Source organism: Arvicola amphibius, chromosome 8, assembly GCF_903992535.2.
Source record: "Arvicola amphibius chromosome 8, mArvAmp1.2, whole genome shotgun sequence".
Lineage (NCBI taxonomy): Eukaryota > Metazoa > Chordata > Mammalia > Rodentia > Cricetidae > Arvicola > Arvicola amphibius.
The window spans coordinates 96438307-96582485 of NC_052054.1; the positions used below are offsets into that span (position 1 = coordinate 96438307).

At 36.2% G+C, this 144179-nt stretch overlaps 1 protein-coding gene across 1 annotated transcript; it reads left to right on the top strand.

The window, feature by feature from the left end:
• Positions 1-13144: 13144 nt before the first annotated feature.
• Positions 13145-102412, top strand: St8sia4 (ST8 alpha-N-acetyl-neuraminide alpha-2,8-sialyltransferase 4). Its single transcript, XM_038339316.1, has 5 exons — positions 13145-13558; positions 19421-19552; positions 28938-29195; positions 57282-57575; positions 99824-102412. The coding sequence occupies exons 1-5, from the start codon at positions 13161-13163 to the stop codon at positions 100104-100106; spliced, it is 1365 nt and encodes a 454-aa protein (XP_038195244.1). The 5' UTR covers positions 13145-13160; the 3' UTR covers positions 100107-102412.
• The last annotated feature ends 41767 nt before the right edge of the window (positions 102413-144179 follow it).

The following is a 144179-nucleotide window of genomic DNA, read 5'->3' on the forward strand; positions in this document are numbered from 1 at the left end:
TCAGCAGACATAATTTCACCAATATCAGTCATGTATTCATAATTGTCTTAGAACATGCACCTATTTTAAGTATCTAAGTCTATTGTGTTATTCTAACAAAAGGGGCATGGAATAAATAACAAATATTTATTTCTGACAGTTCTGGTACTCAGAGATTTCAGATCAAGACACTGGAAAAGTCATGTCGAGTGAGGGCACACTGACTACTTCATTTAAGTCAGTCCTTTTCCTATGTCCTCATAAGGCATTGACAGTAGGAGATGATAGTTAGATCCGTGGGGCAGCTCTCCTTAGGACACAGATACTCTTTTGCTTGCAGAGGCTGCAATCGCTAACATTATCATAATCTTGAATTAAACTTGTCCTCTATGAGGCTCAGGGTACTTCTGAAGAGGTGCATGCATATTCAAACCATAGAAAGATTCGAAATAAAGTACTGCCAATCCAGAGTTGATCATGGCTTGTCATTGGTATGGGATGAAGTAGTCTGTTCTGGTGTTTGTGACTTCTGTGATGGGCTTAATCAGTACCATCTGAAGAAGTACCAAACTCTCTGTTCCAAATTCATAATGGCAAAATTTACCAAAACGTATCGAACAACTATATGCAGGAATTAAAATAGCAGGTAACAGTGACTCAAATAATGCACATTAATTCAAACAAATCTCATCAGAACAACTTTGCTGGAATTACATTTTTCCAAATCTTCCATCTTTCTTTTTTTTCTCTTACTGAAATCTCTTATCTCCCACGTCTTGCTTCTCTTTATTTCTTACTTTGTCTTAAAAAATTTTCTCCAATATACATTTTTAAGATCTAATCTTTCTTTTTTAGCTACCTCTTAGAAAATGTGGACTAATTTAAGTGGTACTTAAGGTTTGTCTAAGTTAAAAGATAACAAGATCAATATTTGGAACTAATATCTAACTAGAAAATAGGCAGAGGATGTGCACGAACAAAGGGTAGGACTTACAGCCACGGTAAGGCCTAACTCCTAAATATTACCCAAGAGCAAAGAATACTTTTAAAATAATAATTATAATGATATGCTTGAATAAAGTTACCAGGGACAGGGTATCTGTCAGTTATGTGACAGATTTGGACATCTTTTTATTCATACATTTTAATCTAATTATAAACAGACACATGCATCTACTTATGTTCAGAAAAGTATGACAACTAAGGCATCATAATCCATAAACAAAGGTTTGAGTACAATGCAAGGTATGCTACTAAGGTCAATAAATATGATAATATGCACAATAAAAAAGAGAAACGATAACTGTAAAATATGACCTCATGGTAATAAAGAAGTGACAGAATATTTTTTTCAACCAACTAGTTACTTTATAAGTTTCACCCAAACATCAAGGATGAGAAGAATATTAAAAGAGCTGCTTCTTTGAAAATATAACAAACTACATCTTTGAAGAAGGCACAAATATTCAGGACCTGATACATTCCACTCAGATGTCTACTGCAGAAAGTATTCATGATAGGAAGGCAAGGTTATTCTCTGAGTCCATTGTTCCATTTGCGCCGTACTTCGTGGGGAATGTTATCACCTATTACTGGTCATGGCTTGAATACTTATCCTATCTGCTGGGAAACTTCATTTAAAAATTTTCTGTGTGCGTGACTTAAACACACATTTATATTATACCCAAGGTTGAGATTACAATTCCTATAATAGCCTTCCTTGATCATCACAGCAGTAAGTCTTGGGTATCAGATTGTTCGACCACTTCTACTGGCTGCATACTATTGTTCCTCGCTGTCATTTCTCCAATACCTTTTCTATATCTAATCCTCTCTTGGTGCCTTATTCTCAAAGGATATAAACAATGTATGATTTGTAAGAAAATTCTTAAAGTAAGCTTTTCTAAATGGTATGATCAAAAAAGAAAAAATATATTTTGACAAATAATGACACAATAATATATTGTCAAAATATTGTCCCTTAAATATGAAAGCACAATAAGTTTAAAGGAAAAGAAGAAAAAATTTGAAACCTCAGAATTGTAAACCTCTATCATAGATCAAATATCACAGAAGGGGATGTTGTTGGGCTGTAACGTTAACTCAGTAGTTAAGACCACTTGCTATTCTTGCAGACCACAAGGGCTCAAGGATTAGCACCTACATGATGGATCAAAAGAAATCTGTAGCTTCAGTTCCAAATCCATACACTCTCTTGTCCTCTGAACACATATACCTGATAGAAAAACTCTCATATATATAAAAGAAAAAGAATAACCATTAAAGGAATGGGTATTATCAGAGTTAAAGAAAAGTCTTTAATAAGATATCTAATAAGAACACAGAAATAAACTATATTCTCATGTCTTATAAAGTAGACTTTAAAATATGTTTAGGAAAAAATGCATAGAAGAGTAAAGCAACAGGTACCAAATTGCCAGTAATAATTGTCTTTCTTAGCTTTAGCCTATTTCGTTGATTGCTTGGTTGGTTTATGGATGGATTGATTTGGAAAAGGTCTATTTATCTCAGACAGTATTCAAATTATAATCCCCTAGCTTCAGTTAGAAAGTGCTGACTTTATAGATGTCTAGACCAATTCCAGATCCATGTCAGATGATATAGAACAAAACAAACAGAAGAAGAGCAGATCAATGCAAACTATCTATGTAACCTACATGGCACAGGAAATATATTGTCATGCCCAAATCCATGGGGTCCCCACAAAAGCCAACAGAGGAGACCAAGTCCTATATGTAAAAACAAAGAGCCTTTATTTTAATCAACTTTGCATACTCGGTCTCTCCGCATGTCCAACATATTGGAATATCTGGAGAGCCCTGAGCTCAATTAGAATAGGGTTTTTATAGTGAAAGACCCCCAGTGTGGGGAGACTCTCACATAGTCTCAGGATAACACGACTCCCCCAGTAACTCACGAGAGACCATCCTTGCTGCAATCACAGGAGCTTTTAATGATGAGATGAGATGGGAACCAGTGCACTGGGGCAGAGACTCATAACCCACGCAGGGGAAGAATTCTACCCTGAGTGGCCGGGAGAAGTAGTTTTTAATTGATGAAACCACAACCCAGTGATCCAAAAGGGGCAGGGAGGGTGTAGAAAATTCTGAAAATACCAGTGATGATCACAAGGGGGCAACTCCCTGCCTCTCAAGATTATTCTCCGGGTCATAATCAGCTAGTTCCTGAAACACAGTATTCCAAAATGCTAATGATAATCACAAGGGGGAAACTCCCTGTTTCTCAAGATTATTCTCAAGATTACAATCTAACTTTATCTTTAGCTAGTTCCTGAAACACAGTCACTGAACCGGCTAATCCTAGATTTCTGATCCTTCTCTTCCTGCTTAGATTTTTGGCTTTTTTCTTCCTGCTGGGGGTGGGGGGAGGGGAAACCTGGATTTATCCAGGTCTTTTAATAGTAGTGGTGGCGGGGGGTGAGGGGTCTTTGAGGTTTAGGGGCCCCTGATTGGCTGACATCTGTCCAGGGTGTCCTGTTGAGGTGCGCTGGCAGGTGTCTCTATCTACAGCTCTTGGGATGCCAGGCATTTTCTTTGAATGGTCTCCTCTTGGGTGGGGTTCAGGCCATCTCAGTCTGTGGTTTCTCTTGCAGGCAGGCATTGTCTCAGGGTAAACTATTGAGACTCCAGACTCCATTTAAGTTTATCGATTTCCAGAATCCCAGGTGATAATGGTTGGAAGTAAAGAGCTTCCTTTGGGTAACTTGCCCAGACTTAGCTTATCATGGCTGGCCCCCACAATATCACCATTTCAAATGACATTTCAAATTCATTAGTGTACAATTTTCTCACGTAGATGATTAAAGTCTAATCATGACACTCTACACATTGCACATTGACATTATTGTTGTGTTTCTTTAAAAAATTGCTACGGAGTCCCAGGTGGCAGCTGTAGGCAAGCAGCAAATGCTATGAAGTCCCAAATGGTGGTAGCAGGCCATGTGGTGGCAGACAGTGGGCCCTGCGAGCAGCCAGTCCCAGGCAGAGATGGCTGCCGGTCCCCAGCAGTGGCTGGTCCCAGGCAGGGAGACACATGGCAGGCGGGCAGAAGACAGAGACATGGTGAGGTTGAATATTTATTCAAGGGGGTTATGAAGGGGGAAGGGAGAGGGGGAGGGAGAGAGAGAGAGAGAGAGACAGAGACAGAGACAGAGACAGAGAGAGAAGGGGAAGCAGAGAAGTGGGGAGAGAGGGAGAAGTGAAGCTGCCTCTCTGAGAGGAAGATGGAAAAGAGAGTGAGCTCAGGCCGGAAGCTGAAGATCAGCCTGTCTCAGCGGATGGGGAGGGAATGGGCGTGGCTTGTCTCTTAAAGGGACAGGGACCAAAACCATAACAATTATTTAAGTCTCTCTCTCTCTCTCTCTTTCTCTCTCTCTCTCTCTCTCTATATATATATATATATGTATGTATTTATATATATATACACACACACATACATAAGTATTAATTGTAAGCAAAAGTGTATGTCTATGATTGAATTACTAGCAAAATTAGAATCAAAACAAAATATCAGCTAGATACTGTGATAGATATTTAGAATCAAACATCTATACAGCCAGTTTGGGTTCCATAGCAAGATCCTATCTTAAAAGAAAAAGTCAAGCAAAACAAAGGAAAAAAAATACACATAAAAACATATCACATGTACAATGAAATACATATACATAAAAAGAATTTTAGAATGCCTATGTTCTTCAATTATCCAATAAATTAAATAAGATGCCAAAAATAAGGTTTGTAGGTAGTAAAGAACATAAAGAACATAATAAATACAATTCTGTAACAATGTGACTCTGTATATGAATTAATAGATTTTTTTGCAAAATAAAATGGTTGCAAAAAAATCAGCAAACATTAGCTGCAATTCCATACTATGATTAGTTGTTCTATAAAATGATTAATTTGAAACATTTCTACCAGCAAACTGCTGAATTATATTCAATCTATACAAAAATAATACTTTTGTTAAAATTTGTCCTTAAAATCAGAGAGGTATCTTGAAATGTATTTTATAATTTTACTTAAGTCCAATAATAAAACTTTACAAATGTTTCAGAAAAGACAAAAATTAAAAAATGTTCTTTAGAGCTGAGCGGTGGCTCAGTGTGTTAAGCGTGGCGCTTGCGAATCCCGACGTCCCGAGTTCGAATCCCGAGTCCGATCACAGAGCGGCGTGGGCCATCTGTGTCCGGAGTGTGCCTGCCCTTCCACGCCCTCTCATGGCGTGGGAAAAAATGTTCTTTAAAAATCATACAGGTAAACTAAAAGCCAACAATGTCTAACCAAATGAACAGTTTCACAAGCTCTTGAGATTTGTACATGTAGTTGTTAGTTTCTGTTGTAGCGTCAACAACACTGTCCTCCCAGTCACAGGAGCTCGGTTGCTCTGTGTTGTTCTCTGCCTGTACCAGGCATTTGAATAATTCACACACTCATACCTTGTTGCTACTTTCGGTTGCCGTGGTAAAACACCATGACCATGGCACCTCAAGGAAGAAAGTGTTATATCTGACTTATGGTTACAGAGTTCATGATGGCTGAGCCAAGAAACAATTGAGAACTCACCTCTTGATCCGCAGTCACAAGATAGAAAGAGAATACTAGGAAAGTGTGCATCTCTTGCAAATGCCCACAACCTGCCCAGAGTGATACACCTCTTCCCGTAAGGCCACACCTCCTAAACCTTTGCAAATCTGTATTACTATTACCTACGTTATCTAAGTCGCCAAACATACTTAAAGACTAATGTATTGCAAATATCCACTAAATGTGAATTATGTAATGAAAGTAAAAATTACTAGTTACTTTTCTGAGAAGACAATGAAATGAAGTTAATTCTTCTGCTTTTTGAACATCCGAGGGGCCACAGCTAATTTTTCTCTGTTCAAGTTTGTCTACTTGATCTGTGAAATATTTGGGGTCCTTGATTCGATGTTCAAAATTTCTGAGGAATATTTCCTAAAGTATTGTTAATTTAATGAAAATATGTGACCAAATCAAATGATTCCAGGACAGCCTCTGTGCTCTTTGTTCTCTGGAAGTCCTAGGGAGGAAATAGTTCTAGTTTAGAAAGCAGTGCCAAAAATGGTTGTTTCCACAAATAAATACCAAGATATATGAGAAAGTCAAGATAGCTGTGTATAAACTCTACACATAGATTATTCTAAGGAATAAATGTGAGCTGAGTGGTGGTGGCACATGCACTTAATCTGAGCACTCGGGAGGCAGACACGAGCGGATCTCTGTGTGTTCGAGGTCAGCCTGGTCTACAAAGTGAGTTCCAGGACAGGTTCCAAACCTACAGAGAAACCCTGTTTCAAAATAACTAACTAAATAACTAACTAAATACGCTAATGAGAAAGGATTAAAATTAAAACAGAAACTCTGAAACATCAATTCTCAGTCTGTGGGTTGTGACTCTTTTTTGAGGTCACATAACAGATATGCTGCATATCACATATTTACATTATGATTCATGACAGTAGTAAAATTACAGTTATGAAGTCACAAAGAAAATATCTATGGTTTCCGGTGGGGGAGGGGGTGACTACCACATGGGGAACTGTGTTAAAGTGTTGCAAACCAGTGCTTTAAAGCAAAGAAACAATAATTTTGTTTGTTCCCCATTGGGCTCTCTTTGTGAAAGGGAAGCTTAGACCACAGCCCTAAAGCAGATGATATGACTTGCATATGTACCCCCACGCAATCATATGTACCCCCCACGCAGAGTTGAACAAGAAAGGCTGCTCCCTGTATGTGCTAAGTAAAGCAAGCTTCTCCTTGGGTATGTAGAACGCTTGGAAATGATGATAGAATGGTATCGTCAAGTCCATGGTGAGACACTAGATTATGAAAATTTGCCCCTGGTTTTTATCTCTGGTTTTCTGCACAGAGGAGGTTAGAAATATGAAACAGCTGATTTTCCTTCCAACAGTGATATTTCCACTTTGTCTGCTTTTTTTATATTTCCTAAAGAACTTACAAATTAGTTTTGCCTTCTTAAATTCCTCATCTCTGTGGGTGTGATAGACTTGACCTGCAGCTTGACCCTTCTCTCGCAGCTATCACTAACCATATTTTCATTACACTGTGGCTTTTATTTTTGAATATATATTTCTATCTAATGTGGTGAAGTTATTGTGATATGCTTTTTCAGGCTTAAATCTCGGCCTTCTTCTTCTTCTTCTTCTTTCTTCTTCTTCTTCTTCTTCTTCTTCTTCTTCTTCTTCTTCTTCTTCTTCTTCTTCTTCTTCTCTGTCCTCTTTTCTCTCTTTTCTAGACTCATTTATGGATATGTAGAAAACCAAGAAACTCGTGAAGGAGCTACCCTTTAACTATCTTCCTGACGTCGAGCTTGACCGTATGTCAAACTTTGATAAGCCTACGCAGGGAACATAACACTCAGATATGTCTGAGGAGAAAACAAACTGAGGGCTGCATTAGGAGTTTCTGCTATGACGTTTGCTGTTATTTCAGAGAGAGTGCTCCTCCTGACTGGACTCGGGAATTAGAAGACAAGCAATACAGAGCTGTAGAAAATAGCTGGCGATAGGTCATGAAGAAGAAATGAGGAGATGTTGCTACCTCCATCACTGGTGGACTTGCCTGTTAGCTCAAAACTAGCTAATGAAGCTCATATGCTAGCTTAGAAAATAATTACAATAAAGTATCTTAACACCAAGTACAAATTGCAGGTTTTCATTAATCTTGAATTGATATTTTGGGTGACACCTTTGCTATATAAAAAGATTATATGAATAAATAAACTAATTTGAAGTTCACAGTTATACGAGTTAAGGAAGCCATACTCTACAGTCCATGGTTACTAATGACACACGAGGAGGACGCAATAATCTGCAATCCATGGTTGCTAAATAAGTATCCTTGCCCCTTCGTTGTGATATTGAAGATCAATCAACTGGTTTGTCGTCATCCATTTGAAGAATTCTTTCCTTCTCCAGCAGCTCCCAATTCTGAGGGTTTTTTTGGGGGACCCATTAGGTAGGCTATGGCCAGGCATAGAGAAAGCATCCTTTTGATTTTCCATGGCAGTGCCCCACTGGTGTTCCCCTCCACCTCCTCGGCAGCCGTCACCTACGTACACACTTACTCTTAGTAACCAACTGTCCTTTACACTGTCCGTACTTTCTCCTGCCCTCATTTCTGGTGACCCAAAATGTCCCTGAGCTGCTTTACTTTCTCACCTGTAGCAAATTTGGTTTTACTTCAATTTACCTCCCCATTTGATTTTGAACCTCAGAAATTCAAGTTGCTTTTGTCCTCTTAATTTCTCTAGTTTCCCACGAAAACTGAGACTTCACTGAATTTTTTTTATGTTATTTTATGAATGAAGTTCTCTGTTTTCTGTTTCTCTACCTTAAACTTTGTAGTGTTTCTTTTATTATTAAGAGTTTTATTGCCCTGTTAGGGAACATATCCGCTCTCGTTTCAAAATTAACTGGCAGTGTCAGCCCTGCTTGATCACAAGGATGGATGTTTCCTCTGACTGGATCCTGGTAACAAACAATGAATGCTATGTTCCCAAACCCATAGGCGAAGTTCTCCTTAAAACCAATGTTAGGCTCCAAGGACACAAGCAACACTACATGTCTTATTAAGTTTTCTTTTCTCAGGTTTCACAAAAATATCTCAGAAATTTGTTTCTTATCCATCCCCCTTTTATACAGAATGCTGGTTCTTTTAGCTTACAATACTAATACTGTCTAGGGAGCAGTCTGCTGATACTTCTGACATTGGTCTCCTCTTTCAAGCGACTTCGGCATGTATTAAATAAGAACCTGCATTTGCAAAACACCCTGGTGCAAACATGTAGGTTCCATGCCACTGATCATATACACTCTGACATCTGTGTCAGTTCTGGGGCAATTTTAATAATACTTTACAGATAATGTTACAATAAGCATTCATTTCTAAAACTTCACTGTAGATGTAATCTCTTGTCATGAAGACTAAAAGTGAATCAATCCACCATAGTTACATCATCTTCTAAAGCATGTTTTGGAGAAATAAATAGGTCATACATGAAAAGTCATGATATTCTTATATTTCTTGTATAGTGACTCAATTTTTATAATGCTTGTTTAATAGTAGGATTGTTATTGCAGCTAATATAAATCATCATAATCGCATAAATGATGGATGTGAAAATGACGTGCCTAACCACAATACATATGATATCTATAGCTATTGACAGATTTTCAAGTGGGATATAGGTAGGGAATTATGATTGTGGTAATAGAGAGGAAAGATCAATTATTTACTTTATGTGGGGGAGTTATAGGTCAGATGTGAAATGGACTCATTATTTTTCTCTTATTCTCAAAGGCTCTCTCCGATGGGTGTCTATTGATCCATCATCACCAGCAGTATTCCCTTACTGACAGATCAGGCATTTCTATGCTTGAAATTCAAACTTTTTTTATCAGAAAGATTGTTTTCATTTGTCCAATTAACTTTTCAAAAATTGAGATTTTCATAATCTTAGTACAATAGCAGGCCAAGCCTAAACTCTGTAACCTCCTTTAATAAAATCGGTTACTTTGTATATTTCAATGTGAACCAATCCAACCTCAGTAGTTAAAAGTGGTAAATAAAAATTCTGGAATAAACAAAAGATATAAAAAAAGAGACAAGACAGTTGCTAATCAACTCCACAACATTGTCACTCTAAGAATAGTAGAGTCTGTGTTTTTTCTTAATTGTAATATTTATTTTGTTTTGTGTTTGTGTATATGTTTGTGTGTGTGTGTGTACATGCAATTGTGGAGGGCAGAGGACCACTAGCACAAGTTCACTCTCTGCATCTTTTGTGTAGATACTCATGATCCAACTCCTTTGTTGAAACTGGGTGAGCATGTTTACCAGTTGGGCCTTCTTACTGGTCCGAGTCTGGCTAAAATTTTTGGCTTATTTTTGGGGAAAAAAAAGTACTACAGGGAATGCAATGCATGTGTGCTTGTGTGTGTATGTATATGTGTGTGTGTGTTGTGTGTACATACAGGTAAATGCATATATTTAATTTCAACACACTTTTCAGGAGAGCAAGTCTTTTGTATACTATACTCACCAATATCATGCCAGTTAATAATAACAATTATATTATTTTTATTAGGGTATACAAAACATATTGTAAAATCAATTAAGATGTCCTTTTCTTTACAAAATTTATTTTATAAAAAACACTGAATATAATTTTACATTGTATAAACCATCACACAATTTTTTCCAAAGCTATTCATTGTGAATTGTTAAAAGAAGTCATAATATATATGAATATATATTCAGATTTCAAAAGAAACAGATAGTTCTTTTGGCCTTGAAATTTTGTGTTATATTATTTTTATTTTAATATGATGTATTGAGAATCATGAAGAAAGGAAATACATTAGAAAAGAAATTAATTCTGTCTCTCAGTTGGGAAATGTGAGGGAAAAAGTTCATAACAGAAGAAATGAAAAGTAGATTAGCCCAGGAGCAAGAAAGAAGATTGAAAAGCCACACTTAAAAAATTATAACCATTAATAATATTTTTAGATGTAGTGACTCAAACAATCACCCAGTGAACGTCTATTCCCAAAGAAAGCTGGACTGAAGAACATCCGTCTGACACTCTCTTCCTATCAGGCAGGACCAGTTATCATGTTCGATCAGAGAATCAAAGCAAAAAGACAACATTTTTTTTTTTAAAAAAAAAAAAAAAAAAAGCTAGGTAATAGAGTAGGATATACCAAAATGCGGATGTGGTAGTGCTTCTGTGCATTTTTAACAGCTCAAAGGGCTGTGTAATAAGAAGTAGTAAGAGCAAGCACCACAGAACTCCTAGGCTGAAACAAGGGTCCATAGATAATTTAAAAGTCTACCTTAAGCAATTAAAATGGTTCTTAAAATGGAGGTGTTTCTGAGCAGCACACGCTAAAAGATGCCTCTCATGGGATATTCAAATTAGCTATTACGAATTGAAGATTAATTGATAGTACTTGTTGTCCATTGCAAAAAGACATTCATGCTTGGCTACAAACCATGGCGACGTATGCAAAAGAATATGAATGTATATTATGCCAGCCAAACAATGATGAGGAATTGAAAACAATGATAGAGTTTTTGCTGATTTGTAAACTAAATTTATGATTGTGCATTCTAGCCAAAGTCAAGGTCTTTCTTGATTGGACATATTATATTTGGTTCTTATGTATGGAAATAACAAAAAGGCAACATATAAAAAACAAAAAAATAAAAGATTTAAATTGGTTTTTATGGGAAAAATGAATTAATATAGAAAAAGTTTAATCACACATTCTCCATGTAAAAATAATTTGCCTTGCAATAATCAGAAGATTTTATTTTATAGTTATTGTATTTCTTTTTATTGCTACATAGACACACCCCCACAATACCTCTTCCCTTTAACTCAAATAAGAAACTGTCTTATGCTTCTCCCTGCTGCTAGTTGAGAAGTCTGAGTAACAAAAATGCATTAAGGCAAGCAGGATTTGCCTAGACATCAATAAACTGGGAAGGCTCCCGGCAGGCCACTTGCAGTGTCAATAAAGGCTCATAATGACTTGCTCCTTGGGGCTTTTTAGAGTCAGCCCTTTGCTTGGCTGTGTTGCCAAGATTATGCTCTCAAAACCTGAGAGATTTTTAGCGTAGTAAACCCCAAATAGGGACCGACATGCATCAGCCAGGAACCCAAGTCTTACAGTAAGCTTTCTTATGTTATTTTTATAAACTTCGGCAGCTGGGCAAACTCTATCCCTGAACTTCTGGAACCCCAGGTTTTAAGAAAGAGAGTGATGTGTTTTCATTCCTTGCTGTCCCTGGAGTTACTCAGAATTCCTCCTCCAGTCCAAGGATGGCCAAGTCCTGGTGGTGGGCCGCATCGTTTCCTGATGAGGAACGTGAAAACTTAAATGGCTTGCGTGGTGGACTACCAGAGGCAAAGCTCAGTCTTAAGGGGCCGGAATTCAGACGTCAGAGCCTCAGGCATCTAGGGGCTAAGGCACTCAGATAGGAAGGAGTCTGGCTTCCAGGCTCTGTCTCCTGCTGGGGAAGAGTGCAGATGGTAGGTGTGATAAGCCCCTGCAGTCAGCTCCCTTGGATGTGCCGGAAACTAGCTAGGAGAGGTGCTCACACACTCGAAACTCAGAAAGCGCGCCAGCTGCACAATACAATAGGGATAAGGAAAATGGGAGGAGGGGTGAAAATCAGAGGCCAAAACGCTTGAGGTAGATTTTCAAGACGTGTCTGTCGGTCCTGCTTTTCAACCCCTCCGTTCTTCTTCTCTTGGACTGCGAATGTGTTTGTGGGTGTGCCTGAGTCCAGTCCAGAGGTCGCTGCTTTTTCTCCGAATCCTGGTTCTCTGCAGTTAAGTTTAAATGGCAGTGGACTTCCCTACGCTTCTTCGTGAGTAGTTTCTAAATGACAGCGAGAGGGTCACACAAATACCCGTAACGTTCATAAGGCCACCTCTGACTTCACTGGCTTACCGCAAACCTCGAGCTGGGATCCTCATTACACACCCATTCTGGCCGAGACCAGCTCATTGACTCCCGTGTATATTTGTATTTTCCAGACAGAGTTGTGCACTAAATAATGAACGTCCTCCTTCTACTTCCCTGCTGGATGTCACGCTACATAGGACAGGTTTATTCGCTAGTGCGATCATGTATGTTTAGCAAACACGCTTTCCGTAACAGGCTCCTTTCTCATCCCACCCCTAGTCCTATCCATGGCATTCCTCTGGTGGGATGAGTCTCTCTTCTTTCTAAGATCCGACACACTCTTTGCATTATGTTGTCAGATAGTCCGGACACTCGTGGATCCGTGGCGTTGTCGTTTAGGCGTCCTAGGAAACGGTAGGAGTGTGTCTCTGTGTGTGTCAGGGTTTTTGAGTATGTGCGCGAGAACGCGCGCGCGTGTGACAGTGTGCTTCCTCCCCCGGCATAGTGCAAACCGAGCCCACGACGTTACTCTCCTAGCAGCCGCCAGCAACGCAAGGCAACAGCAGCCTCCGCCCCCTCAGCCCGGTGATTGGCTGGCCTTGCTTATCAGTTCCCTGTTACGGCGAGGAAAGGGCCAGTGACGCCCCCAGCCCAGCTGCAGAAGCGACCGCCACCTCCTATGCACAAGGTGTCACATTTGAAAAGAAACCTGAGCCCCGGGGAGACGGCGCCTAGCGACCCTGGCCTGGCTAGTGCAAACTGCGCGGCAGAGCGCTGGGCAGCGCTGGGGATCCCAGAGAGCTCCACCGCAGAACATCCTAGCGACCTGATTCTGGGATCTCGGCTCCTCGCTCCCTTCTCAATTTTCAGATTTCTCCCCCTCGCTTATTTCCCCAAAACGGAGCCTTTATACCAGGAGAAGGTGCCAGAGCTGGGGCAACCAGGACTTTCCCGGGCACCCAAGATGCGCTCCATTAGAAAACGGTGGACCATCTGCACTATAAGTCTACTTCTGATCTTTTATAAGACAAAAGAAATAGCAAGAACTGAGGAGCACCAGGAGACGCAACTCATCGGGTAAATGCGTGTTCAGGATATGACACAGTCAAGCCATAGTGAAATGGGCATAGAGTGACGTTTGGATGGCTGTGTGTGTTGGTTTGAGCTTCTGTATGGCTAGTGCCATGAATTAAATAACAATGGCTCTTTGGAGGTGTGTGTGTGGGGATGGGGGGTTCCATGCTGTTTCCTGTATGAGTTTAACTTGTCCTGTCCTGTGCGGTGGTGGTGGTGGTGGTGGTGGTGGTGGTGGTGGTGGTGGTGGTGACAGATATATTGGCACAGGGTGCCGCTTACCAAAGAAGTCACTGCAGAAGTGTCAACAAAGAACGTGTGCCCTTGTCAGTTTAATGCTTGAGCAGAACTCAGGAGATGTCTTTCCACATCGAGTCCTTGTCTTTCCTCCCTTCTGGGTCCTGCCAGTCTAGGAAAATACTATAAAAAGCGGCTTTCTCGAAAGGCAGAAGTTTAAGTTCACAGAAGAGGAAATGGCTCTTCTTTACTCTTCCTTGTTTGTTTGTTTTTGATTTTCGTGGTGGTGGGAGGCGCCTGTGAGATCTGTCTTCTTTCTTTTTTAATTTTCAATTACATTGCCAATAAGGATGATACCTTACTTGCTCCTCCACTGGTAAAACTCCTGGGTTTCGTGGTTTCTGTTTTAGAAGGGCACTATGCCTTCACAGTCTGTTTTCTTCTCTTTCTTGAGTTTGTCAAGATGTGTTCAAAATCTCCGCCCCAGCCCCATTAAGTTCTGTAAATATCACACTTCCTTCCTCTCTCCCCTGGCCTCTCAGCCTTTGAAGTCTCTGGAGAGCAGACCTCCTTGTAACTTCGTGTCTCTGATTGACTTGGAAGCTTTTTTTCTGAGGATATGATCCTCCTTGTCAACTCTGTTAAAAGTCCTGTTTCGGAAATCCTTCCAAGCCCGGAGGTTTCCGCAGTCGGAAAGAAACTGCCCTGGCTGAGATTTCCTTCTGTTTTTAAATTGTCTCTGACATTTTTAAAACGAAGAAAGATGCTTGCCATTTTTGTTTGCGCGGGGGCACGGGGCTGGTAACACACACACTGTGAAACTTTACGCAGCTCTTTTCTTAATATCCCTGCTCCTCTATGAGTAATCAGTCGTATTTAAGTGAGCAAGACGCAGGTGTATCCTCGCGGAAGGACTTGCCAGTCTGTACAAAGCTAGCCTAACAGTACCACATTCAAAGGGGACTGTAGGAGAAAGGAAAGCTAATAAGGAGTAGACTGAATGGTCCTTATGCTTCAGCGAACCTATTGAAGGTCTGTATCAGAGAAAAGAAAATAAATAAATAAAAGACCCATGTGAGGTCGTTTACACAGAAGTGGGTGGTTTGAAAATCCAAGTCAATGGTGGGAAAGAAAAAAATGGGAGGGGTGTGGGCATCCCAAGCAGACCTGTTTTTGCCAGGCAGACAAAGGGGTCTTGAAGGTGGTGAACTCGCGCGTGGGAATTCCTGGAAGAGGCGGAGGCTGGGGCTTGTGAGTAGAGGCTCTTTGTTCCCTTCTGAACTGATGGGTTCGGAAGATGAGCCCCAGCCTAGACAAAGCAGCCAAGCCTCCCCAGGACTCCAATGGTTTGAGACCCTGGTGAGCAGCAGTGGGCGTGGCGACGAGCAGGGTCTCCAAATACTGGAAAGGAATCATTTCCTAGCTTGGGTAAACTGTCTCCAGGGAGGAGGCATGCACCCCAGTGCCCTGGGGGGAAATAACAGATCCAGGACGTTCCGCGTTTCTCAGCGACACGTGTTCTGTGGCCTTTTTTCTGGAAACCTTTAGAGAGTGGGCGCAGCTCTGGGAGGCACTAAACAGAGGTGGGGAACCTCAAGCAGCCGCACGGTGGCTGGGTAGCTCTACTAAGCCGTGGCCTGCACCCTTTGCCCGCTGAGCTGCAGTTTCTTTGGTCCCAGATCATTTGAAAAGGATTGAGGCAGTCACTTGAGTTAACAAAACAGGAAGAGAGGTGTGCCTCGTGTCTAGCTTTTCCTCTCAGAGAACTAGCAGCCAGAGCAGGATAAAAGGAAACGGATTGGAGGGTTCATCCTTTCTGAAAGGAGAGAACCTTTTGTGACAGTCAAACAAAAAAATTCACGCTCAAAGCTCCTCCTCTTTAAATAAAGCCGGCAACTGTGGTCCTTTCAGAACAAAACAGGGATCTGGTTGTGGAAATACAACCCTCCCCCCCCCACCCCCCACCCCACGTGCTGGAGGAATTCTGACTCCCAGGAGTTCCAGACTCAGTAGCACAAGGTGGAGCCAGTGTTGCCAGGAGCAGTGCGGGGAAGCTGTTGTCTCTAAACATTCATTCCCTTTCCTCCAGAATGAAACATTACGGGGGAGAAAAGCACATGCTTTTCTTTCAACTCCCCAGCCGTGCCTCTGGTGGAGCAGCTGACTCTCAGCTAACTCATCTCTCTTCTCCCTGCGAGCTTATGAGGAGAGACCACTTTTGAGGTGACTTAAAGAGCCAATGGACTCTGGAACCCAGACCAAAGCTTCATTTAGAAGTGAAGTTAACAGAGGCAGTGTACAGCCTTTGGGGGGCACTGCATGCCTTGCAGGTGGGCCATAGTGTCAACCCAGTCCTTTAATCTTACGTTCCTCTAGGTTCATATTCAATGTCCCCGTTCCCATAAGAATCTCCTAGCAGGCAGTGTCTGTATTCAGCCCTTCCTCCTTTAGCAGACCCCAAGCACTCAGTGCAACATCACTCTTTGTCCCACTTTCCCACTTTTTCTGTTTGTCAGAATATATTGGAAATGGCTTTGGAGATTCCCACATGCGATACATGCACAGGGACATCTAATGAGGAAGGAATTCGCAAGTGTGACAAAGTTAAATGGTGCAGAGGTGTCTGTTTGGATCAGATTCCCCAGAACTTGCTTGGCCGACTAAAATAAGACTTAAGCATACTTGTCCATTGCACATCTTCCCCCCTCCCCTTGAGTCTGCTTACATTAGATTACTAAATTATCAACAGTTAGGACTTCTGGCGTTCATAAAGCTGAGAGTAAAGTTAAACACTGGTGCTTAGATTATGCATAGGACAAGTGAGTTTCAATTTGTTTAAAGGTAGAAGGTGGTTTTGGAAATCAACATCCCATGGTTTTCCACTTTACATCATAGATTATCTTTATAATTATACTACACTATATCTTACCTTTATTTGTTTGACACTCTAGTAATAAAATGTGGAAATACCCCCTGCTTGGATTCAAGCTTAGTTTGATATTACTTTTAGAAGTTTAAAATAATGAGGAAGCTTAATCTAGTCACATTGATTCCAAAGCTAAGTAGCCATTAGGAGCTTCAGTAGGATGATACTTGGCTGTAGAGGCCTAATATCTGAAAGCATATTTAACCACCTTTGTCGTGTATATCAGAACTGAAGAAATAAAGATTTGCAAAGTCTGGAAACTCATATCAAGGAGAAAACACCAACAAAAGATTTGTAGATATTCAGTGACAGAAGTAAGAGTATTCCTTAGCCGTGGAAGTTCTATATTATCATCTTTGTTGACTTTTTTGCAGCACGGTAAGCAGGAAAACTAGAAAATTACAACCTCTAGGACTGAGTGTTTTCTTTGACATCTTTAGACTCTTCCCTTTTAAAATGGCACGTTGGATGTTTGGGAGATATCTCTGTGCAAACACAGAGATATCCACTCTGTGGATGTTTCCAGTGCAGAAGACATGTCCAGGTAGAAAGAGAAGCAAGCAGTGGGTGGAAATAGCCATCATCATGCCTTGAGTTCATGGGAAGGTAGTAGTCTGTGTTAAGACAGAGTGAAGCTAATATCGTGTGCAAAAACATCTCTTGGGACCTGCCTAGCTTTGCAGAAAAAATAAAAGTATGCTCTCTAGGCTCAGATGACTGTTCTGAGAATAAAAGAGAAGTTTGAGGACTTGTACCCGCCCACTTCCCTTCAAGGTTCTTTCCAATGACGAAAGCGTGATGTGTGGCCAATCACAAAGTTAACAGAAGCAGTTCAAGCAGTGAAGTGCTGTGGTGGCATAGTGTCCACAGAAAGTGTACTTTTACGTTTTAAAAATTGCTGTTTGAATTTTGATTTTAGAAGGTCTGATCAGGCTCCATAGAACCAAGTCTATCATTATGAAAACCACTGAACAGGTAGAAATACACCCGTGATTAAGTGCCATACTAATATATAAATTCTAAAAATTCAATCTCGTGTGCAGTTTTACTTCTATAAAAACATATTGGTTGGAAAGATTATTACCCTAACCTTTGCAATCTGTAGTAGAAAAGAGAGATTGACCGGTATGAATGGAGTGAAGATCCTTGTCTCTTCCCACGAAAATAATGATAATTTATGCCTGCTTAAAGGTGTATGCCAAAGTACTAAGGTTAACTTTTGTGAACATCCATATTTTCACTCACATGTAATTATTATCATTAATAGTATAATATGAAAATTAATGACTGGATCACTCCATCGTAAAATTTACTCTGTTTCCTAACATCCTAAGTGACCTCTGCAAAATGATTATCATTACCCTTGCACAGACATGCCAATGTGTCGTTTTCATCAGTAGAACTGTGTAAAATATTAATTTTTATGGAGTTCCAAATTTCAGAGGGAGTGGCTTTCATATGATTTCAAAATCAGCACAGTGAGTTGCTTTAAATTAAAATTAGCAAAATAATGCAAAGCAAGAAACAAACAGCAAGCCTGCAGTTTGAGAATCCTTTAACAGCTGTGAAAGGCTGTGTTTCTATTGGTAGAGAAAATTCTCTAGGCAATATACACACATTCTGACTTTGTGATTTTAACAATCATGTTGCTTTTTAGCAATGCTACTGAGAGGCAAAAAAAAAATTGCTCCGTAGTTACAGTAAGTAACCAGTACAAATATTGAAAGAGCTAAGCTTTTTCTTCCTCTGCGATAGTGAATGTCCTTCTAATTTTCTGAATCCTTTACCAGAATCAGAAAGATAAATGTCTGTTCAATGGTGAACTGCTTAGTTCTACAGGTCCTCATGGCTGAAACAAAACAAAACAAAACAAAAAACTGTCTATCACCATTGTAACACCACCAAAACCATAAAATCACCAGTTCACATGATATACTATTTACTAGAGAATATTAATTAAAAGAGGTGGTTGCTTTTAAAACAATACAAAAGCACTAGGTGTACGAACAGAATGAGTTTTCTTCTCTGTCTCCTGGGAATCTCATCCTTATGATGTTAGAAAATAATTCTTTTTAAATTGGCATTTCAACAATGTTTGAAAAGTTACTTTGTTAGAGAGAAAACGTACAATCTCCGCAGTCATCGCTTATTAAGTAATGCTATTGCTGTTTGTCATAAGGCTAAGGTAAGACACAGTGATCTAGTGTAGTAGCGCCCAAGAATACAGAGCAAACACTGCATGACATCAAAAACATGGACAGATCTGCTATGCACAAGATTTTCTCTGTAGTCCTCAGTAAAAAGTATTTTCAGTACTTTTAAATGAAACTTTACTTTTGCTTTCTCTGAGGCAAAATTAATCTTGGTGGCCAAAGTCCTAGGCTTCCAGAGTCATTGACCAAATATCACACTACTTAGTGTGTAGGCAATGGGGGTGGGGCTAGACGACATTGGAGCTTTGATGAGGGTTGTTTTTCTTCAAATGTCCTGAGGTCTGTCTTATAGGAAAGACAGATTCTGTTCTAAAAAATTATGCAGAAGTTTGTTGGGATAACATCCGTCACTTAATTCCTAGAATATCCCCCTTCATGCTTCTCCTCTCTGCTAACTTGTGAAAATAATATATAACTTTTAATCACTAATGTGAATATAATTGTAGTGCTTCTGATTCTCACACAACTTGCCTCTTTGTTTTGTTTCAGAGATGGTGAATTGTGTTTGAGCAGGTCGCTTGTCAACAGCTCTGATAAAATCATTCGGAAGGCTGGCTCAACCATCTTCCAACATTCTGTACAAGGCTGGAAAATCAATTCTTCCTTAGTCCTGGAGATAAGGTGAGTTTCTTTAAAAAGTCCCCCAAATTTTACATCGTGATCTTAAATATGTTGGGTTTGGCAAACTTATATTGGACACTTGATTTATGGCTTAAGTGTGAATCCTTAATGAAAAAGTGAATCAGTTATATTTAATGTTCCTCATGGAAGAATGTGGAACCAAGAAATAAAATCATTGCATAGTCAAATTTTCAAGGATGATGGACTTTTGAATATACTATCTTATTATCAGTGGAGTAAAATATTGAGCTAAGTACTAACCTTTAGCATGTTTTTACTCAATTGATCAGGACAGACATTCATTTTAGGAATCATTTTCTTAACTTTTCTTTATTGAGACTTCATTCTGATTTGACATTTAACTGCATAGAACAGAGGTTCTTTGATTCCTATTGTTTTAAGTGTTCATGCCTGTATAATTTCATGTGAAAAAGGGCATAAAAATCAGCAAATAAACATTCTAAAGTTCTGACTTATTCTTTTTTTTTTTTTTTTTTGCTTTTTCGAGACAGGGTTTCTCTGCAGCTTTAGAGCCTGTCCTGGAGCTAGCTCTTGTAGACCAGGCTGGTCTCGAACTCACAGAGATCCGCTTGCCTCTACCTCCTGAGTGCTGGGATTAAAGGCGTGCGCCACCACCACCCGGCTTTTTTTTTTTTTTTTTTTCTGACTTATTCTTTACCAGACTGACATTTTAAGCCAGGATGAATTATTGAAGCAAACTCCGGTGACTCCTTATAGCCATTACAACACTCTCTTTTATTTCAACCCAAAGTTAATGAGAGAATTGGATTAGACATTCCTAAGCATAGAGGAACTAAGAATCTCATTTTCCCTTATACTTTCATTGCACCATTGCTGTGGTTGGTATGCCTAAACTAGAACATTTTGGTAATTAGGAACTCAAGAAGTTTGAGAGAATATATCCCTCCCTTATATACATAAAATTTCAGTGTTTTTTGCAAAATGCGAATTATTCATTGATGAAAGACTAACATCAGAATTTTGTAATAGTAACTGACTGATTAAAATGTGAGGGTCTCATCTTTTCACCAGCTTGACATTTGTGTCATCTTGTAATACCCACAGAGTATCCCTTCTGGTGTCTCCCATAGGTAGCTCTGCACTGGAATCTAATATGAGTTAGCCATGAGCTAATTATTAGGAATGAGGTGATAGAGGAGCATGACATTAAGTCTCAGAAGTTGATTGTAAGAGAAAAGAGAAAAAAATGATTGAAAAGAAAAGCTATTGAAAGTCATGACTTCAAAGAAAAATTATCTGGCAAGAAAGGTGACCTTTAGGTAATGCTACATAGATGATGTCCAAGAAAGCCATAAAACGTTATACAAAACAAAATTGCAATAGTTTAACCAACATACATAGCCATGCTTAAAATGTGTCATGTCCATGAAAATCTAAAAAGTGTATTAAATGAATACTACGCCTCCATAATTAATACTTCAGTACACACATTCCTGACATTTTTAAATAAATATTATATATATGGGACTTTAAATTTACATTTTACTTCTTACTAAGGTAGCCAATTTTAAGGTGTTAAATATAAACTGACTGTTGTGAGTCCTCTGTTAAAACTTTATAAATGAATGAAGGCTGCAATTGCAGTTCTGAAGGTGCGCTGTTTCAGTTAATAGCTGATAATGTGAATGAAATGTTAGTACTAGCTATGCTCATAGTTTTTCTCTTAACAGTCAAAGAGGTAAACAATGCAACAGTGAACAAATATTGAATAATACATAGAAATTTGCATGGAAGTAATAATTTGTAAGTTCATTATTGCAGAGTATGCAAACAGTTCGTAAAAATCACAGTTGCTTCTAGCAGCAATAACTACTGTGTATTAATCAGTTTGGCACCTGTAATAAAAGATTTAGTATATGAAAACATCTTGTTGTTTGACTTAGATTTTACAAGTCTGTTGCTAGTAATCACATCTGTGACAGGGTAGTTGGATACTGTCAAAGTTTCAAGTTTTACAAATATTCCACTTTGAATGCTTTGATTGGTCCATTACCTATAATAAATTTTGTTATTATAGGTAATTTTGTTATTATATAACAAATAGTTGAATTGTGTTTTAAGGTTTTTTTTTAGTTTTCTTCAATATTATGATTTTATTTATAATGATCTAATGACATTTCTAATAGATTGTTAATTTACATTAAAGTGCTCAATAGTTGTATGGGAGCCTTCCCTTTTGTTTTTGGGTGTGAATTGTTTCTAGTGTTCAGTCCTTCATCCCGTTTGGTCTGCAGCTTTCATTAGTACATCAGGTATTGACCTACCAGGCAATTGTATGGTAGAAAATGGTCGAAGGAGATTTGAGTTTCTTGTGCTCTGAAGACTCACGGTTTAAGGAGTTCATGCACTTTACAAGCAAACTTACAATCAAAGTGACTACCACATTCTAAGGCTTTGCTGTATCGACAATAGTTTGTTTATATCGTTGTCTTCAGAAGTGACACATTTCAGCTTCCTTATTTGTGAATAAGGCTGTTAATGTCAGCTTCTTCTCAGCGTCTTCTCCTGACCTATTTTTTATATATTTTGCTTCTTTTTTTCTTTTCTCAGTCTCCATATATTAAATAAACAAAACACTAAGAGGTGCAAATGCCACATAAAGGTGTAGAAATGAGTGAACTCAGCTACTCTCCCAAAAAAGCCTAACCAATAATTAGTGAGCTATTTCAATTTGTCATAGTCCTTAATCATATAAGACAGCTCAACTCAGCAGAAGTGCACATTTGTGTGTTTAGTTCCGTAAAATCACTTGCTGTTACATTTATAGATTTCTTTTCTAAAAAAGCACCACATACAACAGTCGCATATGAACTGTGATCAAGCAGTGATGAGAATGTTAATTGTGGCCTAAGAAGCTCATTTAGCCAGAGTTGGCCTTTCAATTCAGAGCTTTGGCTGAGCCAGTCTTTTATTGGAAAAATTGCAGAAAATACTATTTAAGTACTAAATGTAGAGTATTCCTTTATGGAGTACACGATATTTATTTGATGTAAATTAACAGAAATTATAAGTTGCATCATCCAGTTTTACGAAATTTATAGCCAAGTGTGAAGTGCTAAAGTGTATAACCAGTGTCTTCAATATATTGAAGTGATTTTTGTTTTCATTTTGTGTGATTGCTTCGGATATTCTTTTTGGTACTAAAACACCTCCCCCCCCCCCGCCCCCATAACATGTTCCTAAGTTCTGAATTGCTAAGTAAAAAAGGGACTTTGTTCTTTTAGACCTTTGAGGCAAAATGCTTCAGAAGATAGCTTTTAGACAAATTAGTCTTGTAGGGATTTTCTTTCCTTTTATAGGCAAAACCATGCACTCACCAATTTCTAAGCTCTTTCTCACACTGATTCTCCTCTCTCTTTTTAATATGCACTGTAACAAATGGATATCAATTTCATTATGATGTGTGTGTTTATACACAGAAGCTAATTTGATTTTCCACTTTTAATGTCTCCCTGCTGTAAGGAGTGTCACTCAGTGCTTTCTGGTGGCACAAATGTAGCTCCAGTGGAATTTCAGTTGCTACAACGCGTATTGTTGACAAAATGTACAGAGAAGAGAGAATGGCATGTGACGGCGGGTTAGCTATATTTAACACTTCACAGATGAAAACAGTATGTAGTAAATTAGTCCCCTGGGCCTCTGCAGCTGCTCTGACAACTGAGATGGGTGGTGTGGAAAGGGAAGTTCTGGTTGAAACTTCAGTTGAGAAGCTTCTGTGTAGACTCTTTCCTGTCAGTTTAACAGTCCACCAACCTTTTGGTTTGAGCCAGCTTTGTCTGGGAAAAAAAAAATGGTTTTTTGTGACTAAGATTTTCAGTTTCAATGAAAATGAAACACGTTTTCAATTTTTTTCCAATTTCCATTAGAACAGCCACTGTGAGTAGGTGTTGGCTTAACTAAAGACGTTTGAAGGTCTGAATTAGAATGACCAAATGACAGTTGGAGATCTGAGTAATCTCCTGCCTTTGTTCTTTTAAGTCAGACACAATCCCTGTCTTTAAATAACTGTAGTGGCTTGAACGCATAGCAAGAAAGTTTGCAAACTTTTGGTTCATGTACAATATAAGTTTTTGCTGACTTGTGAGTCTGTAACTTTAGAGTTTAAGCTGGGTTTCCATTTTTTTCTGAAGCAATTTTGCTTACTCTGCTGTTGAGCAAAATTAAATTCATATTATGTTCTAAAGTAAACCATTTATGTCTTTCTGATGAAACCTGAAAGTTTTTCAATTTATTCTAAGAAGTACATTTCCTGTTTTTAGGGACATTCAACTAATTATATTTTTCTCCCTTTATATATACAGTCTGTGACAACTACATATAGGAAATCCATGGGAATTCTTATGTCTCATTGCATTTATAATCAGATAAAGATGGTTTTAGCCTTCTAAAAGTGAGAAGAAACTAACCATTTCCCACTGGTTACAAAGGAGCTTTGTGCTTCTAGGCCACAATATTGTTCATCCATAATAATTATTGTCAGCATATTGTGAACTTCTACCAACCATTTTATCTCCAATAACTTCCTATGCATAATTTCAGCCCTAAAGTAAGAATTAAATGTATAAAAAGCAAAACATACAAAAAAAATCATTTAATGTCATTAAAAATCTTTTCCTTTTAGTTTTCCATTTTAAATAGCACATTCTACATTCAGAATGTTTTGAATCTTATCTAAAAGCTTTTTCTATTTTTAATTTTAATTAGTCTATATGATTTGGAATTTTTATGGCTTTTAAAGGTACTTTGCTTTTTTTAACTACTGCTTTGTAAAAACAAATGATTGGTAAACATATAACCCATCATTAGAAGAATACCCAGCTTTAACGTGTACTGTCCTTAGGATCTGATTATGTCACTGACTGCTATTGTCTCCCCAAAGTTACCCAGTTTATGCATCAGCAAATTTTGTTCAAACCTTTAAAACACCTTTTAAATATTTTCCCTAAGAGTAGCTAAAGTCCATGTGTACTGCTTACTTGGGCATCTGATGACACATTTTGAAACGAATCTGCTTCTAATTTTCTATTAGCCAGAAAAGAAATCAATTTTGGAAAGTCCCTCTTAATCTGTTCACATGCGTGTAAGTGTAACATTTTGATGCTGTGAAAGGGAGTTTCCTTTTTGCATTTCAAAGCTACACAAACGTCTTGTGTACCTGCGACTCTGATCATCTGATCTGAAGCTGCCAAACATGCTATTGTGGATCACAATCTTTTAATGCATCTACAGCCACCCATTTTGGGTCTCTTCAAAGGGAAATGGCAGCGTCACCCACTTCGATGATTAAACCACATCCGTGCAGTCTTTATTTCCAAGACAACCTTGCCATCTTCACAGCTAATGAAACGATGTGTTAAAGTATAGACAACAAGCTCTTCCTATGTCCTCTCAGGCAATCCAGTGGTGGTTAATAAATGTGTATAGATGGGTTTTTTTTTTTTTTTTGTGGTGCCACTTTTGATAGTAGGGGCTACATTTGTGGAGAATAACTAGATTCTTATAATGTTTGGTTCTTAATAATGAAACTTACCCAGTATCATAGAGCATAGACAATATTAGTACAAAAGAAAAATATGTCTCTATCATATATATTTCTACAAGGCACTGACTTTTATCCCTGTGGAATTGAAAGCTTGCATTAAGAGCATATTGGTAAATAAAATCTACTTTGCACACTTTATTATTGTTTTTCTCTGATTGTCTTTTGGTTGCTGTTCATTTATATAATCTTGGACTTTTGTATGTTATGTTCCTAAGCTTTTGTCTAAATAATTTCTTCAAAAGCTAGTAGGTCTTGGTCTATTTCCTTGACGTGAGTTACAAAAATGAATGAATTCTTCTGAAGATCCCTTTTTATGCTTGAAAAATTATTCTAATCTACTTTTTTTTCTGCTGTGCAGTACTCCATTTTGTAAATGTACCACATTTTCCTTGTCCATTCTTCAGTCAAAGGGCATTTAGGTTGTTTCCAGGTTCTGGTTATGACAAACAATGCTGCTATGAACAAAATTGAGCACATGTCCTTGTGTCACAGTTGAGCATCCTTTGGATATATACCGTACAAAAGTGGTATTCCTGGGTCTTGAGGAAGGTTGTTTCCTAATTTTCTGAGAAATTGCCACACTGACATCCAAAGGGGCTGTACCAGCTTGCATTCCCACCAGCAATGGAGGAGTGTTCCCTTTACCCCACAACCTCTCCAGCATAAGTTGTCATCAGTGTTTTTGATCTTGGTCATTATTACAGGTGTAAGATGGAATCTCAGAGTTGTTTTGATTTGCATTTCTCTGATGGCTAAAGATGTTGAACATTTCCTCATGTGTTTTTTCAGTCATTTTAGATTTCTTTGTGGAGAGTTCTCTGTTTAGGACTGTACTCCATTTTTTATTGGATTATTTGTTCTTTTGATGATCAATTCTTTGAGTTCTTTGTATATTTTGGAGATCAGACCTCTGTCTGATGTGGGGTTAGTGAAGATCTTTTCTTATTCTGTAGGCTGTCATTTTGTCTTGTTGACCATGTCCTTTGCTTTACAGAAGCGTTTCAGTTTCAGGAGGTCCCATTTCTTAATTGTTTCTCTAGTGTCTGTGCTACTGGGGTTATATTTAGAAAATGGTCTCCTGTGCCAATGCATTCAAGTATACTTCCCACTTTCTCTTCTGTGAGATTCAGTTTGGCTGGCTTCATTTTGAGGTCTTTGATTCATTTGGACTAGAGTATTGTTCATGGTGATAGATATAGGTCTATTTTCTTTCTTCTGCATGTTGATATTCAGTTATGCCAGCATCATTTGTTAAATATGCTTTCTTTTTTTCATTTGATATTTGTTGCTTCTTTGTCAAAGATCAGGTGTTCAAAGGTGTGTAGATTAATATCCAGGTCTTCGATTCAGTTCCATTGGTCCTCCTGTCTGTTCTTATGCCAATGCAAGACTATTTTCAGTACTGTAGCTCTGTAGTAAAGATTGAAGTCAGAAATTGTGATGCCTTTAGAAGTTCTTTTACTGTACAGGATTGTTTTGGCTATCCTGGTTTGTTTGCTTTTCCATATGAAATTGAGTACCATTCTTTCAAAGTCTGTGAAGAATTTTGCTGAGATTTTGTTGGGCATTGTATTGAATCTGTAGATTGCTTTTGGTAAGACTGCCATATTTACTATGTTAATTCTACCTAGCCAAGAGCATGGGAGATCTTTCCACTATCTGGTGTCTTCTATTTCTTTCTTCGAAGATTTAAAGTTCTTGTCATACAAGTCTTCCACTTGTTTGGTTATAGTTACTCCAAGATATTTTATGCTATTTGTGGCATCTTGAATTTCGCAGGCAAATGGATAGACATAGAAAACATCATTTTGAGTGAGATAACCCAGACCCAGAAAGACAATTATCACATGTACTCACTCATAAGTGGTTTTTAAGCATACAGTACAGAAAACCAGCCCACAAATCCCAATCCCAGAGAATCTAGAGAACAATGAGGACCTTAAGAGAGACATTAACATTTAGAGATCACTTAAATAACAAGATTCTGCATTGTAAAAGACCTGTCCGATTTTGAAACAATAAAGATTTGAAAGTAGAAAAAAAAAGAGAAAATACAAAAAAGAGAGAGAGAGATACATAGATCTAATCTATACAGGTAGTAGAAAAAGATGAGATCTCTTGAGTAAAATGGGAGCATGGGGACCATGGAAGAGGGTGGACGGGGAGGAGGGACACAAAGAGGGAGCAGAGAAAAATGTAGAGCTCAATAAAAAAAATCAATAAAAAAGAAGAGGAAAACATATTCTAATATAGTCCTGCAATCCGTGATTTGAAAACCCATACCTGTTTGCATCATTCAAATCTATAGATTTACATAGAAAGATAATTTTATCACTCTTGTGTGGACAGCTATGATGTATGCTCTCATTCCTTACCAGTCACGGTGCAGTAAAACATGGGAACTATAAACAGCAGAGTTTCATCTTTTGGATTGCAGGCCCTTCCAATAGGTAGATTCCTTTGCCTCGCTGCTTGCCACCTGGCTATTTTATGTATGATTCTCCTATTTTTCACCTTAATTAACAAAATTAAATACTTTTAAGACAGTTTTCCATGAGCAATCAATTTATTGTGTACAACCCTCAACTTCCAAAATTTAAAAGACCAACCACTTTACCAGGTACATTTTTATCTTATGCTCATGTCTCCTGCCCTCCCGTCATTTCTGTCTATTTTTGCATTTTCTGTTACTGACTTAGAATATGCCCATAATTATATATTTGCACAGCATCTTATATCTTATCATTAGCTTGTAGAATAGCTAAGAGATGGGATACAATGTAAAAAATGAAAATATGGGCTTTAAAATGCAGTGATGAGCTGAGTTACAGTTGTTTCTCTTATACTTTCCTACGTTAGATACATTCATATCCAATGTGAAAGATCAACTCAACAGCCCAAACAACTAGATGTACATTTAAAAACTTAGAAAGGTTCTTACTGATTATCCAGGGTGTGTGTTGTGCGTGTGCGCACACGCGCGCGCACACACACGCGCACACACACACACACACACACACACACACACACACACACACAGTTCCCACATCAAATTAATGCTCAGTCTGTTCAGGACTTTCTGTACTGAAACCATCTTACTTCTTGGACTTTTAAGCATAAATAAAAACTTACAGCCGGGTGGTGGTGGCGCACGCCTTTAATCCGAGCACTTGGGAGGCAGAGGCAGGTGGATCTCTGCGAGTTCGAGGGCCAGTCTGGTCTACAAGAGCTAGTTCCAGGACAGGCTCTAAAACTACAGTGAAACCCTGTCTCGAAAAAACAAACAAACAAACAAAAAAACCCAAAAAACTTACAGATAGATTTCATGTACCATTTTGGTAAAAGTATTTTGGGGAGATTCTCAATGATTTAGTATGTCTGTCTATAATCTAATTAAGAATTACTTCATGTATTGTTATTCAACTCACAGGACAATATTAAATAAGAACAATGACTCTTGATAATTGAAAACACTAACCAAGTATCTACTGGTTCAAAGCCCAACTGTACCAACTGTATTTATTTAATGAATTATATTTAAGTGTATTTTTAATGAATGGAATGATTTCTTCACTTTAGATGATATATTAGTATATACTATATCTACTTATAGAATTTTTCCAAACTCCCTACATGGTGTTTTAAAAAATGCATTTCTGATAATATCTACTTGATTTAAATACCACCTGAAGATTTAATAATAGTAGCTACCAGCTTATATTGTGCATGCTTTGTCTAAGTAGCCCCATCAGGTAGATATGCAATTTTTAATATAAAACTTTGCTTGCATTCCAAATATAGGAAGAACATTCTCCGTTTCTTAGATGCGGAACGTGATGTCTCTGTGGTCAAGAGCAGTTTTAAGCCTGGTGATGTCATACACTATGTGCTGGACAGACGCCGGACCCTAAATATTTCACATGATCTGCACAGCCTCCTGCCTGAAGTTTCACCAATGAAAAACCGCAGGTTTAAGACCTGTGCCGTTGTTGGAAATTCTGGCATCCTGCTAGACAGTGAATGTGGCAAGGAGATTGACAGTCACAATTTTGTAATAAGGTGAGCATCCTTCTGTTTTTTGAGACTGTAAGTATGGCAGCAACATTTTACTTAGAATCCTGTAGGAACTGTTTGAAATTCATATTAACATTAGGAATTATTGATAACTCTACCATTTATGTTCATGTCCTTTGCAGTGCTGTCCACAAACACCCCTTTATTTTGGTTTAGAAATTTCATTACTGTATCATTGCAAAAAGAGCTGAGTACCTTGGAGTGGCATGTCACCACAGATTTTAAAGACAGCGGCAATGATTAGGTTAATTATGTGATTACATACAGAGACAAACATTAGTTCCTTATGCCTCTTCTTTTAGCCATCATTTTCATATAACTTAATTTGTGGAATGAAGATTATTATGTAGTGTTGTCAAAGACATAAATTAATTTTGCTATTTTTATTAATAATTACTTAGCAGTTGTAACAAAAAGCTAAGCTAGTGAGCTTCTATCGACTATCCTGGGTCAAATTGTCTTTATTGTTCTTTATTTGTGCTATTGGAATGATATATTTTTGAGTTTAGCTTTCTCACATAATTGAACACACTCATTTGTTGTTCATTAGTGATCCACATGTCTGAATAATCATGTCTTTGGTTAACTTTTTATTAACTTAAAGAAGTAAACAACTGATCATATCTGAAAATGTTAAGCATTTTTTTTTCAGTTCTAGCATCTGCACAGTTTTTTCATGTCTTATATACTTAGGTGAATGAATAAAACAGTTGCGCTATTGTGTGAAAATATGTATGTGTGTGTGTGTACACACACACACACACACACACACATAATGCGAAGGTAAAGAGTGTCCACGGTAGTTTTAAACACTGGTGTCTAGATGACGTGTACCTGTGAAGAACACGTAAGGATTCTAAACACTCTCACACCCATACATTGACAGGGCAGGTAAGATAAGGCAGTGCAAGTACCAGCGTGTGTTAGAAAGTATTGCAACATGCAGAAGTAGATTTCAACATGTGACGAATCCTGAAGGTAGTTGCACCAAACAGGACTCACTTCTTGTTCCTCCTCCTTGGAACATAAACGTTACCGGCTGACTAAGCTGATAGATTCGGTCCTGTTTTGGATGCTGATAAGAATACAGTTTTCCATGTGACAGGGGCTGTAATCAGTATTGATGGCCTTCATATCAGTTCATTGGTGACACTTCCTTTCTTGGCTTTGTTACCCACTTACATTGGCTGTAAGTTTTAAATTATTATTATTAATCTAATTAAAAATACTGGTATCTTATATTGTAATATTTCTTCAAGAAGCAGATCCCTACCTTCTTTGATCACTTGGTGACTCTTGTTACTACAAACCACAGCCTTTCATTTTCTTTTTTTTTTTTTTTTTTTTTTGCATTTCTTTCCTAGAAATTGTCCATCTTTGTTCTGGTCTCATTCTCTTGCAACAGCTTGTACGGTTGCAGAGCCCTAGGATCTGATCAGCTAATGATTACAATTTTCAGTCTAAGAATCTTGACGTCTGTGTTTTGTAGAGACAAAATTCTCTTTCTTAGTCTAGGGCAGCAATAGGCAACATCAATCCCCACACTGTTCTACTATGGACAAGTAGAACTTAGATCACAGTGCTACTCTGCCTAACCTCCAGCTAAATGTTGAGAAGCAGGGGTCTGGCTAATGTTGTCTCTTTTCTGCCTTTAATGACTTGGGCACTTAACTTGAATCTAACTTTTAGACTTGCAATTCATATATTCTGTTTCAAATTGATAACCATCAAATACATTTTGGTCATTCACATTTTGATCATTTCTAAGGAAAGCAAACTCTGGTAATATCCAGTATGATATTTTCATATTAGAACCCTACAGTCTGTACCTTCATTATCATTGGTCTGCTTTAGTAATGATTGGCAGGTGTATGTGGGGACTTATTTTATTGTCTGAAACAGAGTTGTCTCTCACCTGAAAAATAAACAATAAAAGAAATGTGTTTATACATCCTCCATGAGAACCCATTTGAATCCCGTTATATTTGACCTTCCAATGTTGTATGTATAGCAGATGAGTGTTTTGTCTACTTATGAATTCACAAGTATTCTGCTTTCACCTACAATGATTAAAAGGCAACATTCATTGCTTCAGTAGGACATAATCCTGGAAATTATGTATTATAATTGTAGGAAACTACTTTAAAAACTTTGACAATGAGATTGAAATAATTCACTGACTAATGGCTTCACTTCCTGGAGGTTTCCAGTTGCTTTCTCTCTCAGAGAAAGGACCTAGGTGGACTAAATTATAAATTATTACATGTAGATATATGCCACAGAATATTATTACAGCATCAATTATATATTACATGCACACATACTAATGTATCATAATTTAAGCTTCAAATTCCTTTTTGTGGCAAATGTACATGGAGAAAATTATACTTATCATAAAGTATCCTTGTTCCTTCACCACCCTTAGCACTGCACCGTCAACATCTCAGCAATTTTCATAGACAATATTTTCAAATGGAAAGATATGGCATTGTCACCCTGCTACCATCCTTTTTTGTTTAGTAATTAGTCCTTAAATGATTTCCTTAGCTTCGTGCTTTCTCCTTTATTCTGAAGCTAGACTCCACCTTAACTGCAGCATCGGAAACACTATTGCTATTCTAGTCGTCTCTGCTTCTTTGCCTTTGATGCTTAAATTTAAATATATAAGTTATATATATATATATATATATATATATATATCTGCCTTTTTGTTTTGATTAAATTTACACTATTTACTTATCTATTTTTTTTAAAGTTTTAATTTTTGTTGTTTTGTCTTTTGTTTGCTTGCTTGTCTTCTTGTTTCCAAGACAGGATTTCTCTGTGTAGCCCTAGCTGTCGTGGAACTCATTCTCTAAGTCCTGCTAGCTTCAAATTCAGAGATCTGCCTGGCTTTGCCTCCCAAGTGCTGGGATTAATGGCATGTACTGCTGTGCTCAACTTTATAATTTTCTAATTAAGATATAATGACATCACTTTCACCTTCCATGTTCTCCTTTTAAGCTCTGTGATGTCTCCTCCCTCCACCTCTTTCCATGCTTTCCCACCCCTCTGAAACTGATGGCCTCTTGTTATTATTTTTGCAAATATATATATACATACATATATACTGAAATATATATATATACTCTATACTATGTGAACCTATGTTTATTTAGTGTTTAATAAAAATTTCATAATGATAAGCTATGAATGCTTTTATCTGTGTTATATAGGAAACAAGGCATGTTTAGAAAGGAAGTATATGTATATATGTATATATATATATTATATATATATATATATAATATATATATATACCACCCGTCAAGTTAATTTTTATTGCTGTGTGCTTATGTTTCCAGGGCTCGCCACTTTGTTTTGGATAACCAGTTGGGGGTTTATACCTAGGAGAGGCTAATTCTCTCTTTCAGTAGTCATTAAGTTGCCTGAAGCCTTTTTCTGGGGGTGGACCCAGTGAGATTTCCTCTTCTCATGTTAGCATGTTTACTAATATTGTAAATGTTCAGGATTATGTCGTTGGCCACATTGGAGGTGTCAGAGGTGTAGCATTCCTGTCATTGCTAGTAGACAAAATAACAACAGCCCTTCTCCCTCTGCCTCTTACAGTCTTTCTGTTCCCATGTTGTAGACATATCCAATGGAACTGGGCTCCCACAACCCATTTATCTCTGTAATATCAGAGTTCTGTATCAGTGATATTAAAAAAAAAATCAGTTGTGGTTTTCTGTAATGCTCTTTTTTTTGATGAGGGAGGAGAGCTTCAATTTCATATGGGTATATAGATAGATTTCAGTGTAGTGTGAAGCGGCGGGGCTGTGTTCCCGCCGCCCAGTTCCCAGCAACCAGCTAATCCGCCGCCGGCTAGCTTTACCCAAAATAATTACACGGAAACTTTATTCTTTTAAATACTGCCTGGCCCATTATCTGTAGCCTCTTATTAGTTAATTCTCACATCTTCCTTTAACCCATATTTAGTAATTTGGGTAGCACCACGAGTTGTGGCTTACCAGGAGAGATCTTAACCTGCGTCCATCTCGGAGAGGAGCAGCATGGAGACTCACCACGCGACTGCCTGAAGCGTCTCTCCCTAACTCTACTTCCTTGTTCCCACAATTCTGTTCTGTCTACTCCACCTACCTAATTTTCTGTTCTTAAAGGGCCAAGGCAGTTTTCTTTATTAATTAACCAATGAAAGAAACATAGACAGATAACTCTCCTCCATCATTTCCCCTTTTTCTGTTTAAACAAAAAAGAAAGGCTTCAACTTTAACATAGCAAAATTACATATAACAAAACAGTTATCAAGCAAGTATTACAGTTACAATATTTAAATCTATTTTATCTTTTATCATAACTAAGGAAATCTATAACTATCTATTTATTCTTCAACTCCATCAAAGACTCCAGAAGGATATAATATTACGTAAGCCCCGCCGCTTCACACTACATTTCAGAGTGCAGTAAGAAATTCCACTAGTCTAACAAGGCAGTACTATAGGTTCTCTTTGGAGATCCATGACTTCACTAGACTAGCGAGTTGGCTAAGTTTCTGTTTTCCGGCGTGATTTTCAAACTGTTGATGTGCCATGAGTCCAGTTAGACACCCGTTGGTTACCACCAACATTTGAATATCACTACTACAACATTTAGGATATCTTGCTGTGATAATAATTATTTTGATTCATATGGATAGGGCTATCTTGCTTGTCTTTCTTGGCAGCTTGCATAGTACTTTCTGGTACCAAAAAAGCTAGACTGCAGAAAAAAGATTTTCAGGTTAGATCCAGCCAAATCTTCCAAGTCTCATGCCCTATGACTGAGTGTGAACATCAATAGAGTCCTTCAACTGCTAAGAGATGATCCAAAAACAAGAAAAAACACAAACATACATTTATGTGTATGTACACACACACATATATGTGAATATAAACTTAAATGAAGTTATATCACTTGGGCTGACTATATGCCCCTATAAGGTCCATAAACTATCAAGAAAACCCACTATCAATTTTCTGCTTTATTGATAGTCTTCATATCCACATGCAAGAGAGAATCTCTGTCTATGTAAGTTGTGTCTTTCAAGGGTAAATGATCATGGAGCTTGTATCTCTTATCAGAATTTTAACATGCTTATTACAAAGAAGTGCATGAAAATCTCTGCTGACTGACTCTTCCTTCCCATGAAAACATTTTCGAACTTATAGTAAAATTATTTTTCATTAAATATTTATAAAGTGTGAGTTACAAAACATTTTTTATGAAGTTGAAATAGCATAAATTAAGTGTTCTCCAGCCTATAGCTACTCTAGAGGAAAGAGGCTAATGTGTATGTGAATATTTGAAGTCTTTTCATAACTAATTTATTATCCTAAGTTGCTCTCATATCTGTTATATTATTCCCTTAATGTCACAAATTTTTTTAACATAATAATAAAACTGGCCCAAATCTTTTGGGATGTACAAGTCAAGCATATAATATTAAGTTAACACTGAACAAAGGTTTTAAACAGGCTGTCAACAAGAAATAATTGACTGCTCTTTGGGTATTTGAAGCTGATCAATACCCTTAGCTCTAGAACTTTAGAAACCTCTCTATACTATGTGAACCTATGTTTATTTAGTGTTTAATAAAAATTTCATAATGATAAGCTATACATGCTTTTATCTGTGTTATATAGGAAACAAGGCATGTTTAGAAAGGAAGTAAAAGAAACATCTTTTTGTCAGTTGTTTTCTTTAATGTAAATATTTTTTATTAATTTTTATTGAGCTCTATACTTTTCTCAGCTAAGAAACATCTTAATGATCGCTTTTCATCTTTTTGAATATTTTCTTTACTTTAAAGAATAGAAATTGGTTTTTCCAAATAAAAGCATAGAATAAAATATTATTTCAGCTATATATCTCAGAAGCTTATTCTTGAAAGATTCAAGGAGATTTTGTTCAGTTCAGATGTCCTTTATTTAAGCTGCACTAAGTTATTATTTTTTTATATCAGATTCTACATGTTGTTGTAGGCACAGACTGTGATCTATACAAAAGAATTCAGCTCTATGTATGATTTCATATCTAATATTTTTTTCTCTTGAGGAAAACCACTTCTATCGTTCAAGAAACATTTGTGTCTCTGATATTGTTAAGTATAGCAAGGTTTAATCTGAGGCCTTTCAGCTTTTTTTTTATTAACTAATAAAGGAAACAACACAAACATTGACTTTTCTGAGTCTACCTATACTCTTAGCATCAATAACGGCACTGTGTGCAAACATAAAAAAGAAATATGTCATATTAAAATTGTAAAACCTCAAATATTTCTGTCTCTTAATATTCAAAGTATTATTATGTTTAGCGTGGTTAGAAGTAACATGTTTATTGTTGTTTTTTATTTTGTTTGTTTTTCTGAGACAGGGTTTCTCTGTGCAAATTCCTAGCATTGTAGATTAGGCTGGCCTTGAACTCACAGAGATGGCCCTGCCTTTGCCTTTCAAAGGTGTGTGCTACTCTACTTGGTGCCTAGAAATAATTTTATAAAATTTACATTAAGCCATTCTTCACATTGCATAAAATTGTTAATTAGAACAGTTCAATTTTATAATACTCTTGCACCTATTCAAAGTAATCTATTATACAGGAAAACACTAGTTTATTTTAGAAAAACACTAATAAATCATGAGAGTACTTAGTCTCAAGAAATATTTGATATGTGATACCATGGTCCAGTCAAAAGCAGATCTCATTACAGAATCCTTTTTACGGGAGACTGAGGCTGCAAAGGTCAGAAAGAGTCACTGAGGCAAAATCTCTGAAGATACCTGGTGAATGAGAAGTAGTTTTCCATGTCAGTTATAGCCAAGAATGGAGAAAGACTTATACAACGTTCTAGAGAAATAAATGGTAGCTCTATTATTGAATATAGTTATTCAGCCTTAGAATTTAACATAGTTTATTAGATACTACAAGGTAAGCTTAAAGGCTAGATAGATGAGAAACCTTTAGATATCTTAATCACGTGGTTTTGGTAGTCACTGATAATTGATGTTCCTAGAGTTCCATGAACTAGGTCAAACCAACCAGAATACAGCAAACATGCATGCAGCTACAGAATTAGTCACACTATTAGGAGACAGTCACCTTTGCAAAGTGTTATGCACTATTTAGCTGAGCCCAAACAGCATGGTTTAGGCTATGTGCAAAGTATAACAATGGAACACACTTTTAACCTCTCTATATAAATATTGATGAAGTTTTCAGTGTTTCAGAGCCAAATCTAATTCAATTGTATGTAATTTTGGCACGACACAAATAACTACAAATAGCTGAAATCTTCATTAAGTTAAAACCTAAAGTTATTTTAGTATTTGTGCTATCTAATTTTTAAGATATTGTAAGTAGATATAATGACTTTTTGAGTATAATTAATTTTATTTTCAGTGATACTGAATAAAGTGTCTAGTCTTACATTTCTAGTTTTTGTCTTCATGAGACAAGAGCTAGACTGGCCTCAGACATATTCTGCCTCTGAGGAAATCCTTGATCTTCTGATCCCACTTCCTCTAGGACCTAAGTGTTGGGACTAAAGATGCTTATACAACACTCATACCACTTTTCAGCCTTCATGGACCTGTTTCCTACTTCAGAACCTGAGATGCTTTCTCAATGGAGAATGTGCAACTTGGCTAGCTATACCATCAGAGAATCACAATCTCTCCCTCCCAAACCCTGACAGAAGTGCTGTCGAAGACACTCTGAATACTTATGTATGTCAATAAATTCCGTGCAATTTTTTTTCAATTTAGTTTATAGCAGAAAATTCTACTTACATTTCACTCTATGTAAAGCAGGGTTAGAAACCAACTTTTGCCGTTTATTTATAGTACCATTTCAATTCCATTTCCCCCCACTTTGTAGCCATGTACTTAATATGTCCAAGCAGATGCAGTGGTTAAAGTTATTTGGGGGCTTTCATAAAAAAAAAAAAAAAAAAAAAAAAAAAACTCATCAAAATCGTTAAAGTGATTTGAATTGTCCTGAAGTCCAATACAACTTCTTCTGTAGGGTACTTTCCCATCTTTTATGTCTGCCAAAAGTGCATTGCAAAATAAAAATGCTGCAACTGCTGTATCCCTGATGTGAGTACATAAGAAATTGTTACCTTCGTGCTGAAACCCTCTTACTATGGATTCTGAGTAACTGTTTCTGCTTAATTTTGCCATTTTATTCCTCATTAGTCTTGCTTTTATCCATTCTAACCTTTCTTCTTATCTTTAGCCTAAATCACTTTCTCTTAACGTACTCTTTTTTTTTTCCTTTAGTCGCCTCTACCCTCATCGTAGGCTTTGAAGTGCATTGCTAAGGAATAGATTACTAAGAAACAAGGGAGGTTCAGAGATACAAGATACTTGATCTTACATTGTAGGTCGGGATTCCAGCACCAACCAGATGCTCCTTACAAAACTGAAATCTCAAACTTGAGTCAGGCCTACTGAGTCAGAATGTGTATTATTATGTGTTCCGGTGGTTCTTAACTTACAGTGTGTCGTAGGGAAGCTGGAGCTGAACATCATATTTCTTTTCTCTAGCTTGTGCATTTATGGTCTAGTAACCAGACTGGTGCACTGAATTTTACATTGTTGAAATGACTAAAAGACCAATAAGGAAAAAGTGTAAATTTGATCAAATTTTGCTTTTTTTGTTGGTGTGATCTTTATTATTATTATTTTTTTTAAATTTATTTTACATACCAACCCTAATTCCCATACCTCCCCTCCTCCTGCTCCCTGTCACATCTCCCATTCACTCCTTAGAAAAGGTAAGGACTGGCGTTGGAGAGATGGCTCAGTGGGTAAGAGCACTGCCTGCTCTTCCAAAGGTCCTGAGTTCAATTCCCGGCAACCACATGGTGGCTTACAACCATCTGTAATGAGGTCTGGTGCCCTCTTCTGGCCTGCAGACATACACACAGACAGAATATTGCATACATAATAAATAAATAAATATTTTTAAAAAAAGAAAAGGTAAGGCCTCCCAAGGGGCGTTAACAAAGCCTGGTATGTCAAGTTGAGATAGGAGATAGGACCAAGCCCCTCCCTGAGGCATTAAGGCTTACCAAGATATCCCACCATAGAAAATCAGCTCCAAAAAGTCAGTTCATGCAGCAGGGATAAATCCTGGTCTCACTGCCAGGAGCCCCCAAGTACAGACGAAGCCATGCAACTGTCACCCACATTCAGAGGGCCTAGTTTGGCCCCATGCAGACTTCCCAACGGTCACTCCGAGTTCATAGCTCCCACTATCTCAGGTCAGCTGTCTCTGTGGTTTTTCCCCATCATAATCTGGACCCCACACACCTTGCTCATATAATCCCTCCTCCCTCTCTTCAACTGGACTCCAGGAGCTGGGCCCAGTAGTTGGCTGTGGAGCTCTGCATCTCCAATTGAGTTTTTCTTAAAATATGTGTATATACAAGTTTTGCAATTTTGAGTTTCAAAATTAGTAATAAGGCCTTTCTTCTATATTATCATCTATATTCAGTAAAATAATCATGAGGTCTAAAGTAAAAATAACGAACAGGGAAGTAATATATATGTATGTATATAAGTAATATATGTATATGTATGTATATATGTATACACATATTATACTTATACTTATACATATAAAATGTATATAAAAATGTTATTATTTTTATGTCTCTGTGTGTTCTGCCTGCATATATATATATATGTATATATATATATGTGTATATATATACATATATATATCTGTACACTGTTTGTACTCGGTACAACTGAAGAATAGAACAGGGCTTCAGAAACCTTAGAACTGGGTTATAGTTTTCTGTGAGCTTCTATAGGAGTGCTGAGAATCAAATGTTGTTTCCCTGGAAGAACAGCTAGTAATGCTCTAATCCACTGAGCTGTCCCACTAGCCTGATTATTTTACATATGCATACATATTCACACACACACATATTTGTATAAAACGAATATGCAAATATCTTGCAGAGCACGGAAACTCAATGACTAGATTTGAAAACTCTTATTGTCCAATATAAATCACACATTCTTTCCCTAAATTTATGAAATACATACAAAGTTGACCCTGGGTAAGAGAATCTGGGTGAGAGGGGGTAAGCTAGGAAAGAATCTCATCTGAAAGGGCAAAGGAACACTGCTTCAGTAGACCGGAGTATCTACAGAATACAAATAGCTAAAAACAGATTTAAATGTCATGAAGGGATAGATGTCCTGGGGAATCTGAAGTAATATGGTAAAGGTGGCCTATCTGTCTAAGAAGAGGGATGTTTCACCCAAGAAAGAGATGAAATATGGAAGAATCCGATTCCCTCGAGAATAAAACATTTTGACTTCCCACCGGTGTGTAGTTTATGACAAACACTTAAATCACGCAACTGACCTTTACTGCATGCTATCATTTATAAAAATAAAACTTAAATAAAAGACTATTTGCTAGAAGAAACTAAGTTTCCTTGTTATGACAAAGGATATCTTTATTTCTTTCACACGTGCACACACATTTCTTTCTTTTCTTTTCTTTTCTTTTTTTTTTGTTTTTTTTTTTCAAGACAGGGTTTCTCTGTAGCTTTGGAGCCTGTCCTGGAACTAGCTCTGTAGACCAGGCTGGCCTCGAACTCAGAGATCCGCCTGCCTCTGCCTCCCGAGTGCTGGGATTAAAGGCGTGCGCCACCACCGCCCGGTTACACACACATATTTCTTAATGGCACTTAAAAACCCACAAAATGTGTGACAGAGAGGAAGTGCAGAAAATGAAGAGAATGTTTAGCATTTGTATGAATTCAAATAACAATTTGTGTTTCAGAGACAGATCCATGTCTTAAATAGATTTGGCCATTCTATTTTACATTATTTTTTTGCTTAACATATTTTTCATAATTTAATCCTAATAGAATTTTACAGCTTTAAAATAATTACCTTTGTATGTTTTAGCTACATAAAATTATATTTAACTAATTACATTTAATTATAGTTAATTAATTATATTTATCTTAACATACATAGAATTATGTTTAATTATAAAATCCATGTCCTGTGTACAACTCAGAATTCAATTTTATTATGATCAACCATTTTAAATTTTAACAATGCTAAATAGGAAGTCTATTGTGGATTGCTGCGTGATATGAATAGGTTCGTTTTTGTAATTATGTTAGTTCTAAGACAAAGGGATACTTCAAATAAAAAATAATAATGAAAATGAAAAATAATAAATCTATTTAAAACATGTTTACTAATTTGTAAATATATATATACGTTACAAATTAGTACATAGTGAAAAGCTTCACTGATATTTTTATTTCAGTGAACAACATCCAGAAATGTAAATAGATAGAACTTGATCAAAAATCAAATTGATGATGCCTTAACCCTAATATATTTATGTTCGTTTACATGTCCTTTCCTGTTGTAGAAATCCTGCCAAGTGAAAACAATTGCCTAACCACAAAAGCATTGTTACTTTGCACAAAAACAATCAAGAAATCACTGGACACATATAATTAATCATTCTCTAGGTGGAGAAGAGAATATGAGGTAGAAGATCCAATAATAACAAAATACAAGTGTTTTCCAGGGTCATAGGATAACATAAGAGTTTTGGTTGCTTTCTGTTTGGGTTTATAATGAAATTACATGCAAAAGGAAATGTCAAGATTGGACATATATATTGAAGAATAATCATGTGGTATTAATTATTTCCATGACATTTTCAAATATCTCAAGAAATACCCATTGGAGTCTTGGTTTGTTTAAACAAAAAAATAGATTTAAAATTCTAGAAGTAAGTATCTATAAATGGAGTGAAAACACTATAAAAAGTGGTTATGAAAAAATTCTCAACAAGGTTTTCTAGAGGAAGCAAACTTGAATTTTAGGTCAGAGTACAGAAGAAGAGAGAATATTGTACTGGGCAGCATGACTCATCATGGCAGAGAGGTTCTTATATTTGTTTTGTTTTGTTTTGCTTTTTCTTACATAAAGTGCCACCAAATGGCCAGTTCATTATTCTTTCCATCGATTTAAAAATATGGTGTCAAGCCGGGCGGTGGTGGCGCACGCCTTTAATCCCAGCACTCGGGAGGCAGAGGCAGGCGGATCTCTGTGAGTTCGAGGCCAGCCTGGTCTACAAGAGCTAGCTCCAGGACAGGCTCTAAAGCTGCAGAGAAACTCTGTCTCGAAAAACCAAAAAAAAAAAAAAAAAAATATGGTGTCAATTTTTATGTAAAGTTAAACAGTCACATGTTAAGTTTCTAGTACCTGAATGCTATATTTAAAGTTTTTGTTTCAAAGTCAAACACAAAATTTTGAGTACATAATTACTTTGAAATTTTTTTGTAATACCTTTCTGTCAGTCACCTGAGTTATCCTGAAGTAGTTCAGAGAAGAAATCTCTTCTGTTGAACTTACCAGAGTATAGGGAAGGACTGTAGCTCTTGAAGCAACTGTGTGCAAGAAGATGTGTAAGAGAGTTCTCACAGTACACAACAGTGATGGGAAAAGTAGAGGTACCACTGTCCTGTTGAGAAAGGTGTGTTGAAGTTGGGTGTGTCTCAGTCGAATTGTAAAGAGGCAAATACATAAGGGGAACAAGCAAAATTATGTGATCTTCTTAAACATCCGTGGACATGGTGAATAGTCTTGGTGTGTGTCAATGCAAGAGTGCATTGGGTAATGAGAGTTAATAAGACTGAAAAGGGAAGTGGGAAAAAGTTATACAGAGTGAAAGGACCCAAGAAGCTTGAGATTAATTTTGCACAAGTTCTGGGAAGACATTCAACCAAAGAATTGTAGAAGTAAATGTGAGGCTCACTAAGATGTTTAAGACAATAGATTAATGGAAAGGAAATAAAATTGATTCAGGTTGAGTATGAATTATCATACAATAATGATTAATATTGAGTCTGCAATTACATTCAATGTTTCTCAAATTTAAGGGTATTTGCACATATGCAGTATTTTCATGGCTGGATCCTTGTCTAATCATAGACACTATGTCTCACATACTCCTTTTCGACATTGCCTGAAGGTATTTTTGGTGAAGTGGTAGAGCATAGTCAGAAAACTTCCAGATACGAGCACGTAGGCTTTGGATGTTCACATGAGGGATGCTCAAACTGTAATGCTGAAAACAGTCTGAAAGCTTCCAAGAGGAGGGAGAAACTAAGAGAAAGATGTGGGGATGAGAAACTGAGGACAAGCAAAAAACAAATAATGTAGCAATACTGTGAATTTGCATAATGAGAAAAACACAAATGGCAAGGTGAGCATGCAACTCTAAGAAAAGGCTCGATGTCTTGATATATTAAACCCAATCATGGAGAATGTGAATTCCTTGTAGCTGAAATGAATTCTTACTATGTATGAATGCTTCATACATAGGTTAATCTTCCACATTTCTTCACAGAACAAGATGTTTAGGGCTTTCTTCTTAGTGTTCAGCGAATGGACAGAAGAACGACACATACTTCTTTCCAATTCAAATTCCAACAATATTCCCAACACAGAATGAAAATACGTAGAACTTTCACTGGTAAAGATAAATCAGGGTTGCTCCAGATTGAAAAGCATTAACCGAATGCTTACTATGAAACTAAGGACATCTCTAAGTTATATTCTAACTTTCAGGGACACCATGAAGGGCAAAAGGGAGAATCCCATTTTAATATCTGATATCTTTCAAAGGCACCAAGAATTCTCAAGTGTACATTAAGACTGTATTTTTTTTAAATCAAGGAAATCCAAAGTAAAAACCACACAGCTGAAATGTATATGGTTGAATTGTTTTTTTTCTTTATGTTCTATGGTCTATAATATGAGAACTTCTCTCAATTAAGTTCTTACTATGAACAAAATATATGTTTGAGTATCTTTAAGACAAGTTACCAGGAACCTCATGAGCTACTACGTAAGTGCCTTTTCATATTAATCAAAATGATACAAAATTTTAAATCAAGTATTCAGGCACGACCTCTTTAATTTAACCTTCATTCAAACCAAATCACAGATATTTTCAAGTACATTGAAGAAATAATTTGTGTCTAATAATTCTGTCTGTATTTAGAAGAAAAATAAAGGTTTCTAGTACAAATGTAGTACAATGTGGTTAATAAGAACAGTTATTCAATAAATACATAATACCCTTCTGATACTCAGGAGTAATATGTAGTTCGGTTGTGTTATAACCAGCCCAACTATGGCTATGCACACAGAAAATGCTAGCATTTACAGTTAACTGTCCCTTTGCGCTATGTGGGAAGCCCACTCCTGGGAAATAACAGTTGAAAGGGCAGTCATTTGACAAAGATGAACTCAGGATTCTACTGTGGGCATAGCACTTAATGCTACTTAACTTTGAGCAAATGATACAATACACCTTGGGATTCATTTTCTCCAGCTGATTTGCCTAAAGAGGAAACTGAGCTCAATGGTCTTTTGTACCCCTCTCTGGCTCTTAAACCCTGTGACTGTATTTCCTATGATTTAGTAGACATCTTTGGAACAAGGCCAGTGCACTTACATTGTTGGGAATTTTTACCGTCTAGTTGTCATAGTTTATAAGCCAAATTCTTTTCATCAATGAAGTTGTGAAACTAACACTCATTGCTGTGTGCTCTCTGATCTGGTTTTTGGTTCAGAAATTGTTGATTTCCTTCTGATGAATGCCAGTCAGCTGGCTAAGATGTAAAATCAAGAGATGAGCACATCTGTTTAGCTGAAGAAAAACAAGCCTAACATTTAATGATTCATAGAGAGGACTGTTAGTGTGATGAGATCAGGTTCTAGGGAATGCATAGATTATAGGAAGTGTGCAAAGAAGAACCAAGTAACTGTTAGGATTATTGAGAGAAATAGTAGTAGCTCTACATCATCATTACTCAGGATGGCCCTAGGGAAAAGACCCTAACACTTTTCTTGGGGGGTATAACCTAGTTCCTGTATCTGCCACTTTACTGGCAACCATCAAAATTCCTGGAATGACAAAATACTGTACTGAAATGCCAATCGACTCATCTGTTACTAGAAACATAAAATATGAATTAATAGCCATCATGATGCCAAATGTTAACAGTAATTATTTTTAACAGAATTTACAAGAAGTTTATGTTTGAAAACATAACTTCCTTCTTTTGGGTAGAATGATTTCAAAGTTTTCATGGCTTCGTGTGTGTGTGTGTGTGTGTGTGTTTGTGTGTGTGTGCAAGCATACAAAATGAATACATGGACCTCCATTCAGTGAATACGGATCCAGTTTTTAAAAATGTAACAATACTAATTTTAATAGAAAAGTTCAATTAAAAATATGAACAGTGTACTTACAGAGAAAGACTGTTCTCTGTTTTTATTGCTAAAAATTATGTTCTATTTAAATATATGTTTATGGGAGAGTGAGGGGTAGGTACATACGTGTGTGTGTGTGTGTGTGTTTGTGTAGGGGGGTGGCAGAAGAGGTCAGAAAGCATTGGGTCCTCCAGGGATTAGAGTTACAGGTGTTTGTGAGCCCCTAGCTTTGGTGCTGGAAACTAACCTTGCTCTTGTTGAAAATGGCAAGTTTCTTAATTGCTGAGCCGTTTACCCAGTCCAAAGAGCATCTTTGTAATTAAATATTGAACTTTTAAGATTTCATGAACTACCCTTTTTGTATTAATCTTTGGGTTATAGCACTGCTATGGACACTGTTCTAATTATTTTTATTTGTTTTTGTGAGGTAAATATATTATTAAATTACTGACAACCATTGAAAATTGTAATATTGGGAGATAAGTTTTAGATTCAGTGCTTTTGATTCAGAACATAGACTAAATGCAGTTTCTAAGATGTGAATATCAATGGTACAACTTTTCTCCTTATTAAAACATGACTACTAATTCGTCATCATATTTGTGATTTTTAAGATCTAGATAGTTCACACATTTACAATCTGGTATGAGGTAATAATCGATACCCCTCTATGTTCAGTGACTTACCTATGCATTCAAACTAAACCATGAAGTCATGAGTCAAAAACATAGATATCTGAAAAATGAAAGGAGTTAAATTTTGTCCAATGATTCAGTAAAAATTTGAAATTTGAATTTTATAATTATCTTTAAGTATTGCTATCATATTAAAATACTTGAGTTTAAAATATAGGCAATTATTTCATTAATTTGTCACATTGATTCAGTGATGTTTTATTTGTTAATTATACAAATAAGAGTTCCATATTTGAAGGTGATTCTGATAGAAAAAAGAAAATATAACATTTAAACAAATTACTTATATTTCGTGATCTACTTGCTTTCATTTTTAAGTTAACAATATTGATTTTACAAGCTCTCAGTTTCTCTTGGTTGCTGGGCTTAATACATGCTATGTTAATGAGGTATTGTCAAATACATACACTTTTTAATGCTTTTGGTTTTGATGATTAAAATCATTAACATTAGAAAAGTACTGTGGTTTTAACTTTACAAATACATGCTTTGGTTTCTTTCTATTTTCTTAGACTCTTCAGATGCAATACTTTATATGCAACTTAGGAAAATTACATCTGTTTGGAATGCTTAATTTGATCCCCTTTATATTGAAACTGTTTCTCATCCCTTTACTTGTATGCCAAGAAGATTTCCATGTCTTGGGCAATTTCTTATATAATAGACATTTACCATATTTCAAGATTACATCCAGTCTTTGGCACAGCACAGGCCTTATAGAGTAAGTGAGGATTTGCATTTTCACCTTAAAAAGAATAAATTTTACCTGTTGCAATTTAATTAAAGCAGAATCCTGAAAATCCGACTTACTTTAAACACTACAGTTTATTTTCTACCTGTCGTCAAACCTTGACTTTGTTTGGCAATACTTGAGGCCAACACTCATTAAGAATGAATTTTGGTTTAGAGTTTTTATTTTGTTTTATTTTGTGGGAAAGCTTTGATTAATCCTCAGCATCTGCCCAGTTTCCCCGACTTACCTTGAACAATCCTGCACATACCTATAGAAACAACTTGTCACTTCAAATAGGCACATTGGTCTGCCACACCATATTTCTTGTTTTAAGTTAAACAATTGCAGCTGCAAGGCTGTTTTAGAAGAATGTTGGACTATTTTAACACGACTTCTGAGCTCCTCTTTGTGCTTACCTCGGCTCTGGCTGCATAGCACAGATATACACAGTGGAAACAAAAGGAAGCCTGAATCTCAGGCTACAGAGGTGGTGCAATGGTTAACAGCGCTTGCTTCTCTTCTGGGGAATCTGAGTTCAGGATACAGTACCCACGTCAGCCTCTCACTGTTCTCTGTAGCTGCAGTTCCAGGAGCTCTGAGAACCCTGACCTCCATGGACCCTGCATGCATCTGCCTATACCCACATGCAAACATATACAACTTCGTGTCATTAAAAGTAATAAAAGTAATCTTAAAAAATGTGATGCGATTGTGCTAACAATGAGAAGAGTTGCTACAGGGTTTATAAAATGAAATTCTAGGAATTCTAATAAGGTGGTAACATGGTTTTCTTTGTCCTTCTCAGCACAATGCCAAAGATACATGTTTTTCTTAAACAATGAGTCTTGGAAAACTATCTATTGTATAAGAGGTATGCCAGCATATGATTAAAACTTTTCAAGTTTTCAGGATACGGCTTGGAACATAGATAGTACCTCTGAAATTTCAAGATGAGTATTTGTGGATTGTTCAATGAACACATCCACATACAAAGTACATTAGATAATGGTCATCATTTTCTTTTGTTTCCCTAATTCATTGAACATATTTCTTCTACATAATTTACTATATTTATCATTATAAATAAATACTTCAGAGTAGGCCAATAAATTAATGCTATCGATTTTGTCTAAAACGCTGTAAATGGGTATTAACCCTTTAAAAAAAACACAGGACATTTTCAAGTTAATGATTCATGCACACATTGACATTCATAGAGTGGTAGAAACTGTATGGTCCGTGTGTCAGGTAATGCCACTAGAGTATAAGGTATAGAAAGTACATATACAGAAATCTCTGGGAATTAGGAGGTCTGAAATGAAAGCCACTATTAGAATCTTGGATGCAGCCATTTCAATTTTGAGTTGCGAGAACAGCATGATAAAATATGCATTTTACCACAGAATGCCCCTGCTAAAGCCGAATACATAAGGCAGAAAGTCCTTGAGAGCAACGACTTTGAATAACTTTTTAAAATGGTGAATAATAAATAATGCATTTTACATCATTATCTACTCTTGCTGTCACTCCTACCACTGCAATTGCTGTATTTGGACACATGAGCAGTAATTAAAATGATTACACAAAATTTCCATAAAGTATGTGATGGGAATACTCTTATTTTTATCCTAATCTACCGTATTCCCCAGTTTTTCAAACTTGCTCATTCATGCCCCCAAATTAATTCATGACTCACAAATGAATCTAGTTTATTTAACGAAATTAATTAGAAACTAATTGCAATAATAGTTCAAAGAAATGTGATGGTACTTCACCCAAGAAAATATCAATAGGGCTAGAGAAAACAGAATGTATTCAGGGAACTTCTTTTGCAAGGAATTTTGAGAAGTTTGTAAAAAATGAGATAGGAAGAGCAAGAACAATATCGGGAGGGATAGAGGTCTTTCAGTCATGTTAACGTGTGACTGTTGACAATACTTACACCATATGCTATTGGAATAAGAATGATGTGATGGATGTGAAGTTGTTTCCTTCTTCTGGCAAAAGATACGGAAATGTCCATGCTTACAGACTGATAACCTGGTAGTGTTCTAGAGGCTTAGATAGTAAGAGACTGTCTGAATCTTCTGAGAATGATATTGATATTCCAGGACCCAGTGTTAAATAAATCATATTAGCAAAGACATCTAAGTGTGTGTGTGTGTGTGTGTGTGTGTGTGTGTGTGTGGTAGGGGGAGTTAGGTGACCTTTAATGTTTAGCTTATATATCTGTAGGATCTCCAGAGTTTGAGAATCAGGCAAAAGTCCAGGTGCAGTGTTTGATTTAAAATAATCATGAATAAATTTTTAAGGCAAAGACAGTGAACTACTAGAATTTTCTCTTTAATTCCTTTATAAAATCTAAGATGATCATTTTATTTAAAATGAGTTCAGCAGATACACTTTGTCTTAAGACTACATATATCATCAGGGAATATGATCTTTATAATGATTTAAGTTAAAGCTGGCCTTGGGAGTGTGTGTGTGTGTTCACATTTATGAAAAGACGAAAAGTCATATGATAGTGTTTAGAGATTTATGAAAAAGTTGGAATAAAAAGGTCATATTCATTATCATAATGGTAGATTTCTTCACTGATAACAAGGAGTATAAAATTGAACATATATTTTTATACTATGTATTTAATTAATTATTTGCTTCAAATCTTAAACATATTTTAGCATAGATTAAGGACTTTGACAGCTCTGCTGCTCTGGCTCTGAGACAAATGACCAGGGGCTACTCAGAACCCCTGTGTGACCCAGGTTGCTCCTCAGGGAAATGGACTTATGATCATGTTACTTTTGTATTTTGTTGTGTTTATGAGAAATTCAATGTTTATAGTTCTGTGTATGAGTATGTTTGCGTTTATATTTGAGTGTTTGCAATGAATTTTAGAATCCATGGATACCAAATATTTTCATATACTTAGTCAAATATGTTATATGAGTATATGTACATATGTGCACATTTTTTTGTGTTTGTTTGTGTGCAATTGTGTTCAAGTGTGCATGAAAATCAGAGCTCAAACTTAAATGGCATCCTCAAAAATACCACCCATTTCCTTTAGACAGGGCTTCTCATTGGACTGAGGCACACTGAATTGACTAGACTGGTTGACTTGTAAGCCCCAGAGATCCTATGTTTTTGCCTCCACATCACATAGTCATATATGTGTACTATTGCACTTGGTATTTTCATGTGGGTTTGCGAATGAAACTCAGAATCTCATACACTCAAGGCAAGTTATTTAACTACCTGTCTTCTTTTTAGCAAATTATTTTCTTTACTACTAGTAAGAATGAATGACACAAAGAAAAAAATTAGATACAATCTGAGGAGTATATTGTCTAATGCTAAAACTGACATAGCAAACAGTGTGATAATGAGAGAGAGAGAGAGAGAGAGAGAGAGAGAGAGAGAGAGAGAGAGAGAGAGAGAGAGAGAGAGGGAGGGAGGGAGGGAGAAGGACAGGGAGAGGGAGAGGGAGAGGGAAAGAGGGAGAGAAAGAGAGAGGGAGGGAGGGAGGAAAGGAGGGAGGGAGAGGGAGAGGGAAAGAGGGCGAGAAAAACTGTTACCATTGTCTTCAATGAAAGCAAGACAGCTGCTCCGGTCCAAGTGTGATATTTGCTTACCCTATGATTTGAGACTTACTTCTGAAGGTCCACTCCTGCCAATGAATGCTTAGTCTTAACTAATCAATTTGTCATTTATAAAAAAAAAAAATCTGAGATAAATTCTGGGACATAAGTATTAAAATCTCACATTATTTGAATCCTTGCGAATGAGAATGATCACAAATAGTAAATGTTAACAAAAGATGAGAGGAAGATGAAATTAGAAATTACAAACTCACTGAAGTTATAGGAAAAATCCAGGCAAGATGTAGGCAAGGTGGAAGAGTGTTGAGTAAAAAGGAGGGGTTGGAAGAATGGGAGGGAACACGCCATCAGAGGCAAAGAGAGTAGAAAGAGGCAAAAGTATGAGAAATCTCCAAGATGTTGCTCTTGTCGGGGCAGCAGGAGTAACAGGAAGTAGGAAATGACTCAGAGGAGTGAAGAGAACTCTACAGACAAGTGTTTTCCTGTGTACATTCATATCTGAAGGGTTTCAGAGACAGCCCGGGAGGAGTTCAGTAGGAGACAGGAGTTCATACAAAAGGCATGATAGGTGGTAATTCTTCTCATTGTGCAAATTGGGCGGCTAGGACTAATCATTGGGCTCACTTAAGGGGCAAAGCATGAACTGGCAATGAGGGTGCCTGGTACTAAATCTCTAGAAACGGGCAGCCACTGCATATGGATGCTGAGTGATTAATTGGGCATTCATTGATCTCTGGAACTTCTTGAAAGTCTGACTTACCAATCTTCTTGTTTGGGATAGGTCTACTCACACAGTAAAGGGCCTGCTGTCAGGTGCAAAACGAAAACAAAGCAGTTACTTTAATTCTGTACCTGACAACAAAGGAAGTGACCTAAACAGATGTTCTTATTTGTGGCCTTAAACAATGAGAGGAAGTCTTCAACACAGTGAAATTTCCAAATGTCTGTAAGTGCTCTGGCAGGAGACCTTGGGAGACTTAACAGATCTAAGAAGGCTATGGCGATTTTATATCATCCTTTCAAGAAAGAACTCCCCATCTAAGTTACTTAGAGTTGATTTCTAACTACTTTCCACAAACATAAGAGGTGAGATTTATATCAACGAAAATGTTTAACACCGGTGTGTCTATTATGTGACGATTTTAGAATTGTACCATACTATACGCAAAGACAATAAGAGGGTTTCTGGCACATGATCAGGGTCCATAATTAGTTTTTCTAATCACAATAAATTGCTCATCATACATGAGTTACTAAGTTTCAGTGTGATAGCTTCGGTTTCCTGATTATTAGATTTCATTTTGTAGTGTCATTTTTAAGTACAATTAAGCATGTCAATGAACCTTTAAACTTGCCTTATTGCTTACTGAGTGATATTTTTCTATTCAATATGGAATACATGTATATATAGACACATATGTGTACAATTTCATGGATATTTTCTGTTTCTAAACTGAGCATCTACGAAGAGAGAAAATACAAAAAAAGGACAATTAAACTTTTGAAATCGTAAAATAGTTTCTTGTCAGTCACATAGGTTTGAGTTAGAGTATACTGGTAGAGGTAGATGAAAATAAAAATGATGCCTGCAAACCTGGGCAAATATCTCCTGTGTAGGAGATCCCACTCCACGCTGTTAAGTCATGCGTTCTAGAAATATCCTTGTGATTGTCGCACTTATGAACATTTCCATCTTTGTTTAACTGAAGTACAAAAGGACAGTCTAACATGCTTATTTGTGCCTAAAACTTCCATTTTACAATGGATTTGCATTTTCTTTCTGGGATTTCTTTAGACATTGAAATCTCCTATTCACTCCACATTTTACAGTGATGCAAAAGATTACTCGAGTTTGTTAAAAAAAAATTCTTAAAATTCTTATGTCTTTCCTCATCAGTGTTTTCATGAGATGTCACCTTTGCATTTATACCCAGTTGAGGATGTCATCAATTACTATATCAATAACAACATTCACATGTGTTAGTTATAACACCTTATGAAAAATACATGTATTTCTTTTGTCTTCTTTTTTAATTATTATTTTTTACTTAAAAAATACCAACCCAAATTCCCACTCCCTCTCCTCCTCCCACTCCCTCTACACACCCCTCCCTCCTCCAATCCTAAGAGAGGACAAGGCACCCTGCCCTGTGACAAGCAAGTGAATTTTCTGTTTTGTTTCTTACACCTTGTTTACAGATAGCAATACCTGCATGTAGGTGGATTTCTGTTTCATATATAAAAGTTTTATCAGATGGTTTTTGGCATTTTTACTAATGCGTGATAATTATTTTCTTCCAAAGCTTTCATACATTTGATTTGATTGGTATTATGTCTATATGGAGCCTCAGACCTTCAACCCAGAAAATGCAGAGTGGCTGTCAAGTCCTATATTCCAATTTTATCAGCAATACTGAGATCAACAAAAAGTCTAAAATATGAGAGGTGGAAGACTTTCTCTGTCCCTTTGCTTGACTCTTCAAGTTGAGAACTAAGATAGAAGATTGCAGATAGCCTGAAAAGCTTTCTTTATGGGACAGATATGGTTTGACAAATGCTAACACTAGCTATGGCTGAGAGATTAATGTTAACTCAAAGAAAGGTAGGTGGATTTGGCCACAGCAGAAAAAATATATATAGAAGCTTGTTTGAATATTAACCACAGCTATGGAAAATACCCAAATACAACTCACTCAGAGCCACTTCTTTTAATCTAATATACCTAACACTCTCCAGATACACAGAACCCATGTTTCAGCAGAGTCTTCAGTGAATATATATATATATATATATACATACACACATATATACATATATATATATAATTTGAAAAAAAACTTGAGTGAATAAACAGTGGCTAACTGAATGACCAAGTTTTGCTGACAGTATTGATAATATCTGTCCACATTATATTTGGGATTAATAAGATCCTTGAAGAACAGCATGACCATTAAAACAGCTAGGGAAGCATTTTGAACATAGTGCTATGTTTGAACAGTGAGTTCTTGATGAATGAATGAATGAGAGATATCCTATTTATTTAGAATATAGAAACATAATATAAGAGAAACGTTGAGAATGATGATAAATCCAATAAGTAATTTCTTGCTTGGGAGTTCCATGATCCTTTAGAATTCATACATGCAGCAATCATTTCTTTCTTTGTGGATTATAAGATAATTTATATAGCCGTGACAAATAGACGCACTTTCACTTCACATACGGATTATAGAAAAACAATAATTTACAGTATGGGGTCACAGAAGAAAGTTCAATACTTCAATGAAGTCGGATCCATATCATTCCTGCAAACGCTGTCAATAATGTGGAATTAGAGAATTTATAAGCTAAGAATAAGCTTGCCAAGGCTTCCAAGTTTGTGCATTTTTAAATTTTTTATTTATTAAGAATAGTTTGGAAATACGAAAATAATTTGATTAAAGACAAAGGAACTCATCGCTATTAAGTGTTCATATCTTCACAGCAGTTTGGCTTATCAAGATCTGTCATTCTGAAATCGGCCACCTCTGTCTTACAATGTTAAGAAGAAACTGAGTAACCACACAACACTTCATAATTTATCGAGGCACTCTGTTTAATCGCACATTCTTCACTTTCAAAGAAGATATTTAGAAAGTCTGAAACTTTGTGTTGAGAAACAGTTACAGTCTTGCTTTATCAGCAACATTGCTGCTTCCAGCATCTAGGCTAACTAGTTGGCTGCACTGCTACAGGGAAGCATTGCCCGTTCATTATGGTAGCTTATTTAATATTTTACTTGATTATGTGATGTTCACCTATTTATATAATTAGATATCTGGCTTATCTGCATAGTAATTTGCCAGCTACATGTAGTCATGGTTCTATTCTTTATTTCCAGTGTGTGTGTGTGGGGGGGGGGGGAACCATGCTGCTCACTTCCACAACAGTGATAAAATGGCCTTTTATAGCCAATGTAAGCTACGTTTTATGGTGTATCTTTTTCTCTCCTTATTTTCAGTATATTTACGACCATTCTTCTTGAAGCCTGAGTGGTCTAGGCTCAAGCTGTTAAAATACCATGGTTAAATTTATTTTTTATTCTACCATCTCCAGTTGTTCTTTTTTAATTTTATTTTCGGGATTATAATATTTGACATCATTTCACCCTTTCCTTTCCACTCTCCAAACCTTCCCATATGACCCTCCTTATTTTTCTTGCATATTATATCACCTATTTTATTTGTTAATTTTTTTATGTGCATATATGTATATGCACATATATTCCTGGATATAACCTTCTCAGTCTCTATAATGCTTACTCATATGTATGTGTTCAGAGCTCATTATTTGGAACTGTATTACCAACTGAAGTACTTCTTTTCAGAGAACACTTTCTTCTACTCTGCATTCCTATAGCTCTCTCTGTGTGGATAAGGTCTCTTCCGCCCACTTTAGCAGGTCTAAATACCCTTTGGCAGTCAAGCTGGTGAGAATTTATAGACACAGCTTTTGACATTCATAGGAGATACAATGTTCTTTAAGTCATCATCATCCTCATTGAACTTCATTTTTTTTTTGCATTAAACATGTTTTTTTTTCTTTAAGATCAACCCTATTCTGAAACAAGCAAGCAAACAAAAGCTTTATATAGGAGTCTTTATGCATCCAAAGTTTAAAATGTCTTCAGTTAGTACTGATCTCTAATTGTTGTATTTCTTTTTAACTCTCCTCATTTTTAAGATTATGCCAAAAATTTAATTTTCATTATTTATTAGTCCTTTGAGAATTTTGAACAATAATTATGATCATTCAGACCCCTCTCCACTCCTCGCAGGTCTAATCCTCCTTCAGTGCCTGTCCAGCCTTGTGTTCTTTTTTTCCACCTATCAAGTCTAATTTGTCCTCCTCATACATCCTTGGATATGTGATCTGCCACTGCAGGGCAGTAGACTTACCAAGTGCAATACTCTTAAAAGAACTAACCACCCGCCCCCAGCAGCTATCAATTGACAATAGCTCCTTGGGTAAGAATTTGTGCCCACTCTTCCTCTCCACATGGGATTTGATCTGGCTTGAGCTTTCATAGAGTTTATTCATGCTGTTACATTTCCTCTAACTTCATATTGCATCTGCTCTACTAGATCAGCAGGACAAAACTTCCTTGTATTTACCCATCATCTCTAGACCTTATAGCCTTTTCTATTCTTCCAAAATTATCCTTAATGCTTGGAGGGAGGGGTGTGACATATATGATCCATGTAGGACTAAACATACCACAGTTCCTTATTCTGTGTGTCCTGCCCAATGTGGGTCTCTGGGTTAATGACTGTCTACTTCACATAAAGGCTTCCGCAATGAGGGTTGAGAGATGTATTAATCTATGGGTAAGGATTTATAAAGTACTTAAATATTATGTTCATTTATCAGGTATATGTCCACACAATTGTGTGTCAGAACTATGTTTAGTTCATGTTAAAATAGTGCACACTGAGGAATTATGGGATTGGACAAAAGTCTTTAGGCTATAAGGAAATATAAACAGAATAATCATAACTCTTTCTCACTCAGTAGATGATTCAGCAGTAAAAACTTTCCCTCTCTTTAGCAGAATTGTTTCTGATTATTTTATATTATTGGTATCATGAAGTATAGATGTTATCTACAAAGAAAGCATCTTCTGAGGTTTTATGGGTGTTTTTTTCTTTTCTTTTTTAGCAGTGAGCTATGTATGGTGTCATCTATCTTGACAGGATCTTGTCAGCTTTACTGTTAATTTATGATCTTGGATGTTACTCGAGATAGCATCTATAATAATAACCCTTAGAATAGCCTTTTCTCTACAGGATCCAAATTCACATTATAATCAGACTGATTAACATGTTAGATATTTTAAATATTCGTGTGGTGCAGGTGTTAGCATTTCAGATGTTTTTGTGGGCACTTGATGTCTTAGCAGTTAAAAGGTGGGGGCAGAGGGATCTGGAGTACACGGTTACCCTTTACAGTGTAGATATATAAGGCTAAAACTATCTATATGTGATTGAGAAAAAATTGGGCTACATGGAGACCCTGTTACCCAGTAAATTCAAACCAAATAATAATCATGTGTTAGATCCTCAGTATGCCATAATTTTCGTGACAGATTTTTTTGATAATGGCACACATTATAGAGCATTAGGTGAAATATACTTTCTATTCTTTTGTCCACTGTCCTGGAAATTTTTGCTTTTCTGAGTGCAACAGCCGTTCAGGGCTATCCTATTCTGACTGTCTACATTATAAAGGAAATGATTTACAGTTCAACTAAATTAGTGACATGGACTAAGAACAGGTAAAATCTCTATTACACGAGATAGCGTGCATAAAGATGTATGTCAAAATATAACCTTTAATTTCTAATATGCAAATATTAAGTGTCAATATTTTTCCCCTTTAAATAGCTCCGCTGGATAATAATGACTTTACCTAATAGTGTGAGATATAAAATATCTATTGTTATAGGTAAAGTTGTAAGAGATCTATTAAATAATATATATTAATTAAGAGAGATAGAGTTATATCTAAGACAATGTTTCTACAGTAGGATACACTATTTCCATTTTAATGGAAATTTAAGTTTTTCAGAATTTAATTGATGTGCAAATTCATGGAAGAGAAATAAAGAATGTTGTAAAACTAATGAACTATAAGATCTATATTCATTCTTTCGAGGGACGGACGGGGGTGAAGCTGTATTTTAGATATTGGCAGGTGTGTGTTCATGAATGCATAGATGGGATGCATTGGAAAGACATTTTTCTTTTATAGAAGATAAAAGGCTTGTTTGAAGAAAATCTAAGTGTTCCTTTACAAACTAATTGAAACATGCATTCCAACAAACTAAAATAAGTGTATTAAGGGTTTCTTGATCCATGATTAATATGAAATATTCAATACAGCATCACAAATCTTTCAATATGAGAATGAGATCGTGCTTCATGAATAAATTTAGGTGTAGGTTCTTTTTAAAACATCTTGATTCCATGGTAAAACTCAGAAACACATATCTTATTTCTTTCTTTGATATGAACCCAGGGATGCAGAAGGCCCTGTACTGCAAGAATCTACAGAGTAGCTGCAGGAGGATTAGAGAGGACATTTCTCCTACACATTTAAAATCTCGGAACGTCGGGCTAAAAAAAGATAATTTTATTTTGTTATTTTATTCAATATAAAGGTCTATAGGAGGTAGTGGACAGTATTACACAAATGGTATAGATTCCCTTAACGAAGAGTATTAAAAAGCAAGCTATTCAGCAATAATTATAAAGGTGTTGAAAAGACTCAAGCCCGACAAACAGGACAGAGCCGACCAGAAAGTTCATTGTTTTCTTTATGTGAACAACATATCGCTTAGCTCTCCTGCTGCATAACAACAAAGCCCTCATAAATTTGTTCTTATAATTCCACTTATTATGAACTCCTATTATACAGATTTGTGAAGACAAAAACTATCTAACAGATTAGATGAACTGGAATTCTACTGGGAGTTAACTTCTTTACTGAAAGTAATATTTCTAATATTTTGTTGATTCATTGAACATGTAATTTTGCCAGGTAGTTTAATTGGGAAGATTTTTTTTTTGTTTTGATATGCCTATTGATGAAAAAACATTCTAGTTCCTCATTTTTTTCATTCACATCATTTTACGAGTAAATTTTTCATATTTATTTTTCATTTTTCCATTAATTTTTTTCCTCAGGTGTAATCTAGCTCCCGTGGTGGAGTTTGCTGCCGATGTGGGGACTAAATCAGATTTTATTACCATGAATCCATCAGTTGTGCAAAGAGCATTTGGAGGCTTTCGGAATGAGAGTGACAGAGAGAAATTTGTGCATAGACTTTCCATGCTGAATGACAGTGTCCTTTGGATTCCTGCTTTCATGGTCAAAGGAGGAGAGAAGCACGTGGAATGGGTTAATGCATTAATCCTTAAGAATAAGCTGAAAGTGCGAACTGCCTATCCATCACTGAGACTTATTCATGCTGTCAGAGGGTAAGTGGCTGGAAAGGACCAGTCTGTCCTTGGCACAATGAAACGCGTAACTAAAGATTTTCTCTAGCCAGGAAGGAGAATCAGTAAGACCTCCAAAGTAAACACATTTTCATTATCTTATAGTGCTTTCTATATTTTCAAATATGAATTTTATTTGTGTACTTAATTTTTTTCCCGCTTTGGAAATGCAAATTGTTGAATTTGACATTGATGCCTGCTCATGAACAAAGTACTGATTTTTATTTCTTCCTGTGACTGAGGGTAATAAGAATTTGCGGTAAAACTGATGACATGCTAAATGTCTAATAGGCAATGTGATGGACATACAAGTGTTAGGTTTGTTAAAGGAGCAACTATCTTTATATGAGGACAATCAGTAACACAGGAGTTTAACTGAGACTATATATCTTCATGCTTCATACCAGTATCACACTTGCCATTTTTACAAATTATGGTACCATTTCCCTTTTAAGAAAACAAGTTCTTGCCGGGCGGTGGTGGCGCACGCCTTTAATCCCAGCACTCGGGAGGCAGAGGCAGACGGATCTCTGTGAGTTCGAGGCCAGCCTGGTCTACAAAAGCTAGTTCCAGGACAGGCTCCAAAGCCACAGAGAAACTGTCTAAAGAAAACAAGTTCTTAACTAAAATTATATAAGGAATAATTCATTGCTTAAAAATAAGAAATGACAAAAAGGTCAGTGGTATTATGTACACAGTAAGTGTGTTAAATAAATAGATTCATGATACATATATCTGTTTGTTTATGAATGTGTCTTAAGTATTAAATACTGTACATATAAATATGAAGGAAACATTGGTGAATGCAGAGGCTGTATGGTGGACCCACAGGCATATGATGTTCCAGCGACATTGTAGCAGAGCATACTGGCAGGGATGTGTAATTTCTTCCTCAAGTTCGCAAAAGCTTAAAATGCAGTCTTATTATTTGACTAGATTTAAAAAGAAATAATAATTGTAAAGATTAATAAAGAATGGATTGGTAGATAAAAGTCAGACTCGAGTGACAAATAACATGAGATTTGGAGGAGAGGAGGGAGAGGGAGAGGGAAAGAGAGAGAGGAGAGAGAGAGAGAGAAAGAGAGAGAGAGAGAGAGAGAGAGAGAGAGAGAGAGAGAGAGAGAGAGAGAGAGAAGCACTGAGAAAGTTAAGTGAGAAATGAGTCTACACAGAGCCCATTGTGAATACTGAAGCACAGGCTGGGAAAGTAATTTGGGAATTTGTTAGGGGGGAATCACCTTTATTATGAGTGAAGTACAATAATATTTTTGAATATGGGATGTCACATCCTGCACATGAACAGATATTTTAATTAATTTACTAACAGGAAAAAGAGATATAGGCTGGACATGGTGGATGGGGACATAAACACCATGTTTAGGAAAACAAATAAATACAAGAATAGAATTCCTAAAAGAAAAATAAATAATCCAAGTCCAGAGTTAAAATAGTTTCTTTGTATAATAGGAACTATTCTCAAGGTTTTTGTTTTGTTTTATTATTGAAACATTTCCCTGAAAATGTTTACCATTTCCCATTTAAGCCTCCAGAGTTTCTTACATGATACTATCCTCTTCACAATTAAATGTTATAATTGGATCAAGTTATTCAATATGCATTACTATGTTTGATGAGATGTTTCATATATATATTCATTTAGATTATAATTAAACTAGATTTATTTCTAAATGAACAAATATCCTTTTATTTTAAAATTTGACTGAGAAGAATGAAATATTTCAAACAGAGATTACAATTTGAATTGATTATGTTAAAAACTCATACTTTTATATCAGTGCTGAGTATCACATTGCTCTTAAAAGTAGATCTCTTTCTAATTTTAGACATATATTCTCCAGAGATAGATGATTAGGTCTAGAAACCACATACTCAACTCCTGATTAGAACAAATATAAAGCAAATTTAATATGTCAACTGATATATGTTTGCTGGATTCTAGCTAATATTCTGTAGTTAAATACCAAAGCAAATTATGAAATTGAAACTTCAACTGTACAGTTGAAGTTATTAAGCAGTTAGAAACAAATATACTTAACAAAATATTAATGAAAGATTTATAGACATTTTATGTCTTATTTTGTTTTCTTTTTGTGCTTGAAAGTGTCTGCTCTCTCCCAGGCAGGCAACTAACTCTTGGGACACTCAAGTGAATCACCTGCCTTGCCTTTATAGTAACTAAGTCAACAGCTATATTTATTTCACCTTGTAAAGTGTAAAAAAAATCAATTATTTTTTCTTCAGTTGTCAATATTTTATGTTTCATCTTATTTATATTTCTCACATAATTATTTTTTGAAAACCATTTCAATAATTTGTAAGTGCTGTAATCCAAAGAGCTTTGAGATAAATCCGATAGTCATAATGTGTGATATGTTAATCCGTGGTCACCATGTTTTCTGTCGTTTTGACCGGAGTGATTCTTGACTTTGCTAGAAGGTGTATTATGACATTCTTACTCATATAATTGTGTACCTTCCTCTAGGGTCAAGAGATGGAATCCTGAAAGGTGGCATGCAAAAAAAAAAAAAAATAGTTCCGGGGTAGCCAATCACCTTTCAAATGAGATGGAAAGTTGTAGACATGGTGTATCAAAAAGCAAATGCACATAAGGAGTTATAGAACTAACATTACAGGCAGTGTGTCGTGTCCCTTCAACTTGTTCTGTGTAGCTGTAATCCTAAAAGAGAATAACAAACTGTAAACCCTGGTTAGAACAAGATTACAAGGCCATGGTAAAACAGGACTTATCTGAAATTAACAAAATCAAAATCGAAAAGATAAAAGTTTTACATATTTAGCACGGTAAGTCCTACTGGCTTTTTCATCTGAAAACCTGTGGTTAAACAGTTTAACGAAATAGTTTCAGGTCCTCTATTGGTTACTGGTGTGGACTGACTGATGAAAGGTTAAGGGAGCAGAACACACAGTTTCCAGAGAGTATTACTATGATGCTGAAACACGATGACCTTTCTGAGCGCTACAATTAAAGACAGGATGATTAAGTGATAAAGGGTATCAAGGTCCCTGAATATAAGGATCGATTGGAAGTTATCATACAGTCAGACGATATTATTTAAACTATGTTATCTGAAAATAATGAAACGACTAACTTTAAACTCTGACTTAATTTTAGTTTTGTTTTCTTGGCACCAAAAAAAAATTAACAACCCCCAAACTCAGGAAAGTCTTAGGTTTTATTGGAATGTATGATCTATCTTTGAAAGTCATATGAAGTTAAACCAGAGGAAAAAAAATAAAGAAGTCTTGTAAAATAGCAAAAGGGAACCTAGTACATGAATGAATATTTGGGATTAAAATCTAATGGTTACCAGAATATGGAGCAAGAATATGAAAAATTGACTATAAAATAGCCCACATCTCACTGAATTCAGAATTTTTATTTTAAAGGCTTAATCATCATTCATTAACTCACAGAATGGGGTTTTTTGTCTATATTTTGAAAGCCCTAGGAAGTAGCACAAAATCTATGCTTCATGAGCTTCATGATTATCCTTCTGTTTTCTAACGTTTATTGATTCTTTGTGGATTTCACATCATACATTGGGTCCCACGTCTCTCCTTGTTCTCTCACATCCCATTCATTCATCCTTAGTCACAAGCATTTCTGAGTCATTGGTGGGGTTTGCGGCTTTTGGTTTCTGGTACGCCACTGCTAATGGGCTCTCACTGGGGCTCTTTTGGGATATTCTGTTGTTTTGTGTCATGGAGATCCTGCTCTTTTGGATCTCTAGGTTACTCCCCTTTACATGCTCCAACAGTTCATAGATTCTGTGGATCTTGGGCTGGGCTACTCATAGCCCTGGTTCTTTGCCTGGGCGGTAGCTGGGTTGGTCAATTGCCAGTTTTCTTTCAACGTCACTACCCAGGGAACATAGTGTTGTATGTATAGAAGTTCATATGTACATGCTAAATAGTGAGATAAAGTTTGTTTACTGTCTTTTATAGTCATTGGACATTTTTGAATGAAATTTCTTTAGTATCATTTTTTTTCTCATATCTATTTCATCCTGATCATAGTTTCCCCTAACTCCTGACTCCAGTCTCTCCTCCACACCTCCAACTCTCCCTCAGATCCACCCCCTCATCAGCTTTTCTCTTCTCTGAAAAGACTACACCTCCTAGAGACATCAATGTACATGGCATAATATGTTACAATAATACCAGGTACATATCATCATATCAAGGCTGGACAAGGCAATCCGGTATGACGGAAAGGATCCCATAAGCATATAAAAGTCTGAGTCAGTCCCCAATTACGCTATTAGGAATCTCACAAGAACAACAAACTACTCAGCAGAGGCCCTGGATTAGGCTCCTACAGGTTCACTGATCTCTGTGAGCCCCCAAGAGTCCCATTCAGTTGATTCTATGGCCTTGTTCTCATGGTGTCCCTATTTCCCCTGGGTCTGTAGGGTCTCCCACGGGAAATCAGCAAAGCCTGACACATTCAGCTGAGATAAGAATTTTTGAGGAATTTTATTAGTAAGGAATTTGCAAGGATAATTTGGAATAAAACTATTTACAGGTTTGAATCTCAGATTTATTTATTTTTATTGTCTTTATAGAGCTATATATTTTTATCCACTCCCCTCCCTGTAGAAAGAGGCTGCTTGTTTGTTTCCCATCCTCCCAAACCCAAAATAATCACACAGAAACTGTATTAATAAAGACACTGCCTGGTCAATCTCTTAGGTGTATTTCTAGATACCTTTTATATCTTAAATTAACCCATCTCTATTTTCTGTGCATCACCACAAGGTTGAAGTCTACCAGTGAGGTTTGGAAGCTACATGGCATCTACTTGACTCCACCTACTATCTCTACATATCTCTTCTAGCCTTTCTATATTCTATGAAGCTATTGGCCAAAAGCAGTTTCTTTATTACCCAATGGCAATAAAACATATTCATAGCATACAGAAGGGAATCCCACCTCACCTCCTTTCCTCCCTGCTCTCCTTGTACGCTCTCCTATCATCCCTAAACTTCCAATTTTTTTCAGGAGAACTTGTCTTTTTGTACTTCCCATGTAGATTAGATACATGTGTGTTTCTCTTAGGGTCCTCATCCATTTTCCTGCAAATTTCAAGATAACATTATTTTTCTCTGCTGTGTAGTACTCCATTGTGTAAGTCTGCCACATTATTTAACCATTAAACTATGAGTATCGACATTAAGACATTAATAACAATTATATTTCTTTGCCCTCTGAATTTTTCTGATTCAAAAGTGTAAATTTGTACACACAGGATATGTAAAACTCTCATGTCATGCTCATTTCTATGCTGTTTCCTTAAATATTCTCAGGTGTTTCTTGTCTACAGTCTCTTAAAAACTAACTGAATTTTTTGCTTGTTTGTTTACTATGAAAGCAGATACATCCTTCATAAATATTCCACTTTAAAGTATATTTTGGAACAAAAATAATGTCTATACACTTTAAAACCATTACTACTCAGCTAACCGTTTTCCCCCACAGTTAAAGATATGTATTTATGCACATATACATGTATATGAAGTTGTATTTGTGTGCATGCATGTATAGTTTAATATATAGATGCATGGGTGAATAGACAAGTAGATAGATAAGTAAATAGACATGTAGATGGATGGATGGGTAGATGGATAGATAGATAGACAGACAGACAGACGACAGATAGATAGGCAGGCAGGCAGATAGATAGACATGTTGATGCTGGATTTAGTCCTTCTGTGTACTTTTATAAAAGTAAAGTTTTCTAAAATACATATATTTTTAAATAAATATAAATTTGTTAAAAATTCATGAAGTATATTCTATTTGTTGCTTACATGGATATTAAAATGCAGTAAGCACATGTATGTACTAAATACACATTCCTTTATCTTCCCATATATTATTTATGTATAATATATACACAGAAAGCTTGTATACTAGTATAGCTTTCATAACACATTATACTAAGCATATCAAAGAATTACTTTGGACTTTTTCCTCTTAATTTTTTTTTAGAAAATACAAAAACTAATGTTATATTTGGAAGTCCACAAAATGTTTAAAATCTAGTATAATGATCACAAAGTAAATGTACAGGTAAAAGATAAGCTGGTAATACCATAAACATGTATTTTCTATATGTGATCATGTATACATTTGTGTGTATTGGCATTGCTTACTTGGTATGCTAGTATGTATATGAATATATGCTAGCAAGTGCATATAAAATGTTAATATTTCAGGCATTAATTATAGTTTATGTAACAGAAAAGTGATTATCTGTTTTACTCCATTCATGATGTTTGTTATCTATTCACACATGAGATGGAGTTCCAGGGTTTAATATGGCCTATAATCACAACACTGTGAAAACTGAGGTAGAAGGAGCTTCAGCTTGATGAATTGTGCTACACAATAAGGCTGTACTGAAAACAAAATGTGGTTCTACCTAAACAATCACACAAACCACACTTTCAACATACAGTGAATTCCCTTAGTCTCAATACATTCCTGACTCAAATGAACCCAGGAATGTCTTGCAGGTCTCAGAAATTACATGTTGTCATTATCAGATATGTAACAAAAATCCCCTACTTTATAAGTATGTTGTTATTTGATTTGTATTTTTGAACTTCTAGTAATTTCGCCTTGTGTTGAAAACATACTCTTTTGCATTCATTGTTTCAAGTGACTAAATTTCTCATTGCTTCTCCCATTCTGCATAGAACATAATATCCTAACTCATCTACAGTTGTGTAGATAGCATCATTATTTCTTGTTTTTCACTATCCTTCAAATAAAATTATGGGGAAGAAGGCAGTTTTGAGCTAAAGTTTCCAGAAATTTGCTGAGCAGTTGATATATTCTCTTGTTATCTACTCTTAAAAGCACCTGTATGTATTATTACTTTACAGATGCCACAGGAGCATAATCCTTAACTAAGGTAGGAGAGCGACATTAAGTTAGAAGGAACTAAACATGGATAATTTTTGCCCTCTTTTCTCTATAGGAGGTATCTCTGTGTGGTAGACTTCTACTTTGTCACAGAAATGTTTCTATAAAGGGAAGGAAACTGTAGAGTACTTGGTGTGCTAGATCCTGTGACAGTTATAGCTCTTAACAGCAACAACAAGAATTATGCATGCCTACTAAAATGAAGCATTTTTTCAATTTTACTAATGACACAATACAAATTTAAAATTTCAGTTATTGAGTTTGTCATTCACATGCGGAAATCTGCCTACATAATCATGTGTGAAGACAGATAAAGTGCTGTGTGAATGTAAGGTATTTCTCCCGAGAAAATTTCATGTGTGCTCCACTAGCCTTCAGAAGTGTGATTCAGGCCAGATCCCAGCAGAGTGTCCAATCAAGCATAGGCAGAAATATCTCCTAGGTACACTTGAGGAAATTGCTTCTGTCACAGTCATTCAAACAGATTGTGTTGGAGTACTGAATAAACTCAAAGTCATGGTTTTTTTTTTTTTTTGGCTTTTTTTTTTTCCAAGACAGGGTTTCTCTGAAGCTTTAGAGCCTGTCCTGGAGCTAGCTCTTGTAGACCAGGCTGGTCTCGAACTCACAGAGATCGCCTGCCTCTGCCTCTCGAGTGCTGGGATTAAAGGCGTGCGCCACCACCGCCCGGCTCAAAGTCATGTTTTTAAAAAGACAAAATAGAAAGACTTGGAAAAGGAAAAAAATATTTATTATAAGTAATTTCAGAAGATGGCTTATTTGTTTTGATTTTAGCTTGCTCTCAAACATTCCCATATAGCTTCTATTTTGACCTATGTGCAATACAACTGCAATATTTCTCTATAAAATATGTGCCCTAGTTTTATCTTTTTGATTAGCAAGACAATGATGTGTAGTAGTTGTTTTAAACTAAAGGCAACTTTTTTATGAAAGAGTATTTCTCTCTATTTCTCCGAGAATATTCAGATGAGTTACCCGAGGCAGCATCATTTTGTCAATGAATTAAACTTTAGCCACAATATTGTTTCCTTGTGGCTTTCATCCTTTACACAATACTAAGAAATATGACCATGTAGGTGGCTCATAACTCAAGACCTTCGCATGAGTGGATTCAATGTGATCGAAATGCTAATGGCACGTTTTAAAATGTGGGTTACTGGGTTACTTCCTGGGCAGGCGTTCTCCCTGTGGTCTGTGTACAGTTTGTGTTTTCTTTCTCAACCTTAGTTTAAATGTTCGAGTTGCATGCAAGTCCTGTCTCTGTTTCCTTTTTCCAAAAATGTTTTGAGTTCTGTTTCTCTGTGTTCTTCTCACAAGTCATATGCTTCTCTATTGTAAGTCATTAAAATGTGTTCCTACTTTGCATGACAGCAAGGATCAATGTATTGATATCCCTCCATACGTAATAGCGCTAAGGTTTTCTGACATGTTCTGTTAGATGGGGGCACATTCGAGCAGAGAGGAAGATGCCCTCTTGAAGAAGGTCAAACATACACACAGGCAGCTCTTTAAAGTATGGTTGGGAGTTGTCTGCAGAGCAATTAAACATACACAGAAAATAATGAAAGTGAGCTAATTATATACTACTTAGAAATTATGTTCTCCTTGGAGAATTATGAACAGGAAAGCTGTCCCTCAAGGGTCAAATCCAGGTAATGAGAACAGAACCTTATAACATATCCCCTGTCAATAAATTAAGTAATAAAGCTGATAAGTATCAGCTTGTTCCCATTATCTACTAGGTTGCAAAGTTGATACTTACTAAATTTCACCTTCTTATAGTAGTACAGTGGTAAAATTTAAGAGCAACTTGTGATGAAAAAAGTAACTGGTGTATCTATCAGAAGTGGGCTCCACAATATCTCCTAGGAATGACAAAAACTACACCATTTGAAACCTCACAAACATACATGTGTAAGCATGACCTGAGCAATGATGACATCAGTAAACATGGTAACCTGCAAGGGCCAAAGCTCATGAGTCCTAAGTCCTACATAAATAACTACAGCCATCTAAGGTAGGTTGAGTAAAGAAGAAATAGCCTTTCTCAGCGAATAGCACAGTTGGTTATCCAACACCAAATGATCAGCCCTGAAAAAACACACAGAAGTGAAACCTCGCATATAGAGTAGGTTGTATGTATGTGTTGAGGAACAGTCACACTCACACACACACACAGACACACACGACAAACCCCCACACAGAAAACAACAATCATAGAAAAAGAGGTCATAAATTTGTAACATAGTAAGGTACCAAAAGACATAGATGGGAGAATTTGAAAGGAGTAAAAAGAGGGGGAAATATATAATTATATTGTAATTTCAAAATTAAAATATGTACATAGTTTTTTAAAAAAATCACAATTAGAGTATATTAATTAGAACATCAAGACTAACCATTACAAATTTGCCTTATGGTCTGAAATAGCAACTGAGTAATATAATTTAGTTACTTATTTTTCTTTTGCATATTATCTACCAATATCTTTTTAAACATTTTATTTTAAGCAATTTATTTAATCTATTAACTTAATAATTTAGAATGGTGTTTTGTGTTTGTGATACTTTCCAAAATTTCTTTAAACATTTTAGCATGGGAAAAACCTCTGATTTTAATAATCTTTCCAATGCCATGCTGCAATTTAGTAATCACAGCAGAAGTGTATATTTTATATACATATATATATATATATATATATGTACATGTACATATAAAAGTTACAGGAAGCAGATGCATTTGGTTCATAAGTTATATTCATTACAATGGTTTTTATTCTGTGTTTCTCCATTTTTGCAGTTTGCTCTTCCATTTTAATAAAAAAAAAAAACCATAATATAGTGATTGTGGTTTCCCATCCCCTCAACTCCTCCCTGTTAGATGAGAAGGCTCATCTAACTCCAGCTATTTCTTTCTGTCTCTCTTTAGAAAGCAAACTAGTCTATCTTTGTCCTTATAGGATTCACTCTTCTAGTTAGGGTACCTAGTTCACAACTAACTCCAGAAACTCCTTTGTTTCTCTGAACGTTCAGGATGAAAATGGAACATTATATACTAATTGAAATTGGACTAATCTGCCTAAGATAGTCTAATTTATATATAAGGAAATGGATATTTGGTTTATTTGGATCATTGATAATGCACATTAAATCATCAGTTATGTACTTCAAACAAACAGTGTGCTTACACAGTGATTATGTGCACACACTGCCTAAGTTTTTTGCAAAGAGCAGATTGAATCGAACATCCAATAAGTCTTGTGCAGCACAACGGGACTCACCTCCAAAAGCACGTAGGTGATAAATCAGACCTCTCTTCAGAGAAACTGAGCAAACACGTACTGCATTTTATTTTCACGGGACGTTTCAACACAGCCATGGCGTTGACCAGCATTATTTCCATTGTTAAGAATTTTATTTTTGATGAGAGCATCAATCAAATGCCAGTGATCTAAACTGTCAAGTACAAAGCCTCTTTCAACTTCTATGCTCCACACTGTCCCAGAAAGACCATGTGGTGACTCCAGCAGACTGTTATGTAAGGTCTAGGCCGACTGTACTGCTCTGGCTAGTCAGTTCTTAGGAACGCAGACTGCTGTTGTTCCAGAGAGTAGAGACTTTCACTGTCAAGGTCAGATTGTTTTCGTAATGAAAACAGACTGTGTTGCTTGAAGCACGCTGCTATAGAGATAAATTGCTCTTTGTCATCGTTGTAGAGATGACATGGGCACAAGGATCCATTCCCTCTTCTGCAGAACATAAAGGTGTAAAGAGATAGTGTCACAAAGTAATTAAGAATTTGTCGGGACAGAGTTTCAGTCATCAATTGAATGGACAGTGATTCCTTGGTCATCAAAACAATGCTTGTTTGTTTGTTCTTGAGATTGTATGTTAGTCATGTTTCCATTCCTTTGCTTCACTTCAAATCACCCCAAATACCCTCCTCTACACTCCTTCAAATCGCAGCCTTTTTTCATTAATGCTATGACATGCATATATTCATATATATATATATATACACATATATTTTCATAAATAAACCTATTGAGCTTATATAAAATCACCTGTATATTTACAGGGCCAAACATTTGTTATTGGACAATCAGTTAGAGTGCTTCCTTCCTGGAGAGGGCCACCTATCCTGTTGCCGACTTTCCTCAGTTGCCTGTAATCCCTTTTGTAGGGTTGAGGCCTCCTAAGTTTCTTTCCTGTTCACATGGCCATGTTTGTTAGTGTCCTCTTGCTTAGCTCACATTTATGCAGTCAATTTTAATGACACTTGAGAGAACTATTTAAACATTAATACCTAACACCGAGTTTAGACTCAAATAATGTTATTAGAGATTCAAAATGTACTTGCTCAAACTGCAAGTGTGAATAACGGTGACACACTACATGGCAACTGGTTATAGTTCAGCATTCAGAACGAGAGGGTTGATGCTACCAATTAATATTTTTCTACTACTATTAATAAACTTTAGTCTAGAGAATAACATATTTCTTCAAGTTTATTTACTTAAAGTAGGATGATTTGTTGCATGAAATTTCTAATCAACACTGTATGCCATTGATGATCTTATGCTCTCAGTAGAACTCTGAAAGCATACTGAAATCTCATGGGCCCATAGAAAATATTTTCATTCAACACACTGATTTTGCACCAAAAGTATCTGTTTCTCATCGGTGCTTGGAACCATTGTGTAAAAATCATAAATGTTCGAGGAAAAACTCTTAATCTTTAATTTGTATTTGTTAAGAGGAAGTCTTCTTTTAGAGATTTGTGGAGTTAACTGGTGTATGCTCAAACCAAGTAGCCCATCATGAGTAATCGTTAAGAAAAGTCCAACCAGCAAAAATCAACACTGCTAACATTGTTTTCTTTTTTAATTTTTGAGGTGACATTTTTTTCTTTTTTCTTTTCTAGAAAACATTCCTATACCAGAAAGGTTATTCAGATTTTTATTTTATGGGAAGTAACTGACACAGACTATATTCCTAAAAATATTCCTATAATGTACAGACTGGTACAACACAAAATACATTTTCTTTAAGAAAATTTACTGCAGCAGAATAATACTTAGAATTTCCTGAGTTCCAAACATTTATATATTATGAATATAATCAGCCCAGCTATATATCATGGTCATTCCTTTCCCAGGAAGATGGAGATGGCTTCTTTGGTAAGGATCTTTGAATAGTCTGTAGTTGCAAGTAGGAAAACAAATTTCAGAAGTGACAGAATTGCCAATTGACAGAGCAGATGTGGGGAAGGCAAGGACTTGAGTTACATCCTTATGGCTGTGTGAGCTATAACTGGTCAGTGAGTCACAGAGGAGTTTCCAGAATTACAGTGTAGACAGCAGTACAAACCAAAATTTTAAGTAATTATAATACCAATGATAATTTATAATAGTGTACTGAATACTATATATATTACTAAAATTCCAAATTTACTAAAATGTCCATGATCCAAGCTCTATAATTCTATGTCTTAAAGTCTATGGTGCAAAGAGTAATAAGACAATAAGAACAATTACACAACTATTAAAATAGGGAACATCTTTAAAAATAATTCTAGCTGAAAAAAAAAATAGCCAAGACAGATTCATGAATGCCTCTTTTCTTTTAACTGTGATGTATGGTAGGTTTGGTATGTCCCCATTCTGGTTTTCTCATTTAACTTTGGGTACATAGGAAATATGTACTTGTATTTCTCGCTGTTACAGAGTGTGATAATAAGGAGACACATTGTCAATGCCAAATATCCAGGGAACTTCCTGAATAGCACATGCAGATGTCATTGTAAAAAGGAAAACTGGATAAACTATTTTCCTTTGTTGTATTCTCTGGGATTTATACAATGAGAACACTCACAAAAGTTAGGGCTTTACTCCCTGAAGTAACACAGTTCACAGTGTTCTAAAAAATTTCCAACATAACTGAGTAGAATCTATTTAGACAAAAATTTATTATAAGCTGATGCTTCCAAGACTGGGGAGTGTGTTGTGTTGCCATCCAGAAACCTTTCCAGAAATTTGTATTAGAACACCACTTTGACTCATAATGACATGAATTGCTTGGGGAATTTTGCTACCTTCTGAATGATCTCAACCTTTTGAGATGGGACTTCCTAACTGACTAATGTTAATGATATTAGGACACATTTCTATAGCTTGCTATTTATTATAACCATATATTGGAAACTAGCTTTGTAACCTTTCGAATTCCCCCATCATTTACCCTAGGAAAACTCAAGGATTGGTCACATGTATATGAGTTTCGGTGGGTACACAGTCAGAAAAAACATACTCTCTATTTCTACTTCAAACTTAGTTTATATGAGCCCTGAAATACATACTGTCCTCCACAAAATAAGTTAAAATGTCTTAAAATACTAAGAAAAATGTGTAACTATTTAAATATCTGAGCACACTCAAAGACAATATTTTATTATAGGTATTAATTGAGTTGCATTTATTACTAAGAATAAATACAAAATGATAACAGCATGAAATCTCGGTATAGAGAATGGGTAGTTTTAAACTTATAGATATGTTAAAAATATTTAGTTTCTTTATAATAACATCATTTGCATAGCTAGTAAGTTTATATGGAGTTTTAAAAAATAAATCTAAGATAATATAATTAAGTCTCTTATTTCAATTACCAGGTTTTTAAGCCTGACTCACCATCAACAAACCCTCATTTAGTGGCATTCCCAGAGTTTCTGTTTAAAGGACTAGGTCTGTATGTACCAAACCCTTTACATAACAATATAACATCATATTAGCATGACAGCCATTGTCCAATCTATCTTTCCTCTTTATTTTTTTTCACATAATACCATTGATGCAAATACTTTGTATCATTTTAAAATAATATTTTAAAAGTTAATGCATCTTTATTTATGTGAGTTATACTAGTTTTAGATCTGTCTAAGACTTGAGTTTGCTTCTACACAGATTTAAAAAGTAATTTTTTACAATCGAGAAGAAATAACTAAATGAACTGTCCAGCTCCAAGCCCAAGTTTTCAAATAATTCTAAAATAGAATTTCAATGGTTATTTTTTCCAACTGTAAAAGAAATAGCAGAATTTTGATCACTACATTCCGAAGCGTTTCATTAAATCCAAGTTCATTTATCTGCTCAGACATTCAGCTGACGTCTGCAGAGCAAAATCAAGCTCTCTTTTTAGAGATCTGACGGATGGCGTGATGTGCTATTTGCAAAGCTCAAACCACCCACATTTTAAATATTTTTCTGTAAATGAGATTTAAAACAAACTAAGGAAGCTTGCCATGTGTTCTTGGCCAGAGAACAAGTAAATTTTATACATTAACTGTATAGCACTTCTTATACTTTGTAAGTCAGTCAAGATTTATGGGAGTATATAAATATTTTCTGTTTGTGGGATATACTTTAGCATAATTTAGGTGATTTTCCGATTGGATGATTTTATAGAGAATTAAATATTTATGGTATTGTATAAGGAAACTATCACCTTTCTTGATTTGTTGATATTTGTTCATATTTGCAATTTTATTTTCTCTTGCAAATATATAGTATTCTGTTCAAAGCAAATATTCATCATGTTATAATTGAGGAAATTTCTAGAGCATGTATTGTAAATATACACAATTTGAGCATCTAAGTCAGTGACTTTGAAACACACAAAAATAATCTTTATTTTCAAGTTGTGTTAAGCTAAGTACATTTTTGCAAGGAAATTCTTTTACTGATGAGGTTTTTAGTTTAGTGCTTAATTTGAATTCTTTGTTTTTGCCACTAATCCCTCTATATAAGAAACAGGTGCTGGGACTTGAATTATGGCATAGGTATTATTCCTGATCAAGACTTTAAAAATATATTATTCAATGTCTACTCACTATATATCTAGCTGATAGCAGTTTAAGATATAATCTCCATGGTTGAAGCATAGAAACTTTATACTGACATTTCTGTTGCTTTTCTTCTTATAGAACAACATATTAATGATTAACAATTTAATTACATTTACAGACATTTAGCAACACAGATATTTAAAATGAATTTATTGACATTAGAGAAACCTATAGTTTTAAATAGAAATTTCAGTTTCTAGGTAGTCAAATAAAATAAGAATATATTCATGACTCCAGACACCAGTAAAACAGGATAAAATAATAAATTTCAAGAGGTTTTTTTTGGTGTTGGTGTACACAACTTCCAGGCCCATTGTAATACCAACTGAGTCGCTTGGCTGATTTTCTGGTTTTTCCCAGTTCTTCAGCCATGCATTTGATTTTTCTGGTATTTTAGAATGAGTTATAAATATATACAATAATTGATTCACATGCTCTTAAGAGGAAAAAAGACTTTGTATGTACTGTAATTATGCCTTTTTTTAAAAAATGTCATTGAGTTGTCCTCAGGATAGCAGGTGACTTTTTACCTAGACAACAATGAGGACCCTAAGAGAGACATACATGGATCTTATCTACATGGGAAGTAGATTACAAATGTAGGAAACATGACTTTAAACAGCTTACAGAAAGTTAGGCATCATCTACTTCTTATATACAAAAACTATAAGTTTCAATTAATAAACTGCAGTTAATAAACATGATGGTAAATGGGTTACATAAAATTAGGCATCATCATTCAGCCATGGAATTTTATTTCAAGCAATGTATGGCAGTGGCTGTTCAACAATGAACTCTCTGCAGAAATAGAAATATCTGGATTTATAATATTAGCTCATCTTCATACTTCAAAAGCTCAGCATGTCTGGTTTTACATTAAGTACAAAATACCAAACAGTTTGCAAATTACCAACAATTTGACAGCTGCTTTGTGAATGAATGAAGGCAAGCAGAAGAGATATCAATGTCAAGCAGAGTCTTGAGTGGTGGTAGAGAAGCCAAATTGAATCAACTAATGTATGTTGTTACTAAATGAAATATTTCTAATGTTAGGCACTCCAGTGGAAATGTCTATTTCATGTAGTAGTATATTTCCCTTTTATTATGTCTGTCATCAAATAATGTCTGGGAATGAAAACTTAGTCACTTTTACTTAATGCCTGTCTTTTATTTTATTAAGATAATCAAATAGAAGCATACATAATGGAGTTTTTATGTAATAACCCTTAAAGAGGAGATTTTAAGTGCTATTGGCTAAAGAAAAGGTACTTAAATTTTTCCCTCTTCTATTGAGCTTGTCCGAGGTACATGCTTTTGAACAGCTTTCAACTCTTACAGTGTTTGTTAGAAATTGATAGTCATTCTAATCCTATTGTCAATAATTAAATCATTTTTAAGCTATAAAAATCTTAGGATTCATAATCATCCTTAAACACGGAGTTCTGATTATAATTATTCCACTGTAAATATTTGAGATATGATTTTTTGGATATGTTTTTATATTTTTTTCTGAAAGCATGGTTGTTGTGACATCATTAACTTTCAGAAGATGCAAATTTACCTACATAGTTTGAAAATTTTAGTTTCTTAAGGACTTAGCATGAGATCAAATATAGTAATAAATATGGCTACAGTTTACCTGAGAAAATAAAATCATTTTCTTTGCTTGCACCTAAGTATATTGAAAGAAAAATAATTTGCAATAAAATTCTATCCAAAGAAATATGTTTCAATTAACAATTATACATAATAGTATGAAAAATATTCATAGCATAATTTGCACATGTACACATACATATTTCTTGCATATGTATGTATTACAATTACTATATAAGTTAGTCAATATACATCTAACTCTATTTCTAAATGAAGAACTTTAATGATAATTTTATAAGCTCCATTTCCAGAAGGAAGTGATATTTGTGTCCAATACATATGGTAAACATTTTTAGGAGAAAATAATTAATGGTTTCACTGTGGTGTTTAATTATGGCTCTCATCTGCTCATGGAACTTTTAAATTGTATATTAAGTAGCATTTCTTCCTCATTCCACAGTGAAATTATTCATGCAACAGTGAATTAGAACCATATTCTTTTCTGTAATATTTTAAATCAAAGATAGCTCAATATCACTCCTATTTTCTGTATTTATCATTCCTATTTCATTAGCTGTTTAATTTAATATTTTGTGGGATTTAAGCCATTAACACACCACATCACTTAAATTCTCCTATCCTCACCTAATCCTCTGACTCCTGCAGTGGCCCCTACCATTTATCAAATTGGTCAGTTCTAATCTTCAAACAAAAAAAAAATTTGTCTAAAGTATGATTTTCCAGGACTATGCTAATAATAACATTGGCTGTTTCATATTTGTGTAATACTAGTCCATAGCAACCCTTTTATCTAATGTACATCACTTTTTTATTAGCAGATTAACCTTGTGTTGCTGAAATATTAGAGGTTACTGACAGATGAATAATATGCAGTATTTATTTCCATTAATGCACTGTCTGTTGACTATAAGCCAGGTGATAATTGAAAACTATAGAATTTGATTTAAGAGAAGTAAAAGAGGTAGGGTTTGTTGATGGTTGTGGAAATGATAGCAACAAGTTGCTACTGTTAGCAAGACTCGTCAAATCTTGATTTATTTTACATATAGTCTATCGAAATATTTGCAAAATGAAAGAGGTGTGTGTGTGTGTTTGTGTGTTTGTGCATATGTACTTTGAGCAGTTGTTAAATGCTGCTTTTTTGTTGGCAATTTCTTATCTACAAAATAAAATTATTTCTCAAACCCAGCTGCCATGACCATGATTTAGAAAGGGTTAGGATTTTGGTTTTGGATTCCACAGTGTAGGAGCAAAAGCAAAGACCTAAGAGTTAGAGTTTACATGCCAGTGTCTTAGATTTGTCTATGAAGCCGAACTTCAAAGTGATCTATGAAACCAAGAATAAGTTACAAACTAGGATGTTATTTGGTTGCATTTTCTGGAAAACATTTATAAAGACTCTGATGAATAAAGATGCAGTGTTCATGCCTATAGCCTGTTTCTCTTCCTTCTCACTCTCCCTCCATCTTTTTTTGCAAAACAGTTTCCTACTTTTTCCTCACATCGTATTTGACAGATTTTGATCTCATAAGTGGGTAGTAGAATTAGCTCTCAGCATCTTGCTTTCTCTCAGGCCCTATTTGTGTGTGTGTGTGTGTGTGTGTGTGTGTGTGTGTGTGTCTATGTCTGTGTGTGTGTGTTATCACTAATGAGAAAATTCCCAACGCTTTCTTTAGAACTCCTATGAGTAAAGTCAATAGTGATAATGAGTTACATGGGGGTATTTTTACCTCTAAACTATAAAGTGAGTCTCCAAAGCTTTATCTTTAATGTCAGCATAAAACAGTAGCAATTTGCTTTGATGGATTTTATCCTTTTCAGAGTAGAAACATACCATGTCAAATTGAAGCAAAAATACAAACTAGAAATGATGTCACTTTCTTAAATGTTTTTCTAATCATACATAGTTCAAATAAATAGCTTAAATCATTTTTATTTTTAAGTATTAGTTGTTCCTAATGAAGATTCAAAATAAGACCTTTGATTTTGCAATTTTAGTATATAAATATCAGATCTCACATTTAACATAGAAGTGTGAAAGTTAATAAAGCCCAGGCTACACTTAGTAAGGAAAACTATTTACTTAACCTTTTCGACGTTTGATTTTGAAAGTACTTTATTGCTTTAGGTTTTGAGAAGCATATCTATTGCTATCTTTATTTTTTATCATTTAGGACAATGTATTTGATAAGTAATCTCAGCATATCACAAAATGATGCAATTAGAACTTATCACACCTTACATTAAAAGAATTAAGTATTTGATTTTGAAATAATACAATGCACCCAAAATAACACAGTTATACTAATATTAATTCAGAGACATCTAGTTCCACAGTTGTTTAAGGCACAGACTCTGGGGAATTCTTAGCTCATATTTTGGCACCTCAATAACTTCAGACTGTCGTCTCTTTCATTAGTCTTCAGATTTCTCCTATGCTGCTATTAGAGTCCCTACCTCAAAGGCTTGCTGAGATCAACACCAAGTTAGATATCAAGTTACTGGGAAGAATTTCTAGAGCATACTGACTGCGAAGGAAGGTTTAGCACAAATTAAAATGTCATTGGAATAGATTTAGTAAATTCAATTGTTGATTTCTAGCCCAGTGCCTTAAAATCAATGAAGAGGACCTTGACTGGAAGACCTAAGGAGCATCCCTTTTGAACCGCCTTGGTTTCAGAAAGAAGAGGGATGCCAGCATTTGTTTTCTGTTTGATTTCTGTATCTCTCTCAATTTAGATTGAAAACATACAACTGATGTTTATTTTTCCACTCCGGTAAATATTAATAATAGATAAATTGGCCTAATATTTCCCAAAAGAATGCATCCCCTTTAAACTTGGCAGATTCGATGACTACATGATGTGTTGGTGAGCCATGACAGTTTCTACACAAGTTGTTTTCTGAAATATTTATTGTTAATCACAGTATCAATTATGGCTTGGTTTCATCTTGAATTTCAACTTAAACCTTTTCCATGAGTGAAAGACATTTTTTGATGAGAATTGCCATGACTTAAAGTAAATTAATGAAAAACTAATCTCAACTCCCAGTAGTAACACTATACTATAAAAAGATGGCTGCTAAATATTTATCTTTTGCAGAATGGAATGTTTTCAATTTTCAAGTGACCACATTTATTTGAATATTAAAATAGCAATAGTTTATCTGGCGTGTATTTCTGTTAATTGGACTATATTTATATATGTATAACATAATTCATTTTCTTTTGAGAAAAAAGCCAATTACTTTTCAAAATAAATAGCTAATGATATTTGACCGTGATAATATCCCATAGTTTTGTGAGCAAGTGACTAACAGCACATGATAACCCAAGGAAAAATAATGTTTGTACAATTAATTAAATTCTATATATTAATAGATATGAAGTTATTGGCATGTTATAATTAGTAACTGGGAACTTTATACATGTAGGCAGAGAAAAGAGGATATATGACACCTAAGATAATTTTGTAACATAATGCTTGATTATTGTTTTATATATATTGTCAATATTTTCAGAATGAAAGTGTTAGAAAGGCACTGAAGTACAAAATAAATTCATTATAGTTGGCTTCATTTTTTAACACAAAACAGTAATTAAAATTGTGATAGATACTAACTTTTAATCAATAAAATAACTCAGTCACCAAAAAACAAATAAGTAAAATCCTGCATGTCATTCTTCATGAATCATAAGTTAGCAACACAATTTGGCATTCAGTTGACTTTAGCAACATTGTCTTCTGTATTCAAGGTTCTGTGCTAGAAACCAAATATATAAAGATACATTGCTTTCAACTCTGACTTAACTTGCTGAAAAACTTTGCACTCAATGCAATGTATATAACTAATAATATATGATACTAATGGAAGACAGACAAATTGAAACCAGCATATGCTACGAGGGCACAGGTTTCATTGCAATCACCTTAAATTTATAGTACAATGGGGTCTACAGATTAAATACCACAAAATCGTATAAACGGAAGAATTAGTTTCAGTAGGGCAAATCATTGGATTTTCTTGAAAAGGTGGCATTTAGGAACCTGGAGAGCAGGCTATAATTCATTAATACAGGATGAAAGCATGAATGAGCCTTAACATGGGGGAGGATGAATGAAAACATCCGAACATTTAGACGTTGAAACAAGAACAATAAGAACATCCTACCAGTTTGTCTACTGTAAGATTTCCATTTGCTAATCAGGGAGCTTTATTCTTTTTAATAATAATGGAAAATTAGCAATTAAAGATATTTGAACTAGAAGTAAGAAGATCAGCTGTGCTTTGAAAAAGATTCCCATATTATTGGGTAACTGGAGCCTATAAAAATATTTATTGGGTGATTTGTTGAGCTTTGCAAAAATCATTGATGATCTACATTTGACAAATAAAAACATACACAAGGAAAATACTGGGGGTGGGGTGTTAGTTAAAGGGATGTGGAGTAGTTAGAATTCCAGAACACATTTTAGGGCGAAAACTACAAAACTGAAAAAGATCATCAAACTCTGAAAACAAGAATGATTTCCTTCCTTTATGTCATTGATGGAGACAGGAAATCTTTCTAGTTTTTATTTCAGTTTCTGTTGTCTAAAGCATGTTTGAAAATGAAACATCTGTGATACAGAAATATCTTCAATAGGAAGCATCTGTGATACTGAAATATCTTCAGTCTTTTTTGGTAGCCTTTGGGAAGGCTTCCCTCGGGCATATGCCCCAGATACACTCCTTTATATTCCAGTGATAATTGCAAGGACCGCGGTGTCTACCAGACCCTACAAAGAATGACTGCTTCATAGAGACTCAACGGCAAAGCAGATGAAACACTGAGCGTGGACGGATGTTTGTCCACGCTCCCGCATTCAGTCCAAATAAACACAGTGCATTCAATTATTTGTTTTTCATTCAGTGTCTTTTAAAACAGTATTTCAAAAGAATTTAAACTAAACAGGATCTTCTGCAGACTTCAGAGAAAAACTGTTCCTAAGTATTTCCCAGAGTCGGTGTTTCAAATACAGTTTTGCTTCCAGATCTGAGTAATACCGTCATATATTTTTGACATAAATCTATGGATTCTTTATGTCCTAATTTTTATTATCAATATTTAATTTTATTGAAAAATCTTTTTTATCATTGACAATTAGGTAAAATATGATTAAGGATAAATACATACATTATCTTCTTTAGAAATGGTATGGTGATGGCATGTCCATATTTTTCCCTTTTTAATATTAACTTATTTTTGGAAATTTTGTACATGATTATAATATGCTCTAGTCACACTTCTCCCCCACCTTTTTTATCCTTCACCCATCCTTACCAATCCTCTACTTCCTAATATTCTGCCACCTGTTTATACATTCCTAACTGCTCCCCCCCAAAAAAAAATAGGGTGGACAATTTAGACCAAGAGTTTCACTGAGCAAGTTCTTTAGATACAACCTTTTATTTGGAATTCAAGAGTCTTGATCAGACATGAATTTGTAGGGACAATTTAGCTAGACTGGCCTACAGCTGCAATGGGGCATTAACGCGTGAGGAAAGAAAACACAGAAGGAAAAGGAATGAGTGTGGACAATGACATAGGATCAAGATGACTGGAAATGGCGAAGGGCCATCTGACTGCATCATAGGACTGTGACCCTCAAATCCCATCAACCGGACACTTGTTATTTAAATGTTATAACAACGGGTTTTATGAATCTCCTCTTAAGAGGAGAAGAAGAATTGAGGTCCAGTAACCACAAGGCAGCAGATGAAAACCCAAGAGAGGAAGTGGGTAACTTTAAAAAGTGCTTTATTTCTTAACCTGTAATTCTCACATTATTCTAGCTGCCTTCTGGAGGGTGTTGCTATTGGCACATTCAAGCACAACACACAGTCCTTTCTCTGTCCATGCCCGGCAGCTTACAGAAATCTCCCTGATGAGACAGCATTGGCTATGAACTCCGTTTGTCCTGGTCTTTGTTTATTTGGCAGAAGAGCACTTGTCAAATAAAAGTCTCAAATCTAAGTAATTGATTGGCAACGAGATGAATAAGTAAAAATAAAATTATTTCCAAAATTACTTATGTAGATAAATATAATGATATTGTTTCTAAATCCTGTAGTAAATTAGTAATCTTTTTCAAAATGAATCTATTTATTATTACTGTATGTGTGTTCAGGGCACACATGTAAAGGTCAGAGGACAGCTTTCTGCAGTTGATTCTCTCCTTTCGTTTTAACGTGGGCCCCAGTTATTGAAATTAGCTTGATATACTTGTGAGAAAGTGTCTTTATCTATTACATATCACTTCAGGACTACTCAACAATCTTCATTTTAATGAATACTTATAAAGAGAATCACCAGTGGATATTAAATACAAGCTAAACATTTATATATAGATCTATTTTGAACATTATAAACTTAAACTTTAAGACATAAACTATCATCAGACCTAACATTTACAAGCAGTCAATAAAATACTTGATAGAGTTATGACCTTGGTAAAGAAAAATCAAGAATATTTATATTAAAATAAGCAACATTTAGCTAATTTAATTAAATTTAAAATTCAGTTATAATAATATATTGAATTTCCTTTAGAAATTATCTCCTAACTCTTTTTTAAATTGATTATTTTATGCTTGGCTATGTATGTGTCTGCCCTGTCTGTGTACTTATGAATTCCCTGGTACACTAGAGACACTGGTAGTACAAACATTCAAAGGATATCTTAGTGTTGTATGCATGTACACATACACATGCATTCACTCACGCACATACACACAAACACGCACATACATGCACAACACACACACAAACTTACACAAATGCACATACATACACAACACACTCACACAAACATACACACACATGCAAACACATTCATAACTGTATATAGAGATTTCAGTCTGAAGCTTGTGCTCCTAACCAGCATTCATCTGCTGTAGCTGCTGTGTTTACAGTGCTGACCCCGTTTCTGGCATCAGTAAACAGTGGTCACAGTAAAGCAGAGAGCACAGTGATCCTGAAAGGCACTGTGCTCTGTTTGTAGAGGTGTAGTTATTTCTTCCTAAAATGTCACTGGTACATAGAGCAGGATATGAGCTGGACTTCTTACAGTCATGTGTACAAACACATTTTGTTTCTGAGGCCAAGAGAACTATCATAGAGGTATACGAGATGCTGAGCTGACCCACTGTGCGAAAAACCCTCTGGCATCTCCCAGCTGCCATTCAGAATGTGACAGCCCGGATATGACCTGTCAACTTGAGCCTCTTCAGCCCACTGTGTCAGTGCAGCTGTCACACAGATACATATGTCCCCAGAGAAAAACACTCAAACTCTTCCTGTCGTGGGATGAATACAACTGCACAGAGCAAGATAACTCGACTGTGACATTTTTTTCCTACAGGATGCTGTTTATTAGATATGCAGATGAGTGGAGCTGACCCCAGGACCTTTTCTGTCCAATTGCCAGGCACTTTATGGGAGTAGATTTGTCTTAGTCCTCATCTGAAAGGGAAGGGGGGGAGCATCTGATGCTCTGCATATTTAAGCTCTGAAGTTAACACTGTTTTTTTCATTGACCTATGCAAAATAGTTGCAGAACTTCGAAGTCAATTCCGTGGAACATCAAAAAAGGAGTTTTTCACTGTTTGTATTTAATATTTTAAACTTAAAAAAAGCATTATGGTCCTATGTTTGTTTTGCCTGCATGTGTGTTTGTACCACATGTCGACAGTTCCCAGGTCAACAGGAGGTGTTAGGTCCCTTGAGACTAAGGTATGGGTGATTATGAGCCACCATCTGAATACTGGGAATCACACTTGCAGCCTCAGGAAAAGTAACCAGTAATTTTAACTGCAGAGTCATCTCTCCAGCACCCACTATTTAGACCTTCAAATTTAATAGAAAGATTTTGTATCCATTCCTTTATATAAAGCTCATTCTGGTCTATTTAATGTTATTTGCTTATTCATTATTCTCATTCTCTCTCTCTCTCTCTCTCTCTCTCTCTCTTTCTCTCGTATCCGTGTGTGTGTATGTGCACACGTGCACGGACACACACACACGTTGGTCACCTACTGCTAGGCAAGAGGGCTCTCTTCAGTGTGGTTTCTAAAACTAGTGAGGTTCCATTGGAGAAAACTGGTTTTCACTTTGTGAACAGTTATTAGTTTGAAATACCTTCTTTGTTAAAGATGTGGACTAAAGTTCACTTCCCTTCTCAGTGCTGTAACCCCTATTTGGCTTGGACCTGTGCAAGCCCTGAACATGATGCCACAGTCTCTGAGAGTTCACATGTGCATCAGTTCTTTTGCATCTGGAAGATCATTGCTTGGGATATATGTATTTTACCTTTATTTATTTTACCAGTCTGAATGGCATGTCCTTTATGCTGTCATATAAGCATTCATTTTATATCTGCATCTCAGAAACTCTTGCAGTCATTGACTAACTAATTGACTTAACAGCACATTGAACTTTGCCACGAACAATTGTTCAGTGGTAAGTGCATATAGCTTGTGTGTGTACCAACATAGATTGTGTATCTCAAACTAGGTGAAAACTTCCGTGAACCATGGAATAACCTTGAAACGTTACATACCATTTCCTACTGCACTGTGAATCACTTTGCTTGAGCATGTATCATATCCCCTAGAAGACTTAACCATCAACTTTGGCAGATAAGGAATTAGATTTTATTTTTAACAGATGTAAGCACTTTGTATTTTTCCTCTTTATATACCAGCTTTGTTGTGATGAATCAACTAAAGATTGAAACTTATGTAGAACTCTTATTTGTAGAGCAGTAATGTTTCCCAACACTGGGTTATATACTCTGCTCTTAAATTTGCATTTAAGAGTCAAGAGGAAAAAGGAAAAAAAAAAGGATATTGGCAGACTGCAGCCACAGCTGATAGAACGCCATGTAGTGTTCATGTAGTGTAGAGTTGCATTGTGGTCCCACATTCTTTAGTTTATATAAAGCATTTATACAAATGTTAGATTTTTCTAGACCCACCAAAGTTACAGATTTGTTTTTCTTTGGCCATAGTATCCTTCAGACTACAGCTCTGAAAATACAGGCAGTTTTGTTGACATGGTAACAGAGAAATAATAGTATGTTATGAGATCACCTATGTGCCTTTTGTTAGTGGGTTGAGCCCAGAGTCTTGAACATGCTGGGCATGTTCTCGTGTTCAACATTAGGACCCCAGACCCCAGTCTCTTGTGAATACAGCCATGTTAAGAAATACTTTCTGTGTTTTACAATTTAATCCACACAAAGAAATGACTGTTCATCTCCTGGCCTTTTATCTCTTAGGTCCTGTTAATCTATATAGGTTCAACATCAAATCCAAGATGAGTTCTTGAGTTTTCTCTAATTCACAGTCATTATAACAGAAAAGGAAAACCTCTTTTTAAATGATGACATTAATTTTTTCAAGATTTTATACAAGTATATAATGACTTTGATTACTCATTATCCCATCTTCTCTTGTCTTCTTCTCTATCATCTGTTTTTCCTGCCAGTCTCCTTTATATATTTTATTCATATCATATTTATTTATATTGTGACCCACAGAGTTTAACCAGAGCCATCTCTTTATTATAGCTTCATAACTGAAGGTCTCTGGACAATTCTTGGAATTTCCATAAATTTTAAGGATTTTTTAAGTGGTGAATCATTTATCATTTCTGTCAGTAATGGGTCTTATAATAACCATGGAGACATTTTAGATATATGAATTAAGTAACAGTATTACAGCTTCAATATATAATTTATTAATATTTTAGACTTTTCTTGCCTTTGATATTTAAGTGGTGGCCAAAAACATTTTCTGAGTCCTTCTACAACCAGGATTCATCTATTGTTTTCTGTACATGATACATATTTTGTGCATTATGTGATTTTATACGAGGAAATTGAGACAGCGTATAAAACAATATTCCATGATCTAGTAACAGAGACAAAGATAGTCAAAAATATTGTACATAGTCCTTATAAAGAAACACCTCCATGTTGCCTGTCTTCAGATTCTTTTCCCCATGTAAAACTAATCTTAAACAAAGGATTAAGATGCTTTATCATGGAAATATTCCTCTTGAGTAATCATAACAAAAGACCATTTCAGTCACATTGTCTTTGTGAAGAGAGCCTTGTGTCACCCTTTTCTAGTTTTTATTGTTATGAGATCTGAGCTAATTTTCTCCATCAGCTTATATTCTTATTCAAAGTGTCTGTTGAAAAGAAGTTTGTGACTCTCTACGCTGAATTTTTACTATATCCGTATAGCTAAGAGGAATCAAATTGTATGAAGATTGTGGTTTTCTTAGTGCTTTAAATCCGCATGAGTTTCATGATTGGCACATTAAGTTAAATTGGATAGTTCACAGTGAAGATGGATGGCTATCGCACGACTTTTTTTCCCCCAGTTTTTTAAAATTTTGCAAATTTCAAAGAAGCAAACCATAGACTTTTTGCTTGTTCATTTATTTTGTTTTGTTTTGCCAGATAATTTTCAAGCTCTAGTTGTAGAAATAGATAAAGATTCATCAAATATTCTAAACAAAAACTGGAGCTAAACTCAACTGAGACTTATAGTTAGGGGTTATGTGTGCATGGACTTCATATTGTGGTTGAACCTTCATAATGCAGTTGTAGAAATACAGCATATTGTATTTCACTTGTCTGTAAGTTCATAATTCACTGGACTATGATTCATATTATAGTGTTCAGTTCCTTCTACATTCCTGGAGTAAGATATTTACCCCTCATAAAGTCAGGAATCTGAAACCCAGGAATAAGGGCCTGATTTAAGGGTTGCCTTAGGTTGATTTTCATTGCAACTCAGCTGCCAAAGTTAAATGTGAAGCTGACTTATACCAGAAATCCAGAAATAGGAGGACCCCAAGTTTCAAGCTGGCCAAGAAAACATGGTGTGACACCTTTAGGAAAGCAACACAAAACCTTCCCATTTATTCAAGAAAATGGACATTTTTCATCACCCCCCCCCCCCTTTACTAGTTACTGAGTGTCCCTATGTAGTACAGGCTCACCTGAACTTAAGATCCTCTTACCTTCACATCCCAAGTCCAGGGATGCCAAGTATGTGCCATCATACTAAACTTCACTCTTGCTTTTGAGTTGTTTGCTTTTTAATCTCTCAGTCCGAGAAACATGACTCATAGAACTCTGGCTACAATTTAAAGACATGTTACATGATTACAGTGCTGATAGTTATACAACCTCGATTATAAAAATGTTACAGTTCTGTATCTTTAGGATTATATTTCCCATGCAGTTCTTGAGTGCAGCAAACCATTTTGTGACACTGTGAGAAAGTACTGTATTTGATACAGAAACTTCCGGTATGACCACTCGGTGGTACCTTGTTATTATAACAGCTTTTGCTGGATTTATTTTACTGACATATTTAAACTATAAAATCAGATGGGTTTTTTATTTTGATATGATTACTTTACCATCATCACAACCGATTTTAGGATGTTTTCTTCACCCCAAATAAAGTCTGTATGTATCCTTAGCCATTCCGCACAATCCTGTATGCTTCCAACCTCAGTTGACGGCCATCTGTAATTAACTTTCTGTTTTAAAAAAAACTACAGCGCCCTGTACTTTTCATTTAAATGGACTCATATGTCCGCTTCTTTTATTGTAACTGCCATCTTCCAGTTACCATATTTGTTTTAAACACTGGTTTATGTTCTGGCACGGATCACCATTTCACTGTAAGTGGCAGATCATGTTCTCTTGTGGAACGTTTTACACTTTGTCTATTCATGAAATGTGAGTTGCTTCTATTTTGGGACCATTAAAGTAAACAATTTTTGGACACATAGTTTTTTTTTTTCTTCAATTCTCTGTCTTTCAAGAGAAGACTAAAAATAACAGTAAATAGACTTTATTCAGTGTGTTTTAAAACAGATGAAAAATAAATTTAAACAAAACTAAGCTGACTTCTAAATATATAGCAAGGGACAAATGGTATTTCACAGCAAAGGAGCATATTGAAGAAGGAAATTTTACTAAGGGAGACACACTGTTGTTTTGGGGAATGTGTGCTGAAACTAGACTCCGTGAGGTGGACATGGAATCTGAAGTAGGGCATCCATCAGAAGGTTCATGGGAGCTTAGCACTGTTAAGGAACAAATTTTGCTAAGCATATACTTTGGAATGCAGTTGCTGCATATTGCAGCAGTGCAGTTTAATCTTTTCAGAAACTTCTAAGCTGTTTCCCAAAGGACTGGACTACTTTGCTTTTCCACCACCAATGTACAAAGGCACTCCATCATCATCAGCACTTCCTATCTCTTTAGGTTTCCACGAGCATTTCCTCGAGGAGTAAAGATACAAAACATTTTCATGCACACATTGACCATTTGTATATCTTCCTTTGAAAATTATCCGTTTGGATCTTATTCAATTTTAATTTGTTTCATATTTCATTATTGAGTTGCTGATAATACTTAAGTATTTTAGATAAAAGTTCATCACCAGTGTGTGATTTATTTTTTTATATTTTGTGAGTTTTTTCCATTTATCTATTTGCTCTTGATGAGTTGCCCTTTTATGATCTCCACTGATGCCTGTACTCACCTGAACACACACACACACACACACACACACACACACACACTAAAAACATTTAAAAATAATTCCAAAATGTTTTAGTGTTTGAAATCTTAAATTTTAGTCTGAGTCACTTAATTTTCTTTATACGGTGGTGAAGGTATTCACCTTTTACCTTTCAATAACATACTTCACCCCACTGTTATGACAAACCTCACAATGGGAGTATATCAAGTATACAGTTCATCTCAGACGTGCCTGAATTTATAGCACTATTTTTACTTTGTGGTTTTCCATAGCAAAAACAGCCTATGCTATGTTCCATTTTATTATATTTTCAGCTACAATTCCTATTGTTTCCTTTCTACACAGGAACGTGGTTTTCAAATTTCTATATAGCAAGGTTTGACTCTTCATGAGCTATAAAAATGTGCGGCTTGTAAAGGAAGTGACTCCACCTAACAGAGTGGCAAAGAATGTGGAAGGGGGTGCTCATTCCATGAGGCTGGCACCTCAGCACTGACGATGTGCAAATGACATGAAAAAGTAATTTAATTAACATGTGATAGAACAAAACTGTTGGAGGCTGTCTTACAACCTGGCAAAACTTCAGCGGTAAAATACTGCCAGCAGATTCCCTTCATGCATCTTGTAGAGTAGACTGTGAAGCAATAACATTCCCAAAGATTTACTTATCTTTGCAATATGCATCGGACGTCTGGACCTGCACCCCTGGCATGGCCACATGGTTCCTCCTTCATGGGGTTTTCTTTCAACACAAACCCTTCCTCCATCTATACATTCATAGATAGTCCTTTATAGCTACATTAGTGCAAAGGACAGCAAAGTTGCCTAAGTGAACATTGCTGTCATCTTGTAATCCTTTATAGAAAGTGTAAAAATAGAGAATTATACTTAAATTGAGCCGTTGTAGACAGGAAACTTTAAAGTTGGGAAAACCTTAAAGAACTTATGGACTTTGCTGGTAAGAATTATGCAACAATGAAAGGAGTAAGGATCACATTTCTTGGTCCTTATTCTTTTTGAAATAGGTTTCAGCTCAGCTCCGGAGAGGAGCTTAGTGTCACCCAACTTACTGTGTTGGCTTGTTTGTACACAGTCCAGTGCAGTCAAAAAGAAACCACAAGCCATTTAGAGTTGTTTACTCTGTTTTCATAGTAAAGTTGGCTCTCCCTGGGAAAGTCTACTTCTGAGGGCTGAAAGTGTGGTCTCTGAGTTGTTTCTTGAGCTAAATGTTAATGTGAAGGAAATATTTGCATAATCACTTCTATCCATTTCCCATTACCTAATGTTACTAAATACTTGGGTGGCTTAACTCCTGACCAATACCCCCCCCCCCCCTTTGTGTTTTTAATTTCAGGTCCCAAGGTAAGTGGCTGCGTTTTCCTTCTTTTCAGCCTTCAGAGAAAAACACAAGGATTTCGTGACTTTTGTTTATCAATAGTGATCCCATAAACGTCATTGAGAAGAGACTTTAGCATTAACTTCATTTTGCTCTTCCCTCATGGTTCAAATGACAGTCCCATTTCTGTCTACTCTTTCACTTCAGTACTTCCTCATTGTACAGTTTCAATTACGTACTCAGTTTTTTCCCAGATGAAAATTAGATTAAAGTAAAGGGTTTATAAAACTTGTGGTTTTATTGTATGACATCTTTCTAAATAGTGTTATAGATTCCATCTACTAGTTTCAAATTTCAAGTATTATTTTTAAGATGCCCTAAAAGATTTTAAGTACAATTGGAAACTGTCTATAGATAACTGCTTTTTAAAACTCCCCTTCATTAATGTCTTTCTATCAAGACGTAATGATCTGAGCCATTCATGTTGCTTTGAATAAGTTCATTATTATTACTTTCAGAATTTTGATATATAGGTAGTCCTGGATATTTTTGTTTAATGTCTCTCACTTTTCACCAAGATTTTTACTGTATCAGTTAGGTTGTTAATGTTTGAAGTGTCATATATGCGTACCTTTAGATCATTACCCCTGCCACCACTCCCTCCCAAGCACTCTTTATCAAGTTAATACTCTCTATTATATAAATGTACATATTACTAATATGTGTAATATTGTATTAGTGTATTGTATGTGTATGTGTAAAATCTGCTGAGTTTGTTTAGTGTGGCATGTCTGTATATGTTTTTTGGCTGACCACTTGGTAGTTAACAACTAAGAGGTCTCATCCCTGGTGAAGATTAGTTCTCCCCCATCACAGCAGCTGTTGATTGCCTATAAATATTCATCTACAGTTGGGGCCCTGTGAATTCCTCCTGTTCAAGTTATATATAAGCTTGTGTCAACATTCAAGTCCTGTTCACATGGCCATGTTGTTGAGATTTCTGGGTACAACTTTCCTGTCATTTATAGAAGGTATAATTTTACAGCGAACATCTTAATCCATCATTCTATGATCTTAACTGAGCCTCAGAGGTATATGTTGTGTTGTGAATATAACATTGAGGACTGGGTACACCCTGGCCAATTTTCTCTGCATTTTTTAGTTGTGGATTTCTGTAATAGTCTCTGTATGATGTGACAAGAAGTCTTCTTATGTGAGAGATAAAAGCTACACTAACTGTGCATGTAAGGATCAGTATTTAGAATGCAGTTTGGAATTATACTTGTTTAGGAAAGTGGCCATACACAGTTAGTTCCTCTTTAGAAGCATAAAACATACTCTACATCCATTCCTTTCTTGAGAAGTAAGGAAAAGAGTTTATTCTTTTTAGAAATTCTTGTGCAAATGTTTAATTACTATTGAAATGCAGATTTTAAGCTTAATAGTGTTATGTATATGGAGAAGTAGTTTTATCTTGCACTTGTATTGCAAACACTGAATACTGAAGTTGAACTGTATTGTTTTTGAGAGCTAATTGTACCATGTCTTTCCAGTTAAATATTTAATGATATTAGGAGGTTATCTTGACATAAATAACCTGAGGAATATTTCCACCATAAATACTGACAACATAGAAGACAGCAGTGGCTTCTTCTTCCCTTTGAGCTACTCCTCTTAATCTTCAACAGAATACACATAGCCAACTTGTCAACTGAACCGATCACACAGGACATATTTTCTTCTGGAGCTATGAATTTAATCTCTCATGAGAGCCTTTCATGTACAGTAGAATTCACCATGAGATATTGTGAATATCAGGTAGCAGTTTAAACCTGAATATGAAATGAAATTCCAATAGTTAATATAATCATTTATTAATAAACAATGAGGCACAAGAGAAAATGCAACACTATATGATCTGATCTAGAATTTCTTAACACTGCATTTAAACTCAAACTCATGAACTTATGTAGACAGAGAATGCTCATTTGTTTCCCGGCCACCCAGACCTGATATAATCGCACAGAAACTGTATTAATTACATTTCTTGGCTAATAGCTTATGTATATTTCTAGCTAACTTTTACATCTTAAATCAATCCATTTCTATTATTTTATATTTTACCACAAAGCTAATGGTTAATGGGTACCGGCATGCGGGCTTCCTTCTACTCTAGTGGCTACGTAGCATCTCCCTGACTCCACCTACTTTCTCCCAGAATTCACTTTAGTTTTCCCGCCTAGCTCTATTCTGCCCTGTCATAGATTGAAGCAGCTTCTTTATTCGTTAACCAATAAAAGCAACACATATACAGAAGGACATTCCATAACATACTTAGACCACATGGAATACAGAAGAGAAATTATTCCATAGGATACACTATTTGTTGGCATCATTATTCTGAGCTACTCTACTTGAAGATTAGGTAGAGACTTTGAGCCTCAAGCATGTCGTCATGCTTTCTTATCCCATGAGTGCCTTATGCTTGCCACAAATTATGCTTCTAAAGTTTGATCAACTTTTTCTAAATTATGCGAAGGGCTTCTATACAATAATATTTTATTTTTAAAATGAAATTCTCCTTCCTAAATAGTAGAACTTGCATAGAAAAGACACAATAGAAATGACACTAATATGTGACTTCTAGAAATTAAAAATTTGTCCTTTCATTTTAATAAAAATTTGAAGATATTTTAGGAAGCATTACTCAGATCCACTGTGAAATTCTTACCCTCTGGTACAATGACAATGCTTTTCATAGTCACAGTGTAGTTGAATAAATATTAGCATACTTAAATCAGAAAGTCACCTTTATTATTTATTTGTTTTTTATTTATTTTGGTTTTTTGAAACAGGGTATCTTCGTAGCTTTGGAGACTGTCCTGGAACTATCTCTGTAGACCAGGCTGGCCTTGAACTCTCAGAAATCCACTGGCTTCTCTCTCCCGAGTGCTGGGATTAAAGGCAGAAGCCACTACTGCCTGGCTAGAAACTCACCTTCTAACATGAGAGGGCACACTGATAAAGTTGGGTTCTATTTACTATTGATGTAAGTTACAATAGCCCCATGAATAAACCAGAGCACTGCCAAAATTAACCTGATAGTCACCATAATGCCTTATTATCATTTTCTCCATCAATTCGATCCCAAGTTGAATGATCTAGAGAATCTGGGGAATCCAAGTCCTTGCTATTTGAAACTGAGATCATTGTAAATGCAAAGGAAGTTCACACTCTACCACCTTCATTCTACAGGAGCTTACATTGCTTATGTAGCCTTCCCTATTCCCTAAGCCTGACTGGCCTCTTCTGTGAAATAAAAGCTGTTTATAATTTCAGAAACTCCTATGTGGAGAGTGTAGCACAGTCTCTATTCCTCTATAAACTCTATAGAATAGTATTTTAGTACCTCTGATCAATTTTTCTTAGCTTTGCAATTCATGCAAGACCCCTTTTTTCGCTTTGTTTCCTCACAGTAGATGCAGGTTTAGGATTTATGCATTCATGCCACATAGGTGAAGAATAAGGATTAATCCACACTAGACTCAATCATTTTCATTGAGGCAAGGAACAAACATTTGCTTCTTTCCTTTAAGGTATTTATTATTAATCGTAATTTTGGGGGCAACTCAAGCCATCTTATAATTCTGAAAGATATTGTGAACTTAGTTCTAATAGTTTCAAAATTATACAAAATTTTAGGTTATTCTCTATTATATCAAAATTCTTAAAATTCTTTATTTAAATACAAAATCAAATTCTTACTCATAACTTGCTTATTGCTGAAGGTAAGCCCTACAAAGTAAAATTGAACAACACATTTTTGTTTTCGTTCTTGAAATTGTAGTTCTTTGAAGTTATCGAATATTTCTATTTATCAGGTTATTATTATTTGATATAATTACCATGTGAAACTCTAAGACTACCCATTTTAAAATCAAAATAATTCATCAATCATACACATTGACTTGTGATGTTATATTTGAAAAAGGTAACAACTAATGGTTAAATGGAAACATATTTAGAGTATTTATCACAATTTCATGAACAATATTTTATTTGCAGTGGAAATTAATAGAGCAAGCAAAACCTAAGGCACAGAATGAAATGTTTATGATCCTTAGAATAAGAAACGTGTGTATTGTTTGGATAATATGTAATTCTAAGAGATAATTTCTAAGCAAGATGTTTTGTACATCATACTGTAGAATCGCTTCCTTTGTGTCATCTTGTGAGGCAACAAATATTGTTCACAATGTGCAAAGCACCATGCTATATTCCTTCACACTTGCTGTCTCTTTACAACATGCTAAACATTATTAACTGGATTCCAGACAGGTGAAGCAGCTTCTTTCTGGATTGATGGAAATGCATTTTATAATCATATATATGGCCTTCTGTAGCATTCCAGATTTTAGTTTGCTTGAAGAATGTGAATATTCTATTGGAGGAAGAGTAATAAGCTCCCTGGTTAGTAAAAAGTGACATTTCATGTGTGGAACAGTGACGAGGAATATTTATATGGATTATTTTGGACCCCTAACTGTTTTTCTATTTAGAAAGAATGTAGAAGTTATATTTAACTTTCTAAGTAAATTTTGCACAGCAATATCAAAACATATTTGCTTTACATTGCAATAGTAAAGTAAAATGAAGAAACAGAAGAAGGGAGGAAGGAAGAAAGCTGCTTTTAGATGTCAGCATGTGTATGTGTGGATAAATTCAGGAGTGATTTCATTTACTTATTTTATTTGTTCATTTTGTTTTGTCAAGACAGGGTTTCTCTGTGTAGCCGCCTTGGCTGTTCTGGAAATTTCTTTGTAGACTAGGCTGTTCTTGAGCTCAGGGAAATCTACCTGCCTTTGCCAAGGGCTGGGATTAAAGGCGTGTTCCATCACCTTATGGCTGGGACTAAAGGCGTGCACCACCAAAGCCTCGTGGCAGTGATTTTAAAAGGAGTACTTGGGGTATGGATTGCAAAGTTGACAGATATTATCTAGCTGACTATGCAAACAGAGTTAAAGAATGTCCCTGCTTGTTCTTCCTGGAACAAAGTTAACTTCTGGAGAAGTAGCAAATCAGAAGTAGATTGGTCTATACAGTTTCAAGCATGCCATTAGATTTCTATAGTACTTAATATACGCATTTATTTAAGATTCTGATTTTTTAATTTCACAGACCTGTTACCGTAGACCTCATTATTTACTTAGATATTTTTTTATCAGGATTGTTGCAAGTACTGGAATGCTTGATAAGCTTGATAAGGTTAATATTTATATAGAAATGCACAACAATAAAGTAGTCCATTGTCTTCTATTCTACACAAAGAGCCAAGGACATATGCAAATGTAGGGTTTTCATTTTTGGTTTTGTTTTGTTTTACTTTCCCTGGGATGCTTAGGTGGGGAGCTCTGAGTTTATTCTTTTTTCAAGTAAACAGACTTGTCAGTCTGTTTCCCCAATTAGGAAATAGTAGAGAAGCATGTTGGTTGTTTCCAGAGAGGTGCTATCACAATCTTACCCTTCTGGGTGCGCTTTCCCTATACACAACTTTGAGGTATGAGATCTTTAGTAAGTTACAGTACCTTATATCAGAGCTGTGAATGATGTCTTAAATGATTGGGGAGGCATTCTTTCAAAGATGGAGAAAAGCTTCATTAGGAGAGATAGGGAACAGTAAAAGAGAGGTAACCATCATGGACTGAATGGTCCAGAGATCAGCCTTAAGAAATCCACCTACATAAAAGAGTGTCTTTAAATCCTTTCAGAAGGTGGTAGGAAATTTCACTTAGGATGATTTAGCCTAAAGGATCACCTGTGTGACAAAATGTATGGAGGAACAAGGCACTGAGTAGGACTATAGATTAGGGGATATAAAACCACAGCTCAGATGGCCATTTAATTCTGCCCAGAGGGACTTCAGCTGGAGGTAATGCTTTCTTTCAGTTCCTAGATCTGTACAGTTAGAGTGACTGCTGTCTTCAAGGGGTAGTCACCGTACTGTCACTTGTGATGGGAAAAGAAAGGCTATTAGTCTCGAAATTTTCTGATATCATTGTGGTAATTAGTTGGCAGGAATCTTCTGCTTTTCATATTCATTACAAATATGTATGCCAGTGGAATCCAAATGTGTGTCCAGCATTTAAAAATTAATCATATTTTGGTAAATCTTTGAGAACTTTATTCCTTGTATTCTGAGCCTACTCACTGCTTTTCAGGATCACCCAAAATTTGCCCTCATTTCAAAATGAACAACAACAACAAAAAAAAAACAGAAACAAACAAACAAAAACCAAATTGAGTCCAATTTGTGCTATCAGCAGCTGCCAATAGTTTCTCATTTGGGGATGAGAATTCTTGCCAACCTCCCTCCCACCATGCTGGAATTTTATCTGACTTGAGATTGCACATGAGGTCAAAACAAAACAAAACAACAGCAAGATCTCAGATGCAGTTTGAGAGGTGTACTTATCTATAAGTATAGCAATAGTTCATGAATAAGTTCAATATTGTGTCTCTATAGCAGAATAATAATAATAAGTTCCTTCTGAGGATCTATGATTTATCTTGTCATGGGTCTTGGGCACCAATAATGGTGCCATGTATGGATTTTTATCTTGTGAAGCAGACATTAAATCCAATTAGGAAGAATTGATTGGATACTCCCATGACAATTGTGTCATTAATGCCTTGTTGGGCATGTCTTTTCAGGATGCGTGCTATTGTAACTCCTAGGGTTCACAGCTTAGTAAGGTTTACAATTACTATTCCCCTCTGGTAGTGAATGGAGTTCATTACAGCACTATGAAAGCTAGCCAGTAGGGTTAGGTTTTAAGGAAACAACTGCTTTATATCTTTGGGTTCCATCATTGGTCCTCAGAAGTTGTGCATCACTATAAATTTATGTCAGGTTGTGGAGAATAATGCCAATGACCTGTAATGTTGGGAGTTGATGAACCACTTTAGTCAGAAATTCCAAGATGTTACCCACTCCTTCACCTTGGGCTTTTCATTTCCTGACCTGTTGTGTCTAGTAGAGGCACTGTCATCACATTAGAGGATTATTTCTTTCTCTCAGTCTATTTTATATATCATATATATGTATTATAGGAAGCTTTTATAACATTAAATTTTCATAGCACTTAAAATAATTCTTTAGTATTAGTTTATTTTTTCCATATTTCCTTTTCTACCTAGTTTATCCATTCTATATGTCCTCCTCTACCTGATTCTCCCAGTCCACATATTCTTTAACCAACCCTTCCTGTTCCGTTAGTTCTCTCTGGAGACTCTCAGTTGAGTGAAGAGGCAGCCTACAGAATGGGAGAAAGCACTATCATTTATACATCTGACATAGGGTTAGCATCTAGACTATAAATAACTAATCGTCAAGAAAAGAAACAATCCAATTACAAATGGGGCATAGAACTAAACAGAGAGTTTTAAAAGATGAAATACAAATGGCTAAAAAAAATTGATATGTTCAAAATTCTTAGTCTTCCCAAAAATCAAAACTAAAGCCACGTTGAAAATTCATCTTTTGCAATGACTAAGATGAAAAGCTATGAACCAAAACCCCGAATGAGGACAGACGATGGCAAGGATGTGGAGAAATAGGAACAGTCACTCAATGCTAGTGAAAACTGCTACAGCAACTATAGAATTCAGTGGGACGTGGAGGTCGCTAAAAAGAACCCAGAAATAGAACTACCACATGGTTCAGTTACAGCACTCTGGGGCATTACAGCCAAAGGATTATCCATCCTACTTTATAAATACCTGCTTCATTGCTCTTCATCCGTGTTCTTTGCTATTCTAGTTTTAATTGATAGGAAATGGAGACATAGCTGTGCCTTCATTAGGAAGCCAGGCCTTACTAATGAAGTTGCTTCTCTATTAGCATTGCTAATGCTAAATTATTTAGTCTATATTGTTAACTACATAAATCAATTTATTTGGATTACAAGTTTCCAAAACTATTTCCAGATAAAACACACTTTTAGGATCCTTTGCTATAATTTCAATTCTATTCTGGAGTGCTCGACTAAGAAACCCTTTGGTCAAAAATTTTTGGATGTTCTTACACCTCTAACCCTGTTTTGAACCATTTAGGTAGATAATTTTCTTTCAGCATTTCTTGCTGACATTGCACTTAACAATCGTGTGGCTTATAATTTTTCTCATATATTTTTGTCCAAAAATAGTTAAAGAACTTCTAGGATTTCTTATGAATTATAAAATAGAACATATTTATTGAAAAGAAAGACATGAATTCTCAAAAATAGTAAACTACTACATTATTTCCTGATGATAATATGATTTTCACTTTACAAATGATTCCGCATAACTTTTATTGTACTGCCAAACATTTGCAATCAGTACCACTGATGGGAATATGTTTTGCTCAGATTGACTTTGTATTGGCTTAACTTTGCTCAGATTGACTTTGTATAAGCTTAACATTGACAGTTGTAAATAACACGGGCATCTTTTTAAAACTACCAATTTTGTTACCTGGCCACTGTGACGATTCTCAAATCATCTAAACTTTCCTGTGATAATCATACCATGCGTAAAACCTCTGCTTTACTAGAACACACAGAGACTCGGACCAACCTTTCTTTTTTTTTTTCATTCTGTATTTTTTTATTAAATTATATAATTTTACAAATTTTCCCTTCCTCCCACTTCCCTTCCCCTCCCTGCATCCTCCCTCCCCCTCCCTCTCCAGTCCAAGGAGCAGTCAGGGTTCCCTGCCCTGTAGGAAGTCCAAGTTCCTTCCCCATCCATCCAGGTCCAGGAAGGTGAGGATCCAAACAGACTCAGTTCCCACAAAGCCAGTACATACAGTAGAATCAAAACCCAGTGCCATTGTCCCTGGCTTGGTCACATTAGCGTTTAATAGCAGACTCACTCTGGTTCCTGAATGAATTTAACAACACACAGGCTATGAGTTCTACTTGGTTATCTATCATTTGATCAAAAGAGGATCCAGATAGTCTGCCTTAAAAAATATTTATAACTCCTGTGCCGGGCGGTGGTGGCGCACGCCTTTAATCCCAGCACTCGGGAGGCAGAGGCAGGCGGATCTCTATGAGTTCGAGGCCAGCCTGGTCTACAAGAGCTAGTTCCAGGACAGGCTCTAAAAAAGCTGCAGAGAAACCCTGTCTCGAAAAATAAAACAAAAAAAAAATATTTATAACTCAGATATTTTTGAAAACAGGGATGCTCAGTTGTGATGATATAACTTTGCAACACGTTTTACATATTTCAAAATGTTTAGAGTTGGCATTTATCGAATGAAAAAAAAAAACTAAAAACCCATAAATTTCTATGAACTGAGTGTTGTGCTAGAATATTCTCCTTCTACATTTAAGGCTCTGAGTTAAATGCCACCACCAAAGAAACAGCAGAAAGTGTAAGACCAATTATACCAATTTTTCAGTCAGCATGACAAAGATTTCTAACAAGTTAAAGAAGGGGAGATTCATTTGAGTTATGGTTTCAGGGGTCCACCATGGTAGGGAGGACTTGGCAAATCAGTTCATGACAGAGAAAGGGGAAAGCATGTGATCTGCTCATCTTCTCCTTTCCCCGTTATTCTCTGTGGATTGCTAGCCTGTGGCACAGTACCAGCTGAGGTATGAGTCCTCCAGACTTAGGAAGTCTGCTCCAGAAATGTTCACAGACCAGAGAGGGTTGGAACAGTGTCCTCAGGGATTTGAAATGCAAGTCGTTGGAGCTGATGATTGACCATCACACCAATCGTACTTGAAATAAATAGGAAAAAGTAGGAAAGTCAAGAGACTAACAAGACTGATATATCTCCCTGTTTTGCATGTTTTGGGTCAATTTTAAAAGTAATTATGTTGATAAGCTGTTGGGGTAAAATAGTATTTAATTTCTTTTGATTCTTTACATAGTCAATACTCAAAATTTATTTGAACTTCTTTAAACCATTTCATTAAATTGTCTGAAAAGAGACCCGGAGAGATGGGGCCAAGAGCATGGGCCACTCCTCAAGGGGACCTGTGTTCAATTTTTAGCACTCACCTGGCTGCATATACTTGTCTGTAACCTAGCTTCTGGGGCTCAGATGCCCTTTTCTGGCCTCCACTGGCACCAAACACGTATGCAATATATGTAATACTCAGATATAGATGCAGGCAAAACAAGCAAAAAACAAACAGACAAACAAAAAATTAACACACTCATAATACTTTTTAAAATTAAATAAAAACTTCTGAGAAGAGAAGATAAGGCGTAACATCCAAAGGTAACATGGTAAAAGAAGCAATGGGCAGTATCTAAAATTACCTCTTCACATTTGGAAAGCAGGGATATTTCTCAAAGTTTGAGATGATGGTGAAAGCAATAATTAGAACAGACATATATTTAAGGATACTGTTTTTTAAGCAAAACCAGTTTAAAGTCACGGGACATTCAGACTCTTCCCGTTTGAGTTGTTTTTCTCATGACACCATTTTCTTTAAGGAAATGAGTGTGCCCAGTGCGTTGGAAACTCCCTTCCTCCTAAAGGTGATGGTTAACTGAGGATTTTCAAGGTTTCAGGCCAGCAAAATTTGACAACAATGGATCTGAATTCTGAAGCATTTTATGGTTGTTACAAGATAATATTAAGAAAAATGTTCAATGTAGAAATGCATTTACCTATTAAAAAAGAAACTTATGGTCCCACAGCAGTCCTGGTTGAAAACCAAGGGTAACAAAATAAAGCAAAAAGGCAAGAATGTGGGAAAGGGATGTACAGAAAGGAATAATAGGTGGCAGAAGTTCGAGGAGATTAAAAAGGTGGGGTAGGAGTAAGCAGAAGTTGGACAAAGTTGTCTGGGAACATATTTTATCAATAAAAAAATTGAAAGTATAAATTATATAGTGAATGAACTCTTCATTAGTTTATTATAAATTTAGATTTATTTTTTATTGCTCGTGTGTGTGTGTGTGTGTGTGTGTGTGTGTGTGTGTATGTGTGTTTGAGGTAAAGAAATATCCATGATTAAAATATGGTTTTATGACTGGAGTTGAAAAGTCAGTTAACATAATACAAGTTAAGTGTTCATTTGGCTCTTTTTGTGTGTTTGAGGCTGTTCATGTGTATGTTTGAGGCGGGAGGTCAGTTAGGGGGCTGCTTCTCAAGAATGCCCCTTCCCCCTCTCTTTCTCTGTGTGTGGCTGTGAGTGAGAGAGTGTGTGTCTGTCTCTTTTTTTTTTTCTTTCTTTTCTCTTTCTCTATCTCTCCATCTTTCCCTTCCTTCTTCTTCTTAATATGTCTCTAGCTTGACTCCAGGGTCCCGTAGCCCACCAATCAGGATTGACAAAGTTACAGGTGACACTCTAGATCCACCTGTCTCTGCATACTATCCCAGGCCTTAATATGACTGCTGACAGTCAAAGTTGGGTCCTTAATGCTGTGCCTCTGCAGTGATACTTATACCTTTCTTGGAAGATTCTACTCCAAATATTGAATAAATATTTATCCCTAATCAATCTGGAACTGGATATTATAGAACAGAATTAACCTATGCTTTTAGTCCTCTGGCTGTGTTAATGGACTCAAAAATCTGTTAGATAATAAATATCAAAGAAAACATAAAAGTATAAATTTTTCTAAGTACATAAATACTACTTTCATTAATCACTGAAAAGTTTATTTACAGCTGTGCTACAGGCTGTAATTTCTGTAGAATATATCATATGCTCCTGTACATTTTCTTCTGTTTTACTTTTGTTTTTGTTTCCCCTAGTTACTGGCTGACCAACAAAGTTCCCATCAAGAGACCCAGCACAGGCCTCCTTATGTACACACTGGCTACCAGATTCTGTGATGAAATTCACCTGTATGGCTTCTGGCCCTTCCCTAAGGATTTGAACGGAAAAGCTGTCAAATACCATTACTATGACGACTTAAAATACAGATACTTTTCCAACGCCAGTCCTCACCGAATGCCACTAGAATTTAAAACATTGAATGTGCTGCATAATAGGGGCGCGCTAAAACTGACCACAGGGAAGTGCATGAAGCAATAAAGCACATTTTGGAGGGTCAAACCTGGATGCAAACTTTTTTTTCTAAAGATGCTTCTGGAGAGATTTAGAAACAGGATCCAAAACAAGGCTGGGTTTCTGCATCCACCAACTGACTGAATAGCTGAAATGGAAGTCCATGTGAACCCACCACCAGCTGATGACATACCTGCAGAGTGCTCTACCTAGCAACTCTCCTGACTCCAAGGGTCCTAGTAAGTGCCACTTCCACGAAGAATACAGTTTGAATGTATTATCAGTAGTGTTTACAAGATCCAACAGTGCACTCATCATGAATTAGCAAAGCAAATATGTTCATCACTGTGGAGCAGCCACTGTAAGGCCAAGCACACTGGAAGAGGAACCATGGAGCACGACTCGGCGCTTGGGAAATTAAAGCATCCTTACTCACCAAATTGAAGAAGGAACGAGTTCAGAGTGAAATCCACGAGATGAAGCAACTTGAGGGAACCTTTAGTCAGGACACTGAGAATGATGATCGTGTTTAGGTTTTGCTTGTGTTTGTGGTTGTCTTCTGAAACTTATTTTGGTTTGGGTATAGGGTGCTTAGAAATTTATTTGAGGTATAGAAATAGGAAACACATAGATGGGGAAAATAAACATCAAACAGTCCTTTATAAAATTCTTTTGCTTTTTATGCAGCAATCACACCAAATTTTTTTATTTGTTTTGTTTTGCACAACTATAAATCTCTGGATTATGTATCAACAGTGTGGCAGGTACCAGCCAAAATATAGCACTCGATAATAGTAAACTATTGTGAAGGAGTGATATTTTAAAAATTGCAAAGTTGCTCTTGGTACCAAAGATTAAATCATGTTCCTACACAGTATACCATTCTCCTTACATTAAAGGGATATATTATTAAAATGAGCACATCGTTGCTATGAAACTTGGCTCTAAATATTTAAAAAATTTCAAACTCAAATATTTTTAATTTATACCTTTGATATTTTCTAATAGCTTCGTGGAAACATATTGCCCTGTAGAATAAAGGTTGGGTTGGTGTAGCTGAGATATTACTACTAGTTCGGTGATAACATCCTGGTTATTCAGATGCAAAGATCAATGAGCACCGCTTAACACAATTGTAAGATTTCTCTCTACAAAGTAACATGACTAATTGAGATTTGTTTTCAGAACACGTGGGTAATTCAAAGCAGTTTAACAGTAATATATCAGCATTGTGCAGTTAAAATGAATTAAATCGACAAGGTTTTTTTTTTTTTTTTGCAGTTAAGGACAGTTCCATTATTACTGCGTTTTAAGGATAAATAAAGTTCTTCATGGAGTGACTTAGAATGATTAGATACGTGACTGAAGTGACTGGTGGGCCGGTTTTCTGTTTCTTCTGAAAGCAGAAGCTATATAGTCTCACTTCTGCTTTGGCCCACAGCAACTTCATATGACTTCTCGTTTCTTGGGGAAGGCACACTGAAGAAAGCAGAAATAGTATGAAAACTGTGAATGTTTTGTTTTTTTGAAGGACAGGCAATCTCAAAATGAATGAAGAGAGTAGGGGAAGTGTACATATATGTACATATATGTATTCATACTATGGAAAAGAATTGTCACAGTACGGCAGTTACCAATATTTTTAATACTAGCTTTTATGCTTTTAAAAATCTGCAGAATCTCAGGATAAAAAGAACATTTTCTGAGAATCTGTGTATCTCCCACAAAACAAAACTGAGTGCATATGGAAGCTTCTTAAATACTATGAGTAATCTCAATATGCTTTTGTCATTAAAATCCTTATCCACTTGAAAATTTGAAAGTATTAGATACATGTTATATGAATGCTAAATTGAAAGTCTAATTTATTTGACAATTGAAAGGTGGGTAAACATAGAATTTACTTTGAACTCTGTGCAGATAAGTCTTCCCAGCAGCACCTAACATGAATTCCATAGAAATCTAGAAGTCACAAGTGTATTTTAACAAGGATATACCAACTTGGCACTTATTCAAAGTATGTATTTGAAAGCAGCAACATACCCTGTTGACTGCATTTTCAGAAAGAAGAAATAAATGATTAAGCAACATTCAGTCCCCAGTAAGCACACGGCACCCTCCACCATTCCCTGCATTGCTGTTTATCCCTTAGCCGCATTGGGTAGTGCCTTTTCAACGTCTTCCCATCGATTCCTCACCCCTGCTTTGTGTTCTCTAAACGCTTGCCCAGTTAGAAGAATGTTCAGCATCCAAAGGGCTTCAGATCTGAAAGAAAACTACTTTTGTTCATCTCAGGGAACTTTCAATACAGAAGAGCGGATTCAGTTGAAAGTATTTAGGAAATGCAGCGCGAGAGCATGTCATTCTCTAACACACACCTTTGCATTCGCCCTCATTCGGTCCCCATCACGGCCTTCTTACAGGGAAAAGGCAGAGAGCGATGAAGGCTAATAGTTCAAGTGAGGAAAAGAGTTACAATATAATACCCACGATGGCCTGAGGGATCATAACAAAATCAAATTATAAGTATATACTTGAAGTATCTGTGTTTTCCTTTATATGATATGCCCACAGCTTTATTGTTTTCTTTCCTTTTTCATGATTTAGTCATGCATCTGGGAAGTCCCAGGCAAATGACTGCGATATATCCCAGTCATTGAGGTCACATGGTTGCTACTGTGCTATTGACATAAAGAGACCACAGAAATATTCTCATTATTATTCAGTATGTTCTGTACTTAATAGCAAGTTGCTGGATGAAAACGTGAATGAGTGACAGATTTTCAGGGCCAATCCGGTGATGCAGCCCATGGGAATAACGGAACTACTGTGGAAGATTTTCTCACTGGGGGAAAGTGCTGGGCATTCGAATGTCTTCATGCATTGTACATCATATGAACTGTATGTGGATTGCTGATGAAAACCTCTACATATATGCTTACAAAAATGCTTTATTTAAGAAGTGCCGAGGGTAGTGTACATACAAGTTCCTCAGCTGCTACTGAAGAAGGAGTGAGCAGTGATTTTTTTTCTAGTTGTACCACTTTATTCATAACACATATTATGTGATATTTGGTTCCCGGAGTTGTTTTCATGTGATAACTGTCTGGACTATCTATAGTTTTGGAAGGGGGAATGGGAAACGTTGTGTATAGTTAGCTGTTATCTCTACAAACTTGGAAGTTTACCCATTAAATTTGTCAATATACCAAGGTTTTAATAAAAACAGGTAAAGGTAATTATTTGTATTTGATAAACAAACTCCAAATACAACCCTTCTAGAAATAGATATTTTATTATATACATGCTATAAATATATCTATATAGTACAAATAGACATGTGTGATGCATATATACCATGTTATATATGTATATCTGTGTGTACACACTGAGTCTGTAATATGTGCACAACTAGATGTGTGTTATTCATATCTTCAGGGTCTGCACTGTGATCTTCCCTGGAGATCATGACCACTTTAAAAAGAGAAGTTCTTTTGAGACTTCATTTACTACTCTGCTTTAAGGAAGACCTACTTTATAGCTGAATTATATGTTCTTTCCTAGAGTAATAGTAAAGAGACTAGTATGTTCAAATCTTTCCAAACAAACATAAAAAAATATCTTCTCAAACTGGCAATGTATTTAAATTGCAATTTTCTGATTGTGGGTCTAGGCCATGTGCTTCTCCATTACGTAGCACCTTTTAAGAAATACTGTTTCTTTGTGTATGTGAAAGCACAAGTGTTTTAAATGTATATAGCAGGAAGGAAAAAAAGTGTTTACAGATAGGTCTGCTGCATAGGATCGTTGCTACTGAGTCTTATACCATCCGTGGAATGGGAAGATAAAGCTTCTTCGGTAGGTATCCTGTTCAATACTGTTCCCTGTCATTTGTGTATAGTAATTAGCTATTCTTGCTTTATCGTTTGTACAATTGTAAAAATAAATTACTTTTTTTTCAATTTTTCCTCTTATCTTTGCAATCTGCGCCTTCGATTTCCCTTCACATGCCAATGTTTAGGTGACTGATTTTTATGAAGTCTTTACTACTGCTTGGATCCTCTCCATCTCAGCCTCCCTGATTAACAATTGATCTAAACATTTGTTTTAAAAAAATATTCATGGATATATGAGTAATTGTCATACCAACATTAATATCGAAAAGTCCTTAACAGTGTGGGGGTGGAATACTTTGTGTGTGGTTTTGAGTCTGGAACATTTCACAACACAGGTCACTGCAATTTCTTTCTGGTTTACACTTGCACCAGCAAATATAGCTGAGTCATTTAATGTCCATGGCTAGTGTGCTGCTTGACTTGAACACACAACAGTTTCTAGGGCCACCTGTTGATTTGTGAATTCGTCTGCAAATCGCTGCCCTTTGCTTATTGACTTCCTGATGATGATTTGGAAGGGCTGGTTGTTTAAAGCATTTTCCATACCATTCAATAGCTTACAAATTTATATTTTCAAACATAGCTTCTGTTTTCTGCAAAACACATTAGAAGTAACTTTGTGAGTTCCCTTTCAACATTCTACAATTTTGAATCTTTGCTGGACTCCATCAAGGAATCGTAAGAGATGCTTGATAAGCTTCAAGGTCACTTTATTTATTTGTTCTGAGTGCTTTTGTACTTAAATTTACTTTCCAGTGTCATAAATGATGTTTATTCTATGTGCTCCTGAGGTATGGTCAAAGCACACCATGCTGAAAAAAGTACTCCTTTTACAGTCAAATATTAAAGTGTGTTTAATTTAAAATAGATTTGAGTGTCTGAAATTGTGGCTAGTCATCCTATCAGCATTCTATTCTGTATGCTGTTAAGCTTTGCAAAAGACTGAACAGCATGCCCTCACAGAGCTTCAGTATGCACACAGGGAAAATACAGCCTTATAATATGATATATATGTTCTGAGGAACAAGGAAGCTAAAGCAAAACCTAAACTAATTTGCAACGGATTACACTTATACTGAAAAACAGAGTGAATAAACACTTATAGTATCTCAACAGTTATTTGGCCAATTTTCTTTCATCTATCTTATATTAACAGTACTGAAATTGTTCACTCTTTGGACAAAATACTGTTCCAACTAGTTTATATGTATTAAGTGGACAGAACCGGAAGAAGAAGTGTAAGACATAGGTACTGCAAATATTCAAATTTGACATATATTTTTTAATAGATTATGTGATGTCATCTAGGACTCAAAAGTAAGAGAACCAGGACTCGAACTCACGTACTCCACAGTCTGCTCTCTCTCTCTCTTGACTCTTGTTTCTTTCCTCTCCTCAGTGATGCTTTTTCATCACTAGCAGTGATGTCCTTTGTTAGAAAATATTTTTCTGCAATACACAGTAATCTACACAGAGACCCACAACTAGTCAATGGGCTGCAAGGAAGAGGCTGAAGAATGTTCAGGCATAAATGGGACATCTGTGTCACAGTCATTCATCTGAAAGCCTCGGGGTCATTGTAACAGAGGACGGGGAAGGAATCTTAGGGCCTGAAGCAGTGCACAACTAAAAGAAAACAGATGTTTCTGACACAGCATGGCAGCTGCTTAGATTAACTCTTAGTAATTATGGCAACAAATTTAAGACCCGTGAAAGTTCAAGCTAGACCAAAGTTCAGTATTCAGACACTATGTTACCCCAAAGTCCCACTCCAAGGCAAGCAACTCTTGACTGGTAGCTGCTGAGTGAGGGAGAATCAGTTTCCTCTAAAGGTCTAGCTCCTAAGTCGAGCATGGTTCACTGGAAAGCCACACATCCAAGAAAATGCCATCAGTACAAATTAGACTTGATGACTGAGAATAAAAGCACATTAAGTTTTATGGATACGGAAGTAGAGGGTTGACATGAAGTGCCCAGATCAGCACAAGCTTAGATTTTCCATGTTCTCTGACTCAAATATTTGATGTTTAAATGATATGTTCTTCTATTGCATTCTCAAAACTTGACCAACGGTCTATAATCTATGATGTTTGGAACCTCAATGGACAACTCCAAAAGAGTCAACGCATTCATTATACTGAGCCTGTTATGTGAGGTTTTAATCTGTTAGGTTATAGTATTCAGCATATTCACTGCAATTAAGGGAAACTCCACTTAAAATAATACCAGCCCCCCACCCACACATACAAATATATTTGGAAACTCTACAGCAGTAGATTACCACATGACTTTCCTGAAAATCCTTAGCGCTATTTGTGTCTCCCTCCAGTCCTCCTCTAAAGTGGCCTTCTATCCCTTGAAGCAAATTCAATGATCCCCCTCTAATTCTTTCCTTTGTTTTATTAGGCTAGTACATTCTATCTTCCATTCCTTGAAAATCCTTTGCTTCCGTAATTCCTTACTAATTCCCTATGACATATCTGAAGATTCCAAGCTAACATCAGCAAATGATAAATAAATACATATCCTTCTGGGTCTGTAGGACCTGACTGGAGGAAGAAAAGAATCTTTTTTTTATCCCATTTCTATCCCTTTGACTCTGAATTTCATAATTTTATTTTTCTTAATACTTCAATAATATCAAATTTTCAAATACCAATTTTGACTTCCCACTCATCAGCTAATAGACATAAAGCTAGAACTTGGGGGTGGGGAGGGATGGAGCTAAGGGGATATGGGGAGAGAAAAGTGAGAAGGGGAGGATGGGGAGACCCTGGGGGAATGGAATGGTTGGGATAAAGGAAGGGTGGATATGGGAGCAAGGAAGTAAATATCTTAATTAAGGGAGCCATTTTAGGGTTGGCAAGAGTCTTGACTCTAGAGGGGTTCCCAGGTGTTCAGGGAGATGTCCCCAGCTAAGTCCTTGGGCAGCTGAGGAGAGGGAGACTGAAATGGCCCTTTCCTGTAGCCATACTGATGAATATCCTGCATATCACCATAGAACCTTCATCTGGCGATGGATGGAGATAGAGACAGAGCCCCACATTGGAGCACCAGACTGAGCTCCCAAGGTCCAAATGAGGAGCAGCAGGGAGAACATGAGCAAGGAAGCCAGGACCGCGAGGGGTGCACCCACCCACTGAGATGGTGGGGCTGACCTAATGGGAGCTCACCAAGGCCAGCTGGACTGGGACTGAAAAAACATGGGATAAAACCAGACTCCCAGAACATGGAGGACAATGAGGGCTGACTGAGAAGCCAAGGACAATGGCACTGGGTTTTGATGCTACTGCATGTACTGGCTTTGGAGGGGCCTAGTCTGTTTGGATGCGCACCTTCCTAGACCTGGATGGAGGGCGGAGGACCGTGAACTTCCCACAAGGCAGGGAACCCTTACTGCTCTTCGGACTGGAGAGGGAGGGAGAGGGGAGTAGGGGCAGAGGGAGGGAAATGGAAGGTGGGGAGGAGGTGGAAATTTTTAATTAAAAAATAAATAAATAAAAATAATAATAATAAAGAAATTCAAGATAGTCACACAAATATTCAATATGTGTAATGTCAATAGTAAATTCAATGAAAATATTGAATGCTGGTATAATTACAGCTAATTTATTTCTTTGCTATCAGATTACAGATTTCTGATAGTCTGCTGATTTCTGATACAATCACCATTACTGAATTTCTAAAGTATTCATTAAGCTAAAAAAAATCCATGATGTGTTTTTCTAAATCCAATTCTATGAATGACGATGCTATAATTCTCCAAGAATACTCAGAAAATTTTGAATTGTAACACAGTAAAAGAACTGATATCTTTTTCCATCCATTTGCATGCAAAATTCAAGATTTCATTGTTTTTTTTTTTTTACTGCTGCATAGAACTCTAATGTGTATATGTGACACACCTTCTTTATCTATTTTTCTATTGAGGGGCACCTAGGTTGTTTCCAGGTTCTGGCTATTACAAATAATGCTGCTATGAACATAGTTGAATAAATGCTTTTGTAGTGTGATTGGGCATCTCCTGGGTATATTCCCAAGAGTGGAATTGCTAGATTCTGAGGTAGATTGGCTCCCAGTTTCCTGAGAAACCACCACACTGATTTCCAAAGTGGTTGCACAAGTTTGCATTCCCACCAGCATTGGATGAGTGTTCCCCTTATGCCACATCCTCTCCAGCAAAGGCTATCATTGGTGTTTTTTGATTTTAGCCATTCTGACAGGTATAAGATTATATCTCAAAGTTGTTTTGATTTGCATTTCCCTGTATGCTAAGGAAGTTGAATATGACCTTAAGTATCTTTTGGCCATTTGAACTTCTTCTGTAGAGAATTCACTGCTCAGTTCAGTAGCCCATTTTTTTAATTGGGTTATTCAAGAATTTTAATGTCTAGTTTCTTAGTTCTTTATATATTTTGGAGATCAGGCCTTTGTCTGATGTGGGGTTGGTGAAGATCTCCCATTTAGTTGGTTGCCTTTTTGTCTTAATGACAGTGTCCTTTGCTTTACAGAGCTTCTCAGTTTCAGGAGGTCTCATTTATTCATTGTTGCTCTTATTGTCTGTGCTACTGGGGTTATACACAGGAAGTGTTCTCCTGTGCCCATGTGTTGCAGACTACTTCCCACTTTCTCTTCAATCAGGTTCAGTGTGGTCAGATTTATGTTGAGGTCTTTAATCCACATACAAATGGATGGAAATAGAAAACACTTTACTGAGTGAGATAACCCAGACCCAAAAATATGAATATGGTATGTACTCACTCATTAGTGGATTGTTGCCATAAACAAAGGACATTGAGCCTATAGTTCATGATCTTAGAGAAGCTAAATAAGAAGGTGAACCCTCCCAGCACTCGGGAGGCAGAGGCAGGCAGATCTCTGTGAGTTCGAGGCCAGCCTGGTCCACAAGAGCTAGTTCCAGGACAGGCTCTTAAAAAAAAAAGCTGCAGAGAAACCCTGTATCGAAAAACCAAAAAAAAAAAAAAAAAAAAAAAAAAAAAAAAAAAAAAAAAAGAAGGTGAACCCAAAGAAAAACATATATAGATACTCATGGAAATTGGAAGCAGACAAGATCGCAGGGCAAAAGTTGGGAGCATGGGGGATGGGGTGGGATGGAGGGAATGAGAGAGAGGGAGAGAGAAGGGAGAAGGGGAGGATTAGGGAGAGCTTGGAGAAGTGGGATGATTGAGATGGAGGAAGGGTGGATATGGGAGCAGAGAAGAAGATATGTTAATTAAGGGATTCTTTTTTCTCATTTTTTTTATTAAAGATTTCCATCTCCTCCCCTCCTCCTCCCCCTTCCCTCCCCTCCCTTCCACTCATACCCCCACTCCTCCCCTCTCCAAGACAAAGAGTCATCAGGGTTCCCTTCACTATGTTAAGTCCAAGGTCCTCCCAGTTCCCCCTAAGTCCAGGAAGGTGAGCAACCAAACTGACAAGGCTCACAGTGAGCCCGTCCATGCTGTGGAGTTCATGTTCATTGCCGTTGTCCTTTGTTTCTCAGTCCTCCTCCACCGTCAGCCACATTCAGAGAGTCCGGTTTGGTCCCCTGTTCCATCAGTCCCATTCCAACTGGACTTGGTGGTCTCCCGTTAGCTCTGTCCCACTGTCTCAATGGGTAAACGCACTCCTCACGGTCCTGACTTCCTTGCTCATCATCTCCCTCATTTTGCTCCTCATCAGGACCTTGGGAGCTCAGTCCGGTGCTCCTATGTGGGGCTCTGTCATTTTCTCCATCCAATGCCAGGTGAAGGTTCTATGGTGATATGCAAGATATTCATGAGTATGGCAATAGGATCTGGACATTTCTGGCACCCTCTCCTCAGCTGCCCAAGGACCTAGCTGGGGGTGTCTTCCTGGACACCTGGGAACCCCTCTAGAGTCAAGTCTCTGCCAACCCTAGAATGGCTCCCTTAATTAAGATATATAATTCCTTGTTCCCATATCCACCCTTCCTATATCCCAACCATCCTATTCCCCCAAGCTCTTCCCATCCTCCACTTCACACTTTTCTCTCCCCATCCCCCCTCCCTCCATCCCACCCCACCCTCATGTTCCCATTTTTTGTCTGGCAATCTTGTCTACTTCCAGTATCCAGGAGGATAACTATATGTTTTTCTTTGGGTTCATCTTCTTATATAGCTTCTCCAGGATTTTTTACGAATTATAGGCTCGATGTCCTTTATTTATGGCTAGAAACCAATTATGAGTGAGTACATCCCATGTTCATCTTTTTGGGCCTGGGTTACCTCACTCAGGATCGTGTTTTCTATTTCCATCCATTTGCATACAAAATTCAAGATGTCATTGTTTTTTACCGCCGAGTAGTACTCTAAAATATGTATATATTCCATACTTTCTTCATCCATTCTTCTACTGAAGGGCATTTAGGTTGTTTCCAGGTTCTGGCTATTACAAATAATGCTGCTATAAACATTTTAGGGTTGGCAAGAGACTTGGCTCTAGAGGGGTTCCCAGATGTCCAAGGAAATGTCTCCAGCTAGGTCCTTGGGCAGCAGAGGAGAGGGTGCCTGAACTGGCCTTGTCCCATACCCACACCGATGAATATCTTGAATATCACCATAAAACCTTCATCTGGCGACGGATGGAGATAGAGACAGAGACCCACATTGGAGCACTGGACTGAGCTACCAAGGTTCAAATGAAGAGCAGAAGGAGGGAGAAGATAAGCAAGGAAGTCAGGACTGCGAAGGGTTCTTCCACCCACTGAGACAGAGTGACTAATCTAATGGGAGCTCACCAAGGCCAGCTGGACTGGGACTGAATGAATATGTGATCAAACCAGACTCTCTGAATGTGGCTGACAATGGGGTCTGACTGAGAAGCCAATGATAATGGCACTTGAATTTGATTCTACTGCATGCACTGGCTTTTGGGGATCCTAGTCTGTTTGGATGCACACCTTCCTAGGCCTGGATAAAGAGGGGAGGGCCTTGGACTTCCCACAGGTCAGCGCACCCTGCCTTCTCTTAGAACTGGAGGGGAATGGGGAGGCTAACTGGGGGAAGTGGGAGGGAATTGGGAGGAGGAGAGGAGATGGAAATTTTGAATGGTATTATTTATAAAGCAATAAAAAACGAAAAAAGAACTGATATCTTGCAATACAGAAAACCATATATTTTAGTTTCAGAAGTCAGATAATATTAAATAATTTATTACCTTTGAAATGATTTTCCTAACATCACCCTTGAAATTTTAATACAAGAAAAAACATGTATGTACATTTGTTTGTGTATAGATACATGCCTATGTATATACAAGTGTGTGTACGTAAGTGTGGGGTCCAGCGGAAAACTCCAGGTGTCATTTCTCATGGCTATGCTCTGCTTTTTTGAGAAAGAGTATCTCACCAAGCTGGGCTCAAAAATTAAGCTAGACTGGATGACCACAGACTCCCAGGAATCTTCCTGTTTATGTCTCCCCAGATTTGCAAGTGCAAATGCAGGTTTATCATGCACAACTTCTTAACAAGTGTTCTGTGTATCAAGTCTGTAAACTCATACTTTCTCCGGAAATACTTTACACTCGAAATTATCGTCTAGCCACAAGTTAACTTAGTGTTTTGCTTTCTCAAAAACCAGGCGTTTTCTTAATAATGTTTTAATTTATTATCTAAATTATAATTGTAAGATCAATTATTCTCATTCATTAAACAAAACAAAACAAACAAAAAATAACAACACAAAAATTGATACCTCGTTCTTCAGTCTACTGAAAGAGAAATGTGGGCACCAGGCCAGACACAAAACCTTTGACCTAAAACTGTCCTGCTGAAAAGTATGCAAGGGCAATGGTGGCACAAAACTTATAGAAGTTGTCAGTCAATGTCTGATTTGTTTTGAGACACACTGCACAAGAGGGACTTAAAACCCAAGATAGACAATGCTTGGGTAACTAAGAACCAGAGACTAGATAGCCCAAAGGTCTATGATAAACCAAACACAATTATCAATTATCAATATAATTAAATATCAATTAAAATTATCAATAGAATGACTCCAATGATATTCTGCTATACTCATAGATCAATGCCTTATTCAGTCATGATTAGAGAGGCTTCCTCTGGTAGCAGATGGGAACAGATGCAAAGACCCACAGTCAGAAAGATAGTCTTGGCAGAAAGATAGTTTAAATGAGAGTTCTCCATCAAATTCCTCCCCTCAGAACTCAGATAATCCCATGGAAGAGGAGACAGAGAAATTGGAAAAGCCAGAAAGGAGGGAGGACACCAGGAGAACAAGGACCTCTGAATGAACTAAGCAAGATATATATGATCTCTCAGAGGCTGCAGGAGCAAACACGGGTCCTACATGGGTCTACACCAGGTCCTCTGGGTATATATTTTAGCTGATAGCTTAGCAGTTTTATGAGACTCCCAACTATGAGAAAAAGTAGGTTGGGTCTCTGACTCTTGTGCCTTCCTTTGGAGCTCTTTTCCTCCAATTGGACTATCAGGTCCAATTTCGATATGACAGTTTTTATTTCATATTACTATATTTTGTTTTGTCATGTTTGGTTGTTATCACTTATAATTTTGTTCTTTTCTAATTAGGGAAAGAAAGGGGATGGACCTGGAGGGGTGGGCAAGCGAAGAGTAACTGGGAGGATTAGAAGGAGGAAAAACTAACTAGAAGCAGGATATATTGCATGAGAAAAGAATCTATTTTCAATAAAAGAACAAAATGAAAATTATCGACTTTTCCTGACTTAGCTCCATTTATGAAGAGTCCCACTATTAAGCATTGTTCCTCAACTATTGCTCATGCGAACTTATATACACATATCACAAAGCTTAAGGCAACAGTATGGCAGGACAGATGAGGGCTCTAGGAGGTGCTAATTTGCATTTTCTACAACTTAGTGTTTACAGTACTCTCATCCTCTAGTTTCTGTTCAGCGCTGCTTCCTCAGCCCCAGGCTCCCAACACCACGCAGATGGGTTGAATCGAAGCACATCTGCCAGTGCTGCCTAGATACAAACACACTTAGCTGGGAGCAGATGTTTTCCAGGAGAGATCACTACCATCAGTGCTGTGCGGTTCTGGCTTCTGTATTAGTTAATCTTTACGCCTGGACATAGGCCCTTCTACACAAACAGATCTTTGACTCTTAGGCCCAGAACAGTAACAGGACTGATGTAGGCTTGTTCACCTGATATCCTCAGGCACAAGTATGCGGAAACTTGTATATAGTTTTTCCCTTTAGGTCGAGGTCTATTATTGCTGTGTTGTTTTAATAAAACTTTAGGCTAACGTTAAAATCTTATTTACTAATATCTTCAAAATATAAATCCTAGTTAAAAGAAAATAATTCTTCATATTTTTGTGTGTTAGTAGTGTAAGTCATGTTTGTGTTTTTCTGTGATAGTCTAACACTCGTCTGTATTAATAATTCTAAATTTTACTTTCTCTAGAGTATCATAAAGCTAGATATTTTCCTGGGCATTATTTTGCTCTACAGACTCTGTTAACATATATTCCTTCTAAGAGTTATCAACTAATTTTCAGTGTGTGTATTTGTAAATCTTTATTCTGTAAAAATTTAAAAACTACTTTATCTATAAAATGATTATATTTATTCAACATTTATGGTATAATAATACTCTGAGATACTCTCTTAAGCATTAGTTGTATTTCCTGACCAGTACTGTTTCATTGAAGGTTAAGTCAGTACGACAAGCAAGTAAGTGCGGATTATGCCAGTAAAGGCATAGTAATATTTTTGTGTATGTCCCTTTAGTTTAATTGTTGAAATAACAAGAAACATAGAATGCGAATCATCTATAGCATGGCAGTTGATTTGAGAAATCAAGAAACTAAGAACCTTCAGAAACAATCTAAGCCTAGCACAGCAGGGCGCAAGTTTCTGGGAAAGATGCATTGCACATCCTCTGAAGCTTGAGATAGCCAGAGCAGAAGCCTAGATCCTAGAGTAAGGACAAAAGATATTTTGTTAACAGAAGAAAATAGTGGATATTTTTCCATTATTAAAAGTAGTAGAGTTTGGAAAAGAAATAGCTACTAGTTTAGAGACCTGCAATCTCACTAAATTCCTCCTTATAAACATTTACATATTCCATCCTCACATTACTTTCCTAAATTTATTTTTGAATTTTAAGCTTAAATAAAATCAAAATGCAATCTAAAACAAGGAATTGCCATCAAAAGAAATTAACATTACTGAAATTATCCATTATGTAAGTTTCAACATAACCATTTTAGCACATGTTTTATTCTACCAACTTGAAACATAAAAAAATCTTGGTTCTAACTAACAAAATTTTTAATAATTTTTCAGTCATTCTTGTGTAATTTTAAAGTGATAGTTTTTGAAGACACTGAGCTTTAAAAGCCACCATCCCAAACTCTCAGAATATAGAATAGGAATAAGTTATTATTAATTTTGACTTGGAAAGCAATATTCCTTTCTCTTATGTAGATGTTCTTACATATGTTCTCTAAAGTGTGTAGAAGACCACGTTAATTTTTTTCCTTTTTCTATTTATATACCTTTATTGATTTTTTATTGATTTCAATGAGCTATACATTTTCCCTTTATTGATCTTATCAGTTCTAAAAAGTTTGTAAAGATTGAAAGATTACAGAACACACAAAGTAAAATCATTTAAAGATAAAATGTATTTAAAATGTACAAATAAATAAATAAGCTCCTATTTTTAGGTTCTACCTAAAATATAGCATGAAAGATTTTATAGGAATATAGTTTAATTGGCAAATGTTCCTTGAAATATGAAATAAGGAGTCAGGTAAAGCTGAGAGATATGAGATAAAGTCCACATAAATAAATGTTTTAAATTGTCTGATTCTGTATGCTGGGATTCAATCTTACTTGAATAAGTTGAGGGGATTTGTGATAAGATTTTGATTCAAGGAATAAAATAACAAGTTGTTCATCAGACTACACCCTCTATTGGATATTTTTCGATAATCCCTTAAATATCTCACTTGCCATTTTGCCAGTGTAAATTTTAAAAGGTTCTTACCATCTACTCTATTATGTTTGTTAAGACAGTTTCTGGATCTCAGTGAGTCAGGGGAAAGGAAACAGTATTCAGGCTCCTGAATGATAAATTTAAGGCATTTTTTTTCAATAGGTTTGATCTTTCTACCAAATCTAATCTAATAACCAATTTTCTAATTTGGGACAAGCATGTCAAACTAACAGAACACTAAAGAAGGCTTTTAGGAAATGCTAAAGCCATTATCGACAAACCATCTTGAATATGTTACGGTTCGCACTGTTCTTTTCTCATGCATTTGAGATCTCACACTTCTTCAAGATTCTGAGCTGTTACTGGATTTTAATTTTCTAGACATCGATTACCACAACTGTGAACTAAGATTTATTTCTGGAACGAGTCACCAAGAGATACTAAATGAACCTTCTGGGATTCAGACTTACTCTCCCCTCTAAGCGTTTCGCAATGCAAACTGCCTTCTTGTTACCATCGGTGTCGATTACCTCTGCCAGGATGAGAACCCTTTTTCCTTGACTAATGGCTCACTGTCATGAAGAAACCCAGTTTAATGAAGCTGCAATCTTAGATTTAACTTCAGTGAGATATTTATTGTGTGTCTTGAAAAATATCAGACCATTCAATCTAATAGTGTTTCAATTGTGAAGGCAAGAAATGAACTTCCGGGAATTACCAAATGTAACCAGAAGATAAGTAAATGGTACTTTTATGCACTTTGTAAGACTGAAACTAGATATTGAGGCTGATCGTAAAATGCTTATTTAAGCTGAAAAGCACATCCTTGTAAGCATGCATAATGACCATGACCTGTCATTCTGCCGAGCAGTTAGGACTTCGTTTCATTACATTAGGCTAGCACACTTTTTGTTGATTAAGTATGTACTGAGAGAAATGCTTTCCACAGCAGAGGTAATATACCTTTTTGCCTCTCCCTGCTTGGAAGAAACTGTCCATTTATGTAAGAAAATAAAATATAGAACCATTTTCCCAAGAGTTGGTGGTTTTGTAAGCACTTGCATGATAAGCCTGCTGTTGCTTTATGTTCATACATATAATTTGCATTCAGAATCATCATTTCTGATAAGGTTAAATTATTACCTCCTCCAACATGAATGGTCCAATATAATCCACTTACACTCATTCTATCATACATCTAGGTTGTTGAATTTGTATTTGTATCATCTTGGGGAACCTGACACAAATTAGAGGCATTAGCAGTTTGACCATTCAGCAATTGGAGTAAAGAGGGAACCTTCACTGTTAGATATATCCATGGTTCCCTCCTCACCAGTCTAGGAGTTCATGAATAAAATAAATGTCTTTATTAATAAGATCAAGGAAACTTTGTTCATTCTTTACGAAGAGAGAGCAAAGGAGGCTGTTAATTAGGACACTAAAACTATCAATGAAGACATTTCTATCTGATCTTAGTAGATACTGCAAAAAGATGAGTAGCTAGTAGTCAGATGACTGCAGAGAAAGAGAGAACAGTGAATGATGGAAAAGTACCAGTAAGCGGTACCAACAGTACCGAGTAGTGAGAACAGAATAAAGAATGGCAACAATAATGAGGTATTAAATTAAGAACATGGCAATTGGGTGGGAAGATAGAGAGAAGCCTGATATTACCTGACCAAACATAAGAATAATTAGGTTACACTGGGAATCTCACTTGTTTCTTTTTTATTCCTTTCTCCTTCTTTCCCTTTTTCTAATTTCTTGTGAAGCAAATAAATGCTTTAATTAATACGCTGCTCTACTCTGTGCCCTGCTGCTATGATAAAATACGATGATCAAAAGCAGCTTGGAAGCCGGGCGGTGGTGGCGCACGCCTTTAATCCCAGCACTCGGGAGGCAGAGGCAGGCGGATCTCTGAGTTCGAGGCCAGCCTGGTCTACAAGAGCTAGTTCCAGGACAGGCTCTAGAAACTACAAGGAAACCCTGTCTCGAAAAACCAAAAAAAAAAAAAAAAAAAAAAAAAAAAAAAAAAAAAAAAAAAAAAAAAGCAGCTTGGAGATGAAAAGGCTTATTTAACTACACATTTTTAAGTAACAGTTCATCATCAAGAAAACAAAGGGAGGAACTCAAGCAATAAATGAATGTAGAAACCATACGGAACCATTGCTTACTGGCTTATTCCCCAAATCATATGCATCTACTTTCTTATACAGCTCAGTCCCACTCACCTAGGGATAGTATTGCCCAGAGTGGACTGGAGCCTCCTACATCAAGTGGAAATCAAGAATATGTAACACACTCATGCCGACAAGCAAATACGAGAGAGGCAATAATTCTATTCTTTCCACACATGTTCAGTGGACAATCAAGATAAGCCCTCACAAATATTGGGTTTTCACAATGTTGAGTAAATTTGAAACCAGTGAGACCTCTTGAAAACTGTGGTACCCACTCCAGTTAAGAGGTGCTATTCACACAGAAGTTAGGACCGTTGGTAATAGAGGAGCGATGTGGTTAGATAGCAGATGCACAAAAGAAGTTTGGCGTTAATTGTTTTCGATAGAAATTTTGATGTAACACGGAGAGAGAGAGAGAGAGAGAGAGAGAGAGAGAGAGAGAGAGAGAGAGAGAGAGAGAGAGAGAGAGAGGTAACTGCACCGAAGATGATGATTCATCATTGCACTGAGCATTTAGAAGAAAACATTAGGATGACTAATATGACTGTGAACCTTAGGAGAAAAATAGGAGCACTTAACTGTCATCATAGAGGACTGGTACATTTGTCAGTGATTTAAGGTTTGTCTCACCTGGAAAGAGATGTCTTGCCAAATATCAGGACCTCCCATACTCAGTGATAGCTTGAGACTAGAATATGTAATCTCTATATCAGTGTCAATATAAGCTAATTTAAGTAGACTCCATACATTTTGGGCTCCTTTATATCTTCGTGACATTAGCTGAAGGTTCCATTGGAGTGTGGAACTCCTTTCTGTCTAGTCATTCCTCTTCCTTTTATAGTTCACTGGCATTATTGCCCCATCAAGCTAACATTAAACTCGATTGCAGTGCCTGCTTCAAAAGAATCTCGATTACAATTGGTGCTGTAGGTAGATGAGAAATAAAGTTCAAAAGAATGTAAATTAAAGGAAAGAGGCTCCATTTCATTGTTCTTAGTAGGTGGTGCACAAATATCTCTAGGCATAAACTGGAATTAAGTTGTTAGAAAATTTCATTCACAGAGTCCTGTGATGCCCATCCAACCTCCCCACATCCCGAAATTCTGCACTTCCTTCTCCAGGAACTAGTCTGATGAGTTTACCTGACCTTCCCCAAGTCACCAGATCCAGCATGGGTCCCCCATCTAGTACTCCTTGCCTAGTACTCTCACTCCTGCCTGCCCTGCAAGTAGCTTCTAGGCTACCACCAGAACTCACTCTGCCTGACCAGATAAACAAGCCCTTTCCACACCACATCCAACCTCTCCATCCATCCAGATCCTATAAATCCTTTTATGTCAAACCAGGTGAGTCTGTCTGAGCTCCCCTCCATTCACCCTCCCCAAATGCCATATCTAACCTCATTACTATATCCAGCGTCCAGACCTAGTCTGGCCACCCCTGTCTACCCAGCAAGCTTTCTCTAGGCTTGTAACAGGACATACAGTGTCTCTACCTAACAAGTGGCCTCCTACCTTATGACACATCAAGGCTTTCCACCTAGATCTCCATGCTTGGAGGAGGGCACACACCCTGTTACCAGCACAGTCCTGACTTCACTCCACCTATGCCATTTGCAAATTCTGCTCTCAAATTACATACACATACTGTCTTTTGCTTCAACCTGTTCCATCTATATCAAACTTAGAACTAATAAAAAAAATCACGTCAACTTCTCATTGTAAAAATACAAACAATAGTGAATGATCAAAAAAGTGCCTTCTCTCCAAAACATGCCAGTCCCATAGAAATGTTTGCCAATGAAAATTACCCAAATGAATTCCAGGACAAGGTATTTAAAAGAACAGCCATAGCCTTCATGAAAAAAAAATCAAGGGATTTTCAGAAAGCACACATACACAAACACATACATATGCATACACACACAAACACACACACACAGCTCAATGTAATTAAGGAGAAAGAACTTAAGAAGAATAAATATCTGAGTGGTGCCCAAGAAAGTACAAACTTAAAGTGGATAAAAATGACAAAGATTAATTTAGGATTTGAGAATTGAATTCAATGAAGATATAGAAGGGTTGAAGGGAACTCCTATTGAAATGAGGATGGAATTAAAAGTCCAACAACATAAATGGAAAATTTAGAGGTAAGTCTTACAAGTAGAATAGATCAAGTAGAAGATAGAAGATCAAGACTCAGAGACACAGGTTCTAGATCAAAAAAGCAAGAGATGAAATTTTAAAAAAATGAACACAGAAAAAAAAACATATGGGAAACTATGAAGAGTGCAAACTTTTAAAGTAAAGACATAAAGGAAAGAAGACAAACAAAAGGCAATGACATACACCTGATAGTCAACAAGAATATAAAAGAAAAATTTTCCAAGCTGAGGTAAAGACACAAACTCACAGATACAAGAAGCATGCAGAACATAAAATAGACAAGATTTTGCAAGAAAAACACAACGTATTTTCTGATTAAAACAATAACTATCCAGAACAAAGCCTTAAGAAAAAGAGAGAACACATAAGAAGTCACATACAAAAGAAAAGAACACATAAGAAGTTACAATACAGGATAATTTGTCAGTGGAAGTGACTTTGAAAGATAGAGTTGCCAGGAGCAATGCATTCCAAGTCCTAGAAACCATGATGCCAACGTAGAACTATCCCCCACAGCTAAGGGAAAAAGAAAAGTATTCCATGATATAATTAGTCTAAATTTTTCATATCCAACATCATAAACTTAAGGAAAATACCGGATTTAATATATTGAGAAATATAACAAATATAACAAAGAGACTGAAAAAAATACAAAGCTTTTCTTGTTAAAGTACAAAATGCAGCTGAGACACAAACAACACACTGAAAATCGACAACAAAATAAGGCCAATTAACACACATTATATATGTATATATATCTTACATTATATATTTCATATAATATATATAAAACAAATGATCATACATATATAATTTTACCTTCCAGGACCTAACTTTCATAAAACAATCACATCTGTTAGAAAATTTGCCTGTTTAAAAAACTGATCTTACTGCTATGTAGGTGATTTTATGTATATATATATATATATATATATATATATATATGGATGTTATATATCATGTATATATAGATTATGCTTACACATGATTATGCGTGTGTGTGAATAAATATGTGATATTTATATTATTATATCTTATTTATATTATATATAATGTATGCATTATATTTATCTTAATTATAATTATATATAATTTATATAATATATACATAATCAAAGTGGCAAAAATGTGTGGATCAGGCTAATTACCTAATTACCTACATGACAGTTAGATCAATTTTTTTAACAAGGTAAAACTTTCTAACAAAAGATATTGCTTCATCAAATTTAGGTCCTGGAAGTGAAAGAATACAGTATCTAATACATATGGAACTAACTTACCAAATATTGAATTTGTGTGTTTTTCTGAGGTACATTTATGTTAACTAAGGGCAGCATGTTTTAAAGACTACACAGATCTCTTTGGTAGCTTCAGGAGCACCTTCTCTCTCTGTAACCAAGATGTGCATAAGCAAGTGACAGAAACAGGACCATGGGTCTGCCTTTTTCACTCATGTGCCCATGGTAAAATAACCTGACGAAGGCAATTTATAGAAGTAAGGATTAATTTATGATTATTGTTCCAGATAAATAGTTTGTAGCAGCACAGCTGACATGGCATCAGACAGCCAGAAAAGAAAGCTGAGCCATCCCATCTTCATCCACAGGCTGGAAGCAGAGAAGAAACCAGAAGCACAGCAAGGCCTCTCAAACCCAGCCCACCGCGTCCCTCCTTCCCCAAGGCTCTACTTTAGAAAGGTTCTTTAACCTCCACAGAGCACCAACTGGGGACGAACAGTTCAAATGTCTGAAGCTCTGGCAGATGCTTCCTCGCTGACCTCAGAAAGTTGTAACACTATCAAAAAGTCTAGTATTTGACAAGGCCGAAATTCAATAGTTGGTAGAATATAATGTTAATGTTGAAAAAAGTTTTATAGTGCACTGAGAGAACTAGATAAAAACCTATAAGGAGTTAGCCTCTCAAATCCTATACAATGTAGAAATATTAACATGTAATTAAAACATGGTAGAATTTAGAGCCCTCGATTTTCTTTGGTAATAAATAGCATATTTGTATTTTTTCAGTTATATGTGGCTTATTTTGCATGTTTTTACAGTGAATAAAAACAGAATTATGACTCATCATATACTATTGGATATTTCTCTTATAACTATCCTTCTGCATGGTATTTCTATGACTGCTCATATCCTTAAATTATTACTTGATATTCTAGTCCATGAATAAACCTTTTCAAAATGTATTTCTGTTGGAATACTCAAATTAGAGACTGTTTCTCTGGTGACACCCTGCTACCAGTTTTCCAGATGTGACACCCATCTCTCTGCGTGGGTCAAAACATACTCCGTATACACACCTGCACATCTCAAAGAAGAAACGTTCTGCTAATTATAGGTTGAAACTCTAGGTAAGCATTTTTTTTCTCCCTGCAAGAATTGAAATCTATTTGTTCCAAAGGAAGCTGGCTATCTTAAGGATAAATACAAGCACAGTGACAAGGACCCTGACTGTACTAAATGATAGCTATTATAGATCTAAATGTAGTTTTATGTTACTCTGTGCCCATCACTTCTCAGAACCTTGTTTTGGTCTCTTTAATTGTCTTTCTTGGTGCCTAAACTTTATGAGCTATAAGGGAATAAGTTGCTTTTTGCTTCCGTTAAGCAGGTTTGTACCTGAGAACCTTGCAACAAAGGCAGATTAACAAGAGAAAATGCATTAAGTATATTTAATATATGTGCCATGTGACATAGTAGCCTTTAGAAATGAAGACTCAGATAAATAAAGAAAACTGAATTCCATGCCTAGGTTTGTTGACCAGTGAATGGTCAATCATGGAGAAGCCTCAACAAGTAATTACAAAGAGTACAGGAGAAACTTGTTTAACTCAGTTTTTCAGATTATTATTCTATTCTTCATAATATTTTGAAAGATAAGATGTCTGTGAATAGAAAAGATTCCTTTAAATTAGGAACTCACGACAGGCTTCTAGAGAGGAAAAAAAATGTACGGCTCCTTAAAGGTTTATGATCTCTTTCAAGGAGGGACAGGGGACCTCCCTTCTCATACCTTCCAGTACTCCACAGTTACCTTTCTGAACTTCATCACATCTGAGCATTATGTACTGCCCATAGTTCACTGTTATAAGATCTTTAGTGTTCCACAATCTCTCTATTACCTCTGATAAATTTAAGTTAAAACATCCTTCCAGATACCCACTCCCAGCATATAGTCTAGCTGACGTACAGTGGCAATTGAGTCTTAGTTCCAGGATCAACACTGTTTCTTCTGCCACCATGTTGTCCAGACCCTATTGTGAACAGTTATCTGTCTGATTCATAACCCTGCACATAGTTTAGAAATATAAACCGTATTTTGTGAGGACAAATTTTTGTGATTAAAATACCAGTTATGAAACCATATAGAATAAGGTGAATGCTTAATACTTTTAGGTGAATGATTTATTTAATCATCAGCACCAAAGCTCACATATTTTAGAAATTATACATCTCTGGAAAGAGAGTGCTGTTTAATATTGGTAATGACATAACTGAAGTTTATGATTTTTCTTAATTTTACCTAAAAATGACAGTAAATGATAAAGAATGTTTGAAGTTTAGAATTATGTATTGTTTATTTTGTTTTAGATTTAATAATAGTGTGAAAATATATTGACTATTAATCATGAAGTAGTTTTGGCCAAAATGTCTCTACCTCATCTTTATTCCCAAGACAAATGACTTGAATATTTCATTCATTCTACTTTCAATAGTACCAACTGCCACAACAAAACTTTAATCAAAGTTATACAAATAGATTGATAACAGAAATTATCTGCAAACATAACCAGGAAATCTTGCATCTTGAGACAGAAAATCAAGCTAATGTTAACAATAAGTATTGTCAAATTTCTAGAGTCCTTATAAGTAGAAATTATTTTCTCTCACATATAATCAAAGCTGGAAATACTGCACGATAGTAAAATAATAAAGTCTCTACAATGTGTTTATTCATTTAAAGACTCAATTACTAAATATAAGAAATAATTGTCCTAAGTAGTGAGGATCTGAGCATGATACCCAGGCAATGTTGAAAAGAACATAACATTTCACAGTGTATTTTAAATTAAACTACTTTTAGTGTATATTTGTGGATGTATTTGTACGCATGTGGAATTATAATAGCCTACAAAAGATTAGAACATATAATTGCATCTGAAATTACTATCACGGACTCCTTTTGAAGCCAAATTCTGCTTTTGGCAGCAATGAGACATGGGCATTTTTCCTGAAATGCCCACTCCCAGAGCTCAGCAGATTGGTAGGTCTAGGCTCCTTGTTCTGAGTTTTTCTGTCAAGGGGTGTTTTATTCCTTGGCCTGTAGGTTTTCCTGAAGATCTGGCTCTGAGATTAAGACCTGCTGATAAGGCACTGGGCTCCCACATTCGGCTTTCCACTGTGCTTATCAGCCTCCCGCACACCTAAACTTCCCGAGAGATTTTTCATGATGAAAATCACATCTAGGTATTTTAGAATAGTTTAGCACTCAACTACAATACTCTACCGCCATTGTTTTTTATCTGCTTCATTTGTATTGGCAATTTAGATAGTTTTATGACAAAATACAACTCTACACTCTTCTTCATTGCTCAAGAGGTCAGCTGAAGTTCCAGGAGTTGCCCTTGTTTTGAGTTCATGCTGAAAAGTAAATCTCTCCAGTGAGTTACGGTGACATGTAATGAAATCTACAGATTTGTGGATTGGGTTATTTAAGTCACTTATACAGTGTCACTCCTAACCAAAGTCATGCAAGACCTGTGTTTCTCACATACTGATCTTTATCTCGCTGCAACACACTGGCTTCCAAAATACTCTTCCCAAAATTCCGGATTCTGCTAAAGGGCCCTTGAACTTGTATTGTCTTCCTTAGGACCACCCCTGAAGGTCTCCATGGTTCATGTCTTTTATCTTCTCTACTTTGATCAAATATATCCTCCTTAGTAAGTCTTTTCAACAATGTATTGAAGTTCAACTACCCCCTCTCATTTTATCCCACGATCCCCCAATACTCATTACTGTACTAGCTACATTAATAATAGTTTACTCATGTCTAATTTCCTTAGAAGAGAAAGATTGGGTTTATTCATTGAACTACCCATTGAATTTCAGTGTCTATCACACATTGCAAACAATAAAATATAATGGCTCTGAGAAAAACAATTAAATCATGGATCAGGATTATCATAAAATTTAGCCTTAATTTTGGCCACTGACAAATTGATTGAAATGATAGTTAGGTGTCTTACGTTTAACTCCACAAATCCTCTATTTATGAGTAGAGTTTGTTGATTTTAGGCATTGAAATTTACTGCAACATTGAATATTCACTTAAGAAATTGATAAAATTTTTCAATTAAAATTCATTTGCCAGGTGATCACAAACATAATTTTAAGGTAGAATTGAATTGATTTATTTTCCTATGCATTAATGCTTTTCAGTCAGGATTATGAGATGCTTTCTTGGTGACCAGTATCCTTAACACTTTTAGGGTGCCATGAAGTTGTTTTTGCTTGTCATGTAAAGCTTTTATAGAAACAACAATATGTCACATGCTTTCTAGTTTTGCGAAGTTTTAGATCATCATTACACAAATAAGGCAAAATAACAATTATTCATCTTTATTCTCTTTTCTTTCATTCCCAATATTAGACATATAACACATAGAAGTAATCCCTTTCTAGATTTTCTTCCGAAGGGAATAACAGAGGCAAATTAAATTTGATCAGGATGATATATGATTCTGCAGGTGTAAAAATACAAAATGTTCAGTGCCTGCACTGATCATTGTGGTTAATAAATTTTTGAGTTTTAATTTGATCATTTTAGTTTTCAAGCGTGTATGATGAAAGGATTCCACACATTTGACTAATATGAAGAAAATAAAACATTTCAAACAGGAGCATTTATAAATATAATCTCATAATATAAAGTAGTTTAAGTGGCAATGACATCTGGGATAAGCAAGATTTATTACTACTAAATTCACCTTACAAGCAATGCTTAAGGGAATTCTGAAATAAAAAGGAAAAAAGGACAATAGTTACTTACATAAAAGCATTCGAAACATGATATTTACTACCAAGCATACAGTCAAACTCAGAATACTCTACAACTATTAATTTAATGATACTTTGTATTTTAAACTCTATGTGGCACATGTTCCCAACATGATAGTAAAACATCAAAAAGTAAAACCAACATAGTTATGAGTTATTGAAAAAACTTCTACTATAAAATGCTATGATATGTAGTATATAATTTATGAAGGGGAATCTAAATGACTAAAGATATTATATACAACAAAGTTAGATTGTTAACATTTAAAAGTCCCATATTTTTAGAACACTTCAAGTAAAGTTCATTTTTGCTGTAAAATGAATGATACTCTGATTATAAAGAGCAATGAATCAAAAGAGTGTACAGGAAATAAAGTAATTACAAAGATAAAAAGAAGAATAAGTATAAAGGGTATATGTAAACAATCAAAAAGCAATTAACTAATAAATTTTGATCAATAATTCTACTAAATGAAAACTGATTAAATTTTCACAGTAAAACATGTACAGTGGTTAGATTAAAATATAAAATAAAATACAAAATCAAGCCTACAATGTCTACAATGTGTTCAGCATAGCCTCAAGGATATCTGCAGGTGGAAAGTAGAGGGTGACTTTTTTCAATGAAAATTGCAGAGAAGAGCAAAACTGTTATAGTACATCAAGTACAATAAGTATCAGGGGGAAACTTCCCACAAGAGACAAACGTAATCAGTATTTTATGGTAAAATAATCTTGACCTGGAGAAATGACTCAGTGGTTGAGTTCACTGTCCAGTGTGGGTTACTGAAGATCTTTTCCCAATCAGTAGACTGCCATTTTGTCTTAGTGATTATGTCCTTTGCCTTACAGAAACTTCTCATTTTCAGGAGTGTCCATTTATTAATTGTTGCTCTTAGTGTCTGTGTTGTTGGTGTTATATTTAGAAAATGGTCTCCTATGCCCACGCATTCAAGGTTACTTTCCACTTTCTTTTCAATGAGGTTCATTGTGGCTGGATTTATGTTGAGGTCCTTGATCCATTTGGAGTTAAGTTTTGTGCATGGATAAATATGGATCTATTTGTATTCTTTTACATGTTGACATCCAGTTATGCCAGCAATATTTGTTGAAGATGCTTTCTTTATTCCACTGTATAATTTTAGCTTCTTTGTCAAAAATTAGGTGTTCATAGGTGTGTAAATCAAAATCGGGGTCTTTGATTAGATTCCACTAATCCACTTATATGTTTTTATGAGTTTATCTTTCTGGGTCAGGCTTAACTGACTCAGAATGCTTTTTTCTAGTTTCATCTATTTGTATGAAAATTTCAGGATTTCATTTTTTTGTACCACTGAGTAGTACTCCGTTTGAGTAAATATGCCACATTTTCTTTATCTATTCTTTGGTTGAGGGGCATCTAGGTTATTTCCAGGTTCTGGTTATTACAAATAATGCTGTTATGAACATAGCTGAACAAAAATTCTTGTAGTGTAATGGTATAGGAGGGTCTTCTGTATTTGTGTTGCTTTCATTGGTTGAATAAAGAAAACTGCCTTGGCCTTTTGAATGGACAGCCCTTAGATGGGCAAGGTAGACAGAACAGAATTCTGAGAGGAAGAAGACAGTGTGGCTGATGCCATGGCTCTCCTCTCTGACATGGACGCTGGTTAGATTCATGCTGGTAAAGCCATAGTCAAGTGGCAATGCACATTAATAGAAATGGGTTAATTAAGATGTGAGAGTTAGCAAATATGAGGCTAGAAATAATGGGCCAGGCAGTGTTTAAATGAATACAATTTGTATGTCGTTATTTCGGGTATAAACTAGCCAGACAGCAGGCCACAACCTGGTCCTTTTTACAACAGAACACCATTTGAGTATATGCCAAAGAGCAGTATTGCTGGGTCCTGAGGTAGGTTGATTCCCAATTTTCTGAGAAACTGTCATGCTGATTTCCATAGTGGTTGTACAAGTTTGCATTCTCACAAGCAGTGGAGGAATGTTACCCATGTTCCAGCTGATGGCTCAACAGCCATGCACAAATATGAAACACTAAATGAACTCAATGGATATAAACAGACAAAAACAGATGAACAAATAAAAATCTCCCAGCAAGAAGTAGGTGCCTTTAGTTCTGTTTATGGGTAGAAACTCATGAAATTGCCCATCTTCTACATTAGTTCGCATGTCCATTGATATTGTTAGCATTCTGCTCATGTATGCAGCCAATTCTAGGAGAAACTATTTCCCAGAATACTTCTTGGTATTCTGATTTCTATGACTTTTCCTGCCTGTTTAGTATTCTCTGAGTCATAGATACTGGGAAGGGCTGAAGGGAAGAAAGAGAGGGTGGAAACTGATATAATTCTATTTCAATCAAAAATATATATTTTTAAAAAGGAAAAATTAAAACAAGCTCAGTGACTATTAAAGAAGGAAAGACAACACATGAAGTTTAGAAGGGAAATATGGCAAGGGACTAATAATTGGATAATTGGAAGAATAATTGGAAGGGAGGGAATGGGGTGGAATTGATCAAGCATATTATATGTTCCAATTAATATTACAATATTTGTGAGGTTCATCTACTTGTAGCAATATGTAGCTTTAGCAAAATCCCATGGCCTCTAACATTTTTTTGTAAAGCACCGAGAAACTGATGCAGGAAATAGTGATAATGAGAAGACCTTAATACAGTAAGCAATTCCTGCATAAGCATATCCATATAGCAAGTCTGTTTTTGTATTATTCACTTTCCTGTTGCTGTTTCAAAATGCTATGAGCAAGGCAACGTACAGGAGAAAGAGTTTATTTGAACTTATGATTCCAGAGGGTCAGAGTCCACAGTGGTAGAGAAAATGAGGGAGCTGTATGAGAGCTCACATCTTGAACTACAAACACAGAGCACAGACACTGAAATAAAAAGGGCAAGAGTTTTTAGATTCTCAGTCTGCTTCGAGTGGCATACTTTCTGCAACAAGGCCCCAACTCCTCAAACAGTGCCACCATGTAGGGAACAAGTGTTCAAATGCAGAGAGTATGGGGAACATTTCTTATTCAATCCATAACAGTTTCCTTCACTGTTCTACAAAATCTTTAAAAACTATGTGACACAATTTCAGAAAGACATTCATTTGAGTAAATATAACACGTATTTCCCTAAATTATTGGCAATTGACTTTCTTAGCCTGTTGCATGTAGACTTCAGTATAGGAAGAACTGTATAACATACTTACAACTACAGAATTTTCTTATTTTTTCTACCTTTGTGGAGAGGGAAGAATCCAAGAGAACCTTTATCCCTTGCTTCAAAGAGCATCATTGCTGCTTTGGGGTTCATGTTTCTTCATCAAGTATTGTTCTTAGGAAGGGATTAGTTTCAGGGTCTATGAAATTTTGGAGAAAGCTCCTAAAATGCCTGTTTTTAATTAAAGTGAACATATTTCTTGGTTGTGTTGAGTCTATTTAGGCATAAAATTACAATCATTTTGACATTAAATTCTCATTACTGTATTTTCCCTGTGTGGTCTTTTACATATGTTTATAAAATGCTAGATGAACATATTCTTTTTTTAATTGTTTTGCCTTTTACTTCTTGCTAACACATTGTTTTTTTTCCAGCACCAGCTTTTCTCTCTTTTATGGATTTTGAAACACATACAAGAATGAAACAAAAAACAAAGAAAAAGAAAGGTTATTATCATTGCCTCGCTGGTGGAGGAGGAGGATGTAGACGAGGAGGAGGAAGAGAAAGATCAGGAGGAAAAGGAGGAGTAGGAGGAAGAGGAGGAGGAGGAAGGAAAAGAAGAAGAGGAAGAAGAGGAAGAAGACACTAAACTGAGAATCTGGTTTTAAAATTACTCGTGTCACTTCCAGGTTCTGAGAGATCAACTCAAGTGTCTCAAACCTGCTATGAAAACAAAGAAATGTTTCTATACGACTTGCAAGCTAAGAATTCATGTTTCTGTGAGTTCTGCTGCATCACTCTTTGGTTGTGAGAATAATGAAGTCAATTACATAAACAAGCCCAATCTGTAGATTTCAGAGAGTACCCGGAGGTGAGAATAACAGCTAAGGACCCACATAAGTAGCTCAGATGAACCTGTGAGCTTGCCAGGCCAGTCACCTAGCAGTGTCCTAGGAATACACTTTTTAAAATTTATTTCCCTACACATTCCGCCTGAACTTTCCTGCCCTCTGACTTCTGCAAAAACCAACATGCACAGCTCCAGACAATGCAACCTTAAAGGAGGCATGCTGGCTTCAGTTTCTCTTTCAAGTATAGCTTGTGAAGTAAGTCAGTCCAAAAAGCCATGGTAGTTCTCACTGGGATGGTACTGCAAGGTCAGCTCTGCACTGGAAGCATGAGGAGAAGATAAGAACATTTAACTTCAAAGTCTCGGTGATTTTCATTAAAAGATAAATCTACTTCAATCTATTTTAAGCCTGGGTTTTTATAACATAATAATAAGGGGCAGTGTGAAAAAGACTTCTTTTTCATACACCATATTTTTCTTACTTGCTAGTTCTCGACTGTTGATGCATATTTGCAAGTCTAAAGGTAATTGGGAAGTGTGTCGCATATGGTAGCTCGGTTCAGTAGAATTATAAAATTCAAGATGTGATTCTCATAGAGAGAACTGTTTTGATCATTTTTGAGAACACAGCTGAGGTCAACATACTGTCCCTCTGGTCCCTTCATGTGAAGTTACAACATGAGCTGCAGAATGCCATCAACCGTTTCAACCATAAACCTCAGAGCATCAGAGACTTACAGCTTCAATGGGCGATTTCAGTGAGGAAAATGTAGCTTCAACACAGGATGCATCTGAGAGCAGACTGCTTAGTCAGGCCTTAGGGATGGAGTAATTCTGTCCCCAGAAAGCTTTTATCACATAATTAGGTAAGAAAGGTTCAAACCCATGCTCAGGCTGTAACTACCACAGAAGGGTCAACCAAAAACTGACAGGTTTCCTGAGAAGCTAGCAGTTAACATTTTTCCAACACTTAAAAATATTTAACATAAAGGTAATGTGGATTGTGAGTAAAATTAATGTGTGATAATCCATTGAACTCCTCATAAGAAGTATTTATTGTAATAATGATATATGGTTAAATTTCTGGAAAAAGGTTTTTCTGGAAATGTCTGTCCAATCCTTGATAATACACAGGATTAAAACTAATAAGCTTACTATTAAATCATTATTCGAAACTTAGTTAGAAATGATTGACTAAATAGGTACGTAAAAATCTTCAGTTTAGATAATTTAGTGAAGACTGAATAGGAAATACAAATAAGAAACAATTAAAAACAACCAAACTAGTGGGAAATTGTGTTGTATAAGTTGGAAATATCAAAGTACAAAAGTCCATTTCACTTGAAACAAAACATCAATCCCTGTCTTTGGTGGTATTAATATTTTAGCATTTTGCTATGCTCAAAGAAGGACATTTGACTGTCACAGTGGCACTAGCTGAGACAACTGTGTTCTCACTAAGTCCTCGCTATAAGGTATTCCAAGGACCATACTGTTGATAGTAGCAGACCTAGCTAGAAGCAGGAGTCACTAAGAGAGGAAGTGCGATAAAGGATCTTCAGTGTCAGCAGAAATCGCTAGATGGCAGACAGCAAAGAGAAATTCTGGCTCAGTAGGTCACTGGGAGTCTAGACAGGGCCAGCCTTGGGAAAGTGTTTTGGATGTGTGGTCTCTAAAGGAATTCTCATTTCCTGAACCCGTCTTTAAATATTTGAGGTAGAGGCTGGCTTAATGTGCAAAGTCTGTATTTTTATTTTTTTGCCATGACTGAGTCTTTCTTTCTCATATGATTGGCACAAAAGAAATCATGCTGTAGTGGGAACCAGTGGACAAGAGCCCAGACATTTCCTGACTCTGGCCTGACACTCACAAACATCACCGCTACCTTTTGGGCTACTTCCTTCTCAGCCACAGTAACAGAGTAAAGGAAAAAAAAAGGTAGAGATATTAAGGCTGTGTATAAATGATATAATCAACATAGCCCTGGCCCCAATAGCCAGATCACTTAAGCAGCTGTCTGGGAACAGATTGATGAACACGGCGCTCCTGATTCCTTTAACATTGTCTGTGATGCTCTGACTGTTTTGTCTGCTCTGAATGTTTTTGTTGAGTAATGAAACCTTCTGAAGTATGGATGACTCATCTACTAGAGATACTTCTCAGGAAGTTTTGCCATTCCATAATCTGAGCTATACCAAGTATTCTAGCTAGACTTAGTGATCTCCTCCTCTCTTATCATACATTTTGATTGACCTGTCTGTTCTCTCCAAACTATGCATATACTAGGGGATGGGAAAAAGCTTTCAGAACACCCAGTAGGAAATCTTACATTTTTACAGTGCTTTTTCAAGCTTCAGAAAGGTAGCTTTTCGGGAACATTTGCGCCATTCAGTTCCCTCTCTTTTATTCACAAGAAAACCATGCCTCTTATCTCACTATTACTGACATGTGTCTGATTTGTTTCTGAACTAGTGTGTGACTTTCTATGATGTGTACTGTTAAACACACCATCCATTTTAAACTTTATATGATAGATTACAGAGTACTAAAAACTGGCTGTACCTCTGAATATTTTATGTGGATTTTTCTTTGGAAGGGCTTTTTTTATATCTCCTGAACCTTCATTATAACATAAGCAACTGAAAGTTTACTTTTACAAAATTCCTGTAGCTGAATTTATTAATTTATGTATCTGAAGAACATTATTAATGGTGTTAAAATAAAAAACAGAACATACCCTTGAGTTATTAATAAATACTAACATCTTGTATCTTGTGCATTTTATACTGGAAGCAATTGATGTGAAACTTGAGATGTCAACACTATTCCTAGACCCTAAAGTACAGCATAATATTGAGTGAATGAATCAATGGTCTCTGACTAAAGGAATTTTTAATTCCAATAGAGAAGAAAAAAGCACTAGATTATCATCATGGGAGTAATAGCATTTTCAGAAGTGCTACTGAAGATTGAAGGGGTGGTACTATAGATAACGATACAATTTAAGTTACATTGATCCGATTCTGAGATAATTACCAGTTAAGAAAGAAACTTGAGGTAACTCTATTCTTACCTATCCCTATCCTTAACCTTAACTCCTTTCTCCCCCTTCATCTCTCCCTTCCTCCCACTCTCACGCCTTTCTTTTTTTCTTCCTTCTTCCTTTCCATCCTCCCTCCTTTTTTCAGTGATATTTCATTTGTATTTTAGTAAATAAAACTTTAATGTATTTAATAAATAAAGTAAAGCAGTCACACTGGTCATTCTTGCAGATCAGGCAGTGGTGGCACACACCTTTATTCCCAGTAGCCACACTAGTTAGACATAGAGGACAGTTGATAGTGGTACACACCTTTAATTCCAGCACTGGAAAAGAATATAAGACAGGAAAAGACAGGTCCCAGTTCAGTTTCTTTCTGAGGATTCATGGAAGCAGGATTGCCAATTCGACCTGACTAGCTGCTTTGCTTTTCTGATCTTCAGGTTGAACCCCTATATCTGTCTCTAGGTTTTATTATTCATGCTACACTCCTTCCTTCCTTCATTATGTTCTACCTGTTTTGAGTTAATTGCTGGTAAACTGGGTGTAACCAAGCATATGCACTTACCATTATGCTGTTCCTTAGAAACTAAAAACTGAGGGCAAGTAGTGATCACAGGAGAGTGTAGTCAGGACTTGCATCTGTGGTCTCTTAGTATCTGCAGCACAACTATCCAGGACCTTCTGGCTTTCATGGTTTCCATTGGGTAGTCGGGTGTAATTCTGATAGATCTACCTTTATATGTTACTTTACCTTTTTCCTTTGCACCTCTTACTATTCTTTCTTTATTCTGTATGTATTGCATTTTGATTATTATATGGCAGGTAGACGGATTTTTTTTGATCCAGTCTATTTGATGTGCTGTAAGCTTCTTGTACCTTCATACGGATATCCTTCTTTAGATTGAGAAAGGTTTTTTTCCATGATTTTGTTGAATATATTTTCTGTGTCTTTGAGCTCGAGTGCTTCTCCTTCTTCTACCCCTATTATTCTCAAGTTTGATCTTTTCATGGTGTCCCAGATTTCCTGGATATATTGCTCAGCCTAGATATAATAGGGAGGGCCTTGGACCTTTCACAAAGCAATTTGCCTTACCCTCTCTGAGGATTAGAAGGGAGTGGGGTGGGATGGTATGTGGATTGGAATGGGGGTGGGAACTTAGGTTGGTATGTATAATGAAAAAAAATAGCTTATTTTCTTTTAAAAATTTAAAGAATAAAACAAACAAAAAAACCCGAACAAACAAAAGAATTAGTTTTCTCTGGAGAGTGGAGTAGCCACTGGTAGACTATCTGCCAATATTTAGAAAGAATAAAAGCATGAGTGATGTCTTCAATTTCAAAGAAACATTTCAGGTTGCATGCATATGTGGAAGTTATGAAGATGAAAGCATCAGAGAAAATAAAGCCTGGCAAATGACCGTGTGCAAGCATCACAGTGTAGACCTGGGAAAGACAACGAAGGTAGAAGTCAGTAGAGAAGCTAAAAAAAAAATGTAAATTCATGGATATTGAAGTGAGAGTTTCAGTAACAAAGGCTGTGCAGAAAACAAAGAGGAGCATGTTCATACTCTTCAAAAATTAGACATATATTTCAAGCCTAGAGACAATTGTGTTTTTAATCAGTTTGCAAAAAAATATAAAAATGACTATATATTCATCAAATATATATTGTTTGTTATCACAAGAATTTATGAGTTTTCAAATGTTTCTTCTTACACAAGTTATATCTAAGGCTGAAAATGTACTTGTTTTGAGACAGGATCTCTGTGTAGCTTTGGAGCCTGTCCAGACACTTGTTTTGTGTATGATTCACCTGCCTCTTCCCCCCAAAGTGCTGGAATTAAAGGCATGTGGAACCACTGCCCAGCTGAATTTTTTTATATTGACCATTATGATATCATAGAGTTGAAATTAATAAAAAAGGCTTGCTTTTCTTTATTTTTCTTTTGCCATCTCTTCTTCAAGGGAAAACAAAATTTAAAAGAATACTGTATAAATTAGACTAAGCCATGGAATAAGCTAATCTGTTTAGTTTTTTTATATTTTGCAGAAGTAATTATTTCACATTAGTTGCATATTTTCCTCTGAGCTTATTATTGGAACTATTATTACCTGATGAAACTTGCTGAACTCATTCCAGTCTAGAAGATTTTGAGATAGTTTAGAATAAGCTCAGTTTAAAAGGATATCTATTTGAACTTGAAGAATGTTTTAAGTATTAAAATTAGAGGTTTTTATTGTTTTGTTGTATAAATGATTAGATATGAAGGTGAATTCATACTAAGAGAACACATCCAGGGCTTGAGTCCATGACTGAATGGTATTACTTCCTTTGTTTTCAAGCATTGGTAACATTTATATAAATCAATAATATATAGTATTATGTTTGTTGAAAGGCCAAATATTTTAATAATGCAGTTTTTAGGTGATCTTTACTAATCTATAAATTGTCTTTGTTAGGGTTTTTATTACTGTGAAGAGACACAATGATTATGTTTTCTTATAAAGGAAAACATTTAATTGTGGGGCCAACAGTTTCAGAGGTTTAGGCCAGTATCATCATGGTCAGAAGCAAGGCAGCATGCAGGCAGACATGATGCTAGAGAAGGAGCTGAGAGTTCTTACATCTTGACTCATAGGCAACAGGAAGTAGTCTGCCTTAGTGGGCGTGGCTTGGCCATATATGAGACCTCAAAGCCCCCCTCCACAGTGACACAATTCCTCCAACAAGACCACACCTACTCTGCAAGGCTATACATCCTAATAGTTCCACTCCCCTTTGGTGGCCATTTTTTTCAAACCACGACTACAATTTAGGATTTTTTTTCTCTCTCGCTCTTTTTTTAAAAAAAATAGTTAGTTTAAATTTTGAGACATTGGTTTTCTTCACAACCTTGGCTGACTTGGAACTCTTTATGGAGACATATTTGCCTGGCAGAGATTTGATTGCCTTTGCCTCCTGAGTTCTGGGATTAAAATCATGCACCTCCATGCCCAGCTCTGGTTTCCTTCATTTCTCTAAAATGATATAATATGTTTCATTTTCCATCTTAATGCTCTCCTTACTACATATTTTCTTTGGAAACAGCTACCATCATCATTTCTTATGCATGACCACATATGTCATCTAAATTTCCTCTATTTCTTCACTATATATTATTCTCCTAAAACTTCCCCACCTATTATGACTACTTTCTAAGAAACAATGAACTGTGGAGGGGGGCTTTGAGGTCTCATATATGGCCAAGCCATGCCCACTAAGACAGACTACTTCCTGTTGCCTATAAGTCAAGATGTAACTTTGTAATTGTTTCAAGTAACAATTTCTAACTTTTTCTTCCATGGAAAAAGTATTTTACCATTGTGGTATAAATGGCTTTTCCACAACAGAATTCACAAGTAGTAATGTAACATTTTAGAAGTTTCTACTTTGCGTTGATTTTATTTATTCTGCCCTCCCCTGTCCTCAGAATGATAAGCTGCTTGTCTTACCCATAAGCTAAAAGAACAGGCATCAATGATTCAATATAGTTCATTAGAACAGCACTGAGAACTTCTGTACTGGGGTTAGTGTAGTTCAAAGTTGGGCTGATGATAGTTTTGTGTGGCCTTCCAGCTTTTCTTCTGTGTGTACTTCATACCCTTTAAAATACCAAGGATGTAAAGTATAGGAGAAATGAGAAGAAATTATATCTCACACAAATTAGACCTAATTAGATCCTAATCAAGGCAGAAGAGCAGATCTAACATAAGAGAACCCTAGAAAGTTGTAGACATATTATAAATGGTACAGTCATATATGTGTCATAATTTGAGTGTGGGTGCTAGGACATGTCTTCTAGTTAACTTCAAAGAGGCCTGAGTTCATGATATGGGCCTCAAAATTGCTCCGGAGAGCAGAGACCTGATGAGAATGTAGAAGAAAATGGCCTTCACAGGCTAAGCTGCCTTTTCTTGGTTAAAACTGACTTGCCAACTCACTTCGGGAGTCATTTAATTCCATCCTGATCAAATTTCACAGGTCTGTGATTCAAATTATTCCACGTTGTCGGCTGCTAGACTTCATCAGGAATGAATTTGTTCTGCTTGGGCTCCTTAGTTAGCATTCGAGCAAGACCTCAGTGATTAGCCAAATCAAAACCTTTCCACGCAGCCGCCGCCACGTTCACATGGAATCTCTGCAGCTGGCTTTTCTAACAAAACATTATCCTCTCTTTAATCAAGGGCTAAAATGCATGATTTTAAATTTTCTCCGGTAAATATTTGAAGTCTGAGCAGAACGAAGAATGTGGAGAAGCCGAGGATACCCATCCATCCCCTGCGAGTGGGGCATCTCTCCAGTCCCGCAATTTTCAATTTTCAGGTCCTCTGGGTCCGCTCAACAAAGCTCTGACCTCAGCATGTGAGGAAAGAGATCTTAGGAACTCTTTCCAAGGAGAGAAGTGGAACCCAGATGACTCACTTCTGAGCTGGATTCTGAAAAGAAGCCCACCATGGAAGCCTCCTGAGGAAACATAGGCAACTTCTCCACCAAGTAGCCAGATGCCACATTAAGTTAACTGTCCTACAGGTTGCCGCCTATCATTAGCTTCTGGGGCCTCTAGACGCTACAGTTCCCCTTCCTATGCCAATTGCTGGGCTCATTACCCCTAGGCCTCGAGAAAGATTCCCAATAGCTAGCTATCTTGCTAATTCCTTATATATACTTTTTTTTCTTTAAACTCATTGACTGCCATCTCTCCTAACTTAAGCATATATACAAGTAGAAAACTCTGATTTCTTGTTTCATGGATGGTTAAATGTTTATTGTTGTCATTTGCTGGTCCACTAAGCTTTTTGATGAGTTTAGACAGTAAGCAAATGCTTCTGCTTTACAGTTGAGTAAGTTGCCTGGTGTGGAGCAGGGCAGGATAGGAGACTGCTCAGTTGTCTGGTATATTTGTTAACGCTACTGTGGTGCCTGCTTCTGCTTCAAAAATATGAACTAATTACAACAAATCCTTCAGTACTGCCTTAGAATATGTTGTTACCAGTTCCTCTACCCATCCCCAAGCAAGCTGGGATTCACTAATATTCCAATATATTTTAATGAAAATCACATGACAGGCCTACTCACAGCTGACAAATGCCTTTCTAAGCATTTGCATCCTAAGCTTGATTCCTTTCATTATAATTAGATATCCATTCACTAGATATCCAAGGTAATGTCCACTCCAGCACAGTAAATAATGGACACAATAGTTGAATATGCTATTTCATAGTCGTTCTTATTTAATCCTATTTTAACACAGAGAATAATTAAAACTGTATTTTATTGAGGAAGTGAAATACAAAGAAATAGAACATGACTACTAAGAATGTAGTATTATTAGCAGAATTATCTGCTCCTGTTATTTCCATTTGTTTTGATTCCATTTAAAATTTTTGAGAGATTCATATATGAGCATAAACTTCTACTCTTCTTATGCCCGTTATTGTAAAAAAATTATGACATCTTCAATAATTATAATTCACACACACACACACACACACACACACACACACACACACACACGCTCCACACACACATACACATATGAATGCCATTTAATCTTGGTTTATTTGCATGTGTTTAGGGTTGACTGTAGTGAGGAGCTGTGGGCTGCATTCCTGCCGCCCCGCTCCTGGCTGCCGGCTAGCTTATGCCCCGAAATAACAACACACAAACTGTATTCATTTAAACACGGTCTGACCCATTAGTTTCAGCCTCTTACTCACATCTTGACTAACCCATATCTAACAATCTATGTAACACCATGAGTGGTGTCTTACCGGGAAAGATTCAGCATGTTTGACCTGGTGGTTGGCTCCATTGCATCTCTCTCCCTGAGGAGAGGCACGGCAGTCTATCTCACTTAGGAGAGGCATGGCATCTGACTGAGCTATCTACCTCACTTCCTTCTTTCTGTTCTGTCTACTCCACCCACCTAAGGACTGGCCAAGACAGTTTGTTTATTACCCAATGAGAATCCTCCATCAGTTGACCACTTGGGATTGGATACCTATCAGGATCTCTTACCAAGAGAAGGCTGATTTCATCTCTCTAAGCAACCAGTGACTTCCTGTAGCTCTTCATCTAGGAGTTTGAAGCTTGTGAAATTTTTCCTTTCACATTGGCATGTCAACTGGTGCTACTGAGAAGGTAACCATAGTTTTCAGATTACATAGGTCCAACATCCCTGTTATGGTTAAAAGACAAAAATCTAACAGCAAGTATTCTGATCTTTTGGCACTGACAATCTTTCTGTATAACAAACAAGAACAGTCAAAAGGAGGAGTGGAGGTGAGATACATAGCATGAGGAGACAGCAGAATGATCTGCCAAGGTACAGAAACCTTGCAAAAAAAAAAAAAAAAACCACAATCACATTGAATATTACAGTAGTCTCTAAATGATAGAACATCTTTTAGGGATCTTAAATCTGGCTGCATATTGGGGTCACTCAAGCAACTAGATGATAGATAGGAAGGAAAACAGAGCAATGTGAGACAGACAGATCCATGATAGAGCCTAACTACTTATGTGCAAATTCCTGGTAATTGATTACAGGCATTGGTAGTTTAATATATTGCTCCCACACTGCTTCTAATGTTCAGTCACTCACGGATAATTGATAGACTCCATTATCTCGAATCCATGGACATTCCCTTCATAGGATTTCAAGCAGGTTCCATTCATGAGGCTGTGTGTATTTCGTTCACTTCCTAGATCTTCTCCCTAGGTCTTTTTTGCTTAGCAGAATCTAGTTCCGTTGTAGTTGTTGACTTGTTAAATTTGTTCTCTTCTTTTATTGCTTTGAAAAAAGCAATGTGATTCAACACGGTATGCTATTTTACTGAAGTGTTAATAATATTTTACTTCATCTTTTTAGATTGATGTCTGGTTCTTTTATTTCTCTGCAAGCCCCCTTCCCATGCTCAGGCTAGGTTGTGCCATTCCACAGTCAGAAACCTTTTGCTGGTGCCCATTGCATAGAGGACACAGGGAAAACTCCCTCTAGTAATATCCAATGTTTGTGATCTAACCTCCATGTCACCATTCAGCCTCCACCTACCCCTCTGCCAGTATTCTAATCCTAGCGCATGTGCTACTCAGGCCTCACCATGGGCATATTATTTCTCCATTATTTCTGAGATTTCTGCTGCTTGTACTTAGTACAGTGTGACTTTACAAAAAAAACAACAACAACAACAAAAAAAAAAAAACGGGTTTGCAAAATGAAAGAGAAAAATACTTCCAGTAAATTCTCTCTTCTTTAGAATGAATTCCTCCTTCTTTTTCACCCTCTTGCCACATTGTATCCATAATGTAGTACTTAATACAGCATGTCTTACTTTATGGTTAATTTCTCTTAACTTCTTTCTTTCACGCTAGACTGAGGGGCCAGCTGTCAAGTTTCAGTGTCCTCTTAACTGGCATTTACCTGGTATGCAGTTTTTTATAAAGTATTTAATATAGACTATTGCTTAACTAAATTAACAAGCACTGAAGTTCTGAAGGTACTGGAACATCAAATTTTCAAAGGCAAATAAATATATCTTGACAAATTATTAAGTATGTTTTTAATAGTAGAGTGCATTAGCTGCTAATACAATGGCTATGGTCCAGCTTCCCTTTTAAGCTGTATTACTGTTTTGTGGTTATATGAAGTTCTCATAAACCACTATTAGCATTGTCTTTTGCATTTGTTCCTATCTATCCAAATCAGAAACAATTAAAGAAAACTCCTAAGAGAAGAAGACTTCATCTAAAAAACAAAATTACCTTCGTTCTTGGGATACTTAAGGTAATTTGTATTTGTGAAGTAATCTGTTTGGATTTAGCCCATTTTTTGTTCAAGCTGATAGATTTCTCTTTTTTATTTAATATTTATAGTAAAGACCTTATGAATAACTGTGGGCTTTAAAACTTTTAAAACAACAGATCCTGCAATCTCTACTTTTCCCTATCCTTTCTATGCTAGGAAAGACAAAATTGCTACCATATTGTTTCCAGCATTGTAGCATGAATTAAGAAAACTTCCTACCTTAATAAATATCAAATGACTTCCTTGGTCACTCCTGCTCAACTAGTGACCTAGACAAATGAATCCTAATTAGTTATTGCGTTCTTGAACATATAGCTGATTAAACTATGGATAAAAGCTATAATTCTAGCATTCATTTTTATATTTCCAATGATTTATAGAAAATTACCTTATAGTTTATCTATAAAATATTATATTTATGGGCATTTGTATTGCTAAATTATAATTTAAATAAAGAAAAAATCAAACAGGTCCCAGTATTTTGTTTTATCTCAGGAATAAATGTTTTGTTGGCCCCAGCCTAGTTTGCTACTTTCTCTGTTAACTTCACCCCAAAACACCCATGCTTCTCAAATAAAGTTGCTAAAATGCAACTCAAATTAGGGACTTGTGAGATAATAATAATTTACCCTACTTGATAAATAAAACATTCAAATATATGCTATCTATTTACTTTAGAATGTAGAGTCATATGGTAACAGAAAGTATAACTATCATAGGAAATCACATTAAGTTTTTCTGTGTGGGAAAGTGAGATGAGTCCTAGTATCTGAATACCTCTCCATAGATATTATATTGCCATAGCTACATCATGAAAACCAACAGGTATTCAAGTGGTCTGTAAATAGTCACATTTGTTCCTATAAAACTCCAATCAGTCATAGAAACGAGATTTTGGAGAAAAGAGGTTATTTTTTTTTTTTACACATGTTCAGTCCTAAAGATCTTCAGCATGAAGGCTGAGTCTAAGGAATTCTCCTCTGCTCAATATTCTCTCATGTTTCTGTCTTCATTTACTTATTTGTATACTTTTATAAGACTTATAGATTAAGAGAAGGATGCACTAAAGACATAGTTATGCATTTGATGATATGTAAAATAATACTGGTTTATTAAATATTCAAAAGAAAATTGTAACACAAAAAGGAAATCAAGATGAATGCATATCACAATCATTAATCTGCTGACATAATCTTTACATTATGATTACGTTAGGCCTGGAGAAATGGCTCAGTTGTTAAATGCTAGGCACACAACCAAAAATACATTATATGCATTATGATTATATTGAAATAAGAAAGATTTGTTTGCTCATTTATTTTTTTTCTATGAGAATGGAGACTATGAGAGAAAAGGTTACATGCACTCCTCCACACATACATACACACACAAAGGAAGCATAGAAAATTCATGAAATCTGTCTAAAAATAGAAATACTGACTCCAGCATAGTGACACTAGGAAATTGGTGATGAATACTTTCTTTGATAAAGAGTGAACATGATTATGTGGCTCTTTGTTAATTACCACAGGTAGATTTCTGAAGTCATAGTTTAATTGTGGACAAGGAATCGGATAAAGGATAAGTCATACCAATAGACATAAAAGCCAGAGTGAGAGAGTGAGCAAAGATTACTGATAAAAGGATTTCATTTTGGATAGCAGTTAAACAGAATGATTTCTGGTAGATGAGGCAGATGCTAAGTTAGCAAAACCTTTATCTCAACTCTTCACCCACTGAATAATATACCAATTTCTCTGAATCCACTGTTGGAAGGGTGCTTATTTACTCTCCCATTCACAAAAAGCTAGGTTTAAACACCTGCTAGGTTTCAGGAAAAATGTTGCATCTCTGTGGTATGACATTGTAAGTCAGAGTCACCGCTCCCGTCTCTTGAGTAGGCAGAATGAAAGTATTATGTTCATAAATACCTTGTAAATGACTGGAAGTAGGCAAGATACTGTTGTGGCTAGTTTTTGTCAGCTTGACAGGAACTAGAGTCCCCTGAAAACACGGAACCTCAGTGGAGAAATTGCTTCCACCAAACATCCAGTAAGGTATTTTCTTGAATAGTAGAAGTCAGAAGGACAAGTGCACAATGAGTGAGCACCTTAGCTCCTGGGCAGGTGCCCCTGGGTTTCATAAGAGAACAAGCTGAGGAAGCCACAAATACCAAACCAGAAAAGAGCATTGCTCCATGATTTTTGCTTTAGTCCCTGACCTGATTGCCCCCTTTTATGGAAATGATAGCCTATATGCTTTGCTTCAGAGTTCTATCCAAAAGCAATAAGACAAATGAAAACGATCACTAACTGGTCTATCTGTCATCTAGCTAGAAAATATGGGAAAGTTTCTAATGAATTAGCAACTGACCTAGAAGAGGAGCAAGGTATTCTAATCATACTATTTTTATATAAAAAGGGGATAAAGAGGCCCAACATCTCAAAATCATAATTTATATTCCTCACTTACATAAACACTAATGTCTTAAATTCTCATTAATGTATTAGTAAACTGAAGAATCGTCATAACTATGTAAGCATGCCTATGCTTTAAGACATTAGGACAGTGAAATTAGAAAATTTGTTATACACTTATTTTTTCACTTACAATTATTAAATGTTGTTTACCATGTAAAACTCACTAAGTGGAAAAGATATCATAAAATTTCAGACATTCATGCAAAACAGTAATGATAATTTTGAAATGTGATTTATTTCACAAAGAATGACATAACAAAATGATAATTTACCATGCCCAACATCTACAACAATAGTATCATAAATACATAAAGAGAAGATTATACTTCAATCCATACATATATCTGGAATTTAAAGATAAATCCCTAAGACCATCTTCTAATTATTGTGTAATGAATGTGTTTCAAGTTAAGAAAGCTTTCTAGACAAAAACTAACCAAGTATAAAATGGTGCACACCGGTAATCCCTATCCTGAATAATGTCAGGCAGGAGGATCTTGAATCCCAGGCCAGTCTAAGAGATTTAATGAAACTCTGCCTCAAAATAATAATATACACAAAAATACAGAGTGTATTTGTACATATTACCCTTTTACAAATATAATACTCTTCCAGAAAGATCATTTAAAGATTGTATACACTGAAATTTTGCTCAATGATTTATGCTGAATATCCTTAGATTGATTTGTACTGAACATAGCTCATGTCAATAACTGATTTAATAACATAAAATAAATTTATAGTTAGCATTGCTGAATTTTATCCTCATTTTCAAGAACTAATAAGATGTGTTAGAAAGAATTTTTCCCATGGTAGAGATATCTTCTGTGTCGGCCAGTAAAGAAGTCTGGAAAATTTTCAGTTTCCTACTGAGACAGATTCATTCTAATCAACTAGGTTCTAAACTTTTTCATTTTTTTTTCATTTATTTTACATGCTGATCCCAGTTTCTCCTTTCGCTTCTCCTCCTGTTGAACCCACCCCAGTATCCACCCCTCTTCTATCTCTATTCAGAAAGGGGCAGGCCTCCCATGGGAGTCAACAAAGCATGGCACACCAAACTGAGTCAGGGCCAAACTCCTCCTCCTGCATCAAGGTGGGGTAAGGCAACCCATTATGGCGACTGGGTTCCCAAAAACCATCTCAGTCGCCGGGGATTGGCCCTGATCTCATTACTGGAATCCTACAAACAGACTAAGCTACACAGCTGTCACAGGAAGGTCAACGTTCTAATCTTTATTAACTTTTTTTCTTCTAAAAAGCAGTATCAGACAGAGCAGGGGAATTGTTAATAAGCAATGATAGAAATGTCTTAGTTTTGTGGGTTAGGACAATATTTGTAAGTACCTGCAGGTATAAATTGCATATGGTTCCAAGGGAGGACAGCACTACACTCACCTGTGACTGCGAAAAGGTCCTTTATA

Bases quoted from the DNA above. Each gene is read 5' to 3' on its own strand.
- St8sia4 (XM_038339316.1), top strand. From the start codon at position 13,161: ATGCACAAGGTGTCACATTTGAAAAGAAACCTGAGCCCCGGGGAGACG. The intron at 29,196-57,281 runs GTGAGCATCCTT...TTTTTTCCTCAG, and splicing joins AGTCACAATTTTGTAATAAG to GTGTAATCTAGCTCCCGTGG. The intron at 57,576-99,823 runs GTAAGTGGCTGG...TGTTTCCCCTAG, and splicing joins CTTATTCATGCTGTCAGAGG to TTACTGGCTGACCAACAAAG.